Source organism: Micropterus salmoides, unplaced genomic scaffold (assembly GCF_014851395.1).
Source record: "Micropterus salmoides isolate LMB-PRFRI ecotype aquatic unplaced genomic scaffold, ASM1485139v1 Ms_hic_scaffold_8, whole genome shotgun sequence".
Taxonomy (NCBI): Eukaryota; Metazoa; Chordata; class Actinopteri; order Centrarchiformes; family Centrarchidae; genus Micropterus; species Micropterus salmoides.
Window position 1 is genome coordinate 18,904,574 of NW_024044570.1, and position 144,179 is coordinate 19,048,752.

At 40.7% G+C, this 144,179-nt stretch overlaps 5 protein-coding genes across 6 annotated transcripts; 2 read left to right on the plus strand and 3 right to left on the minus strand.

Annotated features, from left to right (window-relative positions):
- The first annotated feature begins 841 nt into the window (after positions 1-841).
- On the plus strand, positions 842-13,004 carry zgc:162879 (ras and EF-hand domain-containing protein). 2 transcript variants are annotated; one of them, XM_038706914.1, is made up of 17 exons: positions 842-1,414; positions 2,890-3,042; positions 4,542-4,632; positions 4,992-5,087; positions 7,651-7,728; positions 8,107-8,222; positions 8,306-8,374; positions 9,298-9,373; positions 9,516-9,586; positions 9,691-9,880; positions 9,979-10,080; positions 11,074-11,218; positions 11,308-11,389; positions 11,568-11,682; positions 11,768-11,881; positions 11,992-12,068; positions 12,192-13,004. In XM_038706914.1, exons 1-17 carry the CDS (start codon positions 1,104-1,106, stop codon positions 12,292-12,294), a joined length of 1,989 nt encoding a protein of 662 aa, XP_038562842.1. In that variant the 5' UTR covers positions 842-1,103; the 3' UTR covers positions 12,295-13,004. The 2 variants fall into 2 exon arrangements, with proteins under 2 accessions (XP_038562842.1, XP_038562843.1); XM_038706915.1 differs by having other exon boundaries at positions 9,748-9,880.
- Positions 12,926-50,562, minus strand: fkbp16 (FKBP prolyl isomerase 16). Its single transcript, XM_038706918.1, has 8 exons — positions 48,441-50,562; positions 48,095-48,264; positions 47,244-47,332; positions 19,725-19,942; positions 16,978-17,159; positions 16,689-16,766; positions 13,339-13,476; positions 12,926-13,254 (listed from the first exon to the last, which is right to left on the minus strand). Exons 1-8 carry the CDS (start codon positions 48,883-48,885, stop codon positions 13,168-13,170), a joined length of 1,407 nt encoding a protein of 468 aa, XP_038562846.1. The 5' UTR covers positions 48,886-50,562; the 3' UTR covers positions 12,926-13,167.
- LOC119894257 (RNA polymerase II elongation factor ELL) lies at positions 50,554-78,360 on the plus strand. The gene is made up of 12 exons (XM_038706917.1): positions 50,554-50,710; positions 53,408-53,455; positions 63,845-63,972; positions 64,480-64,634; positions 67,036-67,277; positions 69,453-69,577; positions 71,137-71,251; positions 72,040-72,496; positions 73,001-73,064; positions 73,576-73,747; positions 73,847-73,891; positions 74,840-78,360. The coding sequence occupies exons 1-12, from the start codon at positions 50,573-50,575 to the stop codon at positions 74,951-74,953; spliced, it is 1,803 nt and encodes a 600-aa protein (XP_038562845.1). The 5' UTR covers positions 50,554-50,572; the 3' UTR covers positions 74,954-78,360.
- A 157-nt stretch (positions 78,361-78,517) lies between these two features.
- pex11a (peroxisomal biogenesis factor 11 alpha) lies at positions 78,518-83,760 on the minus strand. The gene is made up of 3 exons (XM_038706919.1): positions 83,408-83,760; positions 83,127-83,242; positions 78,518-80,187 (listed from the first exon to the last, which is right to left on the minus strand). The coding sequence occupies exons 1-3, from the start codon at positions 83,461-83,463 to the stop codon at positions 79,619-79,621; spliced, it is 741 nt and encodes a 246-aa protein (XP_038562847.1). The 5' UTR covers positions 83,464-83,760; the 3' UTR covers positions 78,518-79,618.
- A 27,142-nt stretch (positions 83,761-110,902) lies between these two features.
- gnrhr4 (gonadotropin releasing hormone receptor 4) lies at positions 110,903-126,785 on the minus strand. The gene is given in 7 exon segments (XM_038706340.1): positions 110,903-111,012; positions 111,015-111,086; positions 111,089-111,339; positions 111,341-111,350; positions 111,432-111,520; positions 111,522-111,634; positions 126,176-126,785. Coding segments are annotated over 7 exon segments (1,161 nt in total). The 5' UTR covers positions 126,692-126,785.
- Between the last annotated feature and the right edge of the window lie 17,394 nt (positions 126,786-144,179).

Here is a 144,179-nt window from a genome sequence, read left to right on the forward strand (position 1 = left end):
CACAGTCTCACACACTGGTGAAATAAATTCAAAACAATACTACAAAAAACGTTCACATGATGAACACAACAAAAGACACAAGAAAAGTATACATTTGCACATTTTTTATTCCTGAATGTGCTGCTGTACAGTACAATACACCAAACGACAACAAAAAATCTTTCTGCCCCAGCATCATGCCTTTCAATCTCTTGCTCCACCTCCTATTTTTCCTCTTCCTCCACCACCTCTTCCTTCACATCTCTCTTGATCCATTGTTCCAAAACTGAATTGACTCGGGCACTTTTATCCATCTATTGAAGGTTCCATGTGGTTCAGGTGTGATCAGTTATGACTCTTTGTGTTCCCCCCGCTGGGTATTTGTGTGCTAATTGAGCTCAAGCTGTACTGACTTGAGTGAACAATATTGAAAGTTGGTGCTTTCTAAATGATCACACGGTGTAGGCAATGAGAAATTAAGATTTTTAGTGTGGAAAGTTGTGCAGTGACAGCTCAACAAATCTCAATCATGTGTCAGAACAGGCAATAGTGTTTATAGTTTAAATAAATTGGTTTGCTTTTTGATAAATGGCGTTATGGTTTTGAAATTTTAGTTCAAAAGCCTAAGCAAACGAGAAAAAAACTGTAAGATTTGGAGGGTTTTACTGTTAGGGTGTAGGCAGAAACACACTCTGCAAACCCAGGAGAACAAAGAGGAGTGTCTCTGATAAAAACTCACATGCACCACCACACACCTTAAAGGCAAACAAGAGGCAAGCACTTGCGTATCTGTTGAGTTTCTATTGTATTGTAGCTCCACCACTGCACACTTGGATGGCTCAGTATGAAGCCAAATAATAATCAACGTCGGTTGCTGCAGCAGCAGTAACTGATAAATTCCAGGTTGGAAGTGACACATTGGGTGAATTGATTCTGATGATACCCGCCTACACTGAGATCTGGACCAATGAGTAGCTCTTCAGTACCTCTGTGAGACCCTCTCTGAGACTTTTAACTGAGGCTTTTATTTTGGCTGACACGCCGCAGGGGTCAGTTTATGAAAGGGTTTGTATTTTAACTTTCACTATTTATATGCGTTTGTCTGTGTTTTTATTCGTTCAACTATGGACCGACCGAGCCTTCGGAGACTTTTTTCTGCTTGTGATGTGGACAAGTCCGGTAAGATCGAGTACGAGGACTTCACCGTTGTCTGCCGGGAGCTCAACGTCCCCGAAAGTGAGATCAAAACTCTGTTCGACAAGTTCGACGCGGACGAAGACGGGTGCATAGACTACAACAAGTTTTCGTCCAGGTTTCAGGAGGTTTCAGAGACTATGGACCTGGCGTCTTTCGGAGCTGGGTCGTCACAAACCCAGGGCTGTCCGTGGGAAGAGTTTGTGGGCAGGGTAGATGCGGAGTCTCTCCTCTCTGAAAGGTAAACTCGCATCCGGCTGCCCACTCCGTGTCGAGCAGGATTTAGCAAGCCGGCGGCTTTGTTACTGCTGCTCCTGGAACGTTATTTAAATAAATGTCAGTTAAACGTTAGCTAACGTCAACGGCTGCGCTGGGAACCTGTTCCTGGTCGTTTTTATTTATTTCGTTAACTAAAACATGGATTTAATACATTATTTACATTATTTTGAAGTGTGTGGATAGTCCTGGTGACTCAGAACCATTACACATCGATATTTAATTTAACAAGGCTTCAAAGGCTCCTCTGCCCGATGGCACAGAATAGCTACATAAGTGTGAGATACTAAATCCACTTTTTTGTGGATTACAATCACTTTATTTGTATTATTAAAGCAGCTTTTCACAATGATCTTTGTTCATAAATGAGAAACAAAAAGAAACTAAAATGAAAAAGCATCCCACGACCCTCCTCAGTGGGTGGAATTAACTATTTACTTTTATTTCTACAAATGGGTAGGAAAAAATAACTGAAATGCCTTTAAGTAAAATGTTAACGTTATATAACATTCATCTATCAGAACCACAAACTGTAGCCTCCAAAATAGCTATAGAGTAGCTCTCTTTATTACATCCGTTAAAGGAGGATAATGCATTAGACTGCATTAGATTCAGCGAGGCCTACCTAAGCTGCCAAGTGTAGGTTAACGTTATATGTGTCGTATGTTCAGTGGACATTTTATTTTGGAAGTGGTTGCAAATGGTCAGCGAGTGGCCATGAGGAGAGACAACCATAAGCAACAGTTGCATGTAAGTAATTATTGACAACAAAACACAAATTAGAGCTATTATAGATCTATAAATTGAAAATGTGAGACTTGTAAAAGCTTTTTATTTGCTAATTTTCATTTTGTTTTTTTTCTCCAGTTGTTTTGGCAGATCTTAATACATGGGAACAAGAGACTGTGATTATTCATGTTATTTGGTATAGGTCATATGCTTTATTTTCATAGTTATGTCTAGAAAATGATTAGGGAGCTTTATTCAAAGCCATCCTGTTGCTGAGCCAAATGGTGTGATGCTAATAATGACCCATATACAGTCTATGTAATGATCCTGTGTTGGATTTGAACACATGGTCATATGTTGTCACTGTCCAAGTATTTCCAAGTTTTAAGATTTATTTATATACAGTTTTAATTCTACATATCGCCATTATGTCTGTGTTTTGGTCTAAACCTTTTACTGACACAGGTTACATTCACAACTAGTTTAAGTGTGTTGTGGTGGAAGTATGACTGTTTTAAACATACAGAGCACAGAGATGGACCGTGGATTATGTTGCATGATTGGTGTGTGTGAGGTTTATATTAGTTTTGATGTTTTTTACCCACCACACTTAATAGCCACTACCGTTCAGGCGCACGGGGGTGAGTACTGGATATTAAAAAGACAGATTGGAGTATGAATTTAAGACAACAACTTGTTCTCCTCTCACAGTCTCAGGGAGCAGCTGGCTGATCTTTACCAGGCCATTCACTCCTCTGCAAACACGAGTTTGCTGCCGCAGTATGAGGAAATCGTCCACTCTCTGATCAGTCAAAGCCTGGAAAACAGGCTAGAGTGTGAACAGCTGGAGACCAGTTTAAAGCGGTAAGTTCAAATGTCAGCATTTTCCTATGTGGGGTCTGCACAGAACAGCTGACCTGTGAAATAGACAGAATGATGATGTACACTCTTATGTGTCTTTGTGTGTATGAGAAATTACACTCAGTATTAGCATTTATAAGTTAATGTTTAAAACTGAATTTATTAGAAAGTTAGTTTTATAGGATTCACCATTGTCCTTTAGTGTAACCAAACTGCCTGTAGGTTTGTTTTGACTACAGAGCAGTGGTGCACCACTGCCCTCTTGTGGCTGTAAACCCATAGCTGGTGGATACCCAGAACCTTTTTTCTCCATGCACTGACTGAGATTGCCTGCTTGATTAAAAGCTGCATTAATTCATCTTTGCCCACTAGACTAGAGGGCAGAAAAAACATCAAAACAAGTAGAATAATACACATCTGACATTATTGCATATGGTAAACATGTTAGTAAGCAACTGCCTAGTTGCACATCCAGCAAACTAGCCTTCATTTGCCTTTGTCCACCAGACAGATGTTACATCCAACGTTCACTCTCTAGCTTCTAGAGGTTCACTGTCGTTATCAGCTAATCACCAACTTTGGCTGTCAGGTAGCTTGCTTAGCAGAAAAAAGCTGGTTGATGAGAGCAGTGCAGACTTAAAACATGCTTCTAATTCTCTAATTCGTCGCCTATGAGTTATTTGATTCAAATGTTCAATTAAATGTTAATATCGATTAGTTTTAGTGTTATTGGGTCCTTCTGGTTTGTCAGCTGGTCATAGTGTCACTTTTAGATTTTTTACAGTGGTTCCTGATGTTCAAGCTGAACAGTGATTCTCAATACGGTAGGTTGTATTTTAAAGGCATAAGGATGTTAGTTAAGTCTTTAATTTGTTTCCTTTTAAATCTGTGAAGTGATCACTCACATACTACCTTGAACTGACTATTGAATTTCATTCCTACGACATGGGAAGGAATCGCGTGTGTAAGCTGTTTTTTATATAGTGTTAAAGCTTTTTCCTGTTGTTCAGTAACTACACAACATGAGAAAGGTGACATTCCTTATACAGGGAAGTAGGAAGACTTAAATGTGCTGCCCTGCCTTGTTCTTTTAACCCTTTTACGCACTGGATGTACCCATCTATTGTACCTACATTTCCACAATCTGTTGAAGTAAATAGCCCGTAAAAATCGTGACATAAAACTTGTACTAAACTAAAATCAGTCACATGAGATGTCCTGTTGGGATACTCACTGACAAACTTTAGTACGTGTGTGGAATCTGCCTTTCAAAGGCTGTCCCTCCCTCGCCTCTGGTTGGTTCATGTGTTGTGTGACGGGAGCAGAGCAGTCACAACTGCAGCGTGTTTGAAGTCAAATCAGTCAGGTAGAATTGACACATGGAGAGAAGGTGGATGGATTCTTGTTTTTATATTGCTGCTGTGTTCATCTCTTGGACTACTGTTGGAGAATCCGTTTCGGCTGGCCAGCACAAACTCAAACTTCTTTTTCTGTTCAAACAGAGCGGAGGAGATGAACAACAGTCAGCTGACAGAACTGGAGGACGATATACAGCAGCAGCTACGCAGAACAGAGGAGAGGGTGAGAGATGAGGTAAGTGTGATACCTGCAGTATTTATAGTGGACGATTGCTCCTGTGATTAACTTTTAATCGTTATAGTTATTCAAGTTAAATGTATGAAACCAGATGAGTTGGCTGTCTGTGCAAGCAGCTGCATTTCACCAGTAAACAGAGAAATGGACTAAAAGAACGTATTTTATTTCATCGCAAAGTGAACATTTATACACATTCTCCTTTGCTTCTTGTGAGCTACCTCCATATTTGTGGTGTAGCACACAGCAGCAGGTTACATGCCTCCTCACAAAGAGCTCTCTGTAAAGTCAGATGAAAGCCCCTCTTCAAGGCCTGAGCGGACCTGCGCCTCTAACTGCTTTTGATTTCATGTTTGTAGGAGCAAAAGAAAATGGAGGGAATTTTGGCGACCATGCGGAGGAAGTATGAGAATGAGGTCACAGACCTGCATGCAACGGTGGACCGACTTTTAAATGTGGGTTTGCCCCACACAACATGCATTTACCACTGAAAGCCACTGTACCTGAAAGACAACACAAAAGCGCCTGCACGTTTCCAAATTTCTCACATAAAATGTTTTAGGTTACCTTTCAAAGAGCATTAACCTATTAAGAGCCAATAGCTTGCATCCACATAAAGTACATCTACAATGTGACAAGATCCAGCTAAAGACACTTCACTCAAAGCAGCAGAATGCAACTGAAAATGTGTCTCCAGTGTCCCCTCGTGATCAGTTTATGTTTCTCCGCTCACATTATACAGTAGCAAAATGTGACTACTGCTAAACTAAAATACACACTTGTGGTTAGCTTCACACTGAGAGGATTGTGGTGAGGATTTGCATGGATAAAAGTAACTTTGAGTTAGATAGACCTCATTCAGAAACTGCTTAGATGCAGTTAGTACAAGGACAAGCATAGAGGATAATGTTTGAGAAATCGCTGCATGTATACAACTTGTGGAATGCTGTTGTTAGCCACCTAGCCATGCTAGCTCCCATGGTTAATGCTTACACTCAGTTTATGCTCACGCAGCTATATGCTATTTCTCATTCTTGCTTTTCCGCTGCACTGGATTGCACCACCAGTGGTACTTTTCACTTTACAACTGTAGATGACCTGTTAAAGATCGCCAGAGGAAAGTTTTGCAAGAGTAGCAGCAATTTTAACCTACAGATCTAGACATGTTGATGTTGCCACCTACAGGCAATGTGGGCAGCGTGCGAGTAAGAGGCAGTGTGAATTTCATGGATCTGCAGTAGCTAAGCTGTAGGCTACACCGGAGTTGATGTGCGTTAGGACCACAGTGGCTACGTAGACAGCATGAGATTGGTCACCTCGGGCAGCTTGACTATTGCTGATAGTGAAGACCAATGCAGGTTAAAAGAAGGCTCAGTGATCTTCTCCTTTTCAGTAACACACAGTGAACCTACAGCATGTAAACACAATTACTTAAACCTTTGATTGCATTGTAGAAGTCTTCCGTTCATTACAGAGATGAAGCAAACCGTCCCATTGTCTCTCTACATCACAGAGTAAATAAGAGTGCAATAATCAAAACAGTTTATTCCCTGATATTGAAAACTGTTCATATCGTGTTTCAGTGGCGCTATCAACAGGTGAAATCTGATGCTGTACTATATGTCAATATCAATACCTGAACAAGTCTGCCGAACATCACGACTCTCAAAAACAATTCCACCTTGAGCATTTCCACCAACAGAGAAAATGTGTAATAACACCAACGTTTATAGTTGAAATGTGCAGCACAAGCGACAGAGCTCAGTCAATCTACGTTGCAAGTTTTCTTTCATGTATACCAGCAGTTAGTGTATGCTGCAGTTAACAGTTGTTACGACTTGCAGATTTAAAATGTATAAAACCTCAAACACACACATTCTGTAAACAGCAGCTATAAAGGAGAAAAATGTGATCATACTCAATGTCTCCATTTGGCATATATCATATGTCAAATTGCTGACAGTTACTTTCCTTGCCTGTAGACGGCGATCTTTGACATGAAAGGCCCCATCCACACTATTGCGTTTTGTTTTAAAACAGAGACCTTTTGCTACGTTTGCACCTCACGTCCAGACTAAAACGGCGAAAACGAAAACCTAAAATGGAGAAGTTTGAAAACGGCTGCCCCGTTTTTTGTTTTAAAACTCCGGGATGACTTTAGAAACGATGACGCAGACGCTCACGTTTGGCTCTCTGAGTCTCATAAGTCATGCAAAGCAGAAACATGATGCTACCAGCAGAGTTTTGACTTGGTATTTTATTAAGATATATATTGTACCATGCACAGCCTATAGCCTACACTTGTACTGTATATGTTGCCTATGTACTTTGCAACGACCTCCAGTCTGTTTTCTGCCGCCACAGCCACTTTTAACTCAGGTGTTACATTCAGTAATAGTCCCAGCTCATTATTGGTCCATGCAAAATAATATCTGGTGTGGTTCTTTGTCTGTAGTACTTTATTCTTTTGCCAAATCTTCTGTAACTATGGAATAAACCATCTGCTTTATGATTACACCGGCATGTGTATGCCCAGTGTACGTGAACGTTGCTTTAATGTAGACAGAGATTAACTCTGATACGCAGCTAAAACACTGGTGTGGACGGAGATCGTATTCGTTTCGTAACAAAAACAGATTAGTGTAGATGGGGCCTGAAGCTAGACAGAGTAATCAGCTGGGCCAATATTAGCTTATTGCCATTATACTGGTATTGGTGTATATGAGGCTAGACATACTGTAGCAGTACAACCAAGCCGAAGATATGTTTGAGGTCATTTAGAAGCAGAGCATCACAGAGCACTCACACGTTTATCAATACATTTCTGGGTCACAATTCTTTAAAATACAAATTTAAGAGATCCTTACAAAAATGTTTGTGTGTAATGTGTCCATGTCAGTTCGGCTATATTTGTCATGTCTACATCTGCAGGTCAAATGATTATTAAAACACAATGACTTATCATCTAAACATCTAAAACTGTTTAACAAAATGCTTGTGTAAATGTCTATTCTCAAGAGCCAAAAGGACTCTGAATTGAACCAGTCAAAGGAGGAGGTGGTCAGACTGAACAAACAAATCCGTGATCTCTCACAGGTAAGTCATTTTGGAAGTGATTGTTTGACGAGTCACATGAAGGTTGGCGGCACGGTGGTCCAGTGGATAGCACTGTGGCCTCACAGTAACAAGGTTGCGGGTTCAAATCGTGGTTGCCCTGGCCTTTCTGTGTGGAGTTTGCATGTTCCCCCCTGTGCATGGGTTTCCTCCCACCACCAAAAATATATTAGGTTCTCCGGTCAGTGCTATTAACCAGACACTGGTAAAGATCTGGAGTTGGTCCCCGGGCGCTGCTCCCTTGAGGGATGGGTTAAATGCAGAGAATTAATTTTGCAACATGTATGTGTATGTGACAGTAAAGTATCTTCTATCAGGTTGTATGGAATTGTTCGAGTTATTCACTAAATCTCCTCACAGGAAAATGAGCAGCTGCGGGCCTCCCTGCTCCAAGCCGAGACAAACATCGCCGTCTTGCACGCGGAGCTGGACAAGCTGAAGAACATGTATGCAGACCAGAAAGCTCAACACCGAAGGTCAGGCACTGTCTTTAAGCCTCAGCTTATGTCTGAATGTGATCCAGCATCCAGTACAACATGTGACTTGTATTTCGTTACAGAGAAACAGATGACTTGAGGAGGATGGTTGTGGAATACCAGTCATATTCCAATCAGATTCAGGTTCTCCAGTAAGTCTGTCTTTCACTTGATAAAGCTGTGTCTAGTGTATTTTATTTAGCAAGGTTGTGTGTGTGTCTGTGTGTCTAAATCAGGAATACAGGGATTGGTTAGTTTCAAGTCTCACTGTAAATTGTCTTAACACATTTCTTTAACTGCCCCCTATTTAGCATTATAAGCAGTATATAAACATCTACTAAATGTTTATAAGACACTATAATGTTGTTGGGAGCAGATTAAAATTTTTATTAATGTATTTTTTAATAACTGTTAATCTTGTGGGCACCTAGAAGTGGATGGTTTTTTGTAATGAATGAGAATTAGTGAATCATAGTTGTAATAATATGTCATAGGAGAAATAATATTGACAAATACTGTACAACACTTAAAACATTTATTTATATCTCTGTACACCTACCTTTATATTGTATTATAAACAATGTATTAAATGTTTAAATAGTGCTTATAAACAGCCCCTATGTTACGGGAATATTTCTATTTGTGTGAACCAACCCTTTAACATACTTTGATTACCAGAAGTACAGGTGTAAGTGTATTTAGTGGACAGCACAATCTATATGAGGCACATAGTAAAGCAATAAAGGCATACTAGAGTACTCATTTAGTGTACTTGCTACATCCACACTATTATGTCTTTGTTGTCTACACCGCAGTTGCTGAAGATTTAGTGAAAAAAGAAAATACTACTACAGACGAAGAACCACACCAGAGATTTTTTTGCATGGGGTGACAACCGTCTGCATTTTAAAACGAAAACATGGTAGTGTGGATGAAGCCTTAGGATGCTTTGTTAAACCACATCCAACGTGTCCCTCGGATTGTCAGTGCAACTTGTTTCCACACAACTGTTGCATGAAAGTAAATGTTTGTACATGCATCTGACCCTGTCTTGTATTTCCTTGAACATCATTAGGGAAACTAACAAAAAGCTGTATGACAGTAACGACGGACTGCGCTCTGCGTTGGCCAGTGAAGCGGTTAAAAGGAGGGTGAGTTCCTTGTTTGCTGATTGCATATGTCCTTATACCAACTGGCTCTACGATCAGATAGAAGGTGACAGTAAATTGTTTTCACTAGTACAAGTGTACAAAAAAAAAGTTTCCTCCCTGACACTCCTAATCTGCTCTACAGCTGTCTCCCCAAAATGAAATCCCCGCCCGAAGGATGAAACCCCTCCGACAGAGCACACTCAACCACGGCAGGTATATAAAGTTTTTAACACACCTCTGTGAATCTGCGGATTGATCTTGGCTAATTAAAGTGTCACAGCTAAAGCTATAGTGCGTGTGTCGGTGCTTTGGAGCAGCTCAGAGCCGGATTCCAGCAAAACAACCTACTTTCATGTGGCCACCTGGGCTGATAGGTATCTGGACAGTGGAGTCTCCATGGCGATGGACACAGCCGAGAGCGCAGGCAGCGATTATGACAGCGACGACAGTAGGAGCACGGTGGAAACTGTGCACCACAGTTACTCCTATGTCCCGTCCGATGTGGAGGTCAGAACACACCTCAAGTTCAAATAGTGGGTCACATAATGCCAGCATGCTGTTGAGCTGTGAGGACCTTAAATTAGTATAGTCTTTGTCTGTTGCAGATATCAGAAGTGAAATCTGAAGCTGCAGTGTCGGTGGCTCCTAGCAGGGCGAGCTCCATTGCATCGTCCCTACGAAGACGTTTGTCTGCATTTTCCACAAAGGTGAAATGGCTTTTAAATGGATGAGACTTCCTCTGTATGCGTTGATTTTAGTGATTTGTATGTAAAGATATATAGGTTCAAAGCAGACATTTTGGAGACATTTTAAATGAGAGAGAGAGAGAGAGAGAGAGAGAGAGAGAGAGAGGCCATTTATTTACTAAAGATTAAAGAAAAGTAAAAACGGGTAGCAGAAATTTCTGCTTTCCTCCCATGTTAATCATCTCACTGTCCCTCAGATATATTAATATATATATATTAAATTAAATTGTGACCCCTCCTGGGGGTCCGGACGCATAAACTTTTATTTCTCCTTATGCTAATTAGCAAATGTTACCATGCTAACATGCTAATTTAAGATGGTAAGCATTAAACTGGCTAAACATCCCCGTCAATGTGAGCATGTTAGCATGCAGATGTTAGCATTTAACTCAATGCATGGCTGTGCCCAAGTAGATTAACAGCTTCACAGATCTGCTAACATGGCTGTAGACTCTTTGTCTTGTTAAGACGTGAGAGCTGCATACCACTGTTGTTTTAACAGCATTTAAATGACTATATTTCAATGTGTATTTCAGCTATATGTTGACATATGGTGATTGAAATGCTATTAAAAACAAGAGTTATTTGATGTCTTATGACCCACAGATTAGTAAATACATCTGACCAAAGAACTCCACTTACTAGGTTTTTCTCGAACTTTCAACCACATCTCATAGTTGTCATCAGCAGATGGAGCTTTCTCAGTTATATGGAAACTCAGTTGTGATAACAGATAGTTGTATAATGAAAAAGATGAGATTTCATAAAGGAAAAAACAGCAACAACTGGACCTTGAGTTTAACTTCTTAAGTCCAAGGATCGAGAATAAATATTGACTCTCAACTAAATAAATGCTGACGGCCTACTTTTTCTTTATAATAAATAAAACAAACAACTAAAATAATTTCCACATAAAATGGGGTAAGCTTGTTATCTTCTGTTCCAATCACGAAGCCTTTAGAAACAGGCATAGAAGAAACTGAGGATCCTGGTCCCATGTACCGTCTGGTTTTAGCTGGAGACGCGGGAGCTGGAAAGTCCAGCTTCCTGCTGAGACTGACGCTCAATGAGTTCCGAGGAGACATTCAGACGACGCTGGGTGGGTGCCACAGCAAACGCATCACATTCAATCAAACACTGACGCATTCTTGATTTCAGACATTTAAAGCTGCTTTTTTTGGTTCGCAGGAGTTGATTTCCAAATAAAGAGGATGCTAGTGGACGGAGAGAAGACGAGTCTGCAGATATGGGACACAGCTGGGCAGGAGAGGTGGGTGCTGTACTGACTCCGGTATAGTGTTTCTCAAGGAAGCAGCAACAGGAAAAACATGGTGCTATCAACTAAATCTGGTTTTTGGGGGTTTTTTTGTTGTGTGTTTTTTTTATTATTACTGAAGAATGGGAAATACACTAGACTAAAAATAGTGTTGTATTTCTTCTTACTGCAGATTCCGTAGTATTGCCAGGTCCTATTTCCGTAAAGCTCATGGAGTCCTGCTCCTGTATGATGTTACTTCAGAAAGCAGCTTCCTTAATGTCAGGGCGTGGGTGGATCAGATTCAGGTAATTCTGGAAATGCCAAAAAATATCAAATGACCATGCCAAAAATCAAGAATATATTTTACAACGTTTTTTTGTTTTTATACAGGATTCAACGGACGAGAAAATCCCCATGTGTGTTATTGGAAACAAGGTGGACCTCCGAGAGCAGCTACCAGAGGGAAGCAGTGTGAGCAGTTTGCATGGAGAGAAGTTGGCCAAGGTGTGTAACTTTTCATCCCACCTGATGGAAATAAGTTTATACAGACGCCCGGCCTCCCAGGTGTCTAAATAAACTGACTGCAGTCAGGTATGTCGTTGCTTTGCTTGCAGGCATACGGCGCCTTGTTCTGCGAAACCAGTGCCAAAGAGGGAACCAACATTGTCGAAGCTGTGCTTCATCTAGCGAGGTAGGAGGCCAGAGAGAGAGAGGGCACGCTTGAGTTTAAAGTGTGTGTTTTTTTTAATTAATTAATTTATTTTTATTTACGAAACCATGGCAACACTTAAGACTTGTTTTCCCCTGTCCATAGAGAGGTAAAGAAAAATGTCACTCTGAGGCGGCAGTCAGATTCTCAGGTCAGACTGAGTCCATCAAACCCAAAGAAGACTCTTAACGCCTGCTGTGGACTGTAGGTGATTGATATCTGTGGGTACGATGGAGCAATGAAGGACACCAAATGATTTTTATTTTTTGATGATGAAGAACATTTTCTTAAATATTTTAACCTTTGAAATACTTAAACTCAAATATATAAATATATATAAAATATATTTTCATGAAAGTTAATTCTTTAATCAAAATGAAGATTTATATTGTTGGAAAATTGCAGAAATATAAATGCAGGTAATGTAATCATCCTTATGTTTTTGTTAGCTTTTATATTTATTTAGAAGTAATTTTATGAAGTAAATAAATAAGGAATATTATGTGCCTCAGTTGAGATGAAATAGTTAAATAGAAGTTGGAAATGGTTTTGCCAGACAGTTTTTAAATGAATGCACATTTTTTTTCTGCTGTGAGACCAAATGTCTGCGACAGAGGTGTTTGTCTTTTTCTCTAGATCTTTTCAAGGACCAAAGATACATTTTTTTTTTTTTTTTAAACATTTTTATTGAGCATCAGTTTAAGCGATATTACATTTTACTTTCAGCACCTTCAACATTGGAGGATTGATCAAATATCTCTCATGTTGAAAGTTTTATTTGTTTACTAAAATGACTCATTGTAGTTTGTAGTTAGCCTTAACCAAAGTTTTTTTGTTTTTTTTTTAAATAACAAACCGAAATGTAACCTTTTCCAATTAAACACAACTGCAAATAAACTTCTGTCTGATCGATCAGCAGAAATCTCTCTCTCATAAATACTGTACGCCTTTCAGCGAGACATTTTTCTACCATGTGAAACTCCTCCTCATGTCTTCACAGTAGAAAACTCTTTTCAAATGAACTTGACTAAAGAGGACAGGGGACCAAACTCTGCACCTGCACATGATGATTTTCAAAGTTTCAGTTTCTCGCAGTCAGAATCATTGACGTCACTAAGCTGCCCAAGGCCACGACCAGAGCTCCGAGTATAAACTTCCAGGAAAGTCCCTAAAAACACAACAAAAACAGTCAAAATCCAGTCTGTCGGTTATCAGAAAAAAACACATTGGAGACATTTCTGTTATAGCTTACATGAGGTTTCTTCTTAGAAGGAACCAGAAAAGGTGTGATATTGTCGCCAAGCATCTCCGCTGGTTTAGCTTTCCATTCCTGAGTATCTTTGCCTCCTGATTGCCTTTTGACGATTTTAGATAACTCGACGTGGATCGCCTAAAGAGGAGCGGGAGAAGGGTTCCATATTAACACATCCTAATGTTGGACAGAGAAACATGAAACCTTTTTATCAAGAGAAAAATGTGAACATGCAGTTTTAAAAAATATCCAGCAGGTGAGAGCAGAGGTCTGAAACACAGAGTCATGACTAAGGCCAAAAATGTAAGAAGCCAGCAAATCATAATTTTTTTGCCTTTAAAATTCACTTTAAACTATATCCTAAATGTCCCTGCAAGGGACTTAACATATTTTGCAAACACTTCCAGTAGATCTTCATTAAAGGTTGTAACCTGTCATAAAATGTATTAAAATACCAGTTCATAATGCAGTTTTGTTGCACCTCCATGTTTCTTTGTGTCCATCTACAGACTGCAGTACAATAACTTTCTCACTGAGCAGCTAAATCAGTTTTCTCCACGGTATTTAATCCAGGACTGAGACAAGGGTGTAATTACCCAAGCAGCAGATATTTTCGTTTTGTCTAGACAAGACCAGACATATTTGGGATGGTGGCAGTGTGCCCTATAGGTCAAGTCACTGTAATACTGGCAGCAGTGTGTTGTAAACCTCAGTCTGCAGTGAGTGGAACCAGTGAACTAAAATAATGTTCATAAACTGGGATTGTTGTTAATTTTTGTTGTGATGAACAGTACACCAGAGTGGTTAACCTAATTATACAGTATGGAGACTATATTGTAGCTGAAAGGGTGACTCTGGCTCTTTCTTACCTTCACTCTACTACTTTTGGAGTGCAGGGCGTCAGAGTTACAATATTTAGCTCAGTGTCTGTCTTTACTATTTTTTTTTTTTACCTAGTTTGCCGGACAACTCAGAGCAGTGTGGTCACATCTGCAGACTGCCACATGTGCAGTCGGCCAGATCCTCTGTGGAGGATTTGGCAGATTACACAAACCACACAAACAAGACAAAACAGGCCTTCAACACAAGCAGCTCACTGGGATTCGAGGCGTCTCTTTTCTTCAGGCTAATGTGTGAACAGCTTTCCTTTCAAATTCTCTAAATGTTCATATTGAACATGAAGGGGGTTTTCTTCATGATGAAGATGTGGTGTTTCCCAAATGTTTTTTCTGGTAACTGCGATGATGCAATAAAAACAAGCAGCTGTAAGATATAAGCGTGTGGATGAAGATGAGAGGAACTTAATGAGGTGGTAAATGAAATTCATTGTCCTTTAGTATCATGATTTACAACAGAGTGTTGTTTGAAAAGTACCAGATCCAGATTTAATAAGAATTGGGGATATTTTCTAAATAGGTTCTGCTAACGTTAGCTGTCTGTTCCGTGTGTACGCTGAAAACACTTTGTTTTTTACGCAGCCTGGCTCTGTAAATAAGGAAACAAAGTGGCTCGGACCGAGCACACAACACTATTCCAGCTATGGTTTGTGTATCTGTAGTAAATAACTTCAAATGACTTGCAGACAGACATTAAGCTTACTTTGTAGTTTGCCAAGACGTGCTGTTGTGATGTTAGCTATAGTAGCAGGAGAGTTGTGAGTATCGCTGTCTGGAGCTGCTGGGGTGTCTCTGGGACTGTCTCGTCCTCTTTGCATGTTAGCTTCATGTTAGCTTCATATGTTACTTACGGTACTTGCTGTGTTGTTGTTTGCGCTATATCATGGTTATTTGTCATTTAATTGGGTTTCTTCAGAATCGCTTACTCCACCTTTTAAATTAAGTTTGAGGTTGTTCAACTTTGTAATAATAATAACCTTTCAAGGGACCCAAGGACACTTCAAACATAAACAACACAAAAACAACAAAAAACTAAACTACAAAAGGAAGTCATTAAGAATTATATGCCTTGTTGGGTTTCCAGAGAGGGAACGTTGCGGATCTCTGAATGTATGGAGTTGAGGTCAATATATTGTCAGATGCTGGTTGGTATAGATATTAGAATTTTTGGTTTGTGGTTTATTTTCTTACATATTTTAACCTTTGAAATACTTAAAACTCAAATATATAAATATATATAAAAGATATTTTCATGAAATTTAATTCTTTAATCAAAATGAAGATTTATATTGTTGGAAAATTGCAGAAATATAAATGCAGGTAATGTAATAATCCTTATGTTTTTGTTAGCCTTTATATTTATTTAGAAGTAATTTTATGAAGTAAATAAATAAGGAAATTATGTGCCTCAGTTGAGATGAAATAGTTAAAAAGAAGTTGAAAATGGTTTTGCCAGACAGTTTTTAAATGAATGCACATTTTTTTCTGCTGTGAGACCAAATGTCTGCGACAGAGGTGTTTGTCTTTTTCTCTAGATTTTTTCAAGGACAAAAGATACATTTTATGACACATTTTTATTGAGCATCAGTTTAAGCGATATTACATTTTACTTTCAGCACCTTCAACATTGGAGGATTGATCAAATATCTCTCATGTTTAAAGTTTTATTTGTTTACTAAAATGACTCTTTGTAGTTTGTAGTTAGCCTTAACCAAAGTTCCATGGCCACTTTTTTTTTTTCAATACCAGAATATTTTCCAGGGCCATTTTTTTTTAATGACAAACCGAAATGTAACCTCTTCCAAATAAAACAGACACAACTGCAAAGAAACTTCTGTCTTATCGATCAGCAGAAATCTCTCTCTCATAAATACTGTACGCCTTTCAGCGAGACATTTTTCTACCATGTGAAACTCCTCATGTCTTCACAGTAGAAAACTCTTTTCAAATGAATTTGACTAAAGAGGACAGGGGGCCAAACTCTGCACCTGCACATGATGAAGTTTCAGTTTCTCGCAGTCAGAATCTTCCCTTTCAAGGGACCCAAGGACACCTCAAACATAAACAACACAAAAACAACAAAAAACTAAACTACAAAAGGAAGTCATTAAGAATTATATGCCTTGGTGGGTTTCCAGAGAGGGAACGTTGCGGATCTCTGAATGTATGGAGTTGAGGTCAATATATTGTCAGATGCTGGTTGGTATAGATATTAGAATTTTTGGTTTGTGGTTGATTTTTGTGTCTGAATAACTGACCACACTCAAAGATTTGTATATTCATTAATTGTAAAATACATGTCAAGGATTGACAGTGTTTGGCATTGAAATTTAAATATTTTACTATCACACATTTGAGAAGTTTATTTATTAAAGCAGGGGTTGGTAATGGATAGGATTCACAAGCAGATTTGGTAGAAATGTGGGGAGACTGGACCATCCAACATAATCTCACCTTGGTAGCCGGCTCGAGTTTCAAGGCCTTTTTTAGCACCTCCATGGCCTCTTTGTATTCACCCTTGTCTGACAGGAGCTGAAAGAGATTAGACAACCTACAACGTGAGCAGCACTGAAGGACCTATACATCCAAACAGGCAGAGAACAGATAGCACTAATGTACCAGCAATTTTTTCCTTAAAAATAATTAAATGGAGCAATGTAGAAAATGCAGGATCAAATTAGATCCTCCTCGCAGTTGCAGCAATGTTGTCTCTTGGTTATAACACAACAGGATGGGCCCTCACTTTTCCTGCCCTGAAAAGGGCCTTGACATTGTTTGGGTCGAGGGTCAGAACGTCCCGGCTGGTGTGCAGTGCCTCATCATATTGCTCCAGTTTGAGCTGAGCGGTGGCCAGGTTGTTCAAACACTTCACCCGGTAGTCCTGCACCTCCTCCTCCTCCGCTTTCACGCTGCCATCACCGCCATCTGTGCAGAGACAGAGCCACCCAACCTCAGACACAAATACTGTAGACATAAAAAAGCTCAGAAAATCTTGCAGTATCTAAAAAACAGTTGGACTTTAGCAGATCAACTCCCATCAGGTGTCATTATAAGCATAGTTCATGTTCTGCTTCTTTCTTCAGCTGGATATTGTATCGACGTCCCTGATGTAACAACTGCATGGTTTTGTCATTAGACCCAAACATGTCCAGCTGAATACAGCGGTGACCCAAGTAATGAGCACTTGTTAGCGCAAAGGGATTCTTCTACTTGGCCCTGAGTATGATGGGTGATAAATGTTGGCAGCTCAGGGACCACATCTGTCTTTTTATTACAAAACTTTCTATCAAGAATTTACGTTTGAGATATAAAGTGAATTTAGTCAATTCCGTTAAGGATGTGGTTCCAAGTTGAATTTTTTAAAGAGGTGGTATTATGCTCATTTTCAGGTTCCAGATCTTATTTAAGGGTTGTACCAGAACAGGTTTATATGGTTTAATTTTCAGAAAACACCATCTCCATTTTTTGTCATACTGCACATTGCGGCAGCTCCTTTTCACCCTGGGTTGAACGCTTTGTTTTAGCTATGGAGTGATACGTCTTTTCTCTAAATGATCTTTGTTGGGAGTTGCACATGCACAGTTCCTAGTTAAGGACTACTAGCCAATCAGAAGCAGAGAAGGGCAAGTCGGTAAACAGCTTCGGTTCAGCTGTAGGCTACATGTTGCCGACCAGCTTGGCAACATTGAATGGAGCAGGAGTTTCAGAGTGGTGAGTTATTAATCTGTAACAAATGTATCTTTCATCCATAAAGTTTTAACTGAGCTCTGTCTCTACATCACAGTAAGGGAGAGGAGGTGTGTGCTGTAGCTCAGTGTTTTTCCTCCGGTGTGTTGGACTAGCCGCTTGGCGAGCGTTATATGAGGCGTATTTGGGAAACGGCTGGACTACAACAGAGCTGTTTTCGGGAAGTTCAGAGCAGAGTTTTCTGTGGGAGATGGGAACTCCCTTTGGGCTGGGCTTTGGGCTTTTTCACTCTGCAAACCTATTGCATGCACAAAAAAGGTATATAACCCAATAAAGGAGAGGGAAAAGGCCAAAAAGTATAATACCACCTCTTTAAAGCAGTGTCAAGTGACATGCTGTAAACAACTTATCACCTTGTCAGCTGATATGGTCAATTTGTTAGCATACAGTTGTCTATTTAAATACAGTACATTAGTATTAAATTAGAGTTGTGTTTTATGGCAACCTGATGACATAATCACTCTCCTTTTAGCTCTGTTTTTGGTCTCTACCAACTCCTGAGGGAAATGTCGGGCTGTTTACCTGCTAAATGCTATAGTACAGTATGTTCAACAGCTAATGGCTAACTCTGACTGCTGTTTGGTGCTGAGTAGGTAGCGTACAGCTGTCCAGTGTGGCTGGCAACTATGTTTATGAGAGGGGTGCGAGTGAACCAAAAGAGGAGTTTTAAAAAACACCTTAAAAATACTAAAACGCTATGTTAATATAAAAATATTAATTAGTGCAGCTAACTAGTTAAGCTGCAAAGTCTATGAATCTCTCACTGAATTTGTTATCTTCTCTTTTTTTATTAGGGAAGAATGCAGTCCAAAACATTTAGGTATTTAGCACAATAGAAACTATTTGATCTGTCGGATAGTTTTGAGTTTTTGTCCACTGAAAGTGTTGAATTTGAATTTTTACTTATACATTCACATGTGATAAAGTGCTTTTAAACTTAGTCCCTACTCACATTGATTTATTTACTTCCATTAGAACAGTTACCTGTAAATGTGTGATCACTTCTAATGTTTATGTGAGTGCATGTTCAGTTAGTTGATATATTAAGAGTGATTAATAATCTACATGGCTCATGAATTGCAATTGTAAAATAAGTCTGACAGGCCCAAAATGACCCAAAAAGAGTTTTATGTTGGTGTCACAGCTACGTTATTATCTTTTTTTCCCCCTGCTCGTCTTATCACTCACTAATTACATGATGTCGATGCCCTGATAAACTCCTCTCTTCAGTGCCGCAATGAGTTCACTCACTGGTCCACCATCATTGATACATTATGAAGCAGCTCATGTTTTTCTCTTCACTGACTTGTTCAGTCACATTTCCCTCACGGGCCCACCCTGCCTCGTCAATGATTGAAGTGATTAAGAAGGTGGAAGTAATATGAAAGTTGATTAGCTTTGATTATGCAAAAGAATGGAGCAGAAACATTTATCGTGGCACTCTGCTCAAATAGATGCGTCTCTGCATGGTGATAGTGTGATTAGTGCTTGGCAGACTGGTGGAGAGCACGAAACTGTTATGTCATTTTGGGCTGAGACTGATGTGGAAATGTTGCGTCTCAGGTTTCTATCAAATGCTTGATGTTTTATGTTTTGTGTGTGTGTGTGTGTGTGCACTTCTGTTTTCTTTTTCCATTTTCACCTTTTTCCTAGAAGATAATGCTCACATCAACTACTAAACACATGGGCGACAGTATTGAAATATTTTCTATGAATAAATTCAGGTTTTTGATGCTGAGTTACCTTTGCTGCGGGTGGTTAGCACATCCAGAGCCATAAAATAGGCTCTGGCAGCCATGCAGTATTCCTCCCTCTGGAAATGGAAGTTTCCTCGCTCTCGTTTCTGGTTTCCGATGCGGATACGGTCTGCGATGGGCAGAGTTAGCGGGTCTGGTTTCTCTCTAATGTCCAGCAGCTGGAGCTGGTAGAGTAAAGGAGCCCAGGCTGGAATATCAGGCTCCCTGCGTGTAAACAAAGACAAAAACAAACACATAATCAATATCCTCACAGGGCAAAGAGCACAAGAGTATCCAAGAGTTTACTTTTGGTTAGTGGCCTTCTAAAATCATCCATAAAACACACTGTTCACCTTAAGACTATTCATATCAATCAAGAAATCAATCTGTTTTCAAGTGACTGTCAGCTTCAAGAAAAGCAGAAACAAGATCGTCAACATCCTGCACACCAAACTCAAAGCTTTGTAACTCATGCATGAAATGTGATGGTCATATTGGATAGTTTATTGAATATATACTTTGTTATGAAAAGCATAATTTAAAATAGTTTCATAACAAACTTATAGGGATGAGCAAGTACATAACTATCTGTATCTGTACTCGTAATAGGCGGGGCTTAACCTGGACGTGGGCGGACTAACCAAAAGTTAGGTATTTAAACCAGAAATTGATATGGGTTGATCAGAAGTTGCTACATTTATTAGAAAACTATTTACAGAACAGCCTCAGAATAGACCTCCATACTTGTTTCAACAGAGTACTCGCTCAACCAAGAGCACCAGTGGGTGTATGGGTCACCATAAAGTCCCAAAATGCTTCCAGGTCCAAAATCTTAGTTTACATAGCAGCTGCATATACAGCAATTTATCAAAACCAGACTCAACATTTAGTCATGAGCAACTGTTCTTAATAAAATAAATAACTTTGATTATAAGTTAAATATCAACAACAGAGACAAGACTAAGGTTGTCATATCTTGGACCCACACTTTGATCAACACACAGCTGACGTTATCAATCACTACCAGCAAACCCTCCTCAGTCTTTACCTTCTGCTGCTGCTCTACAAACCTGTATTCAGTAGTTCTGTACTGTATGTGTCTTTTGTGTGAACGTATTTGTATGTATTTACATTTTAAGGTACATGTAGTGCAGGGTATAGATTTTGTGGCCACAAAAAATCCCCCAAGGTTTTCTCGGAAAGTTTGACAATTTAAAGTTGCCTCCTAAAAAGCACAATGAAACAGCCTTTCAGTTTGGAATGGAAAGGGAAACGGTAGGAAACTCAACAATCTTTGAGTGAAAAGTCCAATGTCATGTTAACACAGTGGTACAGACAGTGATGATGACTGGCAGTGATTTTATTACATAACAACGCCTTGTGGAGTGTTATGAGTCCATGACATTAATAAAACAAATTGCAAACATGAAAAAATAAAGCAAATGCACAGTGATAATGACACCTGAGATTGAAACTCAATTAATGTGCACTGAATAGCTGAATTATCATGAACAAACTTAGCTAGATTAATAACAAAAAAGGGGCATGGTCTAATCCTTTATCTTTGATTAACTTATTTCTGTCTTCAACAAAACAATTGAGCTTTTGTGTACCTGCAATAAACTGTATTGCAGTACACTTACTTTTAACATGTTTGCATACCTCGTGACACACTTGTCGGGATTGCATTGAATATTAAACCTATTAAATCACTTTGAAAACATTAAGTTGAACCATGGTTCAATGCTAGCATAACTAGCTAGCATATCCAAACATCTGCATCAGTTAATCTCATGGTAACAACTTTTTTATGCGCTGAAATGCAGAGATAACTTTTATCTGAATGTGGATGTAAAAGAGCAATAGCCCCTTTCTCGTGCTCAGACATTAATGGTGGCCATATACAGTAGGTGCATCTGCTGTGGTTTTATACCAAGATTAAGAACTAAGAAAGCTTTGAGGAGGTATATTCCTTGAAGAGATGACTCAACTGAGCTGAAGATTTATTATTTAATCTGAAGTTTAAACTCTCCTATCAAGACAGTGACTATTAGAAGCATTTTTACATTTCCTACAACACCCCTCAAACTTTTTATGTCACGGCCTCATCTGTTTCAAAAGTTTGTTGACAAACATATGCAAACACAGCGTCCGGGGAAAGCTTGATATCAGTAAGAGAATAAATAGTGCAAACTGAAGATACATAGTGTTGTTCATGATATACTGTAAGTTAAATTAATAGATTGTCCTTCTATATGGGACAGAGCTTAAATTCATTTCGCACAAAACTCCTGCTCAGCACAGGTTGTTTATTTCAACCATACGGCTTTTTCGTCCCTCGTTTACCAGTAAATTGAATTGTTTCCGTAAAATTAACTGAATGATTGAATTGTGGCGAATCTCACCAATCGTATGATGTGTAGCATGTCCATATTGACAAAAGTGTTAACATTTATATTTGTATGCGTGATCTAAGCAGTTAAGAATTAGCTCAAGTGGGCTTAAGAGGTTTTATACATCCAAAGATCTAAAAACCAGACCATGAGTCTAATTGAGACCTGCGCTTATTTGTCAAAACGTGTATCCACACCAGGCCAGTATAAGGAACAGGCATCTAATTGGGATTAGGCTTTTAATTGAAGTTTCACAGTATTTGTGTTGTTTGTTTTTTTGTCATGAGCTTTGACAGCTGCTCTCTATATAGATTCAGTTTCACTGTTTCCAACACACTAACCTTAACAGCAACACCTATAGAGACATCTGAGTGACTCCAGCTAATTTAAGCAGACAAGAATTTGAAACTTATATGAACCTGTGAGCTGTCGCCAGTTTCAGTTTACTCAAGAGTCACTCAGAAGGAAAGTTAATTTGGTTTTCAATCACCTAGCTCCTGTGACCACATGGCACACAATGGTCCATTATCAGTTACTCTGAAGGCTCTGATTCCAAAGGTATGTGTGTCTCTGTGAGCGTGAGTCACAGCTAGAGTTCATTTTGAGAGGCTGATTTTGGAGTGGCCTGCAGTATTGATTGTACAAGAAATCAAAAAAACTCCTGTTTCAAACCAAGTCAGACAAGAGTACCGGGAGTTGTGTCGGGTCGTGAATTATTGAAATTGGTTGTGTCAATGACACAATTTATGTCTGTCTAACAGAATTTGTTGTATCCCCAGCTACTGGGAGGCTGTGTCAGCAGGTGGGATCAGATTACCCTTTCACCTCTCCTCTCTGGAGACCTCGTCCACTGTCACAGTACGCACAGGAGTGTGAAACCAGCAGCTGATCCGAGGCCCCAGAAACCTGAGCCGGATCCCTGTGCTCAGCACTGGAGGAAGTAGTGTTCAGAGACGTTATCATTTAGGAGTGTGAATAAGTAGATGCCGGTCTTTTAGAAGGCAGTCTGAACAATTTTTGAAGGCAGCGTTTAGTCCTGTTGACTTGTTTTTGCACACCTCTGCATGTTTACGAGGATCAGAGCCGAGTTGTGTAAAAGTCGCTCATAGGCAGCAGAGTAGAAGGCAGTTCCTTTAGAACATAAAGCACATGGCTTGGGTACTTGGTACTGTTAGCCTTTTCATAACATTTCATTCATCTGAGTATTAGTGATGGATCCTTCTTTCCTGATAGTGTGATGGTGATGGTGTCCAGAATGTGACACCATCATTAAATGATTTGCTGCACAGTCTGTACAGTGCACACGCATACTGTAGCCATTTCCCCTTGGTATACTTCTCTCCACTCTTATCTGAAAATATTACACAAAATTCCAAAGGCTGCATATTATGTAACAGCGTGCAGCGTATGTGTATAACAATAACACACACAGTGTCCTGCCTACTGTGCCCTGCTAGTGCCTGGCCCCAGATTAAATGTACTTCTGTGAATTAACCTCTTAAGAAACCAGTTGTTTTTAAGTTACTGAATAAACAAGGTTATACTGAGCTTGATTTCTTAATCAGGGCAGATGCAGTAGAATGAGAAACCTGGTAGGTGGCTGCTTTGGAGTTATTCTAATATTTTGTGTCACAGTTCACAAATAATGTCCCAAATACTGACTCCTAAGCTTTGTCTGAAATGACTCTCTCCTTCACTATTCCCTTTACGGCGATGGAGGAAGATACCTTTCTTAAGTAAAAGCAGTAATGTGAATAGTACCATCAGGAAAATGTAAATGCATCAAAAGTCAAATTTACCCCAGTTATTGTTATACTATCATATAATTTTGGATTATTTTAAGCAGCTTTGTACTACTTGGACAGATCCTCTGCAATCATGGCCTCCATTTTCACTGCTATGACGATGACACTCTACTTTACCTCTCCTCCAAATCTATCACCCATGCCACCTACACCACCCTCACCACCTGTGTCGCCAACTTAAAGTCTTAGATGTAACAGAACTTCCTCAAACTCAACTGCAATAAATCTGAAATCCTCATCATCGGCTAACTCCCTCACCCGCTCTACCCAGACCTTTTCACTCAACATCGATGGCTCCATTGTCACACCCTCCACCCAGGTCTGCAACCTTAGAATAGAATTGCCCCATGTCAACCAGGTCACAAAAACTGCCTTTTCCACCTTAAGAATATCGCCTGCCTCCGGAATACTCATCACATGCCCTCATCTCTTCCAAACTTGACTACTGCAACAGCATCCTCTACGGTTCACCAAAAAAAACCTCAATAAACTTACGCCCAAAACTCCGCTGTCCACTTGCTCACTTCTTCCTGTCACCTCCACTGGCTCCCGGTTAAATACAGGATCCACTTTAAACCTCTACTTATCACCTACAAAGCCTTAAAAAACCTGGCCCCTCCTACCTCTCCAACCTCCTCCCCCGCCACCTCTCCACACATCACCTTAGGTCCAAGGACGCAGCAACACTTATTCATGCATGGACATGGATTCAAGTACAAATCCCTGTTTTAAAGTTTCAGGGCAACAACTTGGTTGAAGTTCAGTTTATCACCATTTGTCTTTTGTCTTTGCCAGCATCCTCCGGTGTTCATGGTAAAATGGGTGTTATAGTGATGGTATTTAATATGTTACATGTGTCACGCATCAGTCATGTGGATTATCTTTCAGGACAAAGGGGTGGGGTGACGGGGCCTTTTCCATTGCTGCACCCTCCCTCTGGAACGCCCTCCCTACCCACATCTGACAGGCTAACTCCTTGCCATCAGGCCCTCAAAACCCACCTTTTCAAGACTGTATTCCCCAGTTAACTACCTTCCCCTCTCTCCCCTACTCTTCTTTTTTTTTGTGTACACTTCTGCTTTTCTAAAGTGTCTTTGAGTACTTAGAAAAGCGCTATATTAAATTTATTATTATTTATTATATTAGTAGTAGTAGTAGTAGTAGTAGTAGTAGTAGTAGTAGTATAGTAGTAGTAGTAGTAGTAGTAGTAGTAGTAGTAGATGTTTTGTGTGCAAAATCAGTAAGCTGTCAGATAAATGTAGAGAAGGACTACTGAACTGTTGTGGAGTGGTATGATTTCTGAAATGTTTGTTGGGGAAAACAGGGAATAGATAAATGATTAGACTTGCGCTAAATTTAGACATTTTAGTTTAAAGAGGCTATTTATTAATGATTTCACTGTATTTTTGACTTAACCTTTTACCTTTTGTCAGTTTTGGGGCTCCATACTAAAAAGTAACATAAAATGGAAATATGCAAGTAAAGTACAAACACGTATTTTAGCAAATGTACTTAGTTACATTCCATCACTATCCGTATGAGACTACTAAATCATTATTATTTTGCGTCACTACCGACACATGTAGAGTCACACAATTTGTGATTTTCAAATCCATCAAATACCATTGTTGGATTGTACAGACAGTACTATACATGCCACATATACTTTTTTATGGCTTATATAGTGAAGGAATTTCAGACTCAGATTTCAGACACTCAAATAAAAATGGCAGATGATAAATATAATGCACTATAAAAGTAAATTGGGCATGATTTCAGATACAGCATATTAGTGTTATTCCTTTATAATGAACAAGGAACAAACTCTTCAAAAGCATAACACAGAATGTTTAAATGTCTGTCAGCTGACAGTGTTGGCTACCACTCAGGAACAGCTTAAATAGATTTACTGGATGTCTCATTGAAGGCAGGAAGTAAACAGGTTACATCATATAATTTCCAGCTGGCTAAAAACATGTCAGAATCGTGAGTTAAACAGTGATTGGTTTGTAAATAACTCCGCAGCAGAGACCCTTACTCATTACGTCATTAGATATTGATTTTTTTTTATACAGAGGAAACACTTTGCTGCTCATGACTCACACGAACCACAACACATTAGATGAGAAGTGATGAGTCATTTTTTATTAATTGATGCAGGTACAGCTGCTTCAGTGCTAACTGTACAAACTAATTGTGCCACATCAAAACTTAATGACTCCCAAATTATGTGTTATTAACCTACCCGAAACACAAAAAGAACTTCTTCACGTACGGGATCAACAGGTGACCAGTCAATCGTTAAGTCATTAAACTTAGTAGCTAATATGAACAAGCAGTAAGCCAAAAACACAATAGTATACAAAAAAAAAAGGATTTATGTCTAAAAAAAAGGAATAGTGTCAATAATATGAGTTGAGCTTCTGTTGTTGCCATCTTGAGCTGTGGAGTGCAATCTGAGAAGTGTGCTGATAGATCTATAAGGTTTACAGTGTCATGATGGTCACTGGTGATTAGTACCACACCATCGTGCTGCTGCACTCAGCTCGGCCAATGAGCCCCCAGGGTCTTATTAGAGCAAAAAGCAGAGGCTGGTGAACGGGGTGAGATCCCTCCGCAAGATCCCAGTGAAACCTAAACCTGCAACTTTAGACCAGGACCACGTCCTAAAACTGACCTGCAGAGACGGGCCTCCCTGCTTGCTCCTGTCCTGCCTCTCTCTCTGCTGCTCTTAAAAGAGACTCATGCACAAACATGATTTTTTTTAAGACTAGCTTGACATGGTTGTTATATTGTTGTGGTTTTTGAGTATTATTACACAATGGGGATTAATGCTGTGTAATCGTGTAATAGTCACTAGTCTATCTACTTCTTTAGTCTCAGGACCTACAGTATGTTGTGTCTCAGAGTTCTAAGACTGGTATGTTGAGATTTCCGATCTTTTACTTTTGACTTTTACTTAAAGCACCAAAAGTAAAAGTACTCATTATACAGAATAGTGTACATTACGAATTTATATATATATATGTGTGTGTGTGTGTGCGCGCGCGCGTGCGTGTACACACACATATATATATATATAGTTTAGTATAGTAGTATACTATTTACTACTAGTATACTAGTAACTTAAGTTGTCAAATAAATGTAGTGGAGTAAAAAGCAATAGCAGAGAATGGAAATACTTCAGTAACAAGTACCTCAAAACTGTACTGTAAAAGTACAGTACTTGAGTAAATGTACTTAGTTTCTTTTCATTAGGGATGCACCGAAATGAAATTTATTGTCCGAAGCCAAAACCGAATATAATGAAAAACTTCCCCGAATACCGAACAGAAGTTTTTTTTTCCATTTATTATGCAATTTGTTTTACCATTGCATAAAATAAAAACTCAAAATGTGCTTTTTACTCAGGATGTCTATGAAGATTCTCAGTCATCCAGGTCATAGTTATCCAACGAAGGTTAAAATGAAGGGCAACTGGACTTGGTTGAAGCTACTGGAAGACGTTTCGTCCCTTATCCAAAGGACTTCTTCAGTTCTGACTGACTGGCAGGGAAACTCAGCTATTTAACCTCAGTGGGGTCGTTATCTCGGGTCATCGATACCGCTGGTTCGTTAGTGTTCCTTGTTGCTGTGACGACAGTCGTTACAGTCGTTGAGACTACCTGTGGCCAAGACTGAACGACCATCGTTGGTATCTTCACCTGAGGACAATAGATTACGTTTGTTGAGTTTCCTGGGAATAACGAGATAACGACCCCACTGAGGTTAAATAGCTGAGTACAAAATTTCTCTTATATAACAATAGCCCAAAAATGTCAACCTGCTGATTGCACTACATGTAAAGTTAAGATTCATCCTCTGACGATCAAGTGTCTGTCTCAAACACTTGTTGAGATATTGCAATTTTGACCTGAATGATGGACAGACCAACCTACATTTCCATCTCCAGATGTAAAAAAAGAAATTGTCAGGAATGTCCGAATCAGAGATATGTTTAGAAAGTCAAGTTTTATTTAAAGTGCAAAATCACCAAAACACATGTTCCAGAAACCCAAAATAACCTTGCAGTTAAAGAGCCTATAAAGAGTTATCAGATGTTCTATTGTCACAGTGTCGAGAGTTTTTGTGGTTGTTGGGAGGTTTAGTTGAAAATGAAAGTGCTGTGGTATTCTTTCCTCAGTCTGAAACCATCTTGCAGAGAAATGATGCTGCTAGTTTCCACATGAACAAAACCAGAGAAAAGGTCAGTGAAAAGAGACACGGAGAGTTTTTTTGGGCTGCAAGATGCCCTTCATCAGCAGGACAGACCCTGAGGGTTGACCTGAATTTAAGATATGAGACATTTGCTGAGGCAGCAGCTCAAACATCAGAGACAGAGACAGCTTCAGGTGGCTGGCTGGACTCATGTATACAGACTTTCTCTGCATGGAGTTATGGTAATGTTTAATGCAGGTCACCAGGGAAACCTTGGCTTACAATATACCAACGTGAAGTGTCAAGTTAGAAATGATTTCAGCAAAATGATCAAAACTACATGTTAGATGTTGTGACAATAATGTAATTGTCAGAATATAGAAATGTTTTTTTTATTCAAAACTGTGAAACTCGAAAAAATGTTTTTTAAGTATTTTTTGGGGGGAAGGATCTTCCTCTGCGTCTGTTCAGACTGCAAGCCAAAGTTAACCAAAACCCCATTTTTTTGCCCATATGTGAATCAGATCTGATCTTTTTAGGCCAAGTCGCATGGAATCTGATATTTTCTAGTTCAGACTTGGGCCACTTTACTATGTGGTCCAAATCGGACACAGATCCTATCATTTTAAATGTGACCTCAGTTGGGACACTCAGATCGGAATTGATGCGACTTTGACGTTAGAGTAGCTATTCCCCCGCCAGACTCAGCCGCCGTGAACGTAAAAGCTCCTCAAAAAGTCATAATTAAACATGTGGATCTCTTTCTTCTCTACCTTGCTATCATCTGCCCACAAATTCCCTTTCTTACACCTGAAATCCACCGAACCGCGAGCTCTCTATTGAGTTATGTGCATGCTACTTGTCCGGAGGCAGTAGAGCGAGAGAGAGACAAATATATAGAGAGAGGGAGTGAGTTGTATAGCGCGAGAAACCGCAATGAAAAGGACAGAATGTTGTGAACGCTTGTTATAATTTGAGAAATTCGGGAGTCTCCCGTGAAAATTGGGAGGGTTAGCAAGTAGGAGCTAACCGGAGCTAACCTCTGTGGCTCCTTGTTTACTTCTGTACAACAGCGTGGTGCTGCGTGTGACGTGTTATTCTTCTGCGCATGCGGGTCACTTTCTGGCCGCAGACAGTTCACACTGAAGTCTGAACTGTCAAACAAAAAAGTCGGATCTGGGAAAAAAATCGGAATTGAGCATTAAGGCCTGTAGTTCGAACGTAGCCTATGACTAGATGTTTGAGGCTCCTTCCTTGATCACTCATTCATTGCATGGATTTATTGTGTATCCTATGTGTTATCTTTTTTTCTAAGCCTGGAGGGGATCATGAGTTTGGTCATGTGTGTATGTCCATAATCTCGCATACTACTACTGGACCCATTAACCTAATACTTTTTGTGCACATTTATGGTTGTATGCTCAAGGACCTCTCATGATTGTGGTTGTTCACATTTTATTTACTGCTCTGTTTTATATCGACTGCTGCCCCCTTTTAACTGGTTGGTAGGAACCGTAAGTGATCAACAACTGCTAGGCTTAAAGAGGTCATTCTGGCTTTTCCCCTTTCCTTTATTGTGTTATATATCTTTTTTGTGCATGTAATTAAGTTCCCATCTCCCACAGAAAACACTACTCCTGAACTGCCTGAAAACAGCTCGATTGTAGTCCAGCCTTTACTTCCGTAACCTATCTGTGTCACTTGTAACACATGTCATTAGACTCCCCTAGCGACTAGTCAGGCACGCCCTCAAAAACACTGGTGGAGAAACACACTGAGCTGCAGCACACATAGTGTGCCCGCTGCCTCCCCTCACCCCCACCCTCCCTACCAAATACTGCACAGTTAAAATGTTACCTGTGAAAGATAATTAGTTGCAAATTAAAAACTTACCACTGTGAAATGTCTTGCTCAAGTCTAGGCTGTGAAGCTGGTTCAGGTTGTTCTGCTTGTGTTTCGGGATCATGTCCGGCTGAACCGAAGCCATGTGGTTACCAAAGCGTCTTTGTTTTGCATCACACTACCTTGCTTGTTGTTGCTCCCAACAAAGATCTTACAGAAGTGAGATGCTTCATTCGGAAGCTAAAACAGAGCGTTCAACACACAGGGTTGAAAACAGGTACTGGAAAATTAAACCATGTAAACCTATTCTGGTACAACCCCTAAATACAATTATGAACCTGAACATGAGCATAATATGACCACTTTAAAAACTTATCTAGCCTGTTGCAGGCCACATTTTGTCCTTTGTCATGGCTCAAATACTAACATCCATAGAAAAGTTTGGTGTCATTTTGAAACGGAGCATCTGCAGATATATGTTATGATCCACTAAAGTTGCAAGACAAATAAATCACCCTTTTTATTGTCTTCACCAACATTTTACTATAAGAGAGTCTTCTTCTTCTTTGGTTTAACTGGCAGCTAGAAACAAACAATAAAGGTGCATGCCGCCACAGTCTGTAACATCATGACTTTATATTATATAGAATTAAATTCTGGATATTAAACCTGTTTTATTTCAACATTTAAATAAAGCCACTTGAACCTGTAATTGTTTGTCGTTCATGTTTCAGTGTTGTGCTCTGTTTCCTCTTTTTTTTTTATAGTTGCCTGTGTTTCGCTGTATGTGGGTAGTTTTGCTTCCCAATCTGTTTCATTTCCTGTCACCCTCATAATTATCTGTTAAATATGAAGCTACAGCTAGGAAAGTTAGCATAAAGACTGGAAACAGCTCACCTGAATCTGTCCAAAGGTTAAATCTTTCTTTATTATATCTCATTTATGTAGCCCATACAAAAACTCAGTGTACAAACCAAAAGTTGTGGTTTTACGTGGTGTTATGTGCCAGACAATTTTTTAGCTGAACGCATTGACATTCTGGGCTCCTATTGTCACTGTGAAGTTGCCAGACAACCAGCGGAGACTTTGTGATATTGGTATAAATCTTCTCATCTATGTATCTCTCAGCAAGACAGCAAATAAGTGTAGTGATGGAGCAGTGGATAAGACGTATACCTTTTGGTGTGAGAGACCCGCGTTCAATTCTCCACTGTGATACGTCCACCAATGTGTCCCTGAGCAAGACAGTAATTTTGGATAAAAGCATCAGCTAAATGAATAAATGTAATGTAATGTAAATACTTTCAACGCCCCAAAATTTACAATCTGTTATTTCTCTAAATCAACTTGCTACAACTTGTGTCAATCTCATCCACATTTGTCACCATTTTTGTAGCAATTTGTCTGTCTCCATTTATCTGGCTAATGCACAGGAAGACTATGTCCCCATGTTAATGCTTCCTGCAAACCTCTGATTGGCTTGTAGATGTTTCTTTAACTGTGGGAAACGGTCATCAATTGAGCACAACACCAGACCTATTTAGATTGCTGGAAAAATGTGAGAGCCATCTAAAACAAGACATAAACTAACTTTAAATAATAATAATATTTATTCTACTGTATATACCCCCTCAGTACTTAAAAAAGGACCACTTTCAATACCAAACTACAGAAATTAAACAAATGTCTAATCTACATTTATGAAGACGCACACCAGCTTGTGTTTTTATTGTCCAACGCTTGTGTGACCAGGTTGTATTTCTCGTATTGTGACTGTAAAATCAGATTAAAAGAGGAATGTTTCCACTCTTCGTGTTGGCTATGAATTATGTGATAAGGGCCACCAGTTTCCCTCTTGTGTTATGCATTCATTATAGATGAATTTGATTCATATGTTGTGGCTTAGCAAACTTCCTCATTAAGGTGTATGATAGTGCCACTGACTCACCCTGTTATCTGTCAAGCAGGCCCCTCGCCGCTCTGAATGAAAGGAAAAACTCCCTTAGAGGGAAAACAGCGGTCACTTTGACGTCATGCTCTCCGTTTTAAAAGATGGAAAGGCCAGCAATGTACCTCATACTGGTTTCTATGGTTACAACCTCAGATAGCGCACTAATATACCGTAATAAATGTGGTGTGCAGCCTGTGTGATAATACAAAATACTAGAGGATTTATATGGTTGTTTTTGTTTTTTAAACAGCAGTGAAAACAGGTCTACTGCTGCTGTCGTTCAGTGTTGTCTGTTTCGACTCTTGGATGGACACACAGCACCAATACAGTCGTGCAAAGGAGCTTAGCTTTAATCCTGGCGTTGGTGAGACGTCACAGCTGTTTTTCCTCGCCTGCTGCCATAGTGGTTAATTTGCAGCAAAACAGCTCCTATTACAGTCGGAGATGTAGAAACTAACTCAATTGCTGAGCTCAGCGCAGCAGCACACTGGTGTGGTGCCAATCATCAGTGACCCTTTCAGCTGCTGCCTCGGCATGTGCTTTCCTCTCTTTTTTGTTTTTATTTCCTCCTCCAGCAATGAGCCAGTAAAACTGTGCTCTCTGGGATCAAGGCAAGCTACTGCCTACATCCTGGCTGCTGAGCTCCTCAAAAGTCCCCATATAATCTACAGCAGATTTCCTTTGCTTGTTAAAATGAATCCAATCTCAGCCCTGCACTACCTGCAGGGAATATAGTGGCTGTTTAATGGAAGGGATGTGTAGTTGCTAGGGGTGTGACAAGATCTCGAGCCACGAGATCTTGTGAAATTAAATTGGGACAAAAATTCTCGTCAGGTAAAGAGCTCACTCGTGAGACTCACGCAAATTACATTTTTCACACACTGTCAAGCCACACATTAATTTTATCATGCAGTGAAATATAAATGTATAACTGATAAGATAGACTCATGGAGCGAATCATCTGCAGCCAGCTGATTGACACCACCGTAGCTCTGATAGTAATCAGCTGAACCCATTCGCGCTGAGTCCAGACCTTTTTATAACAGTCAATGGTCCAGACAGCTGTGACCAGTGGTAACATAGCTGGTAGAGTTTTGCAACATAAACATCTAAAAAGTGAAGCGCAACCTTGCTCTGTTTGGGACTGTGAGCTGCACTGGAAGTTAATGTGTGTGGATTTGTGGTGAGATTTCTGCCTGATTGTTTTATTTACTTTTGGTTTCACATGCAACATGCAGTCCCAAACTGCATCGGTGAAACGGTCTGAAGGGGGTAATGTTACTACCAGTGGATCAAAAATGTAATGCACAGCAGAGTAAAGGGCAGGTAGACTTCTCATTAAGTGATGATGTTAGTCTGGTAATATTCTGCCTTTTCTCTGGACATGTCAGAGAACAGTGATAGCGTATGTTGGAGAGATTCTGAATGTACAGGAAGTTTTGACCATGAGCAGAAAATCTACTGAAACACAGAAGCTATTAAAGTCCAGGATTGTATGACTAAAATTAAATTAAATGATTTATCATTGAGGTGAAAATTGGTGCCACAGTGACATTTAGGTTACTTCCCCAAACAAAGACACAAAGAGGAGAGAAGACAAAATCAAGAATCAGCAGGAATGAGGATGATTAAATAAGTTGATCTATAGGAGAAATATGTCTGAGCTGCGCTGACTTATATTCTGTTATAGTTAGGCTATAGATTTTGAATTGTCACCTGCCACCTGAATTTTGTTTCTTTCTCTTTATATAAATAAATTTTTTAAATCACCATAAACTGAAATATGCGCAACCTGACTAATGTAAGTCTAATACTGACTCAGACTTTAGCTCAGGTTTGGCCTTCACCAACTTCTGAGAGAAATATCTGCATCTCCATCTTATTAAATGCTGGACTACCTTCACCCAAAATGTATTTTACTCTCTGCTGTGTCATACTCGGGATGTAGCAGCAGACTTTTGTGTGGTGACCATTTAATGAAAGATCTGAGACTCAATCATGAAGTCCGTGCACAACCAGGGAGCCAAACCCCAATGAGCTAAAAGCGGCTAAAAGAGTGGGCTGTTTATTCTCTGCAGTTTGAACACAACCCTTTTTCATGACATAGTCATTCACATTAGCAAAACTATGTCACTTGATGGAGCTTAAAACAAGAATCCTCAAATCACTGCGAACATTCATTAATACATTACCAAGTATGATGAATGACAATTCCATTGCATCACATCTCATGTAAAGCTAATTTATCAATGTATTTAAACTGAAGGTGTGAACTTCACCTCTCTGCAGTGAGTGACTGACTGACTGACTGACTGACTGAGGGAAGTTTCAAAGCTTTTAAAGAAAACAACAGCTTTTCTCTGACTCACAGGTGAGCAGGACAAGTTTTGGATTTTATCTTATGCAATGATCTGAAATCTCTCCCAGGTTTGGGCTCTGATGTGTGGCAGCATCTAGATGAATAATTCCACCCCCAAAAAAGTTAAAAGCTTTTTGTCTGCGTTGGGGTCTGCGTTGAGCAATCTGGCTTACACAAGAATGTATTATCTAGAATATCATCCTCACTGCTATCTGTAGGGAATATCTTATCCCAGGATCGACTCTAAATCCATAATCAATCAACATGAACAGACAGTCGTCTCTGAGGTGTGCACTGTGCGGTCAAGTGGCAATTTCTCACACAGCCCCGGGGAGGGAGTTTTAGTTTCAGTGGATTCTCAGCGAGGTAAATGTGAAGCTGTAGTTAACAGCAATGACAGCTCGGTACTTTCTTTTGCACAGACTTTCGACCCACTCATAATACAAACGGAATCTGAGCCAGTTTTGGATTTCACTTCAAAGCCTTCTAAGTTACGACAAATTCTGAGCGAGGAGCCAGAAATCCTTCTCTTTGAAAGATGAAAGTCCTCCTCTTCCACTATACTGTTATACGTTAATGTCTGCCTGCTTCAGTGGACATATGAATTGCTGAATGTTGGAAGAGTGTTTTATCCTGTTTAGACGAGCAATTTAATTTGCATTCAGATCAAAGATTCATTTTTTCCAGAAAGTGTGATTTGAGCATAAAATATTATTGAGATGTTCATTATCATTCACCAGAGTTGCCGTTTGCCTTGCTCTGTTGTTACAGAGCTGTGAACATTAACATTTGTGACCACAAGCTGCTCATTTCTTTATGTATGAAACTGGCAGGGGAATAAATGTCATAAAGAGATATTGATCAGAAATTAATTTCCCTTCTAAGTACGAGCTGTCACACATGCATGTGCTGAAACCAGATAACTCCCACTGAGAAAATGTCACCGTCTCTTGAATATTATTTTGCAAATTGAGCGCACAACAAACGGACAGCAGTTATCAAGCTTGCAGACTGATGAGTCAATAAGATGTAACTTTTAAAGCACCTGGCCTTCACGCCTTTAATGTCAGACACAGGTACAGATACAGATACAGGTATCTGAAGAGTAATTTACAAGCACATACATTACGTGTACACGTTGACATTTCTGAAGCGGTGCAGTGTATGTACATGAAAACAAAAACATCATCATCAATATTATTGTTATTATTCACCGTTGCCCTCCTGTCCACGAGAAATAGGACTGCCTCAGTGAGTGCGTATCTGTTATCTAACCAATTAAGATCCAGCTTCCTTTCAGCAGCAGCCAGCTCTACCTCCCTGTGCAGCCTGTGAATCAATAGCAGCACACTGAACTCCTGACTTATAGTCAGGTTGTCACGAAGGAGCAGCCTGTGTCTGCTGGCTGAGTAAAGCAAATAGCCGGGACATTAGCACAATCCCTTAGTCTCTCTTTGATGGCTGCGCAGAGCTTTGGGACCTGGAGAATCAATCAGAAGTGAAAGAGTCACATTTCTTAGGAGGAAGGGCTTGACCTTACTTGACCAGAGCCAGTGGCAATGGCATAGGTCAGTCTTATCACAGGGAGCTTAGAAAGCAAACACAGGCAGCCCATTTATGAGGACTTTCAGGCTGTTTTTGCTCTTATTATACTGACAAACTGATTTGTTTTCTTGCACAGATAATGCAGTGTTTTGCTATGTATTAGCTTGTATTGTACGTCACCATCTGCAATGATTATATGAAACATACGGCAGTGCATCAAAAGTCATAAGTGCTATAAAACAACTAAGATAGTTTCATTTATCTGCTTACTTAATCCGTAAAGCTTAATCACTGCACATCTGATTTAAATTTTGCAGTGAGGATGTCAGTGGGAGTCTGCTAGTCATTAACTTTGAGAGGAATATCTTGAAAGTCTATTGGGTGTATATGTGTGTTAGGGGGATGAAGAGGTACCGTCAGTGAGGACGTGGAGTGTGACTCATCTCGCTGAGACGTCAGTGCTCCGTCATCAGTTGCAGCAGTCTATCACACACACACACACACACACACACACAGCTACATCTCTCCTCCGGGCTTGCAGGCAGCACCAGCCACCTCACATCCCTCCACAGCAGCAGCACCAATACACTGCTCTACAGACACATAAGCTTATTTGCTCAGATTGACTGCATGTTAGCATGTTAACCTGTTGATACAGAACTGTTACATACTGTATGAGCGCACAGTGTGTAAGTAACAGCTTGCCCCTCCACTATGCCATCTGCTTCAATTCTACTGGAATTACAAATGAGCAAGATGTATAAAGTGGGTTGATGAGTTGCCTGGAGACTCTGTGTGTATGATCACCAGAGAGTCTGTCTGAACTCACAGGAAGATGCATTCTTTTGTAAATTGAAATGTGTAGGTAAAATTGTTCAGTCATAATAAGAAGTGAGTTCTCTGAGGCACAACTAACGAGTGGGACTGGGTGGTCCTCGAAGTCAAAGAATCTCAGAAATATCTTCTGTGTTTGAGCCATGACAAGGGAGATTGAAAGCAGCTATAAATACAAAAGCCTTGGGTACATAATACAGGAGAGTGGAGGCTGGTGAATGTGTGAAACTAGTTTGTACAATGTGTCGTAGGCAAAACTGTGTACACTCGAAGGCGGGGTGAAAAGCTGGCTGTCGTACATAAGAGTGAGAGTGATAGTTGTTCAACTTAGGAAAACGGCACACTTTAGGATAATCTTTGCTTTCTTTGTACATCTGACGATGAAAGTAGTTGTGTAAACATTAAACAAGACTAAAAATCTACAGCCGTGCTAGCGGCTCTTTAAGGCTACTTAGACTAGGGTGACCATATTTTGGTTTTCAGAAAGAGGACAGTGGGGGCAGGAGGCAGACTGGGCTGGGGCTGTTGCTCTCAAGAAGAGATGCGGCAAAAAAGCAAATATTTGTATAATGACAACCTGGCTTTGGCGTAATGTACTGTACATCTGTCCAATGCAGAGGCACTATCCACCTGGAGGAGTAGCTAGTATAAATTTGTGTATTAGTACAATATTATGACAATAAAAGTTTTATGTAATATGTATGTGCAATACATGTTTTTGCAGAAATGAAAGTTCTGTTTACTTCTTTATGTCCGATGTACACTTTTTGCAATAAAGATTTAAGGATAAAAAAAAAAGTTTCTGATTATTCCGACACCACATGAATACATCAGTCAACGCTCGCCACTCCCTTTCCAAGCTCGCAGGAGATGCTACGGTGGCCAACACGCTCTGTCGGCTCTTGTGCTGAATAAAAGTGTGGTCCTCCATTTCTCTAAATTTCACTTCTAATAAACGAGACTACTACTACTACTGCTACTACCAACCTTACTTGTTATTGTTCTTTTTTGTACATATTCAATGTAGTGCCGAAAAGCGCTCTGTAGCTCTGTCACTTCTGTCATTAGAGCCTCATAAATATTACACACTGAACCTTTAAATCCTTGTGCAAGAACAATGGTCCACATGGTGGTTAGTCACTAATTTCTGTGCTGTAGCACCACATCAACCTTTTTTCTCCCGCCCAATCCAGGTTGTGATTGGTTGGTTCATGAAAAGTGACATTGATGAGAAACTTTATAAAAAAAGCACCCAATCTTCTCCCTACTCCATCTCTGTCAGTGGAGATGGCAGACAATAGTACCGACAGCTTGTAAGAAGTCCCGGTACGCCAAAGAGTAAAATGTCAGTGCTCTGTCGATTTATGCTACCTATCTTTTTTGTGTGAACATACAGTGTATTGTTTGAAGCAAAGGTTAGGTTAGAAAAGGTTATGCCTTTCATGTACATATGACAAACTAAAAATCAATCAATCAATCAAAATTTATTTATAGAGCATTTTACAATCCAAGTGGACACAAAGTGCTGTACAGTAAAACAATAAATTAATACATAAAAGACACTAAAAACAAAGCTCACACGATGCATAAAATACAAATAAAAACAATAACAACCATACAATAAAACAAAAAAATCAATACAACTAAAACAAGAAATGTCAACTTCAGTTTTCAAAGGCCAGAGAAAAGAGGTGGATTTTAAGAAGAGACTTAAAAACAGACAGTGAAGATGCCTGTCTAATGTGCAGAGGTAGATCGTTCCACAGTTTAGGAGCTGCTACAGCAAAAGCTCGGTCCCCTCTGAGCTTGCGCTTAGTTTTGGGCACACTTAGGAGCAGTTGATCGGCTGACCTGAGAGAACGGGTGGGTAGGGCAAGACCATTAAGCAAATAAAAAAATAAAAGCAAATAAAAGAATCTTAAAATGGATCCTATGATGTAAGGCAGCCAGTGGAGTGAGGCTAAAATGGAGGAAATGTGCTCATATTACGCGTTCAAGTTAAAAGACGCACTGCAGCGTTTTGTACCATCTGGAGACAAGCAATAGAGGACCCACTGACCCCACATACAGTGCATTACAGTAATCCAACCGAGTGGTAACAGAGGCATGGATTACTGTTTCAAAGTGCTGCCTAGAAAGAAATGGCTTTATTTTGGCCAGTTGCCTCAATTTAAAAAAGCTTGTTTTTACGACTGTCGAGCTCAAGGTCAGAGTCGATTTTAACCCCAAGGTTAGTGATTGTTGGCTAGATGTACTGTCTCAAGGAACCCAGATCAACACGGGGAGTCCCAGTACATCCACCAAAAAACATCACAGAACAGAACATAGCTTCTGTATGCTGTAACTTTACTATTATTATAAAACAAAACATATGTGATTTGTTTTATTTCCACTTAATGCTTTTAGCCGTTAACACCAGTGTTAGTGTGCAGGGAGGACTGAGGGAGCCAGGCCTCTACAGATGGACGGGTTTGCAGCTTCGGTCTCCTACTATAAACCTGTTATAGCTGAAGTTTGAATTTACTGTGGTGATTTTGTTTGTTTTTGTAGACATGTCAGTCACAATGGGAAGTGGTTTGTATTGTTGACTAATGTCCCATTTGCTCTCATCTTATTGTGGATTGTTTATATTGTAAGCACACATCATCCCTCTTGTGAACACCTACCAACCTTGGTCAACACCTTCCCCACATAAACAGTAGAGCAATAGAATAAGCAGGGACAAGGACTGCAGTGCAGAATAAGCAGGGACAAGGACTGCAAAGGGAGTTTGGCATAATACATATAAACAAAGCAATGGAAAGCTAAAACCAGACAACACTGACAAAGCTCTAACCACTGTGGTACAAAGCCAACTTTACTCCACCAAGTGATATCTGCTCTAAAGATATGCTACCTAAAATTCAATAAAGGCGCATTTTAGTTAAGTAGATTTACTGTCTGACTAAATACCACCTGACCACGGAAAGCAGAAGTACATACAACTGAGGGCAGTGCTATATTATATCCAGTCTGTGTTGATGAGAGAGATAAGCCTGCTACCAGTAAGGGGAAATGGTAAACATCCAGGGAGATTAGATGAGAGACATGCACAGTTGAAACCCGGTTTTAGTGGGTGGACTGCCAAAACAACCCACCATCTAATTTTGACATGTAAAATCAAAAGTCTATGTTGTTCAGATTTAATCCATACATTTAATTTTAGCTTTAGGTCAACACATGAAGCTTCAAACTAATTTGACAGTGGTGGTGGTAAACAGAAGAGCGCATGCTGATTGGTAGATAAGCCTGATCTTATCTGGAGTGTGCAACAGCTGTCGGTGCATGCTGGCCTGCTCCTGGAGCGTGAGCTCTGGGTGTGGTTTCTAGTCAGCCTGCTGTGTCTTTCCTGGGAAAGACACACACAGAGCCTAAAAGCTACAGTAAAACTTGTTTAGGTCACGTGACCACGCAGCCTTGAGTTGTTGCTGGAATCCTTCACAGATGACAAATGTTCTTTATGCCGGTGTCAGTTACTCCCAAACAGCCACTTGTTTGTACAAGTAATGTTGTGCTTAGAGGAAACATCAGTGTGGTGAATAATGGTTTAGGGTCGTCTACATGTTTTCCACAGAGGAGCGCCTCAAAGTCACATTATTCATTTAACCCAGGTGGTTCTGCAGAGTGAGTCACATCACCTTCAGTAAAGACAGGAACTCCACCTCACAGATTTTCTGAGTGGACAACGTGCTTACGTATCTGGAGACAGGAGGGAGGAAGGCTCATGAAAGTGACAGACACCAGAGCAACTCTGTGGCGAGTGAGTCACTGTACCTGCCTACTGGCAAGTGCCTGACGAAATGAAAAGCAGAACTGCCAGTTCTTGGCTGTCTCATGTTACACTGTGTGATAAGAAGAGAGATTGATTTGCAAGAAGAGGAAGAACACACACACACACACACACACACACACACACACACACACACACACACACACACACACACACACACATTAATTACATATGGAGCAACATATTAATTAATGGTAGCATACACATGCTAAGCAGTTTTTATTCTATCCAGGACCAAATGTGTCATATGTCGCTGACATTTCTCACACAAAGCTGGCTATGCCTACAAGTATCCTTACTCATCATCAGACTTGATCTCATTTCTGGCTTGACACTTCTCATGTTGCCACTTTGCTCTGTGAAATGTCAGTGTTACCTTTTGAATGATGAGTGATGAATATGGGTGTGTCTCAGAGGCCACCGGGAAAGGCTTCCACCCTTGCCAACTTCTTCAAGAGTGTCAACAAAGATTCCCCTTGAGCACATTCCCAAGAAGACATCTAATTGGTTAGTGCATGTTATCTATTAGTTCTGGGTAAATATTACATATTGTTTGTTAAACATAACACATAATGACTCTAATCAAATATATTAACTATTTTTGATACAGGCGGATGACATTCCAGTGTGCATGAAAACACAGTTAATGGTTACATAAAAAACAAGTAAGTGTTGTTGGTGGCATGTTGATTTGATGACTTTTTTAAAGGGATAACTGTTTTGGGTGTCAGTCTGTGATACATTTGACCTGTCTGCTTCCTGAAATAAAATGATTGGTTGTTTGACTATATGAGTCAATTTTTATAGTTTTTTTAGCCATGCTAACGACTTGGCTCTGTTGAGCCACCGCTTTGGTCCAGACTACTGGATAGATTGCCATGAAATTCATGACATTCATGGTGCCCTGAGGATGAAGTCTAATTACACTGAACAAAATTATAAACGCGATGCTTTTGTTTTTGCCCCCATTCATCATGAGCTGAACTCAAAGATCTAAGACTTTCTCTATGTACACAAAAGGCCTGTTTCTCTCAAATACTGTTCACAAATCTATCAAAATTTGTTTTAGTTAGCACTTCTCACAGGTGTGGCATATCAAGATGCTGATCAGACAGCATGGCTATTGCACAGGTGTGCCTCAGGCTGGCAATAAAATAAAATAAAAGGCCACTCAAAAATGTGACGCTGGATTTTAAAACGTTGGAACGTTGCCTTATCTCCTGCTCCACCCTGCTTCAATTTTGCTCCAGTACCGTTCAAATGTGGTTTTTGCTGCTCATTTATTTTGGATTCTAGGCTAGGATTTAAGCTAAGCTCAAGCTTTAGCTTTTTTGGAGTAAGCAGTGAGCGATTTGAGTGGAGCAGTGAGAAATTTATTGAGCGCAGGGGTCTGAAGGGTCTATGACCGGGGGAGCTGCTCCACTCCGCTCACATGATTGCACTAATGTGTCTAAGTACAGCCTCACAGAGTCACTACCATATTCATATGATTCAATTTTCTACTTATTTTCTAACATTTCTGAATGTCAGTCAGTATATGCCTGTCTCAGTCTTAAAAGAGTTGAAGGTGAACTGGTGAACAACAATGAAATAAGTACAGGACATTATTATCTAGAAATGTTGGATTTTATAAATATATGAGGTTGTCAATCAACCAAATCACAAAACCAATCACCCACCTTGATGTATTTACACCTACACTGCTCTTATATCATATACTGTCCACTATTTACTTGCACACTATGACAGCCTGGCAGCCTAACAGAACCATAAAACACAAACACGCAAGATCAAATTAAATGTCCTACTAGCATATGATGAATATTACACAATAACCATCAATCATCAAGGTAGCTGTTTTAGTACATTCCCATGAATCAAAGCTTCAATTAATGTGCACCACCCTGCCACTGTACTGCCAGATCAGTAAGCTTGGTGTAATGAAGGCTCCAACAGACATCAGTTCCACCTCAGCCAAGAAGTCAAAGAGAGACAGATTCCTCTCTCGCCTCCCACTTTGTTTTTCTCCCCTCAGAAACAGACGATGATAGCCATCTGGTGTGTCTCCACAGTGTTTCTACTGTTCCATTAAAGGGTATTTGTTTAGTCTGTGTTTATCTACTATAGTTGCGTGTTGTGGTTCACAGTCACTGTAAGTCATTTATTATCTGTGTTATTCCATATGGGATCCACCAGGGTTCAATTGTGGGTCCTTTACAGATCTTTCTGGAGATGCTACCTACTATTAGGCGATGAAAAGGCATACTGTTAAGTTTTTCATTATTTGAGCACCCCAGTAGCAACCAAGGGCCTTTGTTGCATGTCACACACCTCTCTCTACCCCACCCTCTTGTCAATCTTTTCACTGTCTACTATCAAATTAAGGTAAGAAAGGCAGAAACATTCTTGTAAAAAAAAAAAAAAAACATTCTGTATGATCTTACTCCTGCTCACGTTACAGAACTATCATCTCCACACTGACCCTTTAGATCATCCATACAAGGTATGTCCATTATTTCACTATGTTTGTGCAGGTTTATTTGAGGTTGACATACACTGAATGTAGCTCTGGATTTCCTTTGTGAAGAAATGATCAAAAACAAATGTTTCATGCTACTGATTCTCCTTGTGCCCCAAGTGTATGGGCTTCTGTACGCGTAAGGTACTTTCTTTCTTTTTTTATGAAGCACTTTTGTACAAAATAAACTTGAACTGCAGTACTAAATCAGAAACAGCACAAAATCCCCTCATGACACATTAAAGCAACAGTGGAATGATAAACTGACTGACATTGTCCATCTGGACTTGGATTAAACTATTAATTTAACTATGACACATCCCAATGGTCTAATTAACTCCACTTCATCATGTGCCACCGAGGTAGCGTATTACAGCGACACCTTTGCTGCCAGCACTGGGGTTTAAGCCTCTGTTTGTGGACAGCTGGCCAACATTGCCTTATAGCGCACCATTTCACACTGCAGAAGTCTTAAAATGTGTTGTTTGGTGTTATACTGTATACTGTATAATGTATGTAGTGCAGGCTCATAACTGTGGTTTCTTGTTTGGAAAGTTTAGTTTTAGTCAAACTAAAATAAAGCAGATGCCAGTGACACTTAATGTTGTTGACTTTGTGGTTGTGCAGGGCTGATGAGGCAGAGTCCCTGAGGCCCCTGGAGGGTTTATGAGTGTTAGAGTTGCGCCTGTCCAGAGATCAACAGATGTTAGCTTCCACTGATAGCTGATAATGACCTGCAGACTGAGGGGAGGCAGTCTGTGTCTCTGACTAAATAGTATGTCTCAGTAGGGAATAGTTTTGACACAGGCTGCTTTTCCTTGAAAAGGTGAGCGTGATGGAGTCTTATGTCACAGCTTCACTTTCAAAGACTCAGGGCTTTAATGACACAGGGAAAGCCTTGGTGTTTCTTACAGTAAATTTAGTCCTGACCAGCTTGTCTGTTGTAATCAGTCAGGTAAATGCACCAGACTTTTTCAGGGGTTTCATTATCGTCTTATTCACCTTTTTCAGGAGTTGCAGCTCTGATCACATCAGGCGCTGCAGCTAGCACATCACCCACACACTGAGCTACAGACCACACCACTGTGCTATGTTGAATCATCCTGTCTGACCAGCTTTGCACACTGTTCTGATAAATAACTGTGAAGTGCTCTTAGCAGCACTGCTTGCAGCAGGCGACTGACAGGGCTCAATCAATGCATCTGCCAGAAAACTGAGAAAGGCTAATGAGATTTTCCATCATTGTCTCTCTGTCATTTTACAGCACAGAAATGCTGAGCCTGTCAAATCTGCTCTGAAACATTCTGCCTGTCACTGCTTGTGATTCTTATTTTTGTCAGCTTATTTGTTGAAATATTTCTATTATTAAATACGTCTGTATTGGACCTCAACAGGCAGGTTTAGCGGATGTGTTTCTCCAGAGCAACATGCCACGAACACCAAGATAGGAGTTCTGTCTTGCTTAAAGGAAAGGGAAAAATGCTTATACGCTTTTCTTTCCAAGGGTTAGCTCACTACTACTCTTTTGTCTGTATGTTAAAGGGTAACTTTGGTATTTTTCAAGCTGGACACTATTTTCCCATGTTTTTGTGTTTGTGTGACAAAATTTATGAAAGTGGTCCAGTATTGAGCGTGCTGCAGTCAACAGCTACAAGACAGGGCTGCAATGTAATCCTTGTGGGCAGTTGCACCCCGTCAAAGTGCATCCACTAAGGTGCTTGTTTTTTCTACTGACATGCTCAGATTGTTTTGTCTGACAACATTGTGGAAAGGATCCCTACAGAGATAGGCATTTTTTAAAAGAGTAAGATCTTTTTTATTTAACCAGAAACGCTATATTGCTCTTGACAAAGCCACCAGACTCCTTTGATAAAAACAGTAATTGTCCCAATGAGTTACATTCGCACAAAAACATTGGAAAATAAGGTCCAGGTTGAAAAACACCAAAGTTACCCGTTGCTAAGCACAAAGACAGGAAACAGAAGGAAACAGCTAGCCAGGCTCTGTCCAAAGGTATATAAGACCTGCCTATTGGCACCTATAAAGCTCACTAATCACCAGTCAAAAACCAAAGCGTAAAAGTTTAATTCCCCTTTTTAGTTCTGTGTCAGACTATTTCTTAGCTGTGACCAATAACTTATTTGAGTCTCCACAGGTTGTCTGGTAGCTGCTCAGAGCCAAGAAATTACTTCGGCACATAATGTGTGTTAATTTGTGAGTTTTAGATGTGCTCGTATGTGTTTCCCCCTGTTTCTAGTCTTTATGCTAAGCTTAGCTAGGTGGCTGATGGCAGTAGTTTCATATTTACAGCACAGATAAGAAAGTAGATGTGTGTATTTCCCAAAATGCCTAACTGTAGTTCTTTTGAGGGTTTAGAAACTGAGTTTTAGTAAATGGTCTGTACTTGTATAGTGCCTTTCTAATCTTCTGACCATTTAAAGCGCTTTTACACTATGTCACATTCATCCATTCGCACACATCCATACACTGATGGCAGAGGTTAAGGTGCCAACTGCTCATCACAAACAGAAATTAACATTCACACACACTCACACACCAATGGCACAGCCACCGGGAGCAATTTGGGGTTCAGTATCTTGCCAAAGGACACTCCAACATGCAGACTGAAGGAGCTGGGGGATCAAACAGATGATTTTCCGATTAGTGGGCACCCCGTTCCACCTCCTGAGCCACAGGCGCCCATTTTCCATCATGACCAGTTTTACGTTTTTCACCTTGGAGTTTATTAGAGTTTCTAACATGCTGTTTTATAACGTATGTTCACATTACTCCCTTGTCATACCAAATCATTAACAAATGTATTAGATGCACTGGAGAAAATCACATTCAGAGTAACAACAAAACCTCAGTAACTGAATCGTGTTTAAAGAGCTTGCATGGAGCTCTGATAGTGCACCTTATGGTACGGCTAAATTTGACTCCACAGCACACAACCCTAATCAGTTGCATCAAAACAATCATTAACTAACCTCCCGCTGCCTCCCTCCACTTTCACAGCCTCCTTCTCCTCACACGACAGAGGGCAAGACTCTAGACAACACCTCAGAGACTCCTCGCTCTAACCTCCCACACCCCATGTCCCATCTTCCCCTTCATAGAGCTCCATGATATAAACAAGACCTCACACACAGCACAAAGAAGAGGCTGAATCAGTGTAGTACACACACACACACACACACACACACTGAAAAAAACATGTTCAACACAATGTTTAGAACATTATGTCGTCAACAAAGTTCAGATGTACTGTGTTTTACTTTCAGCCTGTAAAAATGCATTAAATTAATGAATTTAGCTCTGGCTTTAGGGTATTACTGCCACAATAATTCTAGATGCCAGAACATGTTGTGCATTACTCCTCTGTACGGCTACTCTGTTAATTGTACAGTATGTCCTACATGTTGCACAGCACATACCCATAAAACTGCAGGCAAACTCTTTTTTGGGGGGATTTTATCCAGCTTTTATGTTTCAGTTGATAGTAGCCGACTGGAAAACTGCTGTCCAATCAGAGCACACATGGCTCTAGGTTGAGGGTTTTTTTCTATTTAATAATTTTTAATTACCTCTAATGGGTAACACTGGCAAAGAGTTGAAATTATTGCTTGAATTAATAGTCACAATTATGCTGTTAATGAAATTTCCTTTATATACAGTATATTACGATCTGCTTTATAAGCCTTACAGCAGAGAAAACATGATCAGCCATGAAACAAATTAAATCATATTAAACACCTTTGCAATTACTTTTTTTCCTCTAGTCCAACCTAAAAAGAATCTCATCAAATCATTGTGGTACATTAATGTCTCGTTGTCACATGTCCAGGTTATCTAAAGTAAACATAAAACTATAAACAACGGGCTTTCGTCAGCGACACACCAGTCTCCTCTGTATTTATACTGGCTCTTTAATGGTGAAAAGGTGATAAAGCTAAGCCAGTGGCCGTAATATGAGTGGTGTCCTCCCATAGGTTGGGAGGTTACAAACACACCATTGATAGGCTGCCTCTGAATGGTGTTAAGAAGAAGCCATCTGCTCCTGTTTATGGTTCATTAACCCCGCTACCCCTGGATAACCAGACTGCCCCTACAGCAACAGGTACAAGAGGCCGGGGCTTCTTGTTGAGATAATACTTAGAGAAATATATCACTGGCCAAGCATTGTTTCTGCTTCAACATGCTCCTTAATTCAATAATTTTCCACTAAACAACAATAACTGGAAAATCCTTACCTTCCCAGAAGCCCATAACCATACTGTGAATCTGCCAGCAGTAATGTGATCTCGCCCTTCTGCATGGATATGACACACTCCTCCAGGGCCTACATGTGTCAAAAAACAATGCGTTATTTAGAGGACTGAACATAAGTACACAAAATAAGCATAACATTATGTTGTGCATTTCCTTAAGTGACTACAACATCTGATGAGGAATTTCGAGTTTCAGACATGTGGCCCAGCTTTTTATCCATACTGGGTCTAGGGATATCGGCCAGTTGGTTCAGACTGCAACATATTAACAACTACTGGACAGATTGCCATAAAATTTGGTACACATATTTGTGGTTCCCACAGGATTAATGACAAGGATTTTGGTGATCCCCTGACTTTTCCTTTAACGCCAACATGAGGTTGTTGGTCAAGGTTGAAATGTCAAAGTTGACATTTCTGATTTTGATTGAAAAGTCTCAATAACTATTGGATGGATTGAAACTTTGCGCACACATTCATGTTCCAATAGTATGGTTCCTGATACACAAAACTAAAGCTGCATTTTGTTTTGTGCTAATTAGCAGATGTTAGTATGATAACACGCTAAACTAAGATAGCCAACATGGTAAACATTATACCTGCTTTACATCAGCATGTTAGCATTGCCATTGTGATGTTAGCATTTAGCTCAATGCACCTTTGTACCTAGGAACAGCCTTACAGAGCTGCAAACATGGCTGTAGACTCTTGTTTCCCTTTCACAGTCTCTTTTGGGCACTAATGAAGTTTGATGTAATATATATACGTGCTCTACACTGGAGAAAACTACCCTGTTCAAGAAAAGGGTTAGGTTTAGGGTTAAAAGCTTTTACCTGGTTTACATCTCCCTCTCCAATAACAAAGACTAGCTTGCAGTCCTTCTCCACCACAGTGCGGTCCTCAAGGACACACTGCATCTTGACAGTAACCTCCTGGCCCCAGGTGGGGCGCAGGCTGTGTGGAGCCGTGGACTCCAACACCTTCTTCCTCAACAGCCGGTCCTCTGCATGAGCAAAGAAGTGAAGGTCATGCAGGAGGAAGCCAGCTTAATCTTCTAGTTATTGGTAAACACATGCTCAGAAACAGCCACAAACACACCAAACTTGATCAGTAGTTACTGGTAAATTAGTGAGATTTCCAACTAGGTCTTAAAGTGTTTCTCTACATGTGTATCCTCACCTGTGATGTCCTGCCAATCTTCTGCTGAGAACAGCTCCTCAAAGGTCGAGGAAGTCCACTCCTTCGTCACATATTCTGGAAAGAGACTCTCTGCTGAGCTGTCCCTCTCCAACACATCATCATCTGTTGATGGGTCTTGGAATCGTACCATCTTCCAGCTGTTTGTTTTTTTCAGTTTCCTCCGCTCCTTGCATTCCGTGTTTCCACTTTCTCGCTCAGGATCAGTGGGGATTTTTATCTCAGTGCTTTTACCCTCTCCTGCAGAGCTCTCTGTTTCAGCCCGCTCTCTCCCGCACAGCTGCTTGCCTTCCTCTGCAGGCCCACAGGCCAGTTCGGTGTGACTGTCCCTGTCAGGCTCTGTAGGCTCTACTGCAGCGTCTTTATGCTCTTCACAGCGTGGTTCTGTCTCCATATCACTACAGAGAGCGATGGACACCATCTGCATCAGTCTCCAAAAGAGATGATCCTCTTTGTCCAGCTAATGTTCCACTTAGGCGCAGGTTAGTACTTCTGTTCTGAACTTCTACACTTTGTCAAAACCAAAAGAATATTTCCATGATGTACAAAAATACATGTTGCGTTTCATTAAATCCAACTCAGAGTGCCTCCCTAATTCCTGGCTTCATCTACAGTTCTTAAAAAAAAGAAGCTTTTTCGTGCCTGCAGATATGTAATTTCTGCAGTTCACTTTGACCTCCTCTCTCACTGACTTTTGTCCTCCTTAAGTCTACGTAGTCCAGTGATGTGGCAGCAATAAAAAATGATCAATGTAAAGAAACTGCGCAGCGCAATGAAGCACTCCCAGCCAGCAGGCTTGTGCAGTGGTAATCTGAAGGATTAGAAGAGAAAAACCTAATCTGCCAGAACGTCTGTAAGCTTCTTAATGACTTCACCGTCGTGCCCCATAACACAGTTTCCATGAACGCAATCTACCAATAAGATCTCGGGAGATACAAGCGTAACTTAATTTGCTTTGAGTTACGTTAGGAGATTTTTATTTTCACTTTTTAAGAAGTGTTACAGCGCTCATAGCAGAGCAGTGATAACTTGCAGGCTGTAAAAATGACACTAGATTACAGATTAAATCCAATGTTTTTATGGGTGTAAACCTGCTGGAGGATACACATTTCACATGATGTGTATAATTCATTTGGGTATGTTCACGTTTATTCCTAACATTGCAATTGTTTAACCCATGAAAGTAATTGAATAAAGTTTGCTTTTGTCAGGTTCATTGAGAAAATAAATGTTACATTCTGAGCCTTAAATTACAGATACATGCTGAACTGTAAGTATTTAACTAGGAAGAGTCTGTTCTTTCCATGGGTGCATTTTAAATACGGCACCCCGTCGACCACTTAGTTCAGCAGACAACGATTACACAAATATATATGGTACATTAGGATACATAGATTTGTTCTCAAAACTGAATAATTGATTAATTGAGAAACTAATTATTAATCTATTATGAAAATAATGGTGAGTTGCATAATAATATAACATTCTGAAAGGGTCCAATCTACTGAATAAGTACAGAGTTCATTTAGCTGATAATACCTTTGCAATTTTACTAGAGTAAAATTTGGAATGCAAAACTTTTATGTGTAATGGAGGATTTTATATGGCTGTATTTGTACTTTCAATTATCTAAATACTTCCACCACCACCACAGACTATTTATTCATAAATAAATAAAGGTTTTCTCATAGGTTTGACGTGTGATGACAATTTCTATACAAAGTTCCTCTGCACTGCACAAATAAATATGAATGTCATTTCCAAAATGCCATAAATATTTCAATCATATATTAGTCTGCAGGTGTGTGTGTGTGTGTGTATGTGTGTGTACTGCATTAACACATAGGGTGCATTAACCAAATTCTTGTGAGGAGCATCTTGGAGGAATGCAACTCAGAGGAAAAATACATCACAGATACACTACAGGCTGGAGGCTGCGAGGGCACAACTGGCCAACGAGAGTGACCTGGAAAGCGAAAGTAAAATAGTTTCTATACTTCGTGCTTCTTCGGTCTGTGTGTGTGTGTATGTGTTTTGTGTGTTAGCCCCGCCCACCATCTATCTCCTCCGTGACGTTTCAGGCAGAATGTCGCCAGTAGTGTTCAGTTGTAGAAATGGCAGCGCTGAGACAGGAGCATCGGTATGGGCTCTCCTGTGGCAAAATCAACAAAAACACCCCGAATAAAACTCTGTATCACGTCAAACTCACCGACACTGCCATCCGGACCCTCGAAGCCTACCAGAACCTGAAGGTAAGACCAAATTATCGGGTTGAACTTTGGAGCTTGTGTGTGCGTGTGTGTGTGTGTGTGTGTGTGTGTGTTTTTCCCAGCTGAATTTTCATTTTGTTAATCGCTTCCCAACTCAGGGAACTGTAAAATCCCCATTGGAGACGCAGCTTCTTCTCCCTTTTGGTAGGAAAGTAAAGTTTACATTGTCCAACAGCTCGTGCGCTGCTCAAATCTCATCGACAAAAGCTGATAAATGTTGTATGTATCGGTTTACTCTGGCAGTGATACAGTAGAAGGCAGGCAAAGCTTGATTTATTGTGATCATAACAGGCAATTCAGTAGACTTTGATGAATGAGGGGATTTCATTAAATTCTCCTCTAAACCCTGAGTGAAATTTGTTCTGAGCAGGGTCAGGGTATTTTTCTTTTAATTCTGCATGTCTGCTTGTTTACCCATGCGTAATCTCCCGAAAAAACAAAATGTATTACACTTCCCATATGACAGAGGTTTGTGATTATGCCCTGAGCTTTAAAAGCCTGCTGTTTTCTCTGTTTGTCTATACATAGGCCTACATTACATCTGAAATTCATGATTTAGATCACGGGCGAACACAGATGACAGTCATTAAATGTTTTTTTAAAGGGCTGTTTTTCTCTGCTTATTTCGCTCTGGGGAATAAATTAATGAACAAGCTATCAGGCAAATTATTCAACTCCTCCGAATCAGGATACTGTTTTATTGCTTTTATGGTCCATTAGATTAGATCGAGATAATTTAGTCTATCCAAATGGTCTTTCCCACAGCACCACTTGATAAGAGACAGTTAGTCCCACAGTTATGACTACAGTTGGAGGCTCATTTAGTTGGAGTGTTTTCCCTCTGGATGTGGGAATCGGTGGTTCAGCAGTAGGCTATAGTCCGCATAGGGCTCGGTGGCAGTGCTCGTCAAGTTGTTGCTTGGCTCTTGTGTATTAATGTCTTTTGCGTTTTTTTTCTCGCCTGGAAGCCCGCCCAGCTCCGGAGCTCATTGGTCTGTGAAGTAAAGTCCAGAGCTCACACAGCTTGACAGCTTCCTCAAGGCCAAAACGGGCAGGCAGGAGAGGTGACTGCAAAAGTTTTCCAAGTCCAATACCATTTTAGACGGCTGGACTGACCACAGTGTGTGTGTGTGTGTGTGTGTGTGTGTGTGTGTGTGTGTGTGTGTGTGTGTGTGTGTGTGTGTGTGTAGGCAAGTAGGCTAATTGTCTATAAAATTTGATCACAATTACAAGAAGTCCAAAGATATTCATTTAACAATCATGGAAGATAGAATCATAGACTTAGACTAGACTTGACTTAAACAATGAATCCATTATTTAAATAGTTGCAGAGTTACTTTCTGTTGATTGACAAATCATTTCACAATGTCCCAGAGCCAAAGTTGTTCCATTCAGACTTCTTGTTTTGTCCAACCGACAACGTTCAGTGTACTCTTACAGCAGGTTTAGAAAAACAACCAGCATTCACATTTGAGAAGTCGGAACCAGTGAATTTGTGGCACTTTTGCTTAATAAATGACTTTAATGATTAATCAGTTATCGAAAAGTCACAGATTTTTTGTTGATCCACTAACTCATTAGTATTTACCACTTTCTAATTAGGCATCCTTTGTATGAAGTAAATTGTAAATAATGGCTTCAATAAACCATTTACTAATGCCATATAGATCCGTTATAAGCCATTAACAACTACTTTCGGTTGTAAAAACAGGCTGGCTGGTGTTCATCATTTCTGTTTTATAATAATGCAGTTCTAAATGTTGGCAATCGATAATTTACACACTCATGTGTTTCTCACTCTCTAATAAACTATCATGTCTGCAGTTATAAATAAGTTGTTGATAAATGGTCCAAATGCTCCAGCTGAGGAGGATAAATACCAAGCGTTTGTAATATGTAACAAACATTCTGCACTTTAATATTCATTATTCCATTCATTATTAAAAGTTAACTTATGATGAAGAAAATCACAACAATACTCCTCAATAGGGAAGACATTTCCCAAAACTATTAATAATAAATTAAGAGTGCTGTCAATCACGGGCACAGCTGTACGTCACAGATAATAGTCTCCCATCTATTAATCATGTATCATGTTGCCTCAAAGGCAGAAATTTTTTATGATTTTAATATTGCTTAATCAGAAGGGAAGGAGGGTGAGAAACAATATGATGATTGGGAGCTTAAGCCAGGTACACTGTGGTCTTGGAGAGCAGTACAGTAACAAAAACAAGCTTATAAAAAGTACCTTTTTAAAGAAAGATAATTGGAGCTTTGTCTTTCCTCTGAGATCTTTATTCATTTAATCATTTAGAGGGGAAATCAGCCAAAACACACACACAAGCACACACACACACACACACAAAGATGCTCAGCAAACTGATTGACATGAGCAAAGTTTTCTGTAGATCGATTAATCACACACATTCCTCTGAAGGAATGTGAAAAATGGCAGTCATTCATCAGGGATATTGCAATTATGGCAACATTTTGGCATCTAAAGAGGAAAGTTCACCAAACCATGTCTCATCAAGCCAGACAGCTGTTATCTAGAGAAACCCACTGAGCAGAGCTGGAACAATGGCTATTTATTTTCACTCATATTGTATGAGCTATCCGTTAGATTAAACATGATCCCTGAATCACTGACCAGATTCTTCTTTTTCTCTTTATCCTCAGGCATCACTATCAAATCAGCCAGCGATTTGCTTCAAGGAGAGCCAGGGGGTAAGATGTTTTGCATACTCTCCCTAATGCTTCAGAAATTGAATGCTCTAATTAGTTCTGATTCGCTGTGGAGCACACTTGTGACAGTTCCTCTGCACATCTTATTTGATTCTTAAGCATTCAATGAGTGCTTACATGCATCCAAGAGGTCGGCCTTGTGACGTTCCAAACATTGGGATGATTTTAGTGTCATTTTATTTGGTGGGTTTTGTTGCGCAGGACTGTTTTATTTCTTAGAAAATCGAAACTGAAAGAGCCAGTGATCAACACGGAGAAGATGGCTGCTTTGAAATGCACCAGAGCCCAAAGTCTGAGGGAAAGGTGTCATTCATTTGCTCAGTTATACATATATTGTGTCAAATATCCTTGACTGTGTGTGTATATACAGTGACAAGGTATTCTTGGCACTGAAAGCAAGAGGGCATTCCTGTCTGTAAAGAAAGATGCCTGTGTCTGGCCAGATTAGCCGGGGCACTATTACACCCTCCATGACTCTGCCTGCTAGGCTACTACACATTTACCACACACTCAGCCCTGTCTAAAATGAGCTGTTCTAATCCCTGCATGAGCCGATTGCATTGACGAAAGTGACTTTGCTCTGTACACAAATGCCGGCCGTGTGTGCTCACATGGGCCCTGGGAGCCCTAAAACAGCGTACGCTATACCCCCAGCCTGCTAGCCAGGTTACTGGGTCAGGATTGCTACTGGGGAGGCTTTGTTAAGGGAGGGGGAGGAGGTAATAGAGGAGATGGCGAACCCCAGGGAGCACTCATGTCTCCATGCCTGTTGTCTCTGTGCAGACATGAAAGATTTGAAATGCAGGAATGATACAGGAGCGGTGGAATTTTTTAATCCAGGCAGCACGCAAAACACGTCAAAAGCATATATGTGTAAACACGTAATGAAACATCTGTAAAACGAGCAGCAGATTAACCTGCTTAAAAGAGTCTTTCTGTGAAGCAATGTTAAGTGAGTGCAATTTAAGTGTTCTTTAATCACTGAATAGGATTTGGTGATTATATCTCGGTTGGCACATTACATATTCAAATTGCTTTGCGGAATTCAAGCTCGGGCTCCCTCCCCCTCTGACAATAGTCCCCGAGCTGGACGATTGGGCATTAATGAGGTAGCTCCAACCATTGGTGGTGGGGGAGGCCAGATTAAGCCGTTAGTGGGGGGAGGATGTTGGTGAACATGGCAGTCTGGCATATAACAGACCGAGAAGATAACCAGTAGACCTATCTGTGTCTCCAGGTTGGAGGCTTACAGCATCACAAATCTAGGTATTTCCCCTGGCTTTTATTTGCTGGGTAAGTGTTTGCTGGAGCTCATCCCTTCCCCAAAAGCAGCATGAGGTTCATGAGGTCATGTTTACAAACGAGGAGGTTTGCATCCACTGACAGTTGCCAGCTATACAGCTCGATCTCAGAAGCCATGACTGCTTCTTTCTGATCTTTGTCCACGCCGGCTCATGTCGCATTTACTGTAAAGAGGCACTTCCAGGGAATTCTTCAAAATCACTGTCCTGGCATCACACCAGGGCTCAGCGGTATCAGGGGACAAGGCTCCTATCTAGAAATAGCACACTGAGGTTTTCAGCTTTTCGCCCTCCTATTGTAAATTGTCTGCCAAGCTTGTAATCATGCGATGAAACAAAAAAGCTTGTAGATGCGTCTGAATCCTGTGTTAAAGGCAACTGTGAAACTTCCAGATGACAATAAGAAATTCAGCTTTGCAATCTAGATATATTTGCGATATATATATATATATATATATATATACTTTCACTCGTCTAAATAGGGTATAAAGAGTCTTGGCTGATATTGGAGGACAGTGAAGTCAAAGGGTTCGATCAATAACTAGCGTCTGGAGCAGTGACATGAAATTTTAAAATAAAAAAAGGGGAGACTGTGATGCAACCATAAAGAAATAAGGGAAGTGGAAAGATACTGTTTTTCACATTTCTTTAAAGATGGAAGTTGAAAAGAAATTAGATTCTGGATTACTTTGAAATAATCACCAGGGATTAAGGAATATATTCAGAGCTGATCTGGGTTCCCATGGCCTGGAATTTCACATCCTAGTGCTTTTTTCCCTTCCGGGCTGACAACGCTGCCTGCTTGTTGGCATGACCTATATCCATTTAGTGAGAAATGAAGCTTGCGTTAGTTCTTATTTATTAGAGCCCTGCTACAGGGTGCATATTTATTGGGAAATGTGTTTTATCCATTGCTACAGTACACATACTTCACATACTTCTTTTCCTTGATATTTCCACTTAGACTTCTGTATGGGTTAGTGAGCACTGTATCTCGCCTATTACAGCGCGGCGTTGTGGCTGAGTGGTTCATTATTATTTTGTTCCACTGAATATATGTTTTATGAGCGTGATATTGTCGTAGTAAACGCAGCCATCACATATGAATACTGTATGTTGTGCTGTGTCAGGTGTGACACCAGTTTCATTGCAGTTGAATTGCAGTTGCCGGAGTAATTGTTTTTGTTTATGGCCCTGCCTATATTCATGTGCACAGCTGTCACATAAAGGCGCTGTGTTGGGATGAAGGGAATGTATAGCTGCTCTTTAAAAATATTATCATGATGACTGTGTGTGAAGGCTCTGCTTCCCCCTGGGCTCCCTCCCGCCTGCCTTCTTGATTATTTTGCCATTTCACCCCATGCCTTGGCTGAATCCTTGGGAGACATCAGGGCCTCTATCTCACACACGGCTGCTCTGACTCTACCCCCCGCCACCACGCCGCTTTGCTTCGCCTCCTGCTCGCACTGCAAATAAGCTTTTGCAGTGTGCGAGTGCGTATGTGTGCATGCACACATCAATTTTTTTTCTGGAAGCTAATTAGAATAACAATAACTGGAATGTGGTTTGAGAGCCGTCCTCTCCCAGTGGCACAGCAGTGAGAGGGAGAGTTGTCCCACGTGTTTCTGAAAGGGCACACGCCGCTCTATTCATCCAGATGTGTTAAGCGAGGCAAAAGTCTCTGTGTTCTCTGCTCGTCTGAGGCCCACTGTGTTTACGCAGAGGTATTTGGCCTTAGGATCTTTAGATCATATAGTATATTTTAGGAACAAGCCTCATGAGATCCTACAGTTAAAGAGGACTTTTCTTCAGTTAGCTCCTCTGTCATTATTCAAACAAGGGATTTCGGAGTATTTTATGGTTACTAGAGTGCTGTAAAAGATCAGAAAGCAATGGCACAGACTGGGCAGGCAGTGTGACTAAAGCTGGCAATATGTAAGTATATAAAAAAACTTGCATTTGCCAGGTTTAGAAACAGAGTGAAACACATGCAGAGTTGTGTGTTGTTGTTGTTGTGGCTCTGCGTTGTTTATTGACATTCCAAGCTAATCCAGAACGTTTCAGACTAAAGATGTAATCGTCACCCCGGGAAACTGGAAATAGCAGTGAGAAAAACTGACAATAACAACACAGGCTGCTTTGAAAAAGTAACTGAGAGAATATGTAAATTTAAATACTGGTTGACAAGTTATAGGCTCGATATCCCTGAACTCACAAGCAAAGCCTTGAAAGATTAAATCTAAACAACCACACAATATTAGCATTGAGGTAAAATAAAAAGCAATGAACCTGAAAAGGACTTGGTGATTATGTTTCACTGGGAAAACAGATTATGGGATGTTTTAGAGTGATCAAAAATGCTTGGGCAGTGGTAGCGTCTGTGTGGTCATTTACCTCCATTATTGTTATCAGACTCAAAATTATTAAAATGACAAAAGTCAGAGAAATGTCACAATATAATACTAATTATGTTGTGTGTAATTGATGGCAGTTGTGCTCATATTTACTAAAAATGTCAACTATTACTCCGTAAAATAAAATTAAAAATTAAATAATTGTGTTCATTTTACCATCTAAATATGTTCAAATAGGATTCCTTAAGATATTTAGATGAGTACACAGAAATCACAATTTAAATGACCTCTGATCAATGTTACAATCTTACTGTGAAAAGTTGTCAATTGTTAATCATCGAATAAGTCATTTGGTATTGTAAAAACAGGACCAAGATGACAAAAAGAAAATATTTCATACAGTCTCGAGGCCAGACTCTGGCTTCTGAGGAGACTTATCACAAACATTTTTTTTCTCTTTTCTCGATTTAAAGATGCAGCACAACAGGATATGAGCAACACTGCAGGTAAACATGGGCAGTGTTATTGTATACAGTAGTGAGGAGTCTTCAAAGCCGTCAAACACCAGAGAGCTATTGTTAACCTAAAGATAGAGGGCTTTAACAGACTTATGTAATCCTGGTTACACACTGCATAAAGTAGGCCAAAGCAGTTTTCACTACATTTGTCTTACTGTGATCTCTATAATTCCACCTCGTAAAGGATAGTGTACCTAGATATCAACAGGGAACTTCAACATGAATATCAACAGGAAGTTTTAAACTTTTCTAATGTAGTTTACTTATCATAGTTTCACAAGCAATGGGGATACTATTGAGCTCATAAGGCAAATCACCAGCAGTCACATGAAAAATACCTGTCGTTTCTTAAACCTGTACGTTTGACAGTTCAAGCACACAGAGTGTCTCATGTAGCCTCTTCAGTCCATGCAACCTGATTTTATACCTCACATATCGGTGCATGTTTTGGATTTTCCCCTCTTTCTTCAAGTTTCCCTGCAAGTTAATCAGGTTTGTACATACCTTCCAACGGACAATCTGTGAATTGTTAAAGGATTACAGACTGCCTGCTTGTGTGGAGAGAAAAGTCCGGTAATGGGAGTATAGTGCAACGATCCAAGTGGTTTGTGGGATTGCTCCAGTGAAACAGCTAGGAATCAACAAGGGGAGGACACTATTGGTGTCATCTGCATCTGAAGTCGAATTTCCATCCCATCAACATCTAATGCAAATAAGTGCATCTAAAAAGAAATGTATTTGTTTATTTTTATATATTGCAAAAAGAGGAAACAGTGTCCTATCACTTAACAGGCTTTAAAAATCTCCATCCCTCTGTGTATGAAGTGGAAGGCAGGATGGGGGTGTCGGGGGAAGGGGAGGGGAGGGGAGGCAAGGCGATGCGAGGCGGAGAGTGTTTGTTGAGGTTGACAGATTAGTCCCAGCCTCTTGGAAAAAAGACTGATTCTCCTTGGCATAACGGGCAGTACCTTGGGGGATGCTTGACAGTTGCCCATCCCCATATCCCCACACTAACTCCCGTCAGCCCCCTCCCACCCCCAGCCCACCTTTTTTTTTGCCTTTCTGTCTACCAACCCCCCTCAATGAATAGATCCTCAAGCGCAGGAACCACCACATCCACCCAGGCTCAATGAAAGCATGATTTAGACCATAAGAGGTGATGCGTCACGCGTTTTGTTTTTAACAAATGAGTCACAGTGGAATTGTTGATCATACTGTACAAAGCTCGGGGACAGTGGACAAGAATAATGAATATGACCCCTGTGTTTCTCTGAGACATTGTTTGTCAGCATCACTGCACTTGCTTGACAGCATGTGACACTGAAACATGGCAGACACATTTTAATGTTTTTCTACTGTCAGGCCAAAGCCTCAACTTAGAGGCCATTCAGTGATGTGTGGTCTTGCCTTTGCACCAACATAAAAATAAAATATACTTGCCCCAGCCAGGATCCATACATATCTTCTCTGCTGAGTTGCGCGGCACATTCCTAAAGGAAGACTATTTAGGACCATCCCTCATGCACTGGCTCATGCACCCCCCCCACCCCCCAACAACACACAGCCACACGTCCCCGCTGTTCATGAATAATCCAGGCGGGCCGACAGCCCATTGCACTCAGCTTTGTGGGGGAAGACGCTAGAACAAAAGACGGGCAGCTCACAGAGCAGCTATGGCTGAGTAGGCTCAGATGAGAAGACAATGGTAACTAGTGTCAGTACAGACAGGGGCAGGAGGCAAAGACTTCAGAGTAAATCACATATTCAGGCGCCTGCTCCCATCTCAGTGTTGCCATGCCAAATACCAGAGCTGGGGAACCTTGCCTTCTCGCTTTCGTCTGCAGAGCAAAGAAAGGAAAGACAGAGAGAGAAACTATCCTCTCATCTTTCCCTGCAGATGTTTGGCTTGCAAAAGCACAGGACTCGGGGGGTGAGGGGGGAGCAGATCTCTTTAGTGAAGCTATTTTTCCTTCCTCACCAAATAGCAGGGTTAAGAACTCTGTTTATCCCCATCAAAGATGAGCAGTTTTAACATGCACGGGATGTTAAACGATGACATTTTACAAGGACATCGCCGATGGTGTCCTTTGTCCTTGTTCAACTGCTGAGCCCCCTGCCAAGATTTTCTGTTCCAGTCCAGTTCACACCTTATAACAGCTTGAAAGTATTTGACATCTCCAAACACACGGGCCCCGGAGTAGCAGATGTGGCTGAGCTGTGGCCAGAGAGGCAGTTATTGTATTAGGCTGTGCGCTCCATAGGGGGCTGTACTGACAAGGTGCTAAGGATTGCTGTTCTGATGCCATTTGGTGTCTCTGACTGTAACTGTCAGCTAACGGCTAAACTTTACTCATACCACGATAATACAGCTCTCACTGCTTTTATGAAGCCATTTAATTGTTTTAAACTGACCCATGTTAACAGTACACTCTCATGAACAACACCCCATAAAGCTTTTCTCTAATCATTAGATTTAAGGGTTTGCACCATCATAATTAGAATACTATGGAGTGTAATTCTTTCTCTTGTTCCAGGCTGGACACATAATGCTGATTTAATAACTCCTACCGCAGGACTAGCTAATTCAAATTATACATCATGTTTTTGGAATTTTTTTTTATTCATGCCTATATTGCCTAAGTAAGGGTCATTACCAGAATTCAGCTTATTCTTCATAATAGTAGTCTCATTTTGTGTCCCAGAGTACCACCACATTAACACCATCTATATGTATATCAAAGTATTGATGTGGATGTAAATATTGGATGTAAGCATGCAGTTTGGTGGAGTCATGTAACCAGAGCTTCTGTCGGTCTGTATAGATGACTCACCAGTCCTTGACCTGGGAATACTGGAGCTGTATTTTTCTGAGCTGTTATTAGCTGTATCTGAACTCTGCCAATTTGAGAACTTTTAAACCCCCTTCCGTGTGTACTTGTGACTCATTAACCATGTTGCTCACCTTTAAATTGAGGATAAAAAGTTCAGAGTCTTCGTTTTTATTTGTGCTTGTGCACACTGATGATTGTGTGTGGTGACTCCACAAAGTTTGACTGATAATAGTATCTCTCTCTGTTGACATGGGGCCTAAACCGTCAGCTAGATATTTGACCCCTGCATGTGCCCTGTGGGAGTTTGTAGCTTCCTAAAAAAGACAAAACAACAACACACACACTCTCTCACACACACACACACACACACAGCCTCAGGGGATAAGACCAAAGCTCCATATGGAGATGTCTATGACTCAGCGTCTCTATGTAAACTGACACCTAATACTTGACTGACAGCAGCTTCAGATCACAAACCTGTCAGCACAAGTGGACACTGACTAAACACATCAAACATCAGAGTTTATTTCATCAGGTTGGGTGGGATGATGATGAAATGGACTACTTTGTCCAATGGACTACTTTGTTTGACTATCTTTAAACTTCAGGTTTTTCAGACTGCCGCAAAGTTGGTAAGTTGGATTTACTTGTTGTTGGTATGCAGCAAAAATGACTGACCAGTTAACATCATCTTAATGTTATTTATAAAGATAGAAAGCTTAGGCATTATCAGCAATAGACTCATCTCCAAACATGATAAACACACGGTTTTTAGATTCCATAAAGATTCAGACCATTAAAGCAAAACTAAATACCTTTTTATGTAAGAAATATACGTTGTTCCTCTTACAAATGAACCTAAACTCATGAACAATAAAATGTACTGTTGCTCAATGCAACACCCAGGGGTTTTGCATCTACAGCCTTACTTGGTCTGGTATGAACCGGTAGCCATAGAGTGGCTACTATAGCCTGACTCAATGCATTTTTGATACAGATATCGATATATGAGAGTTTAAAAAATCTGATAATGGCGAATAATCCCAATATTATCGGTTTAGCTCTTGTGGCTACTGTTAGCTGACTTTAGATGTAAACTGTGTAACTGACATTACTGACTCAGTTTGTTGATGTAATGACTGATCTCTTCTTACTACAGTTACAATATGTGGTCAATTTTCGGCATAAGTTGATATTTAAATCTTCTACTAGCAGTTTTGTTAGTGAGTTTTTAGAGGTGCTGGTAGGTAGATTTTGTTACGATCGTACAGAGCCAAGCTAGCTGTTTCCCTGTCTCCAGTCATTGTGCTAAGCTAAGCTAATTGGCTGCTGGACGAGTGTTATAAATCCTCTCAACTAACTCTCGGCAAGAAAGCGAATAAGTGCATTTCCCAAAATGTCAAACTATTCCTTTGGGTTTCAAGTTTAGCGTCTAATGTTTTTGAGGATTTCCTTTTTTGCTCCACTTTCAGGGTTAAGTTTGTGATCCTGGTGTTAGACAGACAGGCTCTGCTTTAGGAGTCAGGAACAGGGAACTAATGGGTTAAATGACATATGGTTATGAAGCTTGAGAAGGAAGCTGTGAATAAACGGGTGCGACCTCTGAACAGTCTGACCTGAGTGACATTGATTAGAATTATAATGTGAAGTGTGCACGGTGGCATGGATGGGGTTGACAGGCAAATCTAATGCATGGCTGGAGGGGGCTCATACTGCTGCCATCGACTGAAAGAGGTGACGTGGTGGCACTATTGCAATGCTAAATGTGTAAATGGGCGCTCCCATCTTTTCACAAGAGATATTCGCTTTTCACTACATTCTATTTAGCAGCACTTTCATTTTAAAGCACATTCATATGCCGTTCTTCTGCATGCCTTGGTCTACGTCATTATCCCCATTTAGTGACTTGTTGCTTCTAATTTTGGTCATGGCGGCTACTACTTTGCTCTCTTGTAGCAGTAGGTTCTGATGACTTGGTTTGCCTCTTGTCCCTGCTCACTTTGATGCTTTTTTGGTTGATAGTCTTAATTAGCATAAAAACCCATATGCAGGACTCTGCTTTACCACTTCATGCGAACGGTCAGACATAAATAGGTCAGAATTAATGGTCAGCTGTGTGTCTGAAGTGTACATGGCGTTGTGGGCTGCTTTGCGTTTTGTGTTGACATGGGTGGGCTTGTGCATATGAAGGAGAGCTGGAGGCTGATGGGGGTAGGGTGAATGGCATGCGTTGGGTTTTAGAAGAGGAGGAGGGGTGTCGGGGAGAGGAGCTGTTCATTGGCTCCGTGGTAAAAAAAAAAAAACAACAAGAAAAAACTGCTTATGGCTTTGCTGCATGACTGGGCATTTGTGACAGCTATAGTCCTGCCTGCCACATCTGCTAGGGACACTGTGCTCTCTGCCAGTCAGCTTATAATCAATCACTTACAACTGATAACTAAAGAGGCAGCTTCTGAGGTGGTAGTACTACGCGGTCTGTGAAAGAGATGAAAAATGTGAGCTATTGCGGCCATCTCACATTAAGTACAACTCATCTGTAAACACGTATTCATGCTTGTCAAGGATGGTTGATAATCATCGGGCTTCTGCCAAATCTAGGACATTCTATCAACAAAAGTACTAAACTGTCCATTTTCAGGCTGAAACACAGCTGCAGGCAGTGTTTGAGAGCCACTGCCAAATGTGTTTTAAAGGACATATTACCTGTTGGTTAATGACTTTCTATGTTGAACTGTCCTTTTAGTGGAAGTAGGTTTTTGGGTCATTTTATGTAACAGGTTCCTGACAGAGATAGACTTCACCCTGCTGGCTTGTGTGTTGCTAGGGAGCCGTGGACAGTCTGTGACAGGCGAGGTTATCGCCCAAGTGAAAAATCTGTCCACCACACTATTGTTATGGTTTGCCTTTCAACAGGCTCCTCCCATGACTGGCTACAGGTCATCATCCCTGACCTGGGAGGAACCATGGAGCCTCAGTGATTGGCCCAAGACAGAGATTATTTAGGTCACATTTATTGCGTGAAGGGAAAAAAACAGTGAGTCAAGATAGCTCTAATCAGTTTCAATAAGAGAAGCTGATTGGTTGATTTATTTTATCCAGTGTGTTTCACAGATCAGGCTACATCTGGGAGAGATAAAACATTCTTATTACATAACACAGCCCTCAAATTAGCAATGCTAACAGATGCAATCAACCATGTCAGAGTGTGCTAGACAACACTCTAAAACTGTGTTTTGTAAACTTCAAATAAAGGTCTTGCATGTCTTTTATTTTTACTTTTCATTATAAAGATATTTATACTCTCCTATATAATGCCTTTAATAATTTTACACTCATTGTTTTTTTGTTTCTCTATTTGTCTTGATAGTACATAAAGATCCCAGCGCCGACCCCTGAGTCTCCTGATGGATTCAGAGTCTTCTCGTTCTACCTATCCAGTGACAGCAAAGACAAGCCTCAGTCCAGCTTCGACTGCATTCACCAGTATGTCTCAGGGTAAGCAGCACACATAACTCTTTCGACAGTCAACCACAAATGGAATTCGTAGTAAATTTGGTGTCAGACTCAGACCACAGGTCTTACCAAACAGTGGCTTCTCTCTTCAGTATAACAACAACAGACTGCAACGCCGTCATGCTATATTCAAACAAGACTACAATAACACCCAAAGGCCAGGATTCCACAGCTTACCTAAAATGTGACTAGTAATAATCAAGAACAGAGAGGTAGTGTTTGTGGCTATGCGGGGCCAACGGGTTGGTTAAAGAGTTCGATGACAGCTGTTTTAAGTCTTTTAGCCTTTATAACTGACGCTTTATAACACAGGACTAGACTTTGCATGCAGACACAAGTCACCTAAAACAATGTGTGGGTCAGACAACACCATGAGAGCAAGAGTCCCTCATGCTCGTGTTTGACAAATGCTAGTTAATTGAGCCAAACCAGAAACTCTATAGGCTTAAACTCTTGAGTCTTCTCCCTCCTCCTTTCTCCTGCACACAGGGAGGGCAGGGATCAACTGGAGGGCCAAGGCAGCATTCAGGACAAGATCACAGTTTGTGCCACAGACGACTCCTACCAGACGACCCGGGAGCGCATGTCTCAGGTGGAGAAAGACATCTGGAGCCGCTCAGCAATTGAGATCAAGCCGGGGCCAAGTAAGCTCTCGCCTTAATGGCTGTATTCTGTTGTATGTTCAGGCCTCAGTTGTACATGGTAACCTGCAAGCACGTAGGGATCAAGGACAGATAACGGGAGAGATTTTATGTTCCCAGAAAGCTTCTAAACCATTGCTTCTCACCATTTCATCCTGCTGATAATTGCCATATGGCGTGGAAGTTATCACATAATTGATCAAAGTGCTGCCTTGCAATTATTCATGTGAGAGGGATGCCTCTATTTCTTGTAATGCTCCTTTCATTTTGACCAGATTGCTCAGGCACTGTGCCAGCTTTCCTGCCAGCACCATTAATATGATTGAGTTTGCCAGAAGTATCTGCTAACAAGTCTCATGCAGATTAAGTTTTGTCTAAAATGTAATGACACTGACAGGAATTTAATACATTTTAATTTGATAAAATATATCATCTAAAGAGGAGGCAGCGGTTGACCTGGAGTGATCTGGGCCTAACATGGAGGATCTCCTTCTTGCAATTAATTTTTCGTTATTTACTGCCTTCTCCTTGCCTGAGTCACAGTTTAGAGTCGCTGTCGATTAAATTGGCCATGCTGCAACTTTAAAATGATCTAGCCATGAGGCAATGTGACATTTAGAGGTCCCTTGTGAATTTAAATGCTTGTGTAGATTATAGTTTATGAATGGAAACAGCCCAATGCTGCAACATGATGTTTAGGGAAATTGCTGTAGAGGTCAGCTGTTAGAACCGGTTTCTAAACATTACATGCTATGCTTTACTGCAGAAGCAGTCTCTCAGGGGCTTTTACAAAACAAATTTAACATGTCTGGCACATTTATGCATCTAATAAATGTTGTAAAAGACACGAGAGATCCTGATAAGAAACATGCAGCTACAGGATATCCCATTTTACTTTAACATGTCTGTTCAAGCCCATAATGTCCCTTTCTCGTGGACACCAGAAAGAGTAAACAAACGAGTTATAGATCAAAGTATTTATCATATGCAGTGGAGAGCACACAGTTGTTTTGTGGTGACTGTCTTTTCATGGTACAGTAATGCTATACTTATCATAAATAATGTCCAGATACCAACTCACAATTACAAATCACAGAGTAGAAAAATGTCCTCAATTTAGATAATAATGTATGATTTAAAGTTCAGTTGCATTCAAGGGAAAGGAGGCGCTGACAAATAGGCAACTCAAACATGTGCACACCTGGTGTCAGTGTTTTAAAAAAAATCTTTTTGATAATTTATGTCCTACTTTAGCATTTATAAGTACTTTCCTCAATACCATCGATACACTATTATGGGTAGATATTTTTAGTGTTTGGTCAATGCTCATAAATAACACCCACAACTCTGTAAAGCACGTCAGTTATCCTAAGTGAAAACTAAAAAAGCTGCCTTGGGAGTCTTAAAACTTCCCTCCAGCTGCTTTAATTTACTACCATCAAACAATGGTTCTAGTTGCTGCTTGTCTGAAATGTGGCAGTACAGGTTGTTTCAGTGCAGGAAGCATAAATCTTCATGATCTGATTCAAGGTTGAAACAAGCTCCTGCAAAACTGTTGCATTTTGCACAGTAGATTTAAATTGACTCCATTTGAGTCTTAGAAGGAGTACTCTATATTGGTAAAACTGAAATTATTTTTAAAGGGTATGGATCTATAATTTTAACAGTGTGACTGTACTGTAAAACATCCTTTATACATGATACTTCTACCATGTTGTCTCTATGAAAATGCAGTTAGTCTTCGACCTATAGAAACCTCCAAGTATGGCTTAAAGTTGTAATGAGATTACGGTCTGCAGATATCTATAAGCACTGCCTGCCTAGGTCCAACTGAATTAGTACTGCAACAGGAAGAAAGGGCCTCTCTGTGTTAGTTGCTTTAGTTTCCATGCGCCTCTGTTTACTCAGCAGTAGGCTAACCCTACTGTCAACTCGTTTCACTGTATTCCACTCGCAGCAACACTGCCTCTTCACACCGACACAGAAAGGTGCACAAGAACAGTATTTATGTATGTAAATTGCTTTTTCAGAGTGAGCTGAAAGTGCTGCACGTACTGTATCTGTTGCGTGTACGTAAAGCAGATTGCATGACAGCAGAGAGATATAATGGAGATAAAATGTACGAGGTTGTCTCTCGTGCAGGCCTCTCTTTCAAAATCAGGGTGTGATTTGTATAACTGGCCTGAGGACTGGATTAGAAATAACATGTTGGCTGTCCTGTTATCAGATCAGTCATAATCTTGTTGCTCATCTCTAGTTTTGTGTGGGGTAGCAACTGTTTGGCTATTCAAAAACAATTTTAGATCACTGCCATGATAACTTTTTGCTTTACTATTACTGACCAAAAAAACTTGCACTTGTCTTATCTTAAACTTTGCTGTGTGTCCCTTTATTTTGATCTTAGGTAAGTGCGTGAAGGTCCAGAGGAAGCAGGGTCTGGTATCAGGCCCAGATAGCAGCAACAAACACTCCCCCAGCAACAAGAGGAGCCTGGTTCCTAGCCCTGTGGCACACCGGCCCTTGAGGGATCGCATCATTCATCTCCTGGCCTTAAAGCCCTACAGGAAACCTGAGCTGCTACTGTGGTTGGAAAGGGAGCGGGCCAGTCCAAAGGACAAGGCTGACCTGACCCCAGTACTGGATGAGGTGAGACATCTGGTACATTGCTATGTAGACAAATTGTCGACTAATGATGAAATACACTGCTCAAAAAAATAAAGGGAACACTAAAATAACACATCCTAGATCTGAATGAATGAAATAATCTCATTAAATACTCCTTTCTTTACATAGTTGAATGTGCTGACAACAAAATCACACAAAAATTATCAATGGAAATCAAATTTATCAACCCATGGAGGTCTGGATTTGGAGTCACACTCAAAATCAAAGTGGAAAACCACACTACAGGCCGATCCAACTTTGATGTAATGTCCTTAAAACAAGTCAAAATGAGGCTCAGTAGTGTGTGTGGCCTCCACGTGCCTGTATGACCTCCCTACAGCGCCTGGGCATGCTCCTGGTGAGGTGGCGGATGGTCTCCTGAGGGATCTCCTCCCAGACCTGGACTAAAGCATCCGCCAACTCCTGGACAGTCTGTGGTGCAACGTGGCGTTGGTGGATGGAGCGAGACATGATGTCCCAGATGTGCTCAATTGGATTCAGGTCTGGGGAACGGGCGGGCCAGTCCATAGCATCAATGCCTTCCTCTTGCAGGAACTGCTGACTCCAGCCACATGAGGTCTAGCATTGTCTTGCATTAGGAGGAACCCAGGGCCAACCGCACCAGCATATGGTCTCACAAGGGGTCTGAGGATCTCATCTCGGTACCATCTGCGGCCCCCCAAAGAAATGCCACCCCACACCATTACTGACCCACTGCCAAACCGGTCATGCTGGAGGATGTTGCAGGCAGCAGAACGTTCTCCACAGCGTCTCCAGACTCTGTCACGTCTGTCACATGTGCTCTGTGTGAATCTGCTTTCATCTGTGAAGAGCACAGGGCACTACTGGCGAATTTGCCAATCTTTGTGTTCTCTGGCAAATGCCAAACGTCCTGCACGGTGTTGGGCTGTAAGCACAACCCCCACCTGTGGACGTCGGGGCCCTCATACCACCCTCATGGAGTCTGTTTCTTTTTGAGCAGACACATGCACATTTGTGGGCTGCTGAAGGTCATTTTGCAGGGCTCTGGCAGTGCTGCTCCTGCTCCTCCTTGCACAAAAGCAGAGGTAGCGGTCCTGCTGCTAGGTTGTCGCCCTCCTACGGCCTCCTCCACGTCTCCTGGCCTGTCTCCAGGTAGCGCCTCCATGCTCTGGACACTACGCTGACAGACACAGCAAACCTTCTTGCCACAGCTCGCACTGATGTGCCATCCTGGATGAGCTGCACTACCTGAGCCACTTGTGTTGGTTGTAGACTCCGTCTCATGCTACCACTAGAGTGAAAGCACCGCCAGCATTCAAAAGTGACCAAAACATCAGCCAGGAAGCATAGGAACTGAGAAGTGGTCTGTGGTCACCACCTGCAGAACCACTCCTTTATTGGGGGTGTCTTGCTAATTGCCTATAATTTCCACCTGTTGTCTATTCCATTTGCACAACAGCATGTGAAATTGATTGTCAATCAGTGTTGCTTCCTAAGTGGACAGTTTGATTTCACAGGAGTGTGATTGACTTGGAGTTACATTGTTTTGTTTAAGTGTTCCCTGTATTTTTTTGAGCAGTGAAAATACCAATATGTGAGGTCTGACAAATACACATTTAGCTGCTTTTAGTGTCAGTTGATGTCAGGTGAAGGATTGAAGCTACAAACATTAATGAGTCCCAAATATGCTATTCTGTTAATGATACTAATGAACAGCATAACGTTGGACAGCTGTAAAACTCTGCTCTAACAAGCTGATGCCAGAAAGTTTATTTCAAGCATATTTCCTGTGTTCACAATGTTTGAGTGTCCCACTGCAATCATCAAGTGGAGACTGTGCAGCCGCTGGTAGCTGTAATTAGGGCTGTGCTTTAATTATCTTTGGAGAAGAAGATTGTGTTTTGACAGGAGAGGGGTGGGGCGTCTCCAGCTGGAATCTGACTACTTTCAGAATTGAAAGTGGTTGGTTTGACTAGATTTGTATCAACAGGATTAAGTAGAATAAGGGCAGGGTTAAACTGTTTACCACAGAAACAATATAGACCCACTGTGTTACAGCACTGCAGGTTAACACAGTTTGCGCACAGCTTTTATGACCTCAATTGGCCTCTCCTCCTGTTGTTGTCTGTCTTCTTTCTGTTGGTTAATTAACATTGGGCACTTTGGTTTTTTAAGGTTGGTAAACTGAACCCTAAAGACCACAGCTACTCTCTCAAGGATGAGCTCTACAGACATGTGCACAGAGACTGGCCTGGATATCTAGAGGAGGAGAAGCAACTCATTCATAGGCTCCTGATCAGGTATAGCATATTACGTTAATAATAATTCACAAACAAAATCTTTTGTGTTTTATTCCATTGAAGGAATTGGAAATGTATAACTAAATGGTCTGCTTACCTTTTTAAAGCAGTAGTTTAATATTTGTTTTTTGTTACTTGCTTATTTGCTCCCCAGCAGACCGTTAGCTTAGTATATAAACTGGAAAGAAGGGGAAACAGCTAGCTCGTCTCTGACTGAAAATAACAAAATCCACCTATCAGCACCTCTAAAGCTCACTAATCAACACGTTACATATCTTGTATGTTTAATCCGTACAAAAACTGAGCTTTAGAGTTGCTGGTAGGTAAGCTTTGTGCTAAGCTAAGCCAATCACCTTCTGGGTATAGCCCTATATTTACCATACTAACATGAGAGTGGTGGTATCAATCTTTTCATCTGACTCTATGCAAGAAAGCAAATAAGTGTATTTCCCAAATTGCCAGACTATTACTTTAAAGTTGTTTTAAACTTTTAGAGACCTATTTGGGCAGATAATGCAGAAAGGACTAAGGGATGGATGCGTTTTGACAGTGCTGGCGTTAATACAGAAAGGCCACTAAAATTAATGTGGAAGTCTGCTGTGATCATGTTGAAAGGGGAGCTTCTAAATGACTACTTCTTTGCACTGATGAATCTCTTAATGGACACATCAAAGCAGTGGAAAATATTCCCTGCACTGTGTTGCCAAATGGCATTAGTGTGGAAGGTTCAGAGGAGCAAGGCTGAGCTTTTTCAGGGTGAGCTTCCTCCCCTCATACATTTTTTCTGCCTGCCAGTAAACATGCGGGCCATGTGCTTCACAAGCATTTTGGAAAAGGCTCAAGTCCTGTTGGCTGATTGCACAACCCCCTCTGTTCACCTCCCCTGCTAAGTGTAAAAAGCTTACAATTGTAGTCATCAAATTGTTTGCCAAGTGTGATAAAACTGTGATAGCCTGTAAATACTGTAAACTCCAGATTTCTCTGCTCTACTTTATTCATATGTTGGAGTCGGTCTTTCTTACTCCTGTCATTTCATTGATATTAGTGTTTAATGGTTCTGAACTCACATTCACACTGACCATATGATTAAGAGGGTTGCATGAATCCACTTGGGGGGAGTTGTAGCGTTTGTTTGAGGAAGGAGCTGTAGGAAGCAGATTACCAGAGAAGAGGGTTTGGTCCTACAGAGGTTAAGTCTGCTGCTATTGTTCTGCTCACTGGACTGTGTTTAGTCTTTGTGGTTGCCTCCTGTAGATTCTATCACCAGAGACACAAAACAAAACATAACACACAAACTTGCAGAAAGCTTTGATAAAAAAAAAAAAAAAAAAGACAAGTCAGTTTTGTAATGTCAATGATTATTTCTTGTGTGGAAAAGCTGCAGTCGCTGTCTTTTCTCTGTGTGTCATTATGAATGATAATTGCTCATCCACTTGCTCATAAATCTGCCAAAGCAGACTTTATGACCTACATACTGCCTCTTCCTGTTTAGCTTTACAGGCCATTTACCTCGCAGTAACTGTCCAACTGAAGGTGCAATGTTCTTAATCTTTCTCCAGGAAACTTCAGCCACTCCACAGTAGCCAGTTGAAGAGTCCCCAGTCCAACCATTCATTCCACAAAACTCCCGGGGACTCTCCTTCACATCTCAGTCCTGCCAAGAATGTCTCTGCGGTAATTATTCACCTTGAATGAATTGCATTTTCCCTACTTCTTCTTTCTTGTCTGAAAATAGATGGAGGGTATTTTCTCTTTTGCAGATACACATTACTGGAATTATGCTATTCCTGCTATATCTTTCTGTAATTATATTGCTCAGCTTCAGACTAAATTTCACTCTGACTGGAATTAAAGGAACAGTTTATAATTATAATAGTTTTAGGAGTAGTTTTTAGAATTTCCCCTGTGGGATCAATGAAGTATTTCCGATTTCTGGGTTATTGAAATTATTTGCATTCTTATCGGGAGTGAGATGAGAAGACACATGTCTTGTACTGTAAATATGTAACGTGAGGCGGTTAGCTTAGCTTAAAATGTTAGGTGCCGCAATATTTCTTGGCCAGGATCAGTTATCAACAACCAACCAAGACTCCATGAGGTTACTGGTCCTGGCTAAGAAATTGTCAAGCACATAACCCCCACTTTGTTTTTGCTTTTGTACAGATTATACAAACATGTTTACATGTGAGCTGTTGTTACTTGTGGATAGAGCAAAGCTAGCTGTGCCCTCCAGTTTCCAGTGTTTATGCTAAACTAAGATAAGCCGCTGTTGGCTATAGCTTTGCATTTACTGCACAAATATGAGAATGGTGTCAATCTTCTCATCCAACTCTCAGCAAAAAAGTGTACATATTTAAAAACATTTATCAACCAATCAATCAATTTTATGCACATGATACAGGCACTTTGGGATCATATCAAGTAACTTGCATTGTAATATCCAAATGTTTTTTCCCCTCTAGAAACGCCCATTCCACTCACCCCCAACAAACTGTCAGACCCCCAAAAAACAAAGACTATTAGACCAGTGTTTGCCTCTGCAGTCGCCCTCATATGGAGACTACAGGACCAATGGGGCTCATAGCTCCTCCAGTCATAGAAACTCTAGTGTACAGATCAAACTGGAGTTTGACAAAACCAACAATCATCTACAGGGGAGCCCAAATCGCCTGTACTCGCCACACAAACTCAGCGGGTCAACAACTATTCCCAAACTGGAGAGGACAGAGCCAGCTCCGACTGCACCCAGCCCTAAGCCCCCACACACCGACGCCTCCATTTGCACTGAGCAGCAGTTCACCAATGGCCAACATAAAAAGAAGAGGTCCAAAAAGCACAAGGAGAAGGAACGGGAGCGCTTAAAACCAGACTGGATTGAGACCAGTCCAGACCTGAAGCGGAACCAAGATAATCTCAAAGGTAAATGGCCATAAAACTGTCTTCTCTGTAAGGATTTCAAACACTTTGTGTATCCTGTTGTGCTGTCACGTATCTGTTTTAGATTTTTTGTTCGGGCCATGATATTATCAGCTTTTATTTAGCAAAAAGAAAACAAAAATCTTGAGCTATAGCTGCTGCTGGAAGCCCACAGGGAGCAATTCATCTATTTTCATTTGAGAGAGCAGTGAGTGTTATTGGGACTGTAACACTTTCTCCGCCCTCCAGTCCCCACTCCTCGCTCTAGTCTGTTGATGATTGACTATGAAACAGCTGGGTGACCTACGGTCGAGCGAGTCAGCAGGCAGCATTGCCTCCTACTCTGCTCTCTGCTGCTGACGTCACTGCTTGCCTTGGATCAGATCTGTTATCGGAGACAGTGATAAATGTTTCCATCAGCCCTTGATATGAATGGCACATTATTGCATTTGCATTGGCAGATTGCTTTAACCTTTTTTTCTGTGTGTGTGTTTTTCCTATCTACAGACCATGAGGGAGAGAAAACACCTGTTAATCGAACCTCAGCAGAGGAACTGCCTGATTATTTAATGTAAGATAAATACACACTGTGTCCCTGACTGTACTATATGTTATAACCCCACATTCAGAAGGGATTTCATATTCAGGAATGAAATCCAAATAATCGGCACAGCATCAGAGGGTCCACCTAAGTCATTGTTGATATCATGAGGAGTTAGGTTTCAGAGTCTAACCTACTGTTTTTGCAAAGAGAAACCGACTCATCCCAAAAGGGTTAGGTTTAGCTTGAAAGCATTCAAATAAATAGAGGGAAGTAAAACGCATATCTAAATGAGCTGTCACAAAACTTCACCAAGGACTTTGCAAACAAATGAGCTTATGTCTTACATTTATTTATTTATACATCTGGTCAACACATCATGCTGTTAAATCAATGACGTGTCAGGCATCTCACTCCACCGTTCTGCAGTGCCATCTCCTGGAAGGATTGGAAAATGACTTGGTTTCAAGTGCTCACTTTTGCTTTTAAATAAGAGCTTTCATTAACTTTATGTTTTCTTTTCTTTCTTTTTTCCACCCAGAAAATACATCACCATCACAGCACTGGAGCAGCGCGAGCAGTATAAAGACGACTTCTGTGCCGAGTACGATGAATACAGAGCTCTTCATGACCGGATTGGGGCTATCACAGAGATGTTTGTTCAGTTGGGCTCAAAGATCAACACCCTCTCCCCGGGAACACAAGAGTACAAGGTACTGTCTGGACCAGGAGTCTGTTTCTAATAATACTCGAAACAGTAAACAGATCAGATACACGGCACCCTAACACTCTTTCTTTTGTAATCTTTTCAGCTAATGGAGGACCAAATACTACAGAAGTACCGAAAGTATAAGAAAGTAAGAATAATTTAACGTTTATCTCATTTCATGTAACACTTGTACCCCTGTGTGCTGGGCCTCCTGTAAGAACAAGTCATATAAACATATTGATTCTTGAGTGGCACACAACAGATCCACTTATTTGACTTGAGACATTTAATGCCTTAATCTGAATGATTGGTAATTAAATATGTTCCTGAAATCAACAAAAATAAAAAATAATTAAATATTAATATTCTGTCTTCAGTCAGTGTGCTGTGCATCATGGCTCTCATTCCCTGAGAGTTTAGCAAACATTTCCTTTCTGATTTTATTGGCATGAGTATTTTGGCACAACGTTTTATTCAGGTCAGTAGTTGCTGATTGAAAGGTTCTTGTGCAGGTTGTTTTCCGGGGGAACAACTGGCAGTTTAACATCACCCGTAATCCAATTTTTTATCATCAGTCATGTCACGTCCTCTGGACCACGTCATATGTTAGTCATGGACTATTGCTCTTGCTTTAGAAGGACATTTGGCATCTACCTTTATGTCAACCCATTCCTTCTTTGTTTCTGACATGGCTTTGATAGCTGTATTAATATTGTATAATCCCCTAATAAAGTGCTATCAGCCGACTGACATAATTGAATTTGTTTTTGTCACATTTTTGTGAATGAAATATGCCCACAAATGGATTGGTAAAATGTGCCTCATATAGCAATGCAGGGGCTATTATGATAATGGACAAAATCTCCCAAATGAGCAGCTACTCATAAACAGGCAACGTTCATCAGGTTGAAACATGCAATTTGTAACAAGTCTGTGAGCGTTTGTTGAATCCAATTTGATACAGTCAAGCAAACCTCCCGGGAAAAACAAAAACAAAGAGAGGTTTATGATATGAATATGGAAATGTTCTTGCATGAGGTCAAATGTTGATGTGAGTTACTGAAAGTTCACTTGTGCCCCCTTTTTTTCTTTTCAGAAGTTTCCTGGTTATCGGGAAGAGAAGAAGCGATGCGAGTACCTCCATCAGAAACTGTCGCATATCAAAGGCCTGATCACAGATTATGACCAAGCACAGGGACTCTCCTACTAACTGGCCTCCGCCCTTGGCAGGGCATAATATGACTGGACCAAAAGACTCCTTACGGACCCAAAGACTGCTCAGCTGGGTCCTGGAGCTGCTGAGACACTATTCACTTTACTCCTCTGAGTGTTAACGGAATCGAGTAGCGAGGTTCTTTTTTCAAAAGTGGGCTGAGACCACGACTCGTGATCAAATGTTGCCCTTTAACATTATGGTTTTCAACTATGATTATCGCTGTAATGGCTGGATTTTGTTCTGCTGTAAAATGGTCAGACGACCCAGTGAAAGCCAAATCCATTTTTCTGAAATGTAAAACAGATGTGATCCTTCCGTCTTTTATCTTGTCAGAACTAAAAGGCGCTGATTTATAAAAAGTATTAAATTGATGGTACAATCAATCTTAGGGGGAAACAAATGCCACTAAAGTCTTTATATTTAACATACAGAGGAATTTGTTTATTTGCTGATAGAAAGTCAGATATTGACATAACACATTCAATCACATCAATGATTCATTGGTGATAGCGATAAGAGTACATAATGACAATGATATGGTCATGCCATGAATAGTCTAACAAAATGTATCATCCACTCAAAACCTATATTTCTGCGGGACTAAGACCCTACAACGGTTATCTAAATGAAATGATCCCACAATGAAGTTTAAAGCATAACATGCAGAGCTGTTTCACAGTGTGCTGTAGAATATGCGGTCAGGACCAGTTTCTTTGTGCTTTGATAAGAAGGAATTTTACCCTGCAGCTTTTATACCAGCGTCCGGTTTCATTTCTAAGAAATGTTGGAATGCCACAAAACAACTCCTCCCAGTACCATCAGGCTGGTGCGTGTGCACATTTAGTGTTAATTTCACCCACATGTAGCCTACCATGAACTGCCTTTTCATTATCAACTAACACATCTCTCTAGTCTTCTGGCTGCAGGTTTGTTTACCGATTCACAGTGCACACCGTGTTCTGTAGACGATTGACTACAAGCGGCTCTGTGAAGTATAACTTTTCACTTTACATGCAGTTTTAAAAGCTTACGGGGTATTTATCCTTGTAATCAAGCTTGTCCAAACATTTTGATTTACCATGATTTTGCCTTGGTTGAAGTCTTGATGATGTTTCACATAGTATTTCGTTGAATAACAGTAATTCACTTTAGTGAAGCTTACACTTTGATGTTATTCTGCTGGATGTGATAGAGAGCTTTTCCTAAATTGGACTGTGTAATTTTTAGCCCCATGGGGAGAATGACACTGTGGGTCAGTCACTCAGTTTTAACCACTTCGGTTTGTACCAAGGCAGGTACATCTGAATACCTGTAACCTATAATTTTATTTCTCCTTAATTAGCTGTGGCCTGAAGTAGGAAATAGTGATCAGATTTCAGTGTTTTCTGGACATTTGCATCAATGTAGCTGTACTCACAACTATTGTCTTAATGATGGCTTAAAATGAGCGGATGAAGCTAATATTTGCCTTAACATGTATGTTCAGACATTTCCAAGATTACGCTCTCCCTGTCCTGAAATGTTCTTAGCTTAACCTGCACAGTTCAAATGCAGACCATATGGTGTAAATGTCTTTTAGTTTGAGGGAAAGTTCAGTTACTGCTTACTCGTTGCTCAACAGTTGTCTTATCTGTGTTGTTCTTGGGGTTTTCGCCCCTCCCCCATGTACGTCTTAATAATTTTCTGTTTTAGCTTCATTTGTCAGATAATCATGAACTTTAAAGGAATTGAATTCATTGTCCAATCCTATCAAGCACCACTATCAAAGAATCATTGCAGAAATCTTTACAAAATAGTGTGCTTTGCTTCTCTTGATTTCTCAGTGCAAATACTCAGTGGGCTTACGGTCACAGCTGCTCTATTGTGTACGTTAAATCTAAGTTTTTTTCCACTTGGTGTTCTGGGATGTTTGAAGGATTTGAGATTAGCAACAGTTGCTCTGTCTTGGCACATATGAACGTTTCCAAGAAAGGAATATTTATCAGCACTGACTAATGGGGCCCACACAGTGTTTTAAGCATTAAATATCATGAAAGCTAAAAATGCTGGCTTCTTAAAGCTCCGGTACACCTACAGAAATATTTTCAGTATACTTGCCATTTGGACCAAACTTCACACTCTTGTGTGATTCTTTTGTCAACATGCATTTGAATGTGCTAAGCAAATGTGTTACACAGCTCCACCCAACTTGAGAAAATGTCTGATCAGTCAAAATAACTGAAAACAACGGTGTGCTTTGTTCTGGTACTGGATCTGGAACTCAATGAGGCGTGGTTCCATTGTATTTAAAGACAAGAGTACAAGGCCTGCTCAGATATACTTTGTTTTTCAACAAATCTTTCATTCAAACGAAGAAAGGTACTGAAATTTGTTTTTGAATGATGCGGGATGGAAACATCCGCATAACACCATTTAGACCATGAGACCTTAAAATAATAACAATTTACCTAACTAATTCAAGTTAAGGGCTTCCCATTTGCCACTAAAGTAGCGTTGGTCAAGTGTACAATATGTAATCACCCCTGGGCAAAAAGTCTAATCATAGTATGAATGAAGATAATTGTACCATTCATATTGACGTGTTGTTTTTGGGAAACCAGACCCTTGGTGAAAGGGGCTTCTCAAGTGCTAACTGTGATGTTTTTACTGTTGCAGGAGTTAACTACTGAAGGTGCCTTTTTCATTCAAAGAGCAGGGCCACTCTGCATAAAACTGTCATTGGTATTTGGGGGAGGAAAAAAAAGAAGAAAAAAAAAACTTGGGCCAGCAGTATTCACGCATCTGTAGTTTCACACTGTTGCCACTTTTCAAAGTGCTTTGTTCATACTTACAATAAGTTGATATCAGATGCCTTGTAAAATGTATGAAGCCTATTGGCACTGACATGATTTCATATTTAAACAGAACATTTTTTCCCAGACATGTAATAATATATATATGGCATTTGTAAATGCAAGGTTTTCCAGGACACTAATTAAACTGCATGTGGTGTTAGCTAACTGAAAGAATGGCCTGGATTTCGTTTTAATTTCTATTTCCAACCCAGCAAACTGTTTGGTGAATTGGTTTGTTGGACCTGGAAAAACAATGCCTCAATGGAAATGTGAAATCAAACATTTTGCCAAGTATAAATCACTGCAATTGATCTACCAAGGAGAACAACTTTCTTTATTTATTGCTCTTTTTAAAAAAAATGTGTTTGTCCTTTTATGGGATTCATCTTTGCATAGTTCATTCTTTTCACAGCGAAACTCAAAAGTATGGCGAAAGGGAAATGGAATATATTTTTGCAATTTTTGATGGTGGATGCTTTATCATGTCATCCTCTTGAGAAAAGCTTTCAGAAAACAAGTGTATTGTTGTCTCAGTATAATTGAAAAATAAAGCTCTTTTCAATTCAACAAGGTGTCGTGTTTCCCCAAGAGGGCAGTGTTACTCTATTTCTAATCTGAACCACAACTGTTTTCCATTGACAACCACTAGGACATTAAATGATTATTATCATCTTCATTATTAAAATACACAGACATGTGTTTCTAAAAGGCACAATTTAAATCATTTGTTTCCTATAAAGTGTTTTATTAACCTTTCAATCAACTGTGACATCATTTTGTGAAAGCATTTAGTGAAATGTATGACACTATCACATGTGATAATAAATCTGCAGCTTTGAGGACTGAAGTTCTGAAATTATTTAGTTGAATGTTTCCAGTTTATCCTTGTACACTTGTTTTGTCTGTGTCATAAATATCAATAAACATCCATTAACAAGCTTACAATTCCTAGACAATATATTAAGAATTTAATTGTAAACACAGTATCAAGGGTGTCTTTGCTCATCAAAACACCAACATGATTCACAGTTTTTTTTCCCCATCTTTTGTGCTCAATCATTTTGTTACATTTTGAAGTTAACATATATATAATCTGCTGACAGTCAAAGTCTAAGCCATGCCTTGAATGGCAGCATGAAAAATGCATCACAGGTGAGATAATCCCCTGAAATGTCTCCGCTGCCTTTCCCCCTCCGGAAGCACTTTTGGCTGAGATGCTACCCACTCATCTCTTGAATCACTGGAGATGAAACTTTTAGCAGCAGCATCTTATCACAAAACAAAGAGCAGAGAAAGACTTAAAGGTTGGTGCAAAAGCTTGCATCAGTACAGAGCCCTTACTTTGCAAGAACGCTAGTTACAAAACTGCCGGTGTTACATCAGAAGTGTGGAATGCACAGAGGTTTAACCTTGGCTGTTAAATTACAAAAAATACGCAAGGCTACTTTATAAACTTGATTTGAGTCCAGTGTTTTAAACTTTAATCGGTCCCTATTCAAAGTATTTGTTGTGTCTATTTTAAAAAGCGTATAACGTATGATTTCAATAATCAGTTAATCAAACAATCTGTCACAAAACAATCTAATGCAATTATTCCAGAAAGCCCTTCAGTTATTGCTGGATTGAGTTTGGTGTACAACATGCTATTCTAAACATAAATGCAACACGATGTGCCTGTGATGTGTTGCCTAATCTTCTTGTGCACCAGTTTGACTTTAGTCCACCATTACAGCTCCAGATAGATGACACTAAATCCTTTTAAAAACCTGTCTTGATAAACTTTTTTTTGAAGTTAGTCAGTAAGGCTTTATCTCCACCCTCGTTATCATGGTTTGATTCTTAACTTGGGCTGTGCGAGGGTTACAATCCCAATCAATGAGGATATCAAACCACAAAATCCCACCACTCCTGCATTTGACTGATATATACCCAGCCTGTCTAAAGGAATGAAGAGATCACATATATTCTTCAGCATGTCATAGGCAACAGCCGGATGTGATTTTAGGGTCTTCAACAGCAGAAAGAGAAAAGCATCCAGCTGAGGAATGACAACTTCAGCTACTTCAGGATTCTCGCTGAGGTGCTGATCTATTTTCTGTCTAAAGTGTTTATCTCTCACTTTCTGGACCATTAACTGGATGACTACGTAAACATCTCTGGTCAGGCTCATAACTAGTGAGAGGAAGTAGCAGCGAGAGGCGTTTAGGCTCCAGCGTTCCTTGTCGATATCGCGGATAAGGCCGACACTTCTGGCCCAAAGTACATTGTCACAGATAAAGTAGAGGGCGCGGTTGATGTTGGCCACAGTAAGGCACAGGCACAGCACTCGGTCAGAGAGTTGCAAGGTTCGCTTAGCAGCCTCAATGGAATTTACTGTGTTTCCCAGCCTGAACACTGACAGAGGGGGAAGGAAAAAAGGGTATTAAGAACAGTAATCAATTCAATATGAAATGTCAGGTCATCAACATTATCTTTCACCTTATTACACTGTTCCTCCAAGGAAAAGAGATCATGTTCTTCATTTAATCAGGGTGTTTGATGGCACCTAATCTAGCTGAAGCTCTTACTTGCATTCTCTGCTTTCTGAACCCTTCAGAAACTATGTTATTGGCATCATTCACAATCCCCTGCCTGTCTCCTACACCCACTTTGCCCGAAGGCATAGATGCAGAAGAGCCCTGTGGCTGCAGCTCTGATGTAGAAAAGAGATAATAAGGTCTTTATTTCCTGACCCTGCTCTAAGGCAGCACCTTATTCTTCATTTCCACGTGGAGCTTGTGTCATGTCACTGAAAATGTTTTATTCATATCAAAACCACACTGTGTCAAAGTTCAAAAGGTTTCAAAAATCACCCCGGGCTGTGAAGTAAACCTATGTATGAGTGGTCTTATGGTTGTTAAGTGTCCCAGCCTCAGTTGCCGCAGGTTCACGTTCCAACACACAGTACAGTCAACCACACAGTGTCTATCTCACCTCACAGTGGGACAAACTTCAGTACTGCCACAAACAGCCATGGGCCTGGTCTAGATGCCAAAGAGAATACAAATTTGCCAACTTGTACAGTACGAAATTCAGTACAATTTGTACTGTACTTTTACAAAGCACGAACAAATATGACTTGACACACTTGATCATCCTCATGTGGTGTATACAGTTTGATCATTTGCCAAAGAATGAAAATTAAAGTCACAGTAAAATAGACATTTGGGGTGAATGAAATTTCACTAGATATTCGCTATATTGTCAGCTTAACAATGTGTCTTGGCAAAGCGATTGTATATATTAGTGATTTCGGAGACAAAATGTGGGCAGTTGCTGTTTGAAAAAACTTTGGCGAAGATTTCACCAAATTTCACCACACTACATATGTAATTTACAGTTAACAATGTCACAACTTCTCATGATATATCCTTATCCCTTATTTTGATTTTCAGGATCATATGAACCTAATGCTATGAAATATTTATAAAAAATTTTAAATAGCAGATAAAAGGTTTATGGATTTTACCATCAAATGTCCAGTGGCACTTAGGAACATTTGTGTGGGACAAGCTCTATTTTATTGTATTGCATTGTATTATTGGGGTGGTGATGGTGCAGTGGAAAAGACACATGCCTTTGGTGTGAGAGACCCGGGTTCGATTCCCACTGTGACCCATCCACCGTTGTGTCCCTGAGCAAGACACCTAACCCCTAGTTGCTCCAGATGAGCATTGGATAAAAGCGTCAGCTAAATGTATTAAAGAAGATTATTGAATTATTATTAGTAGTGCTGTGGCTCGGGAGATAAAGAGGGTTCCCGGCTCTTCCAGTCTGCATGCCTATGTGTCCCTGAGCAAGATACTGAACCCCAAATTGCTCCTGAAGCGATGCCATCATTGTATGAATGTGTGTGAATGACCATCCTAGTTCATTTCTAATGTGCAGTTGACACCTTGCAAGGCAACCATTTCCAATGTATGAAAGTGTGTGAATGGGGGGAATGTTACATGTTGTATAAAAGTGCTTTGAGTGGTCAGAAGACTAGAAAGGCGCCATATAAGAACAGTCCATTTATCATTTTTCCACCTTCCATCAAGCCCAATCAACTTAGGCTATTATTTGCTGTGACTCAGCTCCTGTCTTGTTGGACTAAAAGAATGGGCAGTCAACAGCTCGTCCTGATGAAATATTATTGCTTTGTAGTGGCTGAAATTGCCATGGAGTGACTTCAGTATACGTAGGATTGTTTTGCAGCAGACCACAGTGCTTTGCATATTCAATGACGGAGGAATGAAATAAATAAATATGGAGGCAGGCTTTATTTCATGCTATTTGGGCATGCAGGTCTATAAAACCAATAATGACTATGTAGAAGGATTACGAAGCTGATTTCACTGACACTAAGAATTGTGGCTAAGAACAATATTTACAAATAGAAGGAAAAAGCTGCAACGATTATTCAGTTAGTTGTCAACTATTAAATTCAAGTGCAACTATTTTGATAATAGATTAAATCAAGCAATAAAAAACCTTTTGATTTCAACTTCTTATTTTCTGTTTTTTACTTCTTTATGAAAGAAAGTAAACGGAATTTCTTTGGGTTGTGGACAAAACAAGACATTTGAGGATGTCACCTTCGGCTTTGGGAAACACTGATTGAAGCCCTAAAAAACAGGGACAACTAGGACAGCTAGTACAGAAAGCTATTATTGTAGGGTCTATAAAACTAGTGGTGAAATAATAAGGTGATCGACAAAAAAAATAAATCAACATTTTTCATGATCGCTTAATTGTTTAAATCATTTATCAAGCATAAATGTTGATCAAATAAAACAACCCCCCCCCCCCCACACACACACACACACACACAGTTAGACTAAACTACTCATAAAAATAATAACCATGGATTACTGATTATTCGCAGCCTCACCAAGAGCAGCTATTTAAGAACTCCCTCTTTAATTATTTAAACTTTGATTAATGTAGGTATTATCAGAACAATAAAAGGAATTAGATTTTGACTTGGAGGCAAAATATAATGGACAAAGGCGGGCAGCCATGTTACAGCCAGTACAGTGTTAACTCAGCTGCAAAAATAATTATTGCAGAGGGGTGGGATGTGTGTAGCAGGATTTTAGATCAGGCACTTGTATGGTAAGAAGCACAGTCTAGTTAAGTTTCTATTCTTAATTTTAATGTGTTAATTTGAACCACAATAGTCAGTAAAGTACATTCTCAAATGGGACACATCTTCATTGATTTGTTTTGTTTTTAAGTTACCTTTATTCCCCGTTTTGTATGGGACCTCCAAACCCAGCTTTAACTAGTCAACCTAAGTTGCCTATACTCACATTTTCGTCCAGCACTCATGTGGGCTTCCAGACTTGTGAGTTTCGCCACAAGGTCCTTTCTTTCCGGTGTGTTTCGTAGTAAATATATCGACAGTGCACATGCATATTGGGTTGCCCTGAAATAAAGTAAGAAACATACGGTAGAGGAAGAATGTTGTCATTCAGTTATTCAACACCCTTCAGCACGCTCGGTCTTTGCTCTAACGTAACCTCACGTTTCTACAAATAAAATACAACGTCCACGGTTTACGACCCGGTCACAAATACTCTAAACAACTCACCTGAATATACGGTCCCTTCCTTGACTTTGGTTTGTGAAGTTTACAACCGCGTCCATGGTTAAATCGAACAAGAACAGACTGTTCTAGTTAGGAAAGGCAGAGTTGCCCCCTCGTTAAAGGACGGACCCGGGGAGATACGTTAACGTAACTTTCTCGCTAGCGTTGGTGTCTGTTACGTGTCCTCGGTGAAAACAACGTTGCCGATTAAAACGCAAGTAAATATAATCTGAACTTTGAAACTTCTTCCACGGTCACAATAAACGAATTTTTGGTCCGCTTAATTCATACATGACAGCTGAAAAAAATGTACTTGTTTCGAGACGGATACGCTCTGCAAACGGACAAAAAGCCGAATGGGTTTTGGTGACGGACCTGCGCGTCATATTAGCAACAAGATTTCAATAATTAAAGTTAACAAACATTAACACATTTTCTTTGAATGTCAGTCCACATCGGGATTCTGGAAAAAAAATAGGATAATGATGTAATATTATACTATAAAAACAAAATTAACAATTTTATTAGGAAAGCTCCACATCCATAAGAACAGTTCTCCAGATCCATCATCAGAATCCTTTCTATAATTCATTCTATAATAAATGTGCTTATATAATTGATATATACAGACGTCATAATGCCATGGTGTTTTTGCTTTTATGAACGAAAGTGAATTTATCCTGTGATATAAGCCTGTTATGATGCCTAATACTGTTACTATGTTGTGTACTAAATTATTAAAGTTGAAGGAAATAAAAAAGGTAAACAGGTGCTTTAAGTAAGAGAAAATATTTTCTGATGACATTAGCCTAAGTGATGAAAAAACCGCAAAAAATGTCGACTATGAATAAAAACGCTCTGTGAATTTACTTGTCACTTAAATTAAGTCCCCATAAATGTATTGCAGGAAGTGAGTCTTGGGTTGCTCGGAGAATTATTAGGGTACACGTGTTGAAAATGGAAATATAGTATACAGTATGTACCTACGTGTTTTAAACGGCAGGGGGCAATGATGCAGTTGTTAGATGGTTGGTCAGAGGCATAAATAAAACAATATGTCACATTTTTAAAAACCTTTGCATTTATTATACAGCTTAAAATTTATGATACGGTTATGTGGCATGGTGAATAGAATAAAGAAAGTCACTGGACCTAATACATCTAAAATGATGGATTCATGATTGGCTATGCTATTGCACATTTCTTTCCATTGAAAAATCAATTATTAGTAGGCCTATGTTGTTTTTATTAACTCTTATAAAATACAATGATAATTGCAATTAGCTGTTGGTTACTTACTTTGAATAAATGCCATAATGTTAATATTAATATGCATATTTTTGTATCTCAACAATTAATGTGGGAAGATCCTGTTCTATTGTAAGCTGACCTATTTTGTATATAAAACAAAATCCAGTCAAAATCAAGCCTCTAAATCCTGAAAACGAACCATGAGTCTGGAAATGTTTTGGCAGTGTCAGCATGAAAGGGCATTTGGAAGCCATACACTATACAGTGAAAAACGGGTTAAACATAATGTTAAAAAATAAAAAAATAAACATTTAGATACATTAACATGAATAATTAAATAAAAATCAAGAGTACTAAAATAAACAACGAGTGACCAAAGTTTTATGCAGTGGGATTTGGGGTTCAGTGTTGTCAGTCTCTTAAAGTCACTTAAATGTGTGCCTCCATTATATCAACTGTGGATTTATTTTGTCTTTTAATGTTCATGTTTTGTTTGGTAATTGTGTTTTTTTAATATCATAGGTTATTTATATTGTGCCAACTCAATCTACCCGAAACTGGATAATTTACCAACACCATACCTCTTTATGTTAGCCCATCTGTAGTTAAAGAGTTGCTCTACTGAGACTGTGTATTTACAGCCAGCCTGTTCATACACTGACTGGTTTGAAAGACATAGTCAGATGCTGTATATAGTACTGCCCTTACATCAGAGGCAAAAAGGGCTGCACTCTTGGCACGTACCAATGCACTTCAAGAAAAATATGCTTTGGAGGAGCAAGTGGAGCAACTAAGAAGGAAAAAAGAACAACTTGGAATTGAAACTGAAATAGCAGCCTCTTCAGCAAAACTAGCAGTGATAAACACCTCATGCAGTACACATTTGGATGGAATAGATTCCTACACTGAACAAAATTATAAATGCAACACTTTTGTTTTTGCCACCATTCATCATGAGCTGAATTCAAAGACTTTCTCTATGTACACAAAAGGCCTATTTCTCTCACATATTGTTTACAAATCTGTCAAAATCTGTGTTAGTGAGCACTTCTCCTTTGCCAAGATAATCCATCCACCTCACAGGTGTGGCATAACAAGATGTTCATCAGACAGTTTGGCTATTGCACAGGTATGCCTTACTGCAAAAATAGAGCAGTTTTTTGACTCATGATGAATGGGGGCAAAAGTGTTGCGTTTATAATTTTGTTCAGCGTATATTAAAAAAGGAACAACACTGAATCCTCACGGTGAACAATACAACCCACAGCAAAAGGACAGTTCTCAGCAAAAAATATGCATTATCTGCCAACACTCGTGCAGCAGATGAAAAAAGAATAGAAACGGACACATGTGAAAATGAAAATACAGCTAGTGGCAAAGGTCTGATCAGACAAACCAGCGGCAAGAAGAGTTAAATCCTTCTGGTCAGCAACACATTTTAAAGGCAATCCTCAACAATCTGCAGATCTCTACAGTCTGTTACAAAGGCAAAACGAGATAACAGCCACCCTTGTACAGACGCAGAACTCACAGTTGCTGGCTCACAGAGAAATTCCTGTGTTCGATGGAAGTCGTGGAGTATAGGTCATTCATCAGAGCATTTGAACAATGTGTGGAGGTCAAGACAAACAACAAAGGAGTTTGTATTACCTGGAGCAATTCACTAGGGGGCAGCCTAAAGATCTTCTGTACAGTTGCCAGCAAATGTTGACAGAAAGAGGAGATGCAATGGCTAAAGACCTTCTCCAAAAGCATTTTGGACAAGAAGTAAAAATTACAGCTGCTTATGTTTTCACAATCATGAGATGGCCTTCTATTAAGGCAGAAGATGCTAAGGGGCTACAGGCTTATGCATTGTTTCTGCAAGAGTGTTGTAATGCTGTGGAGGATTTGCAATATTTGGACAAACTCAATACGCCAGCAAACATGAAAACAATAATTAAAAAAGCTTCCTTACAAGCTCAGAGAGCAATGAAAAATGATTGTGTGTGAAATATCTGAAAACCAAAGGCGTAGATTTAGCTTTAAGGATATCGTCAAGTTCAGTGAGTACCAAGTCAAAATCATCCAACGGAGGATGAGGTCAAGGGGCAACTGGACTTGGCTGAAGACACTAGAAGATGTTTCGTCCCTCATTCAAGAGACTTCTTCAGTTCTGACTGACTGGTAGGGAAACGGCTATTTAACCTCTGGGATCATTAACTAGGATCGTGCTCCTGGCTGTGGTAACGACAGTCATAATGTTCGTTACACCCACCCATGGCCAAGTCTGAATGACCATTGTTGGTACCTTCACCCGAGGCCAAGAGGAAATGCTTGTTTAGTTTCCTGGGAAGTGATGAAAGGACAGCATTGTAAGTGGGTGACAAGTGGTGGCATAGACCCCCTCCTCTGTTCAACGACGGCTTCTCAGTCCGGGTGTAAATGGCTTCTCTGACACCTCTTTCGAACCATCCATCTTCTCTGTCTAAAATGTGCACCTGGTGATCCTCAAACGAGTGTCCTTCAGATGTAGGTAAACTGCAGAGTCTTGACATGAGGAGTTAGTCCTTCTGTGTTGAGCCATGCGTTTGTGTAGCTCAGTGCATTCCTCACTGCCAGTGGCGGCTGATGAAAAGGTGGGGCTTCTAAACATAGAAAGTGGCATAAAAAAATAGGCTACCTCTAATTTGGACTGCAGCACAGTAGGCCTACTTAAGTTACTGTCTACCGTTGGAAATAACCACATCTTAACGGCTAAAATCCACTGACTCCCCAGAAGAGGCTCTCCGCTCTGCAGAGAATAGGTAGCAGGTCTATTTTTGATGGAAGACGCATCAAGCAGCACAGAGCTGATTGAAATACGCAGGAAGTCAGACACAGAACGGCAGAGAGAATCCGGTCAATTTTCAAAATAAAACACCCCGTGGAGACTGCGGATTGTAAAACAACAATAAACATGGTTAAAACGGACACAAAAGGATATCCTTTAACTATCTACCCTACTAATTAATCATAGTAGAAGCACAAATGCAAACACTGGTTACCAGATCAACAACATGTAAACATGTCATCAAAATCAGGCAGGTAAAGTGCTCTGATTCTGAAATGCTCCTTGTGGGAAATGCAGCCTGCAGTTTACAGAACGAAACATAGAGCACTCAATACATAGAGCGGTGAATATGTTAGTAGAAGCACAAAAAGGACAAATTAATAACAAATTAATAACGTGGGACAGGCTGCACGGTTCGCTGCTAACTCTTCTGAGATGCTTCCAGTGGCGCCGGTGTTGTGCCGAATTCTGCCTGCCTGCCGAGAATTGCATACACCTCGCGGGTGGTAACGCAAATTCATGCTGAGAAAAGAGGTGGATGCAAATCTCGGCAGGTAGTCTCCAACATCTGTTCTGCCCTATACAGTCAATGGCTCTGCCGAATTAATCATCCACCTCTTAATAAGGTCCTTTTCAGACACTTTGCTGTGCACACTGATCAAACGCGATTCTCACCACGTATTTTAGCTGAATCATAAGGAATGGCACTTCTACTAAGTGTAATAAATAATTAACGACTCTAGACGTTCATAAAATATATACTTCGAATCATTTATCACCATTGATGTACCCCACAAACGATATTATAGCGTTTAAAAGCAGTTTTTGGAGGTGCATGCAATTCTCGGCAGGCATGCAAAATTCAGCATTACACCGGTCAATGGACGCATCAAAACCGTGGCGCAGCTGTAACGTGCCGTAGCAGACACCGGCGTAACACTTTAGAGCTGTCTATAAACTATACAGTTTACCTCTGTAGCCAACAGCTGTTGTTCTCCTTGTTTTTGTACCACAGCACAAGCACCAACTGGCAGTGGTGGTTGGAAATATCAGATGTCTCATCTGCCAGAATAAACATTCCTCTTGAATGTAATCTTCAAGAACTGACAGCATGCAGTCCAAAAGTTTGTTTTGCACAGTCTTTGAGGTGCCTTTGAAAACGTTAGCTACCTTAAGGTGCTCCTCCAACACACTGTCCAGCGAGATCTACTAAAAACGGCAGGGTTGTCAGAGGATGCGGTCTCATTGTGGCCGCTCAAGGCCGATGTTAACTCTGCCTAGCATGGCTAGCTTGTGCCCTCGTACACTCGTGTTTCTTAATCTTCTCAGATAAATGTATCATGTCGTTTACTCCTGTAACAGTCCGTGTTGTATCCGTCCCCACCGTTTTAAAAAGCAAGCATGGGAAGCAAAATAAGGTATTTAAATCATTGCATCCAGCTAGCCAAGGCTGGAAGCCTCTGTCGGTCTTGAACGCCCTTTATTGGCCAGCCGCCACTCATTGGATCGCATACACTACATTGCTTTTCTTGTGTTTGGGTGTGTAGTCTTTAGGGTGGACGAGTATCTGTCTTAGGGTGTTCTTGGATTTAAAAAACCCCAGGGATGTTGTGTTTGTTGAAAATCCTCCTGAGTTTCTCTGATACTCCAGACACGTACGGAATCACAATGTTGTTGCATTTGACCTTCTTCTCCTCATCCCCTGTAGTGTTAGCCTTCTTCCTGGATTTTGTGGCTGTTTTCACAAAAGTCCATTTAGGGTATCCACAAGCTGTAAGTGCCCCCTTCTAGCTTTTGTTCCAGTGGGTGGTGGGAATCAAAAGTTTTGGTCCGTGTGTGTGGGTTTCCTGTACACTTCAATTTGCAGGCTCCTGTCCTCTTCAATGTGTACAGCACAGGGTGCAGTCCAGTTGACATGGGAAGTCGGAATTTCCGAGTTCAAAGGTCAAAATTTCAAAGGGAATGCCCCCTTAAGTCGGAATCGCACTACCCCAACTTCGTGATGCAAGATGGCTTTCGGGGTATCAACAGTTAGTGAAAGCTGTAGTTTATACTGTTTATTAGCACTTCTGTGTACTTGTGACTCATATAAATGTTCGTACACAAAATGCTGTCCAACAGCTGTCTGTGGACGTGTTGCTACAGTGTTTAGTGTGAGTAAATACCGCACAACGCGTTTTTTTTAATCAACCGGCGTATCAATAGCTAACCTGGCTGGTTGTAAACAAACAGCTGGCCGAGCGAGGCTTTCCGACTTGTAACTGGAACGCCGTCAATAGTGGAACAAGTGGTTGAAAGATCTTGAAAATGTAGGTGGATTTAAGACTTTGGACCGATAACTTCAGCCCAGTTACATCACTTCTCTGATGCCAGTCAGATTGCCTATGGCACAGTTACTTACCTCAGGTTGTAAAACCACAAGAATAATATCCATACTACTTTCATACTTGGCAAAGCCAGGGTGTCTCCACTAAAAAAGGTGACAATTCCTCTCTTAGAACTGACAGCTGCAGTTCTTGCTTGTTCACCTTTGCCCATTGTGCCCCGGTCTGATCGCCGGGGTAGACACTCGTCACTTCTGCTTTGAATGCCTCAGCAGGGACCACGCCAGAGATGGCATCCGCCAACAGCCGCCGTGTGTTGACTGCGGAGCCATTCCTCTCATCCGGCGACAGCAGCGCTGGGAGCATTTCCGGCAGTGTGAGCTCTCCCTCATCTGCGAGGAGAGTGAGGAAGACGCCGGCCCGGATCCCCTCCCTGCTGAGGAGGATGCTCCGGCCCCCGATCTACCGCCTCAGTCGGCTTCACGCTCCCTGCCGTCCCTGCCACCGACGCCGATCGACGATGATGCTGACAGCCCGTCATCTGCGTCGGCCACCTCTACCGCGGCCATCTCAGCCGTGTCTAAAGAGCAAATGAATTCCTCTTCAGTCTGTCACGACTTCCCCGCGGTTATGGCTATAGCGGCAGGGCGCGTTGGGCTAGCACTGCACCCCCCCATCCCGCTTAAGCTGGTGAGTCGGCTCCGAGAGGGGTTCTACGGGCCGACTGGCCGTGCTCCGCCCGCCTTCGTCTCCCCGGCTCTCCCAGATATCTGGCAGTGCGCCGAGGCATTCTGGGCAGAGCCGCAGCGGACGAGGGCAACCGTTGCAGGTTTGATTGATTTCCTGCACGTGCAGGGCCACACTGAAACAGCTGTTCCGTGCGTGGCCCCGCTGGAAGAGGCCCTCACTGCCCACCTTCTTCCTCACTAGCCACATCTCTCCCGTCATAACAAAGCAGGGAAGATAGCTCGTTGCCTCTGTGAGCGTCTCGAGAGGAGGAAGCTTTCCAGCGTTTCATCCACAAAGCTCCTCAGCTAACAGCGCGTCCCCTGACTCATTTCCACACGGAATGGAGACGCTGCTGCAAGCCAACAGACTGGATGGATGGCACATTGAGGCGGGGTTACTCCCTACAATTTTGCCATATCCCACCGTCTTTCCAGGGCATCAAGGAAGCCAACCTGTCCTCTCAGGAGGAGGTGGACTTCCTGGCCACAGAGATTCAACAGCTCCTGCAGAAACAGGCTATCTCTGTCGTTCCAACCCACGACATGTACAAGGGTCTTTACTCCACATACTTCCTGGTCCCCAAGAAGACTGGAGGCTTCAGACCCATCCTGGATCTCCGCTACCTGAACCAGCATATTGCACGGGAACCGTTCCGCATGCTGACACTCAGGAAACTGCTAGAACTAGTGCAGCCCGGCGATTGATTGATGACCATAGACCTGAAAGACACCTACTTTCATGTCGAGGTAGCCCGGAAACACAGGAAGTTTCTGCGTTTTGCCTTCCAGGGGGTGGCGTACGAATACACCAGACTCCCCTTTGGCTACTCACTGGCCCCACGCACGTTCAGCAAGTGCGTAGACGCCGCACTGCTACCATTGCGCGATCAGGGCATGAGAGTCTTTTTCTACTTAGACGACCTCATTGTCATGGCCAGGTCAAAACAATGGGCAATTTTCCACACAGCTCAGTTGATTTTGCATCTGAACAACCTGGGCTTTGCAATCAACTGGGAGAAGAGCTCCCCCTATCCCCGCCAGGAGGTGGAGTATTCGGGGGTTGTACTCAACTCAGCCAGCCTGAGAGCTCATCTGTCAGAACTCAGACAGACGACCCTTCTTCAAGCGGTCCGCAAGCTCCAGCTGAGAACTGCTGTGACGGCGCTGTCAGTAACGCAGCTGCTGGGGCTCATGGCAGCAGCCCATCCATTAGTTACCCTGGGCCTGCTACACATGCGGCGGCTACAACGCTGGTTTACCAGCCTGCATCTAAACCTCAAGAGGCACAAGCGATGCATGGTGACGCCCCCCCAGTCAGTACAGAGGGACCTGCGGTTCTGGGGGTCCCCTCATCGGCTGAAGGCGGGGGTACTGCTCGGCCGGATATCCTCATACGTGTCGGTGTTCACGGATGCGTCTCTGACCGGATGGGGAGGGACCTGCCTGGGGAGAGCAGTGGGTGGTGTGTGGCCTCCTGGGGAGAGCCGACACATCAACCAACTGGAGCTCCAGGCGGTGTTTCTGGTCCTCCAGCACCACAAAGCCCTAGTCCAGGGCAGGCTGTGCTGGTGAGGACAGACAACCGCACGACAGTCGCCTACATCAACAGACAGGGCGGAGTCCGATCCGCAGCTCTGTTGACGTTAGCAGAGGACCTATGGACGTGGGCTGCAGCACACTTGCTGTCTCTGAAGGCCCTTCACGTCCCAGGCTCGGAGAACAGGGGGGCCGACCTCATGTCGAGGGGCGGTCCCCCACAGAGCGAGTGGAAACTGCACGCCGATATAATACAGCAGATCTGGTCTCGCTTCGGGACGGCGCAGGTGGACCTGTTTGCCAGACGGCACAACACCCACTGCCCGCTGTGGTTCTCGATCCTACCACGGGACAGCCCGCGTGGACGCGTTTGCACATGCGCCGTGGCCAAAAGGGCTGCTGTATGCTTTCCCCCCACTCCATCTCATCCCTCATGCACAACGGCATCGTGGTCTTCACCATGTCCATTTGTGCGTTTTTACCTCTTGGATGTGTCAGGCTCCTTCTCAGGATCTGTGCTCGCAGGTGCGACTCAGGATCTGTGAAGAAGAGAAGAGATTGGTGTCTACCATAGACTACCGGTTGTCGGGGAAAACATTTTTACACTGACTGTGATGTCCCCTGTAAGGGGTCAGGACAGTTCAGGTGTTGGATCTGGCTGGATCAGATCCGTCTTGGTCATGCCAAACCCCTAGCGGTCTAGTGACCTTTCTGAGGGGTGGCCCACTGCCCCATCGCTTAGGATGGAGGCAGCTTAAGCCTGTGGCTGGTGACCTGTGGCCGATCGTGTCAGGGAGGTGAGCTGTGGCTTGTTGCAGCTGGGCGGACAGTCATCAGGCTCCACCCACTGTACCCATAGAGTCCAGTAGAGGGCGGAGCCTGTGTGAGATAGAACGAAGGTTACGATATGGTAACCCTAGTTCTATTAGCACAGGCGGAGCCCTCTACGATGGAGCCCTGCCGCTCCACCGCCGTCTGCTGAAGGGTTGGTTGGATGCTGAGCAGTGAGGACACCGCTATTTATATGGTGCGCACGTACAGTAGCGACGTCCAATTGGTGGGCTCCACCTGTGCTAATAGAACTAGGGTTACCATATCGTAACCTTCATTGTTGTGGTCGATTCAACAGCACCTCATGGATCCTGGATACTTGGAAGAATACTGCAGACATTTCCTGATAGGAAAGGACTTGTACATTCTGTTCATCTTCAAACCAAGACCAGTGTACCCAAAAGACAAGTGACAAAGATTTGTCTTCTTTGTGAAGTAACAGGCTAAGAAGGAATGAATTGAATTAATTGTTTTGTCTTCTGCCAGAAACAATTAGGGGCCGGTGTGTGAAGCCATTTAGTTTAATGTTTATTTATTTGTTGTTGTTTATTTGTTGCAAATCTCCTGCCACCAGGGGTAGCCATAGCGCTGTCAATTTGGCTGGGACAGAATTAATCAAGGTGCAACAGGGCACAGGTGTTGCTGACCCAAGAGATGGGAGCCAACAGTTTTTGACTGTGCAAATGTGGTACGAGGAATGAAGGTGGAATTATTGTATTTTGTTTGGTATTTACACCTATGAATATACTCTGTGTATTGGAAACCACACAAGCTTAAAATAAATTTGTACTGGCAACATTGTATATTGGATCACATAGTGCACACGTCTTAAATAATAAATCATCCAGTCAGCAACCATAGTGGCCTTTTTTTTGCTAGGCAAAAGTCCCTACAGAAGGTGTTAGCTTAAAAATGGATACTGCCAACGTTTTTGTTTGTTTGTTTGTTTTTAGTCTTTTCATCTTATTAAGAAATGGGAGGACCTGTGACAGACGGTTCTGTGAATTTCTTTGTGAAAGCTTGTTGAGTTGCTCATGATTTGATGCAGTACTTGAGAAATGTTGTGGGCTACAAATATATTGTCTCTACTGTCAATGGTTTGTCCATAGCCAGTGTGTCAACTGCTATATAATCTGTTAAAAATCCCACATACTGATTATGAATGTGTTTGAAAGTCAGATCAAATCCTCCTGGCTCCTTGTGGATAAGGTCAATCTGTGTTGGAATATCATCTTGACTCATTTCCACAGTTAAAGCCATTGTAATGGTGGTCGGGGATAGACAAGTGACCCAGACGGAATTTCTTATGGCTGGCTGCTTTTGAACAGAATATCTCCAATTCTAATTTTATTTTTACAGACAACTATATTATACAACTTATTTGAAGCAGACTTCAGAGTATGGCATTGGGTGACATTTCAAGGCTGCCTGTCAATCACTACAGTTGCCATACCTATTTTCCACAATCAAAATCACTGGATACCAGATGAAGTGGGCAGCTCACTGTTATGTTTAAGTATTTAAAGTCCCTCTGACAGTATTTTAGTCAGTGAGAGTGCTTCCTAATATTGAGAAGTTTAGTAAAAGATGAGTGAACTTTCAGAGTACTGTAAGGGCTTACAGTACTTCCCCTGAAGTGGAAAGTTAATTTTGCAACGGATTCTCAGCAGACTTTGCAGGTAGTAAAAGTAGAGATATGATGAAAAGCACAATGAGTAAGAGATTTTAATAGAGTGCTCTCACAACAAATATAGCGGTCCCCAGACACAACAAAAAGTGTCTTCTTGCAAGCACAAGGTTTCTTGTGACAAAGAAAATCAGACAAGAAATATTTAATCTCACGGCTATATAGAATGAAACCACATTTATTAATAATGATCAATTGCCAGGATTTCTACTGCTAAAGGCGAGTTAGATTTAAGAATTTTTAATGCTCGTCTGAGTGAAATTCAAGACAAATTTTACAATGACCAAAACTGAAGAAAACCATGAAACAGGAACCAGCATAGGGTTACTTAGCAACTTAGGGTTAGGAACAATTCTGCTAACATAAAATGTGACTTTTTTGAAACAAGACTTTTTAAGGATCCACAGGAACACTGACCTATTGTAATAGGAGGCTGACAAAAGGTTGATAAAAGCTGTTTGGCAGGCCTGCTCAAAGCACAATCCACCAGAGGAGTTTAACAATGAATATAAACTGTACTGCAAAAATTCACTGTATAACTGAAATCTAAGTAGTAAAGTGAAAGTTTGAGGGTTAATGCTCACTGTTCAAAAACCTTTGCAGTCCGTTTCAACTTAACTGTCTCGTTCTTGAACTCAGTACAGATACTGCTCCTAGTGGCAGTGCTACAATAGTGATGACCGAGCAGTGTTGTTGGACTAACCTTGGGATTTGATCAGCACAAATATTTGCATGAAAGTCGTAACACACTAATATATGAGCGGAAATTTTGGCAACAGTTCATTTGTACAATCCAGTGATGATTCTGGTTTGATTTGAGTGACAAAAGTGAATCTTAGCTGGTATTTACTGCACTGACTCCGCAAACCCTGACACGTAGTTGCCCCGCCAAAGACTTCCTTATTGTCTGTTGATTCAAAAACATCCCCATGCACAACTCTTGATTTTAAAGTGATATTTGTGTTTAATTTTGGTAAGGTTATTTTATTAATTATTATTAATTATATTGGACGGCAAGCAATAAGGTTTTAGGATTTCTGGAAAAAACACTACGAACTTGAAGCAGCATATCAAGGCTAACCACCCGGGAATTGAGATAAGTTAATGTGTCGTTTGCAATAAAATGAGAACAAAGCTAACAAATTAAATTTGTAAAATCAAATTTTACAAAACATTTTATCTATCTATCTAAGTGAAATAAAATATCTCTATTTTGGTTAGAGCAGATTGACCAAAATGCTAATCAAAATTATACAAATGGGTAAAAAAAGACTAAAATGATGGTTAATGACTAAAACTAGACTAAAATACTTTTGATTTTCTTTTGACTAAAATCAGACTAAAAGTCAACTAAAACTTGATTTAAAAAAAAGGATACAGTGGACTAAATATGACAAAAACTAACAAGGACATTTGACACAGAACTAAGACTAAATTTTTAAATTGTTGACAAAATTAACACTATTCTGCACTTGTGTGGTGCACACTAAACACCACACACTCAACATGGCAGCTGCTGGAGTACCACAATATCGTACATACATACATACAAGAACTCTCACTTGACCTTGATATTCCTCAAAGTGACACTTACTATTTCAATATACATCCTAACAGCCAATCCTGTGGGGCTTTTTTCACAATGTTTGTTAAAGAGCGTGGCTCATTGAGTTTTCGTTCAGATTTTGTGATGCTTTCCCTCAAAACCCTGCCATTGCACTTCAACATCCTCTGCTTGCGCATTGATTGCCCAAACGGTGTGCTTGCACATATTTCCTGCACACCAGCTTCAGCCCTTCTTCTTGCACTGAAACTGCTTCTGTGTGCTCTGATTTGTTTTGTGCAATTGATGTATTATTAGAACTGGATACTGGACCCAAAGATAGCACCTATTACAAATGTGACACACTACAAGTGCGACCAGTGTAAAATTTAGGTTCATACTTAGAAAGTTTTGCCGTGGTACCAGTTACTCTTTTCAACCACTTACATGTGTTTGCTCCCTTACATGATACACAGCATATATGATATTTCTCCTTGAATTTTATTATACCTCAAAAACCATTAGATGAAGATGTTTTACATTCACACTTTCACTTAAAAATACAGTATAAGATACATTATATAGCAGCTAGTGTCTACAGTGTTACATGGACGCACTGACTCACAGCTATTAGCTATATTTGTTTTTTGAGTCCAAGTTTATTTCTGAAGTCCATTTTAAAACACTAGAAGTTGATTAATGTGTAAGACCAAAAGCAAGAATAGAGCAATCGTTTGACCAAACCAGTGCAACAACAAAACCACAAACACACACAGACACACACACATAACAATGTCATCCAGAATGACAGGCCGATGGGGAAAAAAGGATGTGAGACCATTTTTCAAAGTGTCAGTGATGGGAGCAGATCTGATATGGTGTGGGAGGCTGTCATAATCTGGGCGCTACAACCTCAAACGCCGAGCTAAGAGGTCTCTTTGGGGTCGAGTATAAACGTAGGGGTTTGGAATATTAAGTAGGATCCAGCCCTTTCAAAGCCTTACACACAAGCAACAGAAACTAAAAGTTCATCTGGAGCAAAAGTATCATTGCAGGCGAGCACGTATTGGGCTGATGTGCTCTGTAGCTGGTAGCTTTCTGTAGTAGCTTTTGACAAAATGTACAATGTTTAAGTCTTTGAATTTCTGAGACAGCGATAGAGAGATATTTGTCAATGGCCCAATTTCTTTTTGATTGATTCCTACGGAAACTACTTGCATTGCTGACGCTAGGGCTGTGCATGCACTAATACCGCTGTGTATATGTACCTTTTACAGTTCAAGGACCTTTTTTTTTTACAAAAGCAAACAGTCATTTTATCATTTGAACATAACTTGATCAGATGAATCACTGCGGCCTTGTCCTCAACGCACCAAATCTCCTTCAGTACAGAGGAGCATGACACAGCACAGTGTATTACATAATTTCTAATTTAAAAGAATGTCTCAAAACTGTGTCCAGGCCTGTCCAGAGATCATTGCTTTCAAATCAAATTGTATATTTAAATAGTTCAATGTACCTGCTATATCCAGTATGCTGAAGGGATATATAAACATGATTGTGACATTACATTAATGCATTCCACATGAATATTTTTTTTTCAATAAGCTGAAGCCACAGATAATCACAAAAAGGTTCATCGTGACTTGTGGCTCATGGACGCTGGTAACTTGGTGAGGCCATAATTATGTCTATCCTCACACCTGGGGTCGTGAGGTACTGGACAGAGTAGTATAGTAAAGCCTATTCGCTGAAAAATGCCTCCACACATTATACTAGCTTTATTTATGAATTACAAATAGAGTGCTTAAAACTGCCTTCACCAGGTACAACATTAACCTTTAACCCACAATCCACACATAATTAATATAAACAATTGCAGGAGTCATAGAAAAAACACCAGATAATAAAGCTTTAAAGTCACCAAGGGGGATGAAGGAATATGTCGGCTTGAAATAGATGTAGAGCAGCAAACGTTATCTCGTCAGATACAGCTTAGTTTTATATTTAGTAGCTTGTAGCTATCTGGTATATTTTCCTCAGGGTTTGAATACAACTTAATCATGTTCCTAACATTTTTCACCCAGGAACTGCACTTAATCTATCACACCACCTTCTTACTCATCATTTAGAGTCCTTCAAACCACTTCTTGCACTCCATAATTAAATGTATTTGGTTTTAACATTGTGCTTGCAACAACTACACCCCATCCATTAAAAGACATAAAACTTCAACATTTTTCAGGGAATACCTTGAGATTTATCTACTACTGACTTACTAACTAAAAAAGACAAGGTTAACATATTTAGCCTGAAATAATCCAGCAGGGAATGCTTCTTTCAATACAGCATTTCTTTACAAATATCTAACATGTAAGCTTCTAAACCACAGTGGACAATTGTTTAGTGAGGGAACAAGGGGCTGGTGCAGGACATCAATGTCTTCATTGAATCTTTACAGTGCTAGTTTCCCTAAGCTGTAAATCCTTTTTTTTGTTCTGTTGTTATATATGGCAGAAGCAGCATGTGAGCTGTCAATGTGAGCTGTCAATCGTCATGCCATTACAGTACATTCATCAACTGCAGGGAGAAACGTGTGCATATAATACATTGTGTGTCTTAGAGGTAGAGGGGCAATCAATTAGGAGACAAAGAATTATGAGAATGATTGTACAGTAATTGTTTTAGTTCTGTAAGTTATATATGAAAGTTAACTGATGACTTCTGGGTAAGTTGTTAAAATGCAGTGGTGGACAGTAACTAAGTATATTTACTCAAGTACTGTACTTAAGTAAAAATTAAAGGTATTTGTAGTTTAATTGAGTATTTTCATTTCATGACACTTTCTACTTCAACTACACTACATCTCAGAGGGAAATATTGTACTTTTTACTTCACTACATTTATCTGACAGCTTCAGTTACTAGTTACTTTACAAAGTATTTTTACACATAAAATATATGAAGAGTGTAAAAAAATATGATGTTTTGTAATAAATTAAACTACTTTAAAGTTTATACATATAGTTTATACATTCAATACATCATTGAATGTAATTTCTTTTCTTTTTCTTTTTTTAAATTATCATTTTCATGTTTGGACTGATATAGGACATATACAGAACAGTACATTTTCCTGATTATACGTACATACTTTTATTTAAGTCACATTTTTCAAAGCAGTACTTTTACTTGTAACTGAGTATTGATACAGTGAGGTATTAGTACTTTTACTTAAGTAAAGGATCTGATTACTTTATCTACCACTGTTAAAATGCATGTTTTTCAGTGTTTCCAAGTGAACACAACAATGAAGACCGATGTGATGGTGTTTTTATTATTGCTAACAAAGTGTTGGAGTTGTCAACATGAGTAGTTCCTTGTGAAAATGAAAGAGGCACTTTTAAAAAATCATTGTCTTTCTCAGATAAACAGAACTAACATGATGAATAAACAAATGATGATAAACACAATTATTACAGTTTTAGTTTTCAGTAAGAGGAGTAAGAGGTGAAGGAAGAGGAACAGTAAGAGTTGGAGGAGGAGATGGGATAGGAGTAAGATGAGGAGTAGGAGGAGGCGGAGAAGGAGGGAGGAGGGAGGAGGAGGAGGTGGAGAAGAAGGTGGAGAAGGTAGAGAGAAGAGGAGTAGGGAGGAGGAGAAGGGAAACAGAGGAGGAGTAGGGAAAGAAGGCGGAGGTGGAGAACAAAAATCTCTGGCCTGTCCCAGGTTTTGAGTGGAGAGCTTCATTTTGACCTGAAAATAGGATGTTCGGGGATATGGCTGAGAAGTTGTGGATTTGTGTTTAGACTTTTGAGAAAAAGAGGCATAATTTCAAGAAATGTGTTTAAGCAATCGAGAAAACCTGTAAAAACTGTAGTTGAATCCATGCTTGCCTCAGAGTAGCAGCACTGTTTAGACAACACAGGATTTAACAGCCTGTGAAGGGTTAGGACAAGAAATGACAAGACTTTCTTGTCACGCTGTTGCTATGGCATTTGGAAAGACAATTAACACGCTCGAAAACATAATTTTAGAAAAGGGCTGTCCAGACAATAATTACTAAGCTAAAATTAGCATCAGTAAACACACATTGCTCTGTAGTTATATATTTAAATCCAATCCCGAGGCAATTATTTAAAAAGTATACTTACATATAATTTCCTTTTATTATAAATTAGCCTCTTGCAACTAGTGCTTGTGAGTCATAAATACAACACAAATGTTGATCATTTAATGATAACATTAAATCTACAGTTTTTAAAATATACCATATTTTGTTTTTAAATTTTATCATTTACCGTTTCACAGCATCCACCAAAATCCAACATTTTGAAACAACTTTCCTTGTTTATCACATGTAGGACTTTGTTTGGCATTAGTATGAAGTGTTGATGTCTACTGATGACTAAGTGCCCTTGAAATTACAGCTGAATGCACTTTTCCTCTAAACATGTATAAAGGCAATTATGACTCACTTGTTATTTTGTCTCTCAATAAACTATTTTGATGACATCTCTTAATTGTCTGGTGTTTTACTGTTTGGTGGATGTTTTTTTTAACTGTATGTGCTGAATTTTCAAGAAAAAGCCTTAATTGAAAGCAGTGTCAAATAAAGTCCTATTTGACAAAGATGTTTCACAGATCACTACTTCTTCAGTTTTCCTTCTCACACACTGTACATGAGATTTGAATACCATTGGATTCAGCCCCATTCTTTATCTGTCTTCAGCAGATGTTGGGAGGTTGGTTGACATAACATACACACATTTCCATACAGAGCCGAAGCTGACTGTCGTTATGAGCTTTGGTCTTGTGATTTTCAATATCTTACCACCAATGATATTTACAGAGATTAAGGAAAAATCTGTGATGCCACCTGGTGCATTGCAGGGGCCTGGAAAGATAGCCCAAGTCTGTTTCAAGGGTGGACCACATATCGAATGCCAGGATTGGGGAATAGGTTTCCTGAGGAGCACCCCAGGGCACCCACCTCTTTCTCTTTCTTCCTTCATTCCTTCATTCAGCAGGAGAGGTTGAGGAGGAGTCGGAGTGGTGATCATCTTGGAAAAATATACCCCAGCCAGCATTGAGGGGGTGTGCGATGCGGGGTTTAGCCATGAAATCCACAGCTTTTCCACAGTTCTCTCGAAGACATGCATGAGTTCCTGGTGGTGCAGATCCTTCGTCGAAGTGGATTAACTGGCCCCTGAGGCTCTTCAACTAGGTGGCTCCTCCTGAAGTCCACGATCATCTCCACAGTTCTGAGCGTGTTAAGCTCCAGGTTGTTCTGACCGCACCAGAGAGCCAGCTGATCAACCTCCCGTCTGTAGGCCGACTCATCACCGTCCCAGATGAGGTCGATGACCGTTGTGTCGTCAGCGAACTTGACAGATGGGTCTCCTGAGGTGCAGTCATTGGTGTAGAGGGAAATAAGCAGTGGGGAGAGCACACACCCCAGGGGCGCGCCACTGCTAATAGTCCCGGTGCTGGATGTGATGTTCCCTAGCCTCACCTGCTGACTCCTGTCAGTCAGGAAGTTTGTGATCCACTGACAGGTGGAGGCTGGCACAGTGAGCTGGGTGAGTTTGGTGCTGAGGATGTCCAGGATGATGGTGTTGAATGCCGAGCTGAAGTCCACGAACAGGATCCTTGCAAATGTCCCTGGAGAGTCGATATCTTTGGTTAAAAAAAAAAATGTTTTAATTAAACACAGGTTTAATATATTATGCATTAATAAATTAGTAAAGTAGTAAATATGTTTTCAAAAAATATAGTTACAGTTTAATACATCCGGTTTGAATTTTTTTACATCAGCTAATTTTTCTTTGTTTATTTGAAAAAGGATAATGAAAATAATATTTTAAAGAACAATAAAGATATCTGGTTGGAAACTGCACTTTAAAAACAACCTTTAGTACTAACACTCTGAAGTTTAACTTTTTATTGTTTTTTTTTTACATATTGTAGGGTCAACTGATTTGCATTTTCCTGCAGATTTCCTAATTATTATTTATGGCTGGAAGCATTTTGTGAGCCGTGCTCATCACAAGAGGACCTTGTTTATTGTAGTGTGGTAATCTCCCTGCAACAGGAAATAGAGCAACTTTAGGATGCTTGGGGCATAAAAGCTGATTGAAAATCACTTTCAGCTGACCAGTTCCAGATATGTTTTTTGATGAAAATTTTTTAAACAGCAAGGCTACTCAAAAGGGCAGAAAGAGATAAGACTGCAATAAATGGAAAAGAACAGCAGCATTCATGCCACCTTCAAACTTCCTCATCCTCATATCCTCAAAAGATTCATTGCTCGCCACTCTGCAGGGATCAATATGGAATGTAGCAGGCTGACATTAGTGAGTGGGCTGACAACTGAGTTTCATCTTTTTCTCGGGCTGCCCGCCGGACCAACCTGGCTCCCCTGCTCTGTCCTCAGTCAGCCCCCCTGAACTCCATGGCTCCCCTGCTCCGCCCTCGGGACGTCCGCCCGAACCCCCTGGTCCCCCAGCTCCGCCCTCAGGCACCCCGTCCGTACTCCCTGGTCCCCCAGCTCTGCCCCCTGGATGTCGGTTTGAACTCTCTGGTCCCCCAACTCAGCCCTCTGGCACCCTGTCTGGCCCTATGTTTTCAGTTCAGCCCTGCCCGTTCCCCTAACCCTTCCCAGTCCTGAAGCCCTCCCTGAATTCCCTGTCTGGTTTTGGACCCTGGACCCTCATCAGCCGGACCCCAGTGCGACTTCCTCCCCCCTATGTTCGTCTGCCAAGCCCCGCCTTGTCCCATGGGAAGGCCGCCGGGAGGCGTCCATTGAGGAGGGGGCACTGTTGTGGTGGCAGCCCGGCTGACGGTGAGTGTCCTGTTTTTTTCTGCTTTTTTTCCTTGGTCTTCTGTTCTCTGCCTGCCTACCTGTGTTTTCTCCCCTGTGTGCTCTCTCTCCCTCTGCTCCTGAGCCCAGCCAACTACCTGCACCTGCATCCCATCAGCCACCTCGTCAGCCTGCCAATAATCACCTCACGACTGCCTGTATTTCAACCCCAGTTCTCCACACCATCCTCGCTTGATCGTCGTTGCTCCATACCCGGTGCCACCCCCACGTTCAGGCTTTCACGTTTCTTGTTTATTCACATTTACCCTGTGCCTTGTCGCTGTCTTCCCTAACCTTGTCTCTCTGTCTGTTTCCCTCCCAGGTACATTCACCCTCGTCCTCCGTTCGGCTGGGCTCATCCACTGGCCCACTCCTCCTCGGACTTCCCTCATGGCGTCCTCCCTGTTCCCCTGCCTCGCCTCGCTTCCTCGGCCCCTGTGTTACCCGGCCTCCCTGGCCCCCTGTCTCCTTGGTTCCCTGTGCCTGTGCTTCCCCGACGTCCTCCTCTCCCTCCACTCCAGTCCCTCTCACCCTTTTTCCCTCAATAAACCTCCTTCCCTCAGAGTGCTGCATTTGGGTCCTCTCTGTCCACACACCACGCAATCCCTTAACAATATGTGGATTGGAATTTAGAGGGCACAGGCATCCTTTGAGGGGTTTTTTTGTATTGTTATATGACAGTGGAAAACTATGAAAAAGTGAAGTATTTCTTTTGAGCTTGGGTCATTTGAACTTGTGTATATTTTCTTTTCGTTTTGTAGTGTTTTTGTCAACACCAAGGTCTTCATCAGCACAACTAAGAAGAGTCTGGCAACAAACATTGTACTCTTCCATGTCTACAAACTATCAAGCTTCATTAGAGTGTGCAGTGAAACAAAGTTTCTCATGGAGTATCTAGGTCATAACAAGAAGTGGTGTTAAATGCATAACCTTATAATTTAATATATCATTTTATTAAACCTGGTTTCTCGCTGAGATTAAAAATCTATTTAACAGGTGTCCAGATCAAAACAGGAACTACATAAAGAACAAAAAACACAGAACCAAATGATCAAAATCCATACATTTGACGCCAAATAAAACAGGCTATGAACACTCAAAGCTGGATTGACTTAACTTACATTAAAAGGGCAATATGGAGTTTTCAGTGGCCATTAGCGGTGTGGTTTTAAGATTGCACCCAGGTGTGTGCTCACAAGCGTGCCCGCTTGAACTCACAATAAATTCGTAAACACCGGCATGCCAGCTGTGGATTTCCTCCAGACATGTTCAGTCTCTGTTACTTCAGTGTTCCCGGCTTATACAGCGCAGCGAGCCGGCATATTGACACAAAAGTCAGTGTAACAGCGGCTATAGACAGAGAGGGAGACAACTTCACACAACATGCTAGAAACTCGGTTAAACTCCCACTAACTCTAACGTTACATTTACTGCATTTTGTCGCTGTGATACGTTGTCGTTAACTTGCCTGCCTGCTTTTCAGTACCTAACATTACTATTTGTGTGTCTTTCACCGGAGGCAGCAATATGAGTAGGCTATAGTCAAATGTATTCGATGATATCGAAATGGTTATTGAGCTGGATGAATGAATGCAGTAGTCGGCGAGAAGATCGGGAGCGCGCACAGGGCTACAATGTCGACCCGGTGCCTTGATATTAAAAGTAGAATAGTGGCTGTTCCAAACTATAGAGAAAACAGACATGTGCTTCATTTCTAAGGGAGGTTAGAGCCCATTGACAATAAGGCAGTAAATTTGTGTTATTAATAATTTATTTCTTTGAAAAACTGCATATAGCCCCTTTAAAGTTAAGTTTTAAAAACATACTTTTTAAAACTATCAGCCTGAATGAAAAGTGCAGCGACTGAGAAAACTACCAAATCCCCTCTAACTGAGAGGCCTGAGATTAGCCCCAATTCCCTAAATGGACCCTGGTGTTCTTTATCAGCAGTAGACAGAAAGTTGTACTCGCTGTAGACAGTTGACTCTCCTCCGCAACATTCCCTCAGAGACACCAAGAAGGAGAATTTCAGGCCTGTGAAATTGAAAACAGTAACCAGTGGCCATCTTGCTTCCTAGAGCAGCTTCAGTTCCAAATCTTCATGCCTTAAAGGAGACCTATTATGCTTTTTCACGTTTCAGGGCTCTCAGTTCAGCCAGTTCACATGCTCACACGGCACACCTTGTAATTCCCACGCTGAGAAGTTCAGAGATAGCGTCCTCGAATTTGTCCCGCTATATTAAATTAATGGACGATCATTTTTGTGCCAAGTTCATAGCTTTCTCTGTAGCCTACTAAATGCGGAGCCGTTAAGCCGATCAGAAATTATAATAAATAATTAATAAAGTGCTGGATAATTCATTATTTTTCTATATTTTGGCTCTGGACAGAAAGCTATTATCTATCATAATGGTGAAAATGGCTGGCCTTGAGGGACAGGCCTTTAAGTGGGAGCCTCCTATCCCTGTCATCAAGGCATTAAAATGTGCCACAAACAATTACAACACAAAAAAACATTCAGAAGCTGAAATGTGTAGCCTACTCACACACAGCTTGGCATACATGCGTAGGGCAAGTTCTGCCGTCCAACTGTAGGCCTATGTGTACAGCACTGCTGTTCAGTGGGCTCGTTTGGGGCCAAATTTCTTTTTAGTTTTGATACATTTGTATTTTTGAAATATAAGTATATATATAAATAGTCATTTATCAGATCTACCTATTGTTATACTTTCTATTTGTATGGGCCAGTTATTAACTATAGGGAAAATCTAACTGCTAGTAAAAACTTGGCTGGGGCTGGGGCCGAGGGGCCGCAACTCCAAATATTTGAGTGGCTCCTCCTCTAACACACGTTAACTCACTCCAAACTTTCGATAAAACTTGAAAGCCCTGCACATTTTATGACCTCTGTACAACATTAAAATGTTTGATGTTCATGTTAAACATGGCCAAAGTTTCAAATAATGAGGTTAAAGTATTTAAAATGAATCCCTGTGAGCAAAAACCTCAGATTTCCTCCTGTTCTGAACGCTCTGTTTTGAACTGCTTTTTCTACCAAGGACTCTGTTCTATGACATAGGGAACGAGACGGAGACGGTGTTCCATATATGGTCATTTGCTCTGCACAGCTAGCTCAGTCTGTCTCTACCGCTCAGTGACAACAACAGCCTGGCAACATGCTTCAGGTCTTTGAGAGGAGAGGCCATGAAGAGAGAGAGGAGCATCTGCAGCTTGTTTCAGAAAGATGCTGAAATGAAGGCCTACATGAAGAGTCAGTATTAAACAAAAAAATTTTTTTTGAACTTACAGGAGTCACAGAACTACAATATAGGGCTGGAAAAGCAGTATAATAGGTCTCCTTTAAAAGTTCCCCAAAACATCTCCCCATAGTGAAGAGGATGAGTCTATCTACTGTTTGTCTAACACTGAGAAAAAACAGCAATTGTGTAGTGTTTTTATCATTGGAAATTTACATCTTCCAAAAAGTTGGCATATATGTTGGAAGCTTTTTGATCACAAACAGTGGCAAGTGGCAGAAAGTAATAAATTCATATTATTTGTAAAATACTTTTAATTAGCTAGCTAAAACTTTTTTATTCTTTGTTTAACCCATTTTTTGTTTGTTATTCAGTTTGACACAAAAAAATTTACATTGCATTGAAAATAAAAGGGAAATAACAGCCCTGCAGTCAATCAGATTACCAAATATCCCAATCAGAGCATTGAACCCACCTAGATGTCATAAAAGTACCCCAGTTGAGGGGAACATATGTATGTATAAAATAGTAATTGGCTGAAGTGGAATGTGATATTTCCTTAAAATACAACACAAACAATGTGGACGAAAATATCTCTGCATCTAGACAACATGCAGTAAATGTTATAAAATGTTAATTATAGTTACTTAATTAAGTTTAACTGAGCTTTTACTTTGAAAAATTCTGAACGACATTAAAAGAGTCTGTAGCCTACTTGACACACCTCTGAAAGAGCCATCAGAAAACGTGATTCTCCTAAATGTCCTCTGCCTGGAGGAAAGCGTCCGTAGGTTGATAAATGTGGATCAAGCACTGAAATAAAAACAGTGCAGCACATGCCCTGACCTGAGAAACACTCGCTGCATAATCCATTTGTTGAAGAGGGGGAAAAAAAGTTTTTATGGAGGTGGAATCAAACCCTCAACCCCTGGGTTGTGAGTCTTGCACCTTACCAACTAAACTAACTGAACAACATATCAATGTAAGTCAATATTATAGCTTATATTCTCATCCACAATCTAATGTTGAAAATATCGCTCTGAGGCAAAACTTATTTGCCGACCCCTGCAGTATATTATACTACTTCTTCTTCTAACATACGTATTCAACATAGTGATGAGAGTCTGCACTGCCTGAATTCTACCAGAAGTAGAACAGGAACAACTTAGAGACGAAACGCGCTCTCTAGTGTTGTTTGTCCGTTTTCAGCTACTGTAGAAACTGGAAGCGGGTGCCCGTGGTTATGTATCCATAAATGACTTAGTTTTTTTCTGCCTTTGGATGCAGATGAAAATGTATGTTCAGCAAGGATACTGGATCCCCAGAGTCAAAGGAAATTAAACATATTCATTATGGAGTTTGATCTGCAATTAAGATTTCATTGTTGAAATCCCCATTTCATAAACTCAAGGACCACATAAATGTCCATCGATTCTCATTTGGTGTTCTCCATGAGCATGTTGACATAAATTCACTGACCGTTCGTTGCCCATCTAGGAGCCTTTTCTGGTTTGTGTGGGGGTTTTGTGCCTTTTGCAAAGATGCTCTGAGATTACTAAAATCACATGTTTTAGATGCTGCTTATATTATCAATTCTACTACGACTGCTACTGTTGCTGCTTCTGCTGGGGACAGTGAACTGGAACAGTATACCTTGTAACTGGTACACCAAGATGACCAATCATGAATTCTTTGATTCAGTTTCATCCATAAATCTTATGTCTCACAGTACGGTACAGACCAGCCAAGCCAGAGTGAATTTCTGAAGCAATGTCCCTGTGACAGGTGAGAGACCTCCAGCTAGGTTTTACTTTAATAGTGTTGCTGAGCAATAAAGTGGATCTGCTGAGATTAATGACCTCATCATTTGCTGTAGCATGGCATATTTGCTTCAGGTCACTAACGAGTATTTCACTGCGTACACCTTAGTGTGTAGCTGTCATCCACATCCTGTCAGCTTCTACAGGTTCAGCAGCCATACACTGCTCACTGCTGAAAATAAATTATGCATTAGACTGAGCCTTTTAATTTTTCTCAACAATAAGGGACGAGATTAATTATATTCACTCTTACACATTCATGACAACTCATTATACTGGCAATCAGTGTGTGTGTGTGGTACACTCCTCCATGTGTCAAAGTAAATAAAACAAATTCCATCCAAGTTGTATTCTATCAATGTCAGCACAGCCAATATGCTAAGACACGTGTACCATGATCCACTTTGCTTTGTAGTAATTCAAATCAAAGAGTGTTCAACAAGTTCGGGGACTGCAGAATGTGGGGCAAGTGGTTCACGTCTGGTGTATTGAAGTGTTAATTTTTCACACCAAATAACACTTCATTATCCAGATAACAGCAAAATATCAGCAGGAAATGTCAAGCAACTTTACTAGGTTAAGCAGCTTTTCATAATTATGTGCCACAATAGTGTCGCACTAGAGATTAACTAATGAATAGAAATATGAACTATCTTGACATTGTTCCATCTTTTAACACATTATGAACAATGCCCCTTGATTGATAAATCCTAAATACACTTTCATCTAACCAATTGCCTCATAATGTTGTCAGAAAAATCACAATTTCTGGCAGTGAACACAGAGGTAGGGATAAGCTTATGATAGTTACCATCCATCCATCCATCATCAACCGCTTATCCTGTGTACAGGGTCTCAGGGTATGATAGTTACAAGGAATGTAGAAATTAGACTTAATCCCCAACGATAATCCCACCTTTGTTTTGCAAGATGGTATCCATTTGAATTTTCCAATATTTCAGAGAAACACACTGTATATTCAAGATTATGTCACTTTATGTCACCAACTGCAGTTGGAAAAAAAAGGTAAAATCTTTTATTCAACAAATTAACATATCACAAGTATACGTTCAACATCTTCTATAAATTGCAGAAAGGAAACATCATGCAAACAAATGCTATTGGGGTTTTTTTTACTTAAAGGGGACCTATTATGCTTTTTCATATTTTCTTGCATATTTATAATGTTAGTGTCAGATGTTCATGTTAAACATGACCAAAGTTTCAAATAATGAGGTAAAATTATTTAAAAGAAATCCCTGTGAGCCAAAACCTCAGATATCCCCCTGTTCTGAATGCGCTGTTCAGTTTTTTTCTACAACAGCTCGGTATGATATCATTCTGAGCCAGATTTCCATATATGGTCATTTGCTCCAAGCAGAGAATGCTGTATAAAATTAATGTTCTTTTGTAATTTATTTGTAGCTTTGGCAATATTTTGTTTTACATTCATGCCAATAAAGCTGAACTGAACTGAATTGAATTGAATGCTCGGCACACCCACATAGGAACATGCTGCCCATCCCTGCACCTGGTAAACACATAAGACAATGGCCAATCAGAAGACAGTGGGCTTAGGAGGGGGGGGTCTCAAAAAGACAGGAGCATCTACAGCTTGTTTCAGACAGATGCTGAAATGAGGGCTTGCATGAAGTGCCAGAATAAGATAGAAAATTATTTTTTTGAACTTTAAATTATGCAAAACTGCCATAGAGGAGTAACAGAACTACAATATAGGACTGGAAATGCAGTATAATAGGTCTCCTTTAAGCTGTTTTCTTGTGCATTTCTCCATCACAAAATGCTACACAATTTACAACATAATACCCTAACACTAGTACTAACATGAAAAATACACCAAATGGCATGATGAATCAGGGATACTTTGTCTCCAGTGTGATTTTTGTAAACAGAATTGATCTTGGACAAATAAAACAGTCAATAACACATCAACAATATGCTGTTCATGTACATCATAAATACATAGTAACATGCATAAAAACATTCAGTTAAACGTCGGTCATGATCAATAATGATCATGTCATAGCATTCATTATTGTAATGAAACAAAATCACAGTATTTTATATTGCGCACTCAGGACTACAAATGGCAGTTTAAAACAGTTTCCTGTCACAAAGCAATGATCAGCAGAGGACCTTGTGGGAGAAAGCCAATCAATATGTAATAACAATATAAAAAATAACAACAAAAAGTTAAACTACACAGCAGTTACCCAAATGACAAATCTCTACAAAAACCTCAATGTTATCAATGCAGTAACTATTTTTATTCACACCTTTTATCTAACTAGACATCTTTAGTCAAATGCAAACATTTTCTATCATTTTCTTTCTTTTGACACAGGAATAATACAAGACACCAAAATATTTAACCAGTAAAACCCATTAGCTTAATGTGTGTGGTGTGTGTGTGTGGTGCGTGTGTTTAAACCCATGTTATCAAGAGTTGTGCTAGAACGTATGGTAGCAATACAGATTTAGTCAGTTTAGGGCAACTTTAAACAAATTTTCATCAACTTGACCTGAATTGTGAAATAAAAATCCTATTAGCAGTGTGTGAGACATTCTGAGTGCTGTCAATTGCTTGTTTTGTAAATGCTAGCGAAAGAGCAATGACAATGATCACTCTGCAAACTCGGGATAAACAAACCAGGGCTGAGATATTAAACACCATCTATTACATCAGTGGAACAGATTCGTCTGACAGAAGAGCACTGAATTTTTGTGGAGCTTCAGCATTTCAAAGCAAAATCATTTAAATCTCTAGAGAAAGACGAAACTCAGCTCTTTAAGAGCAGAGATTCTTTTAATGAAATTCTTCAATCCATTACATTTTGCTTTCTGGGATGATTGGCCTTAATCCACTTTTCTTTCTGTTGTTGTCGTTTGCCTCCTCTATGTCTGTATTGTGACCACCCGAGGCAGTCTGCCTGTGGACATCTGTACAAGGCAAGTATTGTTTTCTAATTCAGTCTGTGGGTTTGAACTTCGATGGCATCTCTTAAGACCTGGTGAAGATGAATGGTAAACAGACCATATGTAATGGGGTCTAGGCAGGCATTGAAGAGGCCAAAGATAAACAGCATATGAGTCAGTGAATGAGAGACTGTCTCCTCCATTTTTTCAGGGAACAACCAATACCACAGGCCTAGCAGGTAGTACGGGGTCCAGCAGATGATGAATGACATCACAATGACAATGCTCATCTTAAGAGTCCTCATCCGAGCTTTAGGGATGTTGTTGTGGGAGCGGCGGAGATGAACATTTAGACAGCACTAGAAGAGAGGAAGTCTTGGTCATGGACAACACCTTTGGTCTCAGAAAACGCATAATTTTTTAGAGAATGTGAGACTTACGGTTACCCCGGGCCATGCGGCTGGATATCTCAACAAGGATTCGTGTGTAACAGAAGATCATGATGACCAAAGGCAGGAGGAAGAGGCACAAAGGTGAACATGTTGTAGAGGGTCTCCTGCCAGTGCTGGAAAAAACTGCCGTGGGTGGTGCACTGGGTGAAGTTCTGTGGGACTGTGATGGTCACATTGTGAAATATGAACATCTGCATGAAAAGACAAGAGGAGTGATAACTCTTAATCAGCTAGACAGACAGAATCTGTGAAGGAATAATTTAGGGGTACTAAGACACAGGTTTCCCCAGGTCATGATAGGGTCAACTGCTTAGCTAAAGTAAGCCAAAGGTGACAGCCAGGGAATCTCCAAAACTCTAGGTCAGATGCTGTCTCTCTCTCTGCCTGTCAAATGACGCAGCTGAGTTGATAATGATGCACTGTTTGTTAGGTAACCCAAGGTCTAGATTATATTTGTTTCACTGCAGACAGACTGACTGTCTCTATGTAGAATGTGTTGCATGTGGCTTGAAGGACACACATTGTGTCTTGATTTGAACCAAAACCAATAGACTCTTCACACATGTTAGGGATGAACAATAACCTTATTTGGACTCTTAGTGAATCTCGGTGGATCTAAGAAGGATAAATATCCCAATACAGGAAATATCCTTCAGATTTGGTGTTGGCATTTGATGTGTTCACATATTGCATGGTGTACTGTATCTCCTCGGCTGGGCTCAAAAAACCATGCAATGTAAGTCTCATCAGTCTCCCAAACTTCATCACACCTGAACCTAGCTCACAATATTTCTTCAACAGAAACATCTAACTAATTATGCTTTCTCCCTCCCTCGCTCGGAAATCGACTGAGGTCCACTATCATCAAGGATGTGCCAATTCCTTAAATGATCTCAGAGATGAGGAGAGAGGAGGCTTCCAGAGAAACTTACAGGCTGAGTTGGAAACAGCAATAAATTGATTGTATTACTGTAGATATGGCAAATTACCTCTGGACACAGGAAAGTAGCACCATTAGTGTATCTATAGTTTTTCATATTATCAGAAAATAAATATTACATGTGTAGATCCTGAAAACACTTTACGTTTGTCTACTTTTTTTTCATCTTTTCTTATTTCTGCACGGTGATCACTCAGAGAAGAAGAAAGAGAGCTAGGAGAGGAGCCATACTAGCCCAGCTTGGACGTAATTCCGCTCCTAAAGAGCCAGTCTGGACAAAATGGGACTTGTGTTGACTACACAACGGAATTCAGAGACTGATGTGCCCACATCGTTGCAGAGACCTGCCCCATCAACATCCTGGATCAAGCACTTGGCAGGTGGTTTATGTTCCGAGCTGTGAGCACAAGACTCTGGCAAAATGACAAGAAGTGGACTCTGTGTTTTACATCAATGATGCTTGGTGCTCAAATGCAGTCAAGATGGATTTCAGACTGTTTATTGTGAAGATAAAGATGTTTACATTCCCCAGACGCAAATTCAAAAATGCACTGTGGAATGTTTTGGGTGTATACATGTCTGTATATATTGTTTATTTTATATTATATGTTACTATATTTTAATATAGGCCTATTTATGTTGTGTGTGTAGCATGAAGGAACTACAAATTTCATTTCATTATGCAGCCTTGTGCTATATAATGACTAATAAACTAATAACCTTGTACCTTGTTAACTGTTACTTTGATTTTGCCACATTAAAGGGCAGATCATAAACAATTAGTAATTGCCATCTCCTAATGACGCTGGATTGAGTACGGATGTCCTATTTGGTAAATAAAATTCCTCCACCCTCGCATCTCTTCCTTGTGTTTCTCTCTTATCTCCATGGGGAGATGAAGATGCCAGGGAGAGTTGTGAGTGAGGAAAGCGTGGACCATTGTTAGACAAAATGGACATAATGTATATTGGCAAACTTAAGTGTACTGTGGGGAGGCCTTGACTCAGGAGGTAGTGGATCGATCCCCAGCTCCTCCTTTGTTCTTGGGCAAGCCAATTAACTCCAATTGATAACCAGGTCAGAGACTTGCATGGCTGATCCACCACCATGATTTGAATTTGTGTACACATAGGTAAATGAGGGAGAATTGTAAAGTGCTAAATAAATGCAGTCCATTTGACATGCTGTGATTCTGTCTGTAGCTGAATGACAATTAAGTTCAATTAAGTTATTTATTTCCTACCTTAATTATCAGAGGAATAGAGTCTCACTAGCTCAAGGAGAGGTCGTTTGACAGTAGGTTTGGATTAAGACTGTGCAATGCGCACTACATTACTTGAAATATCGATTGTGTTTCATGTCAGTAACTGACAAAATGTCTAAATATGTAATATAATAATTCAGATAATGTGTTGATTTATATCTATATTCTCATTGTGTTTGAATCCAACTGACACTGGCTAAAACGTGCAGAGCCTTCAAATACAGGTACTTTAAAGACAAATTGAGCTGTTATCACACTCTGACAGCTGAATATGCCCTTGTCATTTTAAAATGTCTGATAGACTGATGTAGGTGCTCATGTGAAGAAAAGGACCTACACAGTTTTTTCATTGGACACGGAAAGCCTTTTGGCTGTATAAGAAAAAAATATATTTATCTTGCAGGAAAGACAATCCCATGAGACATCTGGGCTCCTGAAACACTGCACTCACTGCGGGTATGTACACTTCCAATCCTCTGTTAAAGTAAAGGCCAGTAATTGCAGTTCTTGCGGACAAATGAAGCAAGCCCCAAAGGAAAACCCCCTGTCCTGGTTTTCCTCTAAAGCGCTTAAGTTGATTTGATGCTTAATTGTGTTATCATAAAAAATGAGTTAAAAACACAACAGTGACTCAGGTTCAGTCAACAATTCTGCAGGTCTCCCATGACAATAACTTCATTATATTTGTTCCTTTATTTCTCTGCTCAGGAAAACACAAAATGGGAAACGAAACTGAACATGCAACAGGCGAAAAACTGCATTATATTAAATTACATTAAAGCAAAAATATACATCCTAAAGATGCAAACTGTTTTATGTAAGCATGTTCCACAACTTATAAGGAATGTGATATCATCTCAACTGAAAGCAGACAAGATGGAATCAAATTTTGAATTTTTCGCAGCCTTTGCATTGAAAAAATAGAAACAGCAGCAGTCTTGTTTGTTTGAGGCCCTCAGCTATCACAGTGAAGATAAATGGACTGAAATGGCTGAGCTGTACAACATCTAAGCCACTGGAAGTGAGTCAGTGCATTAGCCCAGGTAAGCATGGATAAGTCTGCTTTATGAGCAAGACACTCGTTTTCCCTCCAAGATCATCATCATCAGTATAGCCTATATGGATCTTTGAATGAACACAATATGCTTAATTTTTTCAAAGGAACAGAATACATGTGTGTTGAGATTCAAGTAGTAAGTCAGTCAGTGCGCTTCTCAATTCAAAGGAAAGTGTCAAAATAAAAACAAGTTGTGACATCACATGTTTGAGTTTCTTTCATTCAAACATGTGTTGTCACATAAATATTTATGTCTCATGATATGGTTTTGAAAGCTTTAAGCGACTAGCTGAGTGAAGCTTTTTTTAAATTGTACCTCTAAAGCTCCGCTGTCATTCACTGTCAATCACTACAAAATCATGGTGTTTGGCCAAGCCATGTTCCAACTCCACCAAATACAGTACGTTAGGCTGAATAGGGAGGAATGTGTATAAAATCATACTCAAAACATCAAACATCTCAATTTATGGAATGGTGTAGCCATATAAACATGGAGCCTTGGATTTAATGTGTTTAATTTCAGTGTAAACACCATATACTGTAGCTTCAACGAAATATTGGAACAAGCTGATACAGAATGTACTATCAGACAGTTTGGAATAATGTGATTTTTCTAACATTAAAGCTGTATAAAGGGGAAATGAAATAGGAAAAGTGGATGTTACTGTAAAAGGTGAAAGAATCTAACAGCAGGTTTGGGAAAATAAATACTTCCTTAAAACAATCAACATTGACCATTGGTTTCACAAGGAAAATTACCCCCAGTTCCCTGTGTGAAAGTCCTATGTTTACCCCATCCATCCACCCTGGCCTCTTCCCTATGTAGACTTTGTCGCTCTTTATACTACATTTGTTCCCTGCTGGTACGGCACCTTCATAGGCGCGTGTACTTTTCACGTTGAGGCAAAACGTGACACTGACACTCTGTCCTCTAGTGGAACATCAGGTGTATTACACACTTGTGTGTTACTGCGCTGGTTCTGTAAGCACATATTATACATCTCTCTAACAAAGGCAGCAATCTGTGTGTGTGTGTGTGTGTGTGTGTGTGTGTGTGTGTGTGTGTTTGTATTTCGATTATGTCCAGAACCGTTCATCCAATCAACCTCACATGTGGCGGGTGAGTTGCTGCAGACCCAAGGGAGTCCAGCATTTGGTGCAATTTGGACACGAGACACATTAATAAACATAATTAATAAACTTTGAATAAACTACAGTACAGCGCAAGCCGCTCCACTCTGCAACAGCAAGTCTAGGGCTTATATGCTCTGATGTGGTAGTGAATTGTTGCAATGGAGTTATCGCTATTACTCAGGTTTGATATGTGTTAGAGAGAATGTGTTGAAATGGAGTTGTAAGAGTTTTATAAAGTTGAATATCTAACAGTACCTCCGCCATTATCGTGTTGTTTCTGTGTTGTTAATGCTGTGTTATTAATGCTGCATGAGAAACCAATGTGAGATGAAATTTTGAACAAGCACTGCATGGCATCTAATGGCCCTTTTCTACAGCATGGTACCAGCTCAAATCGCCTTGACTATACTAGCCTTTTTTTAGTTTTTCCACTTTGGAAAAGTTGTACCTGGTACCTGATAATTTTTTTCGCATCATCTCCGTTAAGGTTCCAAGCCAACTGAGTTGAGTTGAGTTAATACCAAAAGCTTACTGCAGACTACTGATTGGTCAGAGACGGGGGCCAGTGTATTATATTTTACAATTTTTATTTCTAAATCCACCTCTGAGAAGTTTTGAGGTGATAATCAGCTGAGTAGAGTTAGAATATTGGCAGTTTTACAAAAATTGATGGTGGATCCATAATGTGCTCAAACGTTTTCGGAGTTGACAAAAGCCTAGCTCAGATTACACGATTTTAAGTCCAATTTGCTGGTTGTCAAGCTCGATGACCGTCGGGCTGTGATCAAGGGTAAATCAGTGATCGATTGGCAGTCGTTATGTGTGAACTATTCAAGGAAGCGTCAATGCCAAATATCTGGAAGAGTTGGCCGACTCAACATCCACTTCCAGCCAATGAGATAAGGCAGCTGGCAGAGCAAGCAGCTACTTTTTCTCTGCAAAACACTTTTTACTCACCTCCAGCTCTCTCTGTAGCTCAGACAATCCCTGCTACCTGCGTGTGCTAATCCATTCTTTCACCCAGATTCTCTGTCTTTATAATTGCTCTTTATAATAACTAACAACAGCTGTGTAGGTTCGCGTCATATCCCGTTTGACATTTCACATGTTTTTTCTTGACAAAACGTGGTTTGGAGACCAGTGTCGGGTGACACAGCCGCTGTCAGCTCGTGTAGTGTGAACAGCATGGCCATCGGCCGACTCTGAACGTCGTGTAGCCTAAAGAGTCAGGTGTAAAGACTACTCTTCCAGAGGTCCGTCTACTGTCAGTATCCACAGCAGATGTGAGAAGAGTCCTGCTGAGGGTGAATATGAGTAAATCAGCTGGCCATGTACTAAAAACCTGTGCTAGTCTGCTAGTTGATGTTATTACTGACATTTTGAACATATCACTGTCTCAGGAGAGGTTTCCCACCTGCTTCAAGACAGCCACCATCGTTCCTGTACCTAAAAAGTCTGCAGTGTCTAGTCTGGATGACTACTGCCCTGTGGCACTCATCCCCATTCTGATGAGGTGCTTTGAGAAACTGGATCTTCAGCACATAAAGAACAACCCAGCCAGCCTGGACCCTCAACAGTTTGCTTTCAGAACCAACAGATCCACAGAAGATGTCATCTCCACTGCCCTCCACTCACACACCTTGAGAAAAACAACACCTACATCAGAATGCTGTTTCAAGCCTTAAGGGTTGGAACCTCTCATTATTCAGGAGTTAAATCTTGAAACCTCCAGAGAGGGCATGCTAAAGGTTCCTCCTGAAAGCTTTACAGGGGTTCTTGCTTCAACACTTTATAATTTCTTTTTTAATCTATTCATAAGGCCTCATCCTCTGTAGATCTGTTTCAAATGTTAATATATATAAATATTAATAAGTAATATGCTTATGTATTTCTCTTCTTATACAGAGGTACCACTGAGAACCTGGGTCATTTTTATTTGTTTTTTAAGTATAAATATTAAGCTTTTCATTAAGAAATTATGCAACCTGTTCTTCTTGTTTATAACAGCCATGTGTAACGTCAACTTCTGATGTAACTACACTTGCCGTAGCCTAGTTTATTCACTCCAAACCAGCTGATGGAAAAGCTATTTCGCATTTTCTTTTTTATTGCTTTTTTACGACATTTCAAAAGTCTGCTTAAAATTTCCTTGACAATTAGATGGAAACATAGCTTCTGTTTAACCTGTATAATAAAGACCAGTGGTCTTGCACAGTAGCGACACTGACACAGCTATGTAAGTGTGATGTGAGTCCGATATTCAGTCCAGTGCTCCAGCATCCTCTGTATTACATAAGGTGGACTAAATGTAAGCTGTACAGCCTGGAGCCGAATAATATGAAATAAAACTATAAACTATATTTAATTCAGGGCAACTTTCATCTAAGTAACTGATATTTGCGCCACAGTAAGTTAAGTTTGGCGAAATGGCTCTGTTCTCAGGGAGCACACCTCTCTTTTTGGACCTTTCCTCTTTACAAAACGGTTTAAGTTCAGCAATATTCTTGGGATGTCTGATGTGAACCGCTCTCTTGAGGTCATGCCACAGCATCTCAATTGACCTTTTGCTAAGCCACGCCCTGAATACACAGCTGTCCAATCACAGCGCAGTATAGGACTAGCTCTAACTGAGGTCCGACACTTTCATGGCTGCGTTCCATTAACTCTAATTCAAAAGGCGTCGTTTTCTACATTTTTTTTCTGTATTTTTCTAAAATATGGTCAAAAGCTGTTCCTGGGGCACTTGTTATAGTTACAATCGCTACCTAGAGAGGTTGATAGAAGAAGTATGATTTATTCTCTTTGCAAAATCTAAAATAAACCCAGAAAAAATGTTGGCTGTGGATCGTTCCTAATGTTAGTTAGCTAACGCTAGCTAACTTCCTACTGAATGTAACGTAATAAAAACACTACTGTCTGCTTTTTAATGATTGTAATAGTGGATAGAGGCCTACCCAGCTGTACAGGAACAGTGTTGATCCTTAATATCGTTGTCTTTTGTCTCAATCGTCGGGGGATGTGGTGGTTCACTTGTACTGTGTGATTTAGCTTCTATCTTTCATTTTTTTCACATCAGTTTGACAGCCTGAATACAACCTTCAAATGCACAGTGCAACTGCACTGAGATCGCTTAAATAGACAGTGGCAGCGCCGACAGTTCGTCAGACTTAACAACAGTAACTAAGGGGGGCAGGGCTTAGCAAAGGGTCATTTGGGTTGAGTTCAAGCTGGGCCACTGCAGAAGGCATATTTTCTGCTGATGCCATTCTGTTGTTGATTTACTTCTGTGCTTTGGGTTGTTGTCCTGTTACATCACCAATCTTCTGTTGAGCTTCAATTGGTGGACATATGGCCTTACATTCTCCTTCAAAATTTCTTGACAAACTATGGAATTAATTTTTCCATTTTCCATTTTTTGTCATTGATAGCAACCCTTCCAGGCTGTGGAACATCCAGATGCTCTTTTGCAAACTTCAGACGTGCAGCAATGTTTTTTTGGACAACAGTGGCTTCCTCCATGTCCTCCCATGAACTCCATCTTGTTTAGTGCTTTACATATAAAGGAGTTAGCATGTTAGCATGTTCCAGAGATTTCTGTAAGTCTTCAGCTGACACTCTAGGGTTTCTTTTTGGGGTGGTGATGGTGCAGTGGATAAGACACATGCCTTTGGTGTAAGAGACCCGTGTTCAACTACCCGCTGTGACCCATTCACCAATGTGTCCCTGACACTTAACACCTAGTTGCTCCAGAGTTGTGCAACCTCTGACATATATAGCAATTGTAAGTCACTTTGGATAAAAGCGTCAACTAAATTAATAAATGTAGACAAAATGGAACCCCACTGAGCATCCTGCGCTATGTCATTTTTGCAGGACAACCAGTCCTAGGGAGAGTAGCAACAGTGATGAACTTTCTCCATTTATAGATAATTTGTCTTACCTTGGACTGATGAACATCAAGGTCTTAAGTGATACTTTTGTATCTCTATCCAGCTTTATGCAACTCAACAGTTAATCTGAGGTCTTATGAGAGCTCTTTTGTTCAAGGCACGGTTCATGGGAGAGTCCTGTATTTCATTGTCCTCTCACGGTTTCCTCCCGGCGTCACATTTCTCCCGAATTATGACAAATTTTCACGACTTTCTGTAATTCATTACGGTTCCTGGTGCTGTACAATGTATCTGCCCCACAACTCACTTCCTCTCTCTCTACTGTGTCCGCACGGACAAGTAGCATGCACGTAACTCAATAGAAAGCTCGCGGTCCGGTGGATTTCAGGTGGAAGAAAGAGAATTTGTGAGCATATGCTAGCAAGATAGAGAAGAAAGAGAGCCACATGTTTATGGCTTTTTCGTTCACCGCAGCTCCATCTACAGCAGAACTGTGACAACAGCTACTCTCGAGTGATGTCAAAGTTGCATCACTTCTGCCTGAGTGTCCAGATTGAAGTGAAGTCGTATTTCAAAAGATCCAATCTGTATCGGATTTGGACCGAACATGAAAGTGAAAGTGACCCAAATCCGAACTGGAAAAGATCAGATTCCACGTGACTTGGCCTGTTCACAATGTCATAACAATATGTGATTTGAGTCACATATGAGCAGAAAAATCTGATTTGGGTCAATTTGGCAGCAGTCTGAACATAGCCCTTAGATGAAGATCAGATCACATTTTATGATCAGTTTCTGCAGAAATCCAGGTAAATCCAAAGGGTTGAAATACTTTTTCCTGCGACTGCAGAATAGTGTATGTATTAAACTATTATTTGTTTTGCAAGAACTAAACCCTTTTTTTTATATATATTTGATGTTTAACCTTTGAGTAAACATCAAATATATATACATTAAGATGCCCCCAGACTTTAAATCAGAGGTCTCAGCAACATCCTCTACAAAGTCTCAACTCTTGATGAAAAACAGTACAACCCAGCCAACACTTAACAGAACTCATAAATTCAAAATAATTTTGCAAAAAAATGAGATAATTCTTGCACTAATAACCTGAATGGTTTATGGCATTAATTGTATTTGATGTATTGTAGATGTAGTAGATCAATGGAAGAATTTTGATGGCATTGCCTGTTGACCTGCTGACAGAATACAGCATTGCATTTTTCATCTCTTCATAATCTTCATCATGCATGCATAATGTCAGGGACAATTCTGTAATAATACTGCCTTTAAATGTCTTGACCGTTGGTGAAGTAAGGACGAGTTGAGAAGGTCAACCACTCTCTCTCTCTAGCTCTCTTTCCTCTTTGTGTCCTTTCTTTGGGTGATGCTGTTAGAGATTCCAACAGATTTGTTGATTGGCTTGACATGATCTACCCATTGAGAATGGAGTCCCATGTTCTGGGTCAGAGACATTAATTGGCTTTATGTCTCCCTGCAACTTTCAACCAAAACAAAAAGGATTTGTAAGTATAACGCATAGACCAGGACAGTAGTGCCAGTATGCCAATCCTCTATTTCATAATCATTGATTTCACAGCTCATGATCTACAGTACATCCACTACCAACACAGACAGTATAGGAGTCAGCTTTCTTTCTACAGTACACCTTTTGTTTTTAAACTTAAATTGCTGCAGCTATGATGGCTATTATTGCTGTAGCTCAGCTGATAATAAATCTTAAATCATACATGTCGTTGTCCACATCATCAGGATCATTACGAATAAAGTCTTATTTGCGCAATTGGGTTTCATATTTTCAGATTGTTGCCTGATGACCGTCTTAGTACACAAACACTGCAGCAATACATCTATATGCAAGATCCTTTTGAGGGTTTGTTCCCTTTTGATCTTTCAAAGGTTCAAAAACAACAAACAACAAATAGGTTTTTGCAATTACAGCCTTTCGAAGAGCCGTTGCAGAAAGGGGTTTCTCAGAGGTCACAGGTTCTTGGTCTAAGTCTAAATCAGGACCCATGCAGGGTAGCTGTAGTGTCATGAAATCTGCAGCATTACTTGTTACTGTACAGTGTCCTTGGAAATAAGCAAGATACAAGCCAAACACTATGAATCAGCAAACAGTGGCATAGGTCGAAATTTACAGTAGATGTTCTTCAACACCACAAAGCTGTGGAATAATTACAGGATGTGATGCCTGCAATGTATTATTAGTCTTATTTGGTAATTCAAGGTAATGAATTTCAAGTAAATTATGGTACTTGTCAGTATGTTCTGACTTATTGTTGCAAGAAATTGAGAGATGTCTCAGACCACTCGTAAAGAAATGGCTCCTGAGTACTTATAAATGCCTGAGCCTTACATTTGCATTTCAATAAAATGGTGCAGGGTGCACTGAATAAGAATTAGAATAAAATTAAAGTAAAAAATAAGTAAAGAAATTAACGTCTCTGTCATCTTGTTTCTTCTTTTTTCTAATTGGTGAATGTGATGTCAGTTGATTTGACTTGAATAGACTGATTGATAATTGTGATCCCACAAATTAATGACCCATTACCACTATTTCTTACTTGATTTGTCCTGTAGTGTGCACATGGTTCTCAGTTAGACTGAGTTATTTACCTTTCATGTCAATGATTTGTGAGCAGGGCAGAAATTTCATGAAGGCCATTGCTGCCGTGCCCCCTCAGTTTGGCCCTATGGCCCTCAAAAATATATGCCCTGGGACCAACAGTGGCCTTGATGCCCTGCCCGCACTGCCCCATCTGATATTACCGTTTTTGCCTCTGCTTCTTTCATGTCCATACGGTTTTCAGACACTAGTGCCTTTTGTTGAGATTCTGAATTCTTATTGGGCAACATCAAGTGAAACACTGCACATACAGCCAGTAGTGGATTCAATTTAGAGCCTGGTATGAACCACTAGAAAACCTGGCTATATGTGACGATAGTTGGACACAAATCTAGCACTGACCAACCAGGAGACTTAATCTAACGCATCGTGATGTGCTAATGCCTCGGGAAGGTCGACTGAGAATGTAGTCGTACTGGCCATCAGGAGCACTGGGTCACTCTGCCTTCTGGTGCCGCAGAGAGTGGCAACCCAACACAGCAGCTTCCTCTCCCATGTCCAAGTTACATATAATATTTTTTATATTTCATAGTTAACTTTTTAACTTTTCAAACTATTTAACACTGTATTTGTAAAGGTAATTTTATATGTAAGTAGGATTGTTGTAAATAGGACTAACACCAGAAATGGGCACCAAACAACAAAACACTGTGGGTACAGTCACATGAGGAACTCCTACAATATCAGGATCGACGTGCATGTCCAAAGGAGATCCCAGTGGAGTTAAGAATAAGAAGCCGAGGAGGTAATGCAGGCGTGATGGTGAGGAACTCTGGAACTCACCCCTAAGTGCTTTGAGAAACTGGTTCTACAGCACATAAATAACATCTCAGCCAGCCTGGACCCTCACCAGTTTGCTTGACAATTAAATTTATTACCTGTTACTACAAATACACAAATAACCACTGGCAATGACTCCTTAAAATTATAATTGGATTTTTTCACATTAACATAGATAATAATCAATTATTATTCAATTATCAGTCAGGCTGTAGGCCGCTTCTTTGTCCTCACAATGTATGGTTCCATACATTGTATGCTTTTATATATGTTTTTAGCACAAATGAACTTTTTGGAATAAATAATCATGTTGAAATTGAATTAGTTGACAAAATTCATAACCAATTTGTAATTACTCTCCAAAGCAACAAACAGAAACAAGTCCTCAAACCTAAGCAACAAAATAAGTCATTTTTTCAATGCCTCCCAAAACTGCATATATGACCGTTTCCATACCAGTCCAGCAACAGGCGACTGGACCTTAACTACGGTACATAAGTTGCGTGAAGTTAAACATATGGTTAACGTTGTAAAAGAGTTTGGTTAGGTTTAGGCAACAAAACTACTTGGTTAAGTTAAGCAAAACATCTGGTTTGGGTTAAAATAGGTGCATTAAGTTAGTCACATGACCTATAACTTCCGTGACGTTTACTCTGACTTTCTACAGCCAGAGAACTAGAGGTCGCTGCCACAATAAACCAAACCCAGCTGGCCAATCACAGTGCAGCATAGGACTCACTCTAACTGAGGTCCGACACGTTCATGGCTGCGCTCCATTGACTCTAATGCAAAATGAGTTATTTTCTAGCTTTTTTATTTTTCCAAGAGATGTTCAAACGCTGTTCCTGGGGCACTTGTAATAATTACAGTTGCTACCCGGAGAGGTTCAAAGGAGAAGTACAATTTATTCTTCACTTTCCAAAACCTAACATAATTCCAGAAAAATGTCGGCTGTGGATTGTTCATAATGTAATGTTAACTAGCTAACGCTAGCTAACTTTCTACTGAATGTAACGTAATAAAGTCCTACTGTTCTTCTTATTAATGATTGTAATAATGAATAGAGGCCTACCCAGCTGTACAGGAACAGTGTTGATCCTTAATATCGTTGTCTTTTGTCTCAATCGTCGGGGGATGCGGTGGTTCACTTGTACTGTGTGATTGGTAGGCTTTAGCTTCTATCTTTCATTTTTTTCACGTCAGTTTGACAGCCTGAATACAACCTTCAAATGCACAGTGCAACTGCAAAACTGTCTGCTTCTTTCTGAGATCGCTATTTCCAACAAATTTAACAATATTTCTCCGGGTAGTGCAGTAATAGACAGTGGCACTTAGCAACAGTAACTAAGGGGAAGGGGCTTAGCGAAGGGTCAATTGTACAATCTAAACTCATACTCATTCTGAGCCTAAATGAGATTTTTTGTTGTTAGATCTTGACTTCCTAGTGTGGTCCAGTCCAAATGGATTAGGTTGAGGAAACAAACTGGTTATCTTACACCTGATTAGGTACTTGATAAGCATTCGGGTCAGCAATCTCTGGACATTATGCTACACCTGTCCAGAAATCCAATTTGATACATGCAAGCAGCTGCCTCATTTGTGTTCAGAAGTTAAAACCAATTCAAGGACTGTTATGAATTTCACAGGTTGTTTTGCAACCAGCAACCATGACCTTGTGCTTGTAGGCCTATATCCAGGAGTAAATCATATCCATACTAATGTTAAGTATTGGGAAACTTCCCACAACTTGGAAATAAAAACTATCAAACTATATTTTAAAGGTACAATGTGTAAGAATCGACACTATCTTCACCTGTCAAATTCATACTCCAACAAATTAGGTGGCAGGATATCAGGTCATAAGCTGTTAGCTAGTTAACTCAGTTTGCCGTGCAGCTAACTTAGTGATCCTATAAGCTGGCTGAGTCCGAAACGAGCACCAGAAGTGGAGCCTGAAGAGCAGGCAATGGAGCTGGGCTCAGCAGCCACTGATCACGGCCAGACCAGAACCGACGAATGCCAGTTTGATGACAGGGAATACAGTACCGAGGTGATTTACAGCAGCCTCGACCAGGACTCTGACTTCAGGTACAACTAGACACAGCGTTCAGAGAGGAGTCAAGAGGGAGAGGAGCAAGAGGGAGGTCGGGCATCAGAGACAGAGACAGAGACAGTGTGAAGAAGAGACAGAATATTTTCATTTTTTTTTTGGAACAGTGGAGAGACTAACAAATATGGTTTAGGTGAGTTTTAATTTGTTTCTGTCAAGTCTGAATGAAATGTGTTTACAATGAGATAATGAGGAATTAATGAGGAAAAATGTAATTCAGAAGATGTACAGTTGAACTTTTCTATTTGATAAGGAAAATAGTAGTGAGAATACTTGCTGTCAGACATTTTGTGAGTTTATTTGTTTATTTCTTGGGCTAAAAGAGAGCTTGTGTAACATAGCGAACTCTCTGTCTGCACACATCTCCTAGCTAAAAATATGGGGGGATGCCTGATACTACTATCAGACTATCGCCTCTTGAGGTGGTATTATGAAACAGTACAGACAGGGGTTCGCTTTTTAGCATGCTAACATCAACACAGTACATAGCCTTCTCTGACATGACTTCAGAACTGTTACTTCTTTATATTTGATTGATCATGTTGATCACATTGTACCTTTCACAATGAAACTTAATAGACAAGCGGAGGCAAAGTACACCTTTTTAGGTGTTTTAATTTTGTCTTCTGCAACCAGCACTGCAGATTCAGTGAGCAAACTGCATTTTACTGTTACACTGTTGAATGTCATGTTTCCCTTTGCAGATCATTGAATTAACCTTGATCTTCCTTTTCAGCAAAACTCAATAAGCTGGATTCACAAGAGGAATGCACACTTGCAGTAATGATTTGCTTTCCGAACAAGGTTTCATTCTCCAGCACATAAAAGGCCAGATGTGAGAGGTGTGTCATAGCCAGAAGCCACATGTGAATGTTTAGGGAGGGCTGTATTTGATCATACATCTTACCTGAGGGAGCGAGAGGATCACACTCATGGTCCAGGCCACAGTCAACATGATTTTACTTTTCCTTTTGGCCTCACTGATGCCCAGAGGATTGAGGATGGCAGACTGTCTATCCAAGCTGATGACTACAGTTACAAAAGCGCAGGAGTACATCGCCACCAGTTTCATAAACATCAGCAGCCTGCAGGCGACGTCTCCCGCCTGCCACTGCACCGTGATGTTCCACACTGCGTCCACAGGCATCACGATGAAAGTCACCAGCAGGTCCGCCACCGTCAGGTTCATGATGAGGATCCTGACGTGTGACTTGCGCTTGCCGCCGTTTCCCGCAGCCCACAGCACAACCAAGTTGCACACAGCTGACACTGCACACAGTGTGAAGGTGATGATGACTCTGGCTTTGGCCGCGGTGGAGAAAGTGGGTAGCTGGAGTGCGTCTCCATCAGCGCTCTTGTTGCACACCGAGGTGGGTCCCTTACAGCTGCCATTCACCGTTTGATCCGTCAGCTGGTGGAACATGTTGAACACCGGAGTCTGACTGAGGGGTGACACAGATAAAACCAAGGCAATAATCCCGGCTACTCACAGACTATCTTTCTTCTCCATCTGCATCTGAAACTCGAACTGTGAAAATGAAAAGACAGAAAGAAAGTATTTGTCCGATTTCTTTTCATGCTTGACTGGATCTGTGTGTTTTATATATGCCACAAAGCGTACATGCTGTGCGTTAGTGGTACCTTTAACATGGCTATACATCGTTCAAACTGTTCTGTGGGAATACCTGGCACATGCAGATTTTATTAACGCGCAAAAAATGATCACCCCGTTATTTATCTGATACTCAGAAGCATACAACGTGATTACACAGTGACCATCATGGCACTAACCCTAAATTAATTATTTTTTAAACAGGAAAGAAAAAGACGTAAGGTATCGGAAAAATACCAAATAGCACCGATCAGGAATAAAATGCCAGTAAAAAATAACACCGAAGAACAGTTATTTGCTGAACTTCTGACCCTCCTCCACCTTAATTTTCCACAGGCATTGCTTCTTTTAACTAAAGGCACTTGCCTGGTTTTTGTCCCGGAGGAAGAGGGAAAAGAGAAGGAAAGAAATCTGAATTGAACTAATTTTAGAGCGGATAAAAACAGCTTACCTGCAATTAGGAGCGGAGCTGCCAGTGAGCGCTAATGACGGCTCGCGCTGAACGAATCTCAACTGCTGTCACTGCAGCTGTTGCTTCAGTCAGAATTCATTCCTAGACTCTGACGCGCAAAATGACAAGGGACAGTATCAGCCTGGTTGGTTTGATCGGTCTATAAACCACTGGAGCGCCTCCTCTTCCATTAGCGCGCGCGCTGGGGGGAGGGGGGATGGGTGTTGCACGCTGCTCTACCACTCCAAACTGCTCAACATAACTGGCCATAGCACATTTGTTCACTTTTTCCAAAACCAACTTTTGAAAACAAACGTCCACATGTTTTTACCTACAAGCCGTTTTTTATCATGTTAATCATCTTTCTTATTTTGTGAACACCAAATCTCGGGCCTATTTTGGTGTCAGCTATGGCGCACTGAGGTTTAGTATCTTGGTAACTTGCGCCACAGTCAGAGGAGAGTGTGTGGCGATGCTATGCGCACTGCAATTTTGTTGCCAACGATGAGTGAGTCTTACGCAGCTCTATAATACTTTATCACTGTATTTGGTGATGGTGAAACGCGCCTATATACACTTATCTGAAACTTAATCCTTCTTATTCATGTTTTGTTCGTCTTTCCACTTGTATCCTTTTTTTTCAACCAGCTGACATGTGATCACACTGAAAAAATGTTTTATTTCAGTTATGAGTGATGAGCAATATCAGGTTGCCTTCATTGAAAGTCTCTTATTTACTCCCTTTGCAGTCATTTGAAGGCAGTAGGTTGGTCCGCCTTTAACTGAAGTGATGTTGTGCACTGCCAAGCCACAATTACGCATGGAAGATACGCTGGTTAAATTTTGTGTAACCAGACAGTTGTAAAATAACCACAGAAACGTCCGTGCTTATCTGAACATCAAACTTGTTTTAAGCCTACATATTCTAAAATCAACTTGTATGTTGTAGACAGGCACATTGAAAACAGTTCACACATGTTCCACGACAATTGTGCATCCATTTAAACCTCTTTCTCTCCGCTAATAACTCCCTGAGGACCGTTTGTTTCTGCCAGTTCTCACCCGGTTCACGCTTAGAAACCGGGGTAACGGCTGCGCGCTCCACATTTTTTTAATTATAACACAGGTAGATATTTGACTGTGAAGAGCAACATGGTGTGGTCGAGATTGTTCGGTTCCATTTTTATAGCTGTTATTTTTTTAAAATCCCAATATCTTTGCAGAATATTAACAGGAACACGTTTGTGGCAATATGAAGATTGTGGGCAATTTAACTTAAAAGTGTCATCATTTGGCTGTATGCCATATTTGAGCTGCTCATATGTAAATCTCTTCATGTCCCACCCAGCAATGTGTTTTCTCTGAGGAAAACTCTTCAAGGATTCTTAAATTGTCAGTGCATCATGACTGGGAGAGTATTTGTTATTTGTCTGAAGCAGCCTCAAGTACCATAACATTTTTGTGTTTTGTTTTTCTCTTTGATGGTAAAAATGACTTTTATTCTGTAGCTTATGGGAATTTTAAGACTCTTGCTTTGGCATTGGATTTTCTTGTCAGTTGTGCAGCCCTATCCTGCACAGCTGTCCTATTTATACAGGACATCAAATTAGAGTAAACTTAACAGCTTCACATTAAAATACTTGTCTAACACACACAAGGACAGTAAGGAATCCAAATCCAGACACACCACAGGCATTAAGTACAGATACATGTATACAGTAACAAATCAAAAGCCTGAGAAAATAGAAACAGTTTCAGTTTGCTTTTGAAAGTTGACCCAGTGGTGACAGATCTCAAGTCAGGCAGCTTGTTCCAGAGGACAGGATAGGAAAGGAAAAGAAAATGTGAATTATCTCAGGTGTCTGTTACTCTCATTCAGCTGAACACCTTGAACTCTATTATAACTTTGGAAAGAACCAATTATTGAATAATGATCTACACCAATATCATGAGGGTGACATGATGACATGGCTGAAATCATCATGATATTAATACGGATATTTACCACTATCAATATACTGTATATCACAGTATGGCAAATTCATGCCAGATCACTGAACTGATCAAAGCAGCCATCTGTGTTCCACTTCGTGAATAATGAACAGTTCCCCCAGGGCCATGTGTCATGCCTCATTGCATGTCAGTTAATTTGTGGCAATTTGATTGCAAATTTCCTTTGGATTATGTTGCCACTAAATGACCATCTTAACTCACATGAGAAGGCCTGAGAAAGTTGCCCCGTCTTGTAGGGGAGTCCTGTGTCAAAAGTGCATATTTGAGGTGTGCACTGCAGTCACAAAAATGATGACTTTAGACTCGACTCAACAAAATCAAAGACTTGCAACTCGACTTTGACTTTAACACCAATGACTCGTGACTTCAACTCTGCAGCGCATCAACTTAGCGCTGTGCAATTAATTAAATTTTAATCTCAATTACGACATTGGCTACCACCCAGGGTGCGAACTATGGGGGAGCTGAGCTCTTCTTAGTAAGACATGAACTTTCTAAAATATTGACAGTATGCTTTTTTGTTATTAAGGTAATTTCTATATTTCTTTAAAATCAGAAGCGTCTGGCTTCCTCTGGCCAGAGGGAACAATCATTGACCGTCTGCAGCACGCCCGGCCACTCCACGATCTCCTGGCCCTGGCCCTGCGCGCCAGAACACCACTCCCTCTCCAGTACCTACAATGGGTTGTGTAGTACGACCGGCGCGTTGTGAACTGTTCGTGATCGTTCCCTCTGGCTGGATGAATTTTACGCATGATCCATGCACTACAGCTGGGGGCTCTCTGCAGCTTGTTTTGTTTTATAAATCCAGCGCACCCTTTTCCTTTAGAGCTGAGGCTGTCATCCCTCCCTAAAAGCCTAAATTCCCTCTCAGCAGCTGTGATGTTTAATTCAACTCGAGCCACCATGACTGGGGGTTATAACTGCTGTAACTTCCTATTAAACATTAATAGCTTAAGCCTATGGTATTTGACACTGTAGGCTAAAGGATAAGTGGGTATAGTTAATGGATGAATGGATATTATTTATTCTGAACCAGGTGTGTTCAGTGTTGCTTTACCTGATCGGTGCTTGTAAAATATCCACTGTGTCTATCTTCTAACCTCAAACCAATATATAGAGAGAAGTCATGTTTAAGATTTACTGCTAAACAAAACGCTTGTTTTGGGTCCAAAAATTGGATAAACACCGACGAGGAAAATGCAAAAGAAGTGACCACAATACACCAGAGGAGAGAAAAAGAGGAAAAAGAAGGAGAAAGAAAGAGAAAGAAGCTAAAGAGATACAGTTTGAAGAAGGAGCGAACAAAGGAGAGAACAAAAACAAACAAAGAAGAGGATAGAGGGACTCAAGCAAGTTAGAGCAAACTACTGGACACTGAAATCAGTAAGTTTTTGCATTTATTACCATAAAACAAGTCCCAACTGAAACACTCAAGCTAATAGCTAACAAGCTAACACTGGACTGTGGTTACCTAGCAACGGCATCAAACAGCAGTAGTGCTGTTTTAAACTCAGAACACAGAAGCTTGAAGATCATCAACTGTTTCACGATGTCTACACACTCTGAAATCATTGACTACCCCCCAGCTATCAAAAGCAAAACTGCAAGAGGAAAATATAAACAAACAATACTCAGAGAAAGACCAGAAATCCTGTTCCTTGACCACTACAAAGATGGAAGATCCTGCAATTTAATCTTCTGGACTGATGAACCATATGCCTGGCTGAATGTGTTCAGCTATGAGGTGCCCCTAGGGACATTATTCAGAATTACCATACATATACATGTACTTTTCCTCTCACATACACATATGAAACCAAACTCATTCACATACTATACTGAAAAGCTCACGCACATACAAGTAAAATGCTTTTACACACACAACTGAAACGCTCTCACACACACAACTGAAAATATTACGTTCACACACACAACTGAAAAGCACACACACACAACTGAAATGCTCACACACGCAACTGAAACGTTCTCACACACACAACTGAAACGCTCTCACACACACAACTGAAACACTCACACAAATACAAGCGGCACTGGATCTCCTCATTATCCACTGTGGTTTTAAACATCTGTGTTTTATGTCCATTAAAAAAATGCTTTATGGTTCCATTGCAATAAATTCAAAATATATTTATACTTTAGACTTATTTTGTCTTTACTACTGACTGAAAATGTTCATTTTACATTCTGATTGTCAATTGAAAGAACCAGCTCATCATGCAACACAGATAAAACATTGAATATTAAAGCTTAACTCTTTTGCTAAGGGAGAGCAGTCTAGTATAAGTTGAAAAGTGTAAAATACTGTTTCGTCTTCTGACCTTAGTCAGAAAAGGTCAGAAGACGAAATAGTTATGCAGTTTTTTAACATTGTACCTTATACTTGAAGATAACATAGGAACCTTACACTCAGCAACTAGAGCCAGAGAAGGTTTTGAAGAGTGCCTTGTTTGCTGCTCTCATGTACAGTAAGTCTAGTTTAAAGACAAGAGAATGAGCACAAATCCAAACAAAACTGGGTAAAGTGCTTAAACAAAGAATGACCTGCTGACTGAGAAATTATGAACCCCTCTAGATGTATCATTAATTGCAATGTTACAAAAACTCTGAGGTATTCTCAGGCAAGTAGCCCACACAGAGCAAAAATAAACAACCAGCTGATCGAATGCACTTGCAGCAAATATGTGCTTTCTATCAGTTAATGTTTTTCACCCTTTTGCCTCACTATACACTATACAGTAAGCCAATAAACATGTAATATCCACAAGACCTACTCAAACGTCACAATAAATGACACCATCTATAGAGCTTCAAAACTATTCAGTGTACAGATAATTCTTTTTTTATGTAACTTCTTAGTGAATGTCACATTTGTCTCTTAAAGAATTTCTCCTTCTCTAGCTCTGCCAGGAGTCTGTCTGGTCAGAGTGCGCCTCCCTATAGCGCCTCCCAACGCTGGTGTGCTGGCATTTGATAACTAGCAGTGGGCTAAAGCCTACCCATCTGATTAGTTTGAAATTGAGCATATACTTTGGAAGAAATCAAACTATGCGCCAATGCTTGTCAGAAGCAATAAACATAATGCCATTGTACGATCAACAGTTGTTCGCTTGTATTGTGTGCTTTTATTTAAACAACTTCCTGTTCAACTGAAATGCTTTCCTGTTCAACTGAAATGCCTTCCTGTTTAACTGAAATGCATTCCTGTTCAAATGAAATCCTCTCATTCAACGTACTGAAATGCTTTTATACAACATACATTTTACTTGAGTGTGTGTGAGCGTTTCAGTTGTGTGTGTGAGAGCGTTTCAGTTGCGTGTGTGTGAGCGTTTCAGTTGCGTGTGTGAGAGCGTTTCAGTTGTGTGTGTGTGAGCGTTTCAGTTGCGTGTGTGAGAGCGTTTCAGTTGCGTGTGTGTGAGCGTTTCAGTTGTGTGTGTGAGAGCGTTTCAGTTTTGTGAGAGCGTTTCAGTTGTGTGTGTGAGCGTTTCAGTTGCGTGTGTGTGAGCGTTTCAGTTGTGTGTGTGAGAGCGTTTCAGTTGTGTGTGTGAGAGCGTTTCAGTTTTGTGTGTGAGAGCGTTTCAGTTGTGTGTGTGAGAGCGTTTCAGTTGCGTGTGTGTGAGCATTTCAGTTGTTTGTGTGAGAACGTTTCAGTTGTGTGTGTGAGAGCGTTTCAGTTGTGTGTGTGAGAGCGTTTCAGTTGCGTGTGTGTGAGCGTTTCAGTTGCGTGTGTGAGAGCGTTTCAGTTGTGTGTGTGTGAGCGTTTCAGTTGCGTGTGTGAGAGCGTTTCAGTTGTGTGTGTGAGAGCGTTTCAGTTGTGTGTGTGAGAACGTTTCAGTTGCGTGTGTGTGAGCGTTTCAGTTGTGTGTGTGAGAGCGTTTCAGTTTTGTGAGAGCGTTTCAGTTGTGTGTGTGTGAGCGTTTCAGTTGCGTGTGTGTGAGCGTTTCAGTTGTGTGTGTGAGAACGTTTCAGTTGTGTGTGTGAGAGCGTTTCAGTTGTGTGTGTGAGAACGTTTCAGTTGTGTGTGTGTGAGCGTTTCAGTTGTGTGTGTGTGAGCGTTTCAGTTTTGTGTGTGAGAGCGTTTCAGTTTTGTGTGTGTGAGCGTTTCAGTTGCGTGTGTGTGAGCGTTTCAGTTGTTTGTGTGAGAACGTTTCAGTTGTGTGTGTGAGAGCGTTTCAGTTGTGTGTGTGAGAACGTTTCAGTTGTGTGTGTGTGAGCGTTTCAGTTGTGTGTGTGAGAGCGTTTCAGTTTTGTGTGTGAGAGCGTTTCAGTTGTGTGTGTGTGAGCGTTTCAGTTGTGTGTGTGTGAGCGTTTCAGTTGTGTGTGTGAGAACGTTTCAGTTGTGTGTGTGAGAGCGTTTCAGTTGTGTGTGTGAGAACGTTTCAGTTGTGTGTGTGTGAGCGTTTCAGTTGTGTGTGAGAACGTTTCAGTTTTGTGTGTGAGAGTGTTTCAGTTTTGTGTGTGAGAGCGTTTCAGTTGTGTGTGTGTGAGCGTTTCAGTTGTGTGTGTGAGAGCGTTTCAGTTTTGTGTGTGAGAGCGTTTCAGTTGTGCGTGTGTGAGAGCGTTTCAGTTGTGTGTGTGTGAGTGTTTCAGTTGTGTGTGTGAGAACGTTTCAGTTGTGTGTGTGAGAGCGTTTCAGTTGTGTGTGAAGGTAATATTTTCAGTTGTGTGTGTAAAAGCATTTTACTTGTATGTGTGTGAGCTTTTCAGTATAGTATGTGAATGAGTTTGGTTTCATATGTGTATGTGAGAGGAAAAGTACATGTATATGCATGGTAATTCTAATTAATGTCCCTAGGGGCACCTCATACTCAGCTCTCATTACACAGCAATAAAGAGAGCAGGCATTTGTAATGGATGGAAAATAAGTGTACTGGAAGAAAATGACTCTGACACCAGCAGAATAACAAAAATGTAACTGCCATGATACAAGGCGACCTGAGACAGTTTGAGCTTGACTTTCCTACTATGAGACTGAGAGCTGAGAAGGAGAAGGAGGTCCTCGCAAGCATCGCTCCAACCCTGGGAGTCAAACCATCCTGTTCTGTCCCTGCTCCAGACAGACAGCCTGCAGATGCTGACACTGATCCTCTCCTGCTACAGCACTCTGAGGCCTTGGACATCATGAGAGAACACTTCTCCCAGATGGAAATAGAACTGGTACAGATCAGAGAGCAGCTGGACCAACAGCAGCCTACCTCTCCTACTGTCAGTGACTTCCAGGCCAAGAAAGAACAGGACAGTGTCAACTCACAGCTAAGGGTGTTTCAACAAGAACTATCTTGTCAGAGAAGACAGCTGGGTCATCTCAGTGAGGAGGTGAAGGAACTTAGGAAGCACAGAGACAACTACAGAACTGAGTTGGCTACACTGAGAGAAGAGCTACAGGACAGGGACAGGCTCAGTCTACAAGCCAGACTGAACTCCACACAACCCCCTGTGCCCACCTCTCAGATCCAGACCACATCCAGCCAAACTCCCACTACACCTGCTGAAGGACAACACAGCCCTTTCCTCAAGGACTCCCCCCTCTCACCCTGCCTGGTGCAGATTCTAATCCCCCCCCGTACTAACCAGCTGCCTCCATACAAACATCCCAAGCCAAAACGCCAGTCACAACCCTGCACCTGTCCAAGGCCCGGCCTCTAGCCATCCTCCAACTAGGAGCTCCAGACCTGAAAACACCACCACAGCTCCACATCCAGATGCGACAGCTGAAACTGAACAAACACACACAGGCAGAAGGGCTGACATTATCCTCCTCATGGACTCATGGAAAGTTCCTGGATGAAAAGACCTTATTCCCAAGGCACAGAACGGAGAAGATCTGGTGCCCCAACACCAGGAGAGCCCTGGAGCTGTTAACAGTGCCTGAGCTAGGCTCACCTAGCCAGATCATCATCCATACAGACACCAACGACTTAAGGTCCCAGCAGGACAGACTGGCGGACTCCACCAATTTCCTTACCAGCAAGATAGTCATATCCACGCTGCTGCACAGGAGAGACTTCCACCCCCACTCCATTGACAGAGTGAATATCAGCTTCTCCAAGAACTGTGCCCTCAAACCCAACGTGTTCTTGGCCCACCACCTGACCCTGCACCTGGACTGCCTGTATGATAACATACACCTAAACAGAAATGCAGTCCCCACCCTTGCTAGGACCCTGAAAGATGTTGCTCTTGGAAGGAGCCCTACTACCACTCCAAGGGGTAACCACACAACGCAGACCCCACGCGGACCTCCAGGACTTCCTGGACCTTCAAGACCATACACTAAGACAAAAACACTTTGCAAACATTTCCCAAATATACCCCGAATTCGAATTCATATCAGACACACAGAAACTCCCGTATTTACTGGGAGAAATGCCCAAATGTGAAATAATTGCTGCAAAATATGTAAGGACACATAAGGACAACCAGTGGAACCTCATACTGATAAATAATTGTACAGATTTTCAAATTATTATTATTTTGATCGTTTGATATTTTAGTAATTGTTTTGTTTTTACATTTGACACAGATTTTTTTATTTTATTTTATTATTATTTTTTAATCAATTAATAATTTTAATAATGTTTTTGTCTATTAATATATACACACACACGTTACTGTTTCATTTTTTATTTTTATTTTATTTTATTTTTAATATATTTATTTTTTAACACACACACACACACAAACACACACATGCTTACTGTTTTATTTATTTATTTTATTAAATTTTTTTAACACACACACATGCGCTTACTGTTTATTTATTTAATTTTTATAATATATTTTTTAACACACACACACGCTTACTGTTTTATTTATTTATTTTATAAAAATTTTTTAAAACCACACGCGCTTACTGTTTTATTTGTTTATTTATTTATTTTAATATATTTTTATTTTTTAACACACACACACACATGCTTACTGTGAATATAGTTTTCTCACCATTGGTTTAAGTGACTGCATCTGTACAAAACACCACGGTTGTATTTCAACGTTCTGTAAAGTAACTTCATCAACTCGAGTAGTTCACCTATCACCTGCTCTACTCCCCTCCATGTACACATACACACACACAGACACACACACACACACACACACACACGCACGCACACAAAAACAGAGCCTCCTCAGTGGCCCATCCGTCACCCAAAGCTGTCAACTTTGGGGAAACACTGGCTGCTGTCGTCCTCTTGCACTGTTAAGCTGGTTAGAGTTAATAATGTTGGATTACTATTCCTTATTTCATGGGCTATTTGGGAGAGTAATGCATATATAATAGTTTTTAAAAGCATAGTATTACATTTTAAAAGTTCAGTAGATTAATGTTTCCTAAGTCAATGAATAATCATGTTAAATAATTGTGATCTCAATATTGACCAAAACAATTAGCAGCCCTACATGAACATTTAATTTAATTCATGAAATTATAGAACATTTGTTATGTGAAACAGTGCCTCTGCCTTCTTTCTGTACAGGCTAATGCTTCATTCAATTAATTTTTTTATTTTTAACTTGAAATGTTTTGAAATTTGGTGAAGAGCGCATTATGACTTGTATAGGACTCGAAACTCAAAGTTTAGGACTTGGTCTTGACTTGAGACTTGACTTGGACTTGCCCGTCATGATCGGTCTGGACTTCGGACTCGACTTGAGACTTACTTGTGACTTGTAAAACGATGACTTGGTCCCACCTCAGCATATTTTGAATAAATGATTCAATATTTTAGTAATAACAATGGATCGAATTATTACATGAAAGGTGTGATTTGATGATCCCACAGTGTATTGCAGCAGATCTCTCCCCTACAGAGCATTTTAGAGTCTTTCATCTCATTGTTTTGGGTTGACTGCCCCACAACTTTACTGTTTTGGGTCACTCTCACTGGTCTCATAGTGTTGGTTTTGGCAGCTGTTTTCAGGGAAAAAGCTCTAAAACCCACTGTTCACCTGCTCAATACCAAACATCAGACAAATACTGAACATGGAGGAGGAATTACAAGTTAAAGAACAAGAACCGCTAGAAGAGAGTAAAAACACATTCATCGGGGGACACAACTCTTCATGAATGATAATGTTGTTCCATGTCTGCTGGATAAGCAACTGTTTGCTAACAAGCTTGCCACATAATCTTAAAAGGTGATGATATGTAAAAGCCCCTCCACTGCTTTGCAGCCCATGGCAGCGCGCCCCAGGCTTCAGAGGCAGCTGCGACAACATCTAACATCAGGATGAGAGGCTAGTACACCACTGCGCCCCCTCACAAGTTAGTCCCCACTGTTTGTCATCATGCCTCCTTGCCCCTCGTCGAAATGGGCAACATGGCAGGGAACATAATGAGCCGGAAGCTCAGTTTGGAGCAGAGATGTGTTCACACAGTGTTTTGATGGGCAGTTCTTTCATTGGTGGTGGGTGTTCCTCACCAATTGTGTTAGCAAAACTTCTGAAGGCGCTCGCTGAAGATATTGAACTTGCCTGAGCCAGAGCTGCGCAACATGTGCACGAGCAGTGATTGACACTGTGTTAGAGACTGCTCTTAGCTCTCATTGGTTGTTTTCCACAGATTATCTGTCTCATATATATGTCAGGATATAGAGACAATTTTAGCAAATATGACAAATAGTTTTTTTTTTTTTAATTGCTACTGCTTTAACCAAATGATCACAAAAGAGGGAGTCAGCAGGGGCCCACAACTAATTGTTGCCCTGGTACCCCCTTGAGTATTTATCCAGCCATGGTTCCACTATTATTGTATTACATGAAACCAAACTATGTAAAAGAAAAACTTCAATTTGTTCAAAATCGTTTGGATATGATTCTGTTGATGAATGATCAGTGTATGCTCAGTTGTCATCACACATACCTTTCGTCTTACAATAGCAGGTGGTCGTATATGAACCCACAGAAGAGGGAAACTGGAGTGGTATATGGCATCACAAATGCAACAGGGAAAACTACGTGAAAGGACCCTGAGGAACAAAATGACTGAACACCTGAAATTGACATCACCACCTGTCTGTGAACACAAAAATCAGCTGTGTGTTTACTTGCAACACTAGGTGCAGTGATGAAATAGAGCTCACAATGTATGCCATAGCCTATGGGCAGGATCATTCTTCTTTTTCACTCGGGCTTACCAAACTGATTTGAGAGAGGAGGAAGTCGGTCATTGAGAGTGAAAGATTGGAAAATGCATGAAATTGGGGATAATTTCTCTCACACAGCCCATTTTCCTCTCTTCCCTGTGTGTGTATGAAAGAGGCTGTCCAAGATGAATTTGAATCAAGGGAGACAACAGCATCCATCTAGGTTGATTTAATGTTCTAAACTACTTCTCTATGGTTCCCTCCCCGGATCCATGGCTATTCTTTTTCATATGTTTCTGGACCTCCTGTACAATATCAAGGACGACTTGACATTCCTCCGTTGTGTTTCAGCAGTAAGATCAGTTTAAACAAATATCAGCCATCAAGTTGGCCTCAGTCTCCATAGCTGACCATTCCATCTCATAACCTCAAGGTTTAAAAGATTAGATTAAATTATTTCAGTATGTACAACATATGATATTGAATTATTTGACTGTACATAAAGATGGACAACACATCTTCACCTCCTCCAACTATACAAAAATTAAGCATAAACTAGTTTGGCCCATGTCCCTTCAGCTAACAATGAGGGGTTGTGACCTTTTCTGCAGCCAGGTACCAGATGTTTTGGCTTCCCTTTTGGTGGTCTGTCATGTTGTCCATCTTTATATAGTCAATGGATTATACCAACAGTTTTTATCACAATGTGTCAGCTTTTAAATCAATACTGTAAAATAAACATTTAAAAAAATATTTCCATATAAAATGTGAGCTGTTAGCTTGTTTACGCACAGTGATTCTACATCTGGGTTGCTAATGTGGGGTGTTTGCAGTGTGCATACACCATATGAAACACACTGACTCTCTTCATTACATGGCTCTGGTAGCTCTGGTGGCTCTTGATGTGTGACCTATTTAGTAAATACGTCAAAGGATGAGCAGACTTTGGCCTACTCAGGAGGGTCTCTGCATATGTAAGTGATGTGTACACTAATAACTAACATTGTCAATTGCTGTATGGTCAAAGGAGATGTGTGCAGTAAGACAACTGCTTTTACACAACATGTGATCATTATTTTGTATCTCCCACATACAGCGTATATAAAAAAGTGTATGAGGGCTATAACCTTGTCTTCTATGTGTAGCGGCCACTACTGAAGGTGATAATTTAAACCCTCAGAAAAAAAGGTAGTAAATGGATAGTAAAAGCATGCATTAATGTTTTTTTTGAGCACTTGCGGACAGTGGAATTAAGTTGTGAACACAACATTGACATAGCATCACCTTTTAAGTTGATATGACAAATAGTTGCTTATTTACATATTCAGCAGTTATGGAGGAACATAGTAAGTAAGTACAATAGTCTGTTTTTGTCTCTATCACCTCCTGAGGGAGTTTCTTTTGTCAATCGACCAGAGTCAGAGTGAACTTTAACAAAAATCCTGTGGTCACAATTCAGGTGTATCATTAAGAATTTGCTATAGATTTATTGTATGTAGAATTTAGATTTTTTCTGTAATGTCTATAAAATAAAGGGTTTGGTTGGTGTCTTTTTGTCAAATCCCATGAAAAGATTAAAATCAACAATGCATTTGTTTGTCTCTCCATACTTTCCCTACACTATCTTTGGTTTTCAACACCAAGAACCAGTCACTCGGCACAAATTGTTTCTCAAATAAACTTTCATTTTTAGTAGGCAGAGTGGTTAAGATGATGATGATGATGAAAATTTATTCTGGCCAGGGACCTTTGTTCTCTCTCTCTACATGTCCTGTCCATCTCTATTATCGAAAAAAATAAATGCCAACAACATGTCTCAGTTGTTGTGTGACAAAGCCCTAGTGCACGGTGTAATTATGACAGGAGCAAAGCAGGAAGTCAGATGACAGTGTTATACAGGGAAGCCCATGTAGGGAGGAGGTCAGGTAAATGGATCGGTCAAAAAAACATTGGACATTAACACAAGAGACTGCTGTTGGTTTGCTGTTTCCACTGGCAGTCAACATTGTTTCCTTTAACCATTGCCCAACCTTAATCAACATGGTCATTATTGTAACCATGACCATAAATGTCCCTTTACCCGTCATGCTGCAGTTGGTCAGATCAGAAAATGCCAATATATATGTCGTTTTAGAGGGCTTGGATAAACAACACTGTTTAATTTAGAGGAGTTGTTGGAAGTAAGCTAAGCCTACGTATATAGTCTAAGGCTTTGGCCACAAAAGCAGTGCTTGTTAGGATCAACTCATTGAGGGTTGTGATCTATTTTTCAATTAGATTTTTTTGGTTGTGCAGCTTTTGCAATATCCGTCACATCGTTGTGGCTTGTATGCCATGTTTCTTATTTCAACTGCATTTTAGTTCAGGTATTTTTCCATGCTGCCTCATCTGTTGAACGATGTACTGTTCAACGGCTTGTGTTATTGTGTTTGCAGCCTTATTAACACTGAAGATGGAGCAAGAATAATTCCATTGAGTGACTCATTTATCAGGGTCGGCGCAGTGGTGCAGTACTTATTAATGTCAAGTCCAGTGTTTGATTCTCAGCTCCAGTCCGTGACATGGCATTATCATGTTTCCTTTATTTTGACACCTACAGTGCTCCTCAATCCTGATCTCTGGCTATATTAGTGCTGATCAACAATTAAAATTTATAATAATCACGATTAATCACATATGTGCTAAATCGAATAATGAATTCTAAAGTAGTGTATTGTGTACTTTTAATTTAAATATACTGCTTTAAAAGTGCAATAACATTCGCAAACACTTTAAACAAATAACGTGCTTTTTACCAGCAGTGTTCCCTTTACACAGTAGCAATAAAATATTTCTTGTAAATTTCAACAATGTAACTGAATCAAATATTAAACCAAAGCGTTCCCATTAAACTGTTGCAGTTGTGCTTGCCTCATGCACACGCCCGCCAGCTGCCGAAGTTGAATTGTCATGAACTTTTTGTACCCGACGTGGAGCACAAATACTTGGAAGAGAGACTGATCCTCGCTGTTTGTGAGTTTCCAGAATCTACTACTGTTTACTAAATAGTTATCAGGACATCAAAAGGAGGGAATTTGCATGGCAGAGCATCCCTGCAAAACTAGATTAAGTCCCATTTGGTAAAGTTATGTAGCCTATGCTTTTAACTTGTTAAATATTCTACAGCTGTGCAGCGCACAGAAGCCGTTGCCATGGTTACTTTAGAGCGCCTGCTGTTTACATGCGGAGCGCTTGTCGCCCTTTCTGTTAGGCTACCTGAGAGAACCCGCAGGGCCAAGTGACAACGTTGCGATTTTAAGAATGTTCAGGATGCAGTGTGGAGCTATCCACTTCGCTATGGCATTTGATTGCTTGTCTTGCTTTTGTTTATCATCCAACGTAGTCTGCCAAAACGCCTCCTTCCACTGCTTGTTTGGGTGGGTGATTTGCAGGCTGATCAACATCTCACTCCTTTTGGGTTGCCAACTGTCCCGTATTAGCCGGGATGTCCCTTATATTCAGTGTTGGGCAAGCTACTTGGAAAATGTAGTGAGCTAAGCTACTAGCTACTCTACAGTCAATGAAGCTTCACTACACAGAAGCTACCCCCCAGTGAAATGTAGTAAGCTAAGCTACAGCAATATGGCAAAAGTAGTTTAGTTACATCTAAGCTACTTTTAATTTTTTTATATTTTATAGTTAGGTCATTATATATTTATATATGTATATAGATGTATGGATACCTCAGTGGTTAATGCAACTGACGTTGGTACAGGTGATCGATTCCCGGTCAGGGCGGGGGTATCCAGGTGGACCCTTAGGCAAGGTCCTTAATGCTACTTGCCTACCTCAGGCATGAGTGAAACCGCAAATACAAGAGCCATACCGGCTCGGACGTCGCCCGGTCGACAAGGTCTGCATTCATGGACTAGAGCAAAAAATATACAAGCAATCCCGGTGAGAGGAGTTAAATGCAGAGACTGTGGGATATATGGATGCTTCGAAACCCATCATGACAACACTGACAAAGAAACAACTCCTAGCTCAGTGTTCTCACATCCGCAAACAAAATCCTATCACAACTAGAGATTGATGAGGTACAACGAATTTGTTACGGCAAGGGGGTGCAAGGACAACAGGTCAGCAGGGAGATGTCATCATCATCCTCACACTCAGAGATTGGGTCCAAAGCCCCAATAACAACAAGCCCAGCACAGAATCACTTAGCATAAGGGCAAATGACCTATGATTGAAGATCATAACCAAGCTGGATCCCCAAGTACAACGACCAACATTGCCAAGGCCTAAGTGACAAAGTACCCTCTGAAAGATGTGAATGCAATACTACCTCCTATCCCTACTAAAGCCATGACCGAGACCAATGAGCTGAAGCAACAGTGATCCTAGAGATGTTTGGCTATAAGATAAACACCACAAGCCACAAATAGCATTACCCCCCATGAAGGAGAAGGCTAGAGGCCAAGATGAAGGCAACACGAAGAGAGGTTAGTCAGCTCTCAGAGCTACAGAAAGGTGCAAGGAAGGGGCTATCTAAGAAATACAACAAGCTGTCGATACCTGAGGCTCTAGAGACTGCCAAACAAAGACTTAACGCTCTGGCTACCCGCCTAAAGAGATACAAGGGAGAAGCAGAAGCCAGGAGAGTAAACTGGATGTTCTCCACCGGACCATCCAGTGTGTGTGCTCTCAGTGGCAGGGTAATAACACAATCAGACCCACCCAGGGCTGAGACTGAACAGTACTGGAAGAACATATGGGAGAAAGAGGCATCCCACAACACCAATGCTCAGTGGCTAGTGGATCTAAGAACAGATCACAGCAATCTCCCAGAACAAGATCCAGTAACCATTTCAACGGCAGACATCCAAGAAAGAGTGCCAGCAATGAAGAGCTGGACAGCACCAGGCCATGACATGCCCTGACATGATCCACACCTACTGGCTAAAGAAATTAACTGCACTCCATGAACACCTGGCAGCACAAATGAACCAACTGCTGATGGATGGGACCCACCCAGAATGGTTAACCCAAGGATGGTCCTGATCATGAAGGATCCCCAGAAGGGAACAATCCCATCCAACTACTGGCCAATAACCTGCCTCTGCACAACATGGAAGCTCCTGTCAGGCATCATAGTGGCTAAAATGAGTAGGCACATGGCTCAATACATGGACAGGGTCCAGAAGATAATGGGCAGTAATACCAGGGGAGCCAAGCACCAGCTACTGGTTGATGGAACAGTCACTCGAGACTGCAAGACCAGGCAGACCAATCTGTTCACCGCCTGGATTGACTACAAGAAAACCTACAACTCAGTGCCACATACATGGATACTGGAATGCTTGGAAATGTACAAGATCAGCAGGACACTAATAGCCTTAATCAAGAACTCAATGGGACTGTGGAAAACAAGTCTGGAAGCCAACTCAAAGTCACCATCAACTGCAGCATATACCAAGATGATGCACTATCCCCACTGCTGTTCTGCATAGAACTTGTCCCATTTTTTGACTGCTACACTGATTTAACCACTGACACAACATCAACAGCAGCAGTGCTGATCACAACACTTGACAATGGTCACCAACACCTGTCATCATCCAATCACAGCCCCCCTCACATGCCTCAGTAGGCTTAGGCTATACGTTAAGTAACGTTAAAAGCAACTTCTGTGGAAACTGACAAAATAACGGCAAGTCTTGTAGTGTATCACACTGTCAAACATGGACTT

What these genes read in the sequence shown, in the direction of transcription:
- zgc:162879 (XM_038706914.1), top strand. Translation starts at nt 1,104, where the DNA reads ATGGACCGACCGAGCCTTCGGAGACTTTTTTCTGCTTGTGATGTGGAC. An exon ending in AATCAGATTCAGGTTCTCCA is followed by an intron (nt 8,375 to 9,297) that starts GTAAGTCTGTCT and finishes GAACATCATTAG; the next exon opens with GGAAACTAACAAAAAGCTGT. An exon ending in GTGAAGCGGTTAAAAGGAGG is followed by an intron (nt 9,374 to 9,515) that starts GTGAGTTCCTTG and finishes TCTGCTCTACAG; the next exon opens with CTGTCTCCCCAAAATGAAAT.
- pex11a (XM_038706919.1), bottom strand. Translation starts at nt 83,463, where the DNA reads ATGGACGCGGTTGTAAACTTCACAAACCAAAGTCAAGGAAGGGACCGT. An exon ending in GGAAGGGACCGTATATTCAG is followed by an intron (nt 83,243 to 83,407) that starts GTGAGTTGTTTA and finishes ACTTTATTTCAG; the next exon opens with GGCAACCCAATATGCATGTG. An exon ending in CATGAGTGCTGGACGAAAAT is followed by an intron (nt 80,188 to 83,126) that starts GTGAGTATAGGC and finishes CCCCTCTGTCAG; the next exon opens with TGTTCAGGCTGGGAAACACA.
- LOC119894257 (XM_038706917.1), top strand. Translation starts at nt 50,573, where the DNA reads ATGGCAGCGCTGAGACAGGAGCATCGGTATGGGCTCTCCTGTGGCAAA. An exon ending in AAGCCTACCAGAACCTGAAG is followed by an intron (nt 50,711 to 53,407) that starts GTAAGACCAAAT and finishes CTTTATCCTCAG; the next exon opens with GCATCACTATCAAATCAGCC. An exon ending in CTGCCAAGAATGTCTCTGCG is followed by an intron (nt 71,252 to 72,039) that starts GTAATTATTCAC and finishes TTTCCCCTCTAG; the next exon opens with AAACGCCCATTCCACTCACC.
- fkbp16 (XM_038706918.1), bottom strand. Translation starts at nt 48,885, where the DNA reads ATGCAGATGGTGTCCATCGCTCTCTGTAGTGATATGGAGACAGAACCA. An exon ending in GAGAGGGAGATGTAAACCAG is followed by an intron (nt 47,333 to 48,094) that starts GTAAAAGCTTTT and finishes TGACACATGTAG; the next exon opens with GCCCTGGAGGAGTGTGTCAT. An exon ending in GGTTATGGGCTTCTGGGAAG is followed by an intron (nt 19,943 to 47,243) that starts GTAAGGATTTTC and finishes GTTTACACGCAG; the next exon opens with GGAGCCTGATATTCCAGCCT.